Genomic DNA, 135,897 nt, shown 5'->3' with positions numbered 1-135,897 from the left:
GATGTCTGAAATTAAGCAAAATTAAAATCTAAAACAGAGAAATAATGAACAAAAAAATCCAACTCAAAACCAAGCAGTAATTACACTTACCACGGTCTGCTTTGGATATATATATTAATTTAGACATAAAAATAATAGAAATTTTAAGTTTATTTGATAGGGAAATTATTATCTAGATAGTGATGAAGTAAAAAAGTGAGATACAATTATATTAAGACTAAAATATAACATTTCTTTATAATATTGAGTCTAAATTACGCAAATCTTTGAATAGAGTTGTTAAACACATTTTTAAAAACACAACAAAATCAATCTGAAAATGTTTATTCACTGAAAACAAAATATAAAAGCTGAAAGAAGACAACATTGTTGTTACTGCTCTCTGTTTATCATCACTATTAGAACCTTTTAAAGCAAAACCAGAGTTCAGTAACTACGTTTTGGGGGTCAAAGGTCAAATAAATCATCATGATTTTTGTGTCCCACTGTGAAGTTTACTAGCTGCTGGACTAGAGACTGGTTTGAGACACATCAGGGTTAATGGATCCATTTAAACTGGTGAGAAACTAGCACTGTGTAATATCCTTATGTCTTAAAATCAATTAAAAACAGTACAGCATTTAATATCAAAGCCCTTTTTTTTTTGAAGGAAAATGAATAAACCAATTTCTAATGATTCAGATAAATTCTTAATCCGTGTATCATTCGTTCTTTCCATTTTCAGTTGGCAATCAAAAATCAAATAATGAAAAATTGACTGGTTATTTTGTTATTTGTTTTTTATTATAACACAAAAAATGAAAAAAAATGCTTGTTTTTTTCATATTTCAATATTAGGCTCAGATCAAAAATATGAAATGGAAAAACGGGCACCAGGGCTGAATTTGATTTTAATATTTAATTTGTCGGGTTTACGTTTTTTGTGTTATAATAAAAAACAAATAACAAAATAATCAATTTTTCATTATTTGATTTTTGATTGCCAATTAAAAATGGAAAGAACGAATGATACACAGATTATTCTTTGGCAATAACTAGTTCAGGTGTTTTTGATATAGCTGTGTATAGTGTGAGAATCTCCCAAATGCTATTAATTGCACATTTTACTCAATATATAGTATAGTTTGTTTTAAGGTGGTTGTTGAATATAATGTTGGCAGATATTATTATAAATACTGTATATGCTTGAAATCTTTCGATTCATATTTTTTGATTAATGGTACTAAATAACTTTTATCCTCGATCTAGTCTTTATATTTTCTGGAGAGATATTTATATTCTGTGTTTTTCTTCCACTAATTGTCAGTGTTGCACTCTGCTGCAGTCGCATGATGACGGAGCTTCACCGTCTGATCCTGATGAGCAGCAGATGTATTTATTATTCAGTTATTATGCAAAATGTTCTCTAAGAGGGATGCAAGTGCTACTGGACGTCCTCTGTGCCTTTTTTGGGAAGATTGACCATTTTTGTATCTATATTCTAAATCTGTTGACTTATTTTAGTTTTCTAAAACTGTTGATTGATCAATTCTGTAAATCTCATTAAATTCAGTGGTACTGCACTGAAGCTGTAAGGCTCAAATGTGTACCAGTAACCAATCATTACATTATTTTTCAAATGAATTTGTCTTCTGGCTTTTATTTCACTGATTTCTGAGTTTTGTCTGTTTAACCCTCCTTGGCTCCTTTTTGATCCCAAATCATTTTAAACATACGATTAATTTAGGTTAACTGTAATAGAAATTTTAGCATATGTGCCCCTCTGCATACTTTATAGATAATATAAATTTCAACTTTCTTCATACATTTTTACTTGTTTTATAATTTTTTATAGCACCCCATGACATCAGACTGGTTTTAGGACATGTAGAAAAAAATTATTATTATAATTATAATTTTTTTTCTCACCTTTTAAGGTAACTCATGACCAACACATTGATATTTAATTTTCATCTTTTTTTCATTATTATTGGTCAATTTTAGTCAAATATACAAAATTAGGCCTCATTTCAAGAGATAAAAAGGAATAAAACCTGATTTTTTTCCCAATAGTTATAGTGAAATAATCATTTCTTGGTGGGAATGTACAGAGTAGGTTATGTCAACTTTTAGTGAAACTTGTGTTTTGAAAGCATTGTTCATTTTTGGATGTCAGCAAAAAATAAATAAATGTAAATTAGTAAAAAATATTAACAACTCTTTTTTTCTCACCAACACATTGATATATAATTTTCATCTTTTTTTTCATTATTATTGGTCCATTTTAGTCAAATATACAAAATTAGGCATAATTTACATTTATTTATTTTTTTGCTGACATCCAAAAATGAACAATGCTTTCAAAACATAAGTTTCAAGAAATTATTATTTCACTATAACTATTGACAAAAATATTCAGGTTTTATTACTTTTTTTCTCTTGATAATGAGGTCTAATTGACCAATAATAATGAAAAAAAAATATGCAAATTATATATCCATTTTTTTGTCATGAGTTGCCAAAAAAGGTGAAACAAATATTCTTAGTACCAAGTACTTCACGATATTTATAAATCCTATGTACCAAGAGTTTGTCCTACCATTTAAGAGTTTTGACATTTTATAGGTATTTCCTCTTTAAAAAATCCTAATAAAAACAGTAATAAAGTATGTTTTACATTAGAAAATGAACACAAAATGCCAAAGCTAGAAAAATTGTCTCCTCAGGCTGAATGAAAACGGATCATGCTCTTACACATGGGTAAGTATAATATTTATCTCCTTTTTTATAATATAGCATTATTGTAGGATGTTAATGTAGCCAAATCTAATTGAATTAAATCTCAAGTAAAACAAAGTTCAACCTAAGTTTCGCTTTTGAGGCACTGATTGCTGATAAGATTCCAGAGATAAATGGAAGAGCAATCTCATGAAAACTAATCAGACACCACATCCTCTGGTTGAGATTTCTCATCATCAGACTTCTGCAGCCAGTCGTCTCTGCACAAACAACTGCTGTAAAGGCATTATTGTAACAATAACAACAATTATATTCAGTTGTATTCATAAACTAGAACATATCTAAAGAAATATAGTATATAATGTGCTCTTTTAAACACACTCAATTAAACCATGATAGTGAGCCAGCCAATGGGATGAAAAAATATGCATTTGATTTGGGATGAGCTGGACCTTTAATCCAGACAAAGTTTATTGTAACTAGACTTCTGTGCAAAATTACTTAAAATAAGATGATATATTTCTTTCTTGGTCATTCAGGTGTTGCCGCAGCACAAGTACAGAGGAAAAACAGGTTAACTCTGTGGAGTTTTGGGCTATTTTGTCCATTTTTGAATCCTTTCCATCCTGCCTGTATTCACCACTTAAAACATGTTTAAATGCCATGTTGGTTGATTTTTTCACCTATATGACCTGATAATAATTGATTTTTTATTTGGACTTTCTGGATCAACATTAAGAACCAAAAAGAAACAAAGAAAAACCAACATAAATGTGATCTTGTGATTGTGTGTGATCCTGTCATCAACTCTGGTTTTTATTCTAGTGGGACTCCATTTGATTTGGGTCATGTGTGTTTAGCCAAACAATTTTGGTCATTTGTGTATTTTTTAGTCATTTTGTGTCTTTGTAAGTCATTTTGTGTCTTTTTTTGTCTTTTTGTGCCTTTTTTTGGTCATTTTGTGTCTTTTTTTAGTCTTTTTGTGTCTTTTTTTGGGTCATTTTGTCTTTTTTAGTCCTTTAGTCCAACATAAAATGTGATTTTGATTTTTTTTTTTTTTAACTTTCAGAACACTATCATGCTCAATAAATAATTTTAAATGTTGCAAATGTGAACAAATATAACATATAAGAGGGCTACATCCAGTTCTATAATGGCCTTCTTTTTAGTTGCCTTAAAAGTTAGGCTGTACATCCCTCAGGAAACATCACAATGATGTTTTTTGTTCTTGCTAAATTTTAATTTATGAATAAAACTTTTGCCAATGCCATTATCAGATTAATTAAAGAACACATGTGTCTTCTTTTCTTGGGTTGTTAAACAAACTGAACACCAAATCTTAGAAGAAGACTGAAGATGCAGATGAATGAAAACACTATAATATAATGACATGTATTGGTGCACATGGCTCCAGCGCCCCCTGCTGGACAACAAGTCACTATGGGCTCCATTCTTTCTTTATTCTTCTTCTTATTGTTTAATTACTCCTGCATTTTATGTAAATTGGCTTGTTGATGATGTGAATTAATTATATTTCTGAAAAGAAAAGCACTTAACCAGTGGGTTTAAAAAAAAATAAATATAAATAAATAAATAAATAAACAAATCAACAGAAGAATAGTGCACAAGAAACACATTATATTAGTGTTTTATGTAGGAGTATAGTATTATATTAGTGTTTTATGTAGGAGTATAGTATAATATTAGTGTTTTATGTAGGAGTATAGTATTATATTAGTGTTTTATGTAGGAGTATAGTATTATAATAGTGTTTTATGTAGGAGTATAGTATAATATTAGTGTTTTATGTAGGAGTATAGATTTATATTAGTGTTTTATGTAGGAGTATAGTATTATAATAATGTTTTATGTAGGAGTATAGTATAATATTAGTGTTTTATGTGGGAGTATAGTATTATATGAGTGTTTTATGTAGGAGTATAGTATTATAATAGTGTTTTATGTAGGAGTATAGTATTATATGAGTGTTTTATGTAGGAGTATAGTATTATATTAGTGTTTTATGTAGGAGTATAGTATTATATTAGTGTTTTATGTAGGAGTATAGTATTATATTAGTGTTTTATGTAGGAGTATAGCATTATATTATTGTTTTATGTAGGAGTATAGTATTATATTAGTGTTGTATGTAGGAGTATAGTATTATATTAGTCTTTCATGTAAGAGTATAGTACTATATTAGTGTTTTATGTGGGAGTATAGTATTATATTAGTGTTTTATGTAGGAGTATAGTATTATTTTTGTATTTTATGTGGGAGTATAGCATTATATTAGTGTTTTATGTAGGAGTATAGTATTATATTAGTGTTTTATGTAGGAGTATAGCATTATATTAGTGTTTTATGTAGGAGTATAGTATTATTTTTGTATTTTATGTGGGAGTATAGCATTATATTAGTGTTTTATGTAGGAGTATAGTATTATATTAGTGTTTTATGTAGGAGTATAGTATTATATTAGTGTTGTATGTCGGCGTATAGTATTATATTAGTGTTTTATGTAGGAGTATAGTATTATATTAGTGTTTTATGTAAGAGTATAGTACTATATTAGTGTTTTATGTGGGAGTATAGTATTATATTAGTGTTTTATGTAGGAGTATAGTATTATATTAGTGTTGTATGTCGGAGTATAGTATTATATTAGTGTTTTATGTGGGAGTATAGTATTATATTAGTGTTTTATGTAGGAGTATAGTATTATTTTTGTATTTTATGTAGGAGTATAGTATTATAATAGTGTTTTATGTAGGAGTATAGTATTATAATGGTGTTTTATGTAGGAGTATAGTATTATATTAGTGTTTTATGTAGGAGTATAGTATTATATTAGTGTTGTATGTCGGCGTATAGTATTATATTAGTGTTTTATGTAGGAGTATAGCATTATATTAGTGTTTTATGTAAGAGTATAGTACTATATTAGTGTTTTATGTGGGAGTATAGTATTATATTAGTGTTTTATGTAGGAGTATAGTATTATATTAGTGTTGTATGTCGGAGTATAGTATTATATTAGTGTTTTATGTGGGAGTATAGTATTATATTAGTGTTTTATGTAGGAGTATAGTATTATTTTTGTATTTTATGTAGGAGTATAGTATTATAATAGTGTTTTATGTAGGAGTGTAGTATTATAATGGTGTTTTATGTAGGAGTATAGTATTATATTAGTGTTTTATGTAGGAGTATAGTATTATAATAGTGTTGTATGTAGGAGTATAGTGTTATAATAGTGTTGTATGTAGGAGTATAGTATTATAATAGTGTTGTATGTAGGAGTATAGTATTATATTAGTGTTGTATGTAGGAGTATAGTAGTATATTAGTGTTGTATGTAGGAGTATAGTATTATATTAGTGTTTTATGTAGGAGTATAGTATTATATGAGTGTTTTATGTAGGAGTATAGTATTATAATAGTGTTTTATGTAGGAGTATAGTATTATAATGGTGTTTTATGTAGGAGTATAGTATTATATTAGTGTTTTATGTAGGAGTATAGTATTATAATAGTGTTGTATGTAGGAGTATAGTATTATATTAGTGTTGTATGTAGGAGTATAGTAGTATATTAGTGTTGTATGTAGGAGTATAGTATTATATTAGTGTTTTATGTAGGAGTATAGTATTATATTAGTGTTGTATGTAGGAGTATAGTATTATATGAGTGTTTTATGTAGGAGTATAGTATTATTTTAGTATTTATGTAGGGGTATAGTATTATATTAGTGTTTTATGTAGGAGTATAGTATTATTTTTGTATATTATGTAAGAGTATAGCATTATATTAGTGTTTTATGTAGGAGTATAGTATTATATTAGTGTTGTATGTAGGAGTATAGTATTATTTTAGTATTTATGTAGGAGTATAGTATTATATTAGTGTTGTATGTAGGAGTATAGTATTATATTAGTGTTTTATGTAGGAGTATAGTATTATATTAGTGTTGTATGTAGGAGTATAGTATTATTTTAGTATTTATGTAGGAGTATAGTATTATATTAGTGTTGTATGTAGGAGTATAGTATTATATTAGTGTTGTATGTAGGAGTATAGTATTATATTAGTGTTTTATGTAGGAGTATAGTATTATATTAGTGTTTTATGTAGGAGTATAGTATTATATTAGTGTTGTATGTAGGAGTATAGTATTATTTTAGTATTTATGTAGGAGTATAGTATTATATTAGTGTTTTATGTAGGAGTATAGTATTATATTAGTGTTGTATGTAGGAGTATAGTATTATTTTAGTATTTATGTAGGAGTATAGTATTATATTAGTGTTGTATGTAGGAGTATAGTATTATATTAGTGTTTTATGTAGGAGTATAGTATTATATTAGTGTTTTATGTAGGAGTATAGTATTATATTAGTGTTGTATGTAGGAGTATAGTATTATTTTAGTATTTATGTAGGAGTATAGTATTATATTAGTGTTTTATGTAGGAGTATAGTATTATATTAGTGTTGTATGTAGGAGTATAGTATTATATGAGTGTTTTATGTAGGAGTATAGTATTATTTTAGTATTTATGTAGGAGTATAGCATTATATTAGTGTTTTATGTAGGAGTATAGTATTATTTTAGTATTTATGTAGGGGTATAATATTATATTAGTGTTTTATGTAGGAGTATAGTATTATATTAGTGTTGTATGTAGGAGTATAGTATTATTTTAGTATTTATGTAGGAGTATAGTATTATATTAGTGTTGTATGTAGGAGTATAGTATTATATTAGTGTTGTATGTAGGAGTATAGTATTATATGAGTGTTTTATGTAGGAGTATAGTATTATTTTAGTATTTATGTAGGGGTATAGTATTATATTAGTGTTTTATGTAGGAGTATAGTATTATTTTTGTATTTTATGTAAGAGTATAGTATTATATGAGTGTTTTATGTAGGAGTATAGTATTATTTTAGTATTTATGTAGGGGTATAGTATTATATTAGTGTTTTATGTAGGAGTATAGTATTATTTTTGTATTTTATGTAAGAGTATAGCATTATATTAGTGTTTTATGTAGGAGTATAGTATTATTTTAGTATTTATGTAGGAGTATAGTATTATATTAGTGTTGTATGTAGGAGTATAGTATTATATTAGTGTTGTATGTAGGAGTATAGTATTATATTAGTGTTTTATGTAGGAGTATAGTATTATTTTAGTATTTATGTAGGAGTATAGTATTATATTATTGTTTTATGTAGGAGTATAGTATTACAATAGTGTTTTATGTAGGAGTATAGTATTATATTGGTGTTTTATGTAGGAGTATAGTATTATATTAGTGTTTTATGTAGGAGTATAGTATTATATTAGTGTTTTATGTATGAGTATAGTATTATATTAGTGTTTTATGTAGGAATATAGTATTATATTAGTGTTTTATGTAAGAGTATAGTACTATATTAGTGTTTTATGTGGGAGTATAGTATTATATTAGTGTTTTATGTAGGAGTATAGTATTATTTTAGTATTTATGTAGGAGTATAGTATTATATTATTGTTTTATGTAGGAGTATAGTATTATATTAGTGTTTTATGTATGAGTATAGTATTATATTAGTGTTTTATGTAGGAATATAGTATTATATTAGTGTTTTATGTAAGAGTATAGTACTATATTAGTGTTTTATGTAAGAGTATAGTACTATATTAGTGTTTTATGTAGGAGTATAGCATTATATTAGTGTTTTATGTAGGAGTATAGCATTATATTAGTGTTTTATGTAGGAGTATAGTATTATATTAGTGTTTTATGTAGGAGTATAGTATTATATTAGTGTTGTATGTAGGAGTATAGTATTATATTAGTGTTTTATGTAGGAGTATAATATTATTTTAGTATTTATGTAGGAGTATAGTATTATATTAGTATTTTATGTAGGAGTATAGTATTATTTTAGTATTTATGTAGGGGTATAGTATTATATTAGTATTTATGTAGGAGTATAGTATTATTTTAGTATTTATGTAGGAGTAAAGTATTATATTAGTGTTTTATGTAGGGGTATTGTATTATATTAGTGTTTTATGTAGGAGTATAGTATTATTTTAGTATTTATGTAGGAGTATAGTATTATATTAGTATTTTATGTAGGAGTATAGTATTATTTTAGTATTTATGTAGGGGTATAGTATTATATTAGTATTTATGTAGGAGTATAGTATTATTTTAGTATTTATGTAGGAGTATAGTATTATATTAGTATTTTATGTAGGAGTATAGTATTATTTTAGTATTTAGTGTTTTATGTAGGAGTATAGTATTATATTAGTGTTTTATGTAAGAGTATAGTGCTATATTAGTGTTGTATGTGGGAGTATAGTATTATATTAGTGTTTTATGTAGGAGTATAGTATTATTTTTGTATTTTATGTAGGAGTATAGTATTATATTAGTGTTGTATGTAGGAGTATAGTATTATAATAGTGTTTTATGTAGGAGTATTGTATTATATTAGTGTTTTATGTAGGAGTATAGTATTATATTATTGTTTTATGTAGGAGTATAGCATTATTTTAGTATTTATGTAGGAGTATAGTATTATTTTAGTATTTATGTAGGGGTATAGTATTATAATAGTGTTTTATGTAGGAGTATAGTATTATATTAGTGTTTTATGTAGGAGTATCTCCGTGTTCCTTGGTGTGTGTACGTGCTGCTGGAAATTATTTTGTGCACAACGACCAAAAAAAACAAAAAAAAAAAACAGGAAATTGAATAAACCCAGTGACGTCATCGGTGAGCGCCTCTGCTGGCCTTCGAGATGGGCTCGACTCTTTTAGCCTTGATTTGATTTTTCTTCAATTTGTCCCTCCGCATATCAACTTTTTACACAGAAAAGCCAGTCCGAGATGACATTTGGAGGTACGTGCACACACCGAGACAAACCCGAGACATTTTTTAACTCGTCATTCTGCTCATTGCACATGTCACTTAGTGAGAAAATGTGAGTCAAACAGGACTGACTCAGTTAGCTCACAGTTAGCATCGGAGCTAACTAGCCGGAACCTCTGGGATGCTAATTATTCTGATAAATAAACAACCTTTATATGACAATATGTATAATTTGAGCTCACCACATGTGTTTAGTGTTGCTGTATGTTGTGTCAGGCTGTCACTATGATGTGTTTACGGGGAAATGAGGACTCCAAGTCGCTAAATTTAACTTTAGCCACTAAAGCTAACTGACGGTAAACATGGTGAAGTGGAGCAGCAACTGGAGGAAAACTTTAATTTACAGCTACATTCATAAAGTAGAGGTTTTTATATTTAGTGCTGAGTCAGGAAGCAGCTTTACTGTGTTTTCTGGACAACCGTGATAGTAAAACCAGGAACCCATTGGAGTCTATGGGGGGAAAGAAGAGCTGCTTCAAGTTACATTTATGGTAAATAAGTACACCTTAGAACTTAGAACTTAATACAAGATTAATCCTCATGTTTCTGTTTAACTCAGTTTAATCAGGTGGGACTTAATCCCTTTAATTGTGTCCTTTTTTGGTAGTAGTAGTAGTGTACATCATCTGAAAACTGGGAACCTGAATATTAATCTACTTATAACAATTAATCAATCATTTCTCATACATTTCCATGTCTTAATTTATTGAATTTATCAAATAAGTATACCTAATAAGCTGTATAAATGTTCAGAACATCAATTTTTGGGCTGTTACACACATTTGGTGCAGAATTAGGCTCTTTTTTAAAAGTTGAGAATGGATAAAAATGGTCAAAAACCATCCAGAATATTAGATCAATACACCCAAGACCTTTGGAACAATAGAGAACAAAATAAAAACTAAATAAAACTTTAATTTACAGCTACATTTATAAAGTAGAGGTTTTTATATTTAGTGCTGATTCAGGAAGCAGCTTTACTGTGTTTTCTGGATAACCGTGATAGTAAAACCAGGAACCCATTGGAGTCTATGGGGGGAAAGAAGAGCTGCTTCAAGTTACATTTATGATGAATAAGTAAACCTTCTTCTTCAAAACACGTCCAAGAACTTAATACAAGATTAATCCACATGTTTCTGTTTAACTCAGTTTAATCAGGGGGGATTTAACCTCTTTTAATTTTGTCTCTTTTTAGTACAAAGTAGTGTACATCATATGAAAGCTGGGAACCTGAATATTAATGTACTTATAATCATTTATCAATCACTACTCATAAATCTCCATGTCTTAATGTATTAAATTGGTCAAATAAGTATACCTATCTACATTTTTGGCTTTCCATGCTCAACTATGTTATTGCAGCAATTTTTGGGCTGATACCATTGGTTACAGACATTACATAAGGTGTATAATGGTTCAGAACATTAATGTTTGGCTTTCTGAAATCCATTTCCGAGCTCAATTATGTCCCATAAGTTGCTGCAGCAATTTTGGGGCTGATTTAATTTATTACAAACATTTGGTGCAGAATTAGGCTCTTTTTAAAAAAGTTGAGAATGGATAAAAATGGTCAAAAAACATCCAGAATATTAGATCAATACACCAAAGACCTTTGGAACAACATAGAAAAATCAATGCTGTGATTTGGTTTAAAAAACTTAAGACATTTTGGAGATTTCTGGATTTTCAGCAATTTGATGACAAGCACTTCTGTTCTCTAAACTGCTGAGAAACACCCTTATTTTCAATCTAGCTAGGAAAGCTACATATCATATATTGAATGCTCTGATTCTGTAGTGTATGGCTGTAAAGTCACACAAGGCTGTGATTATTCTAGAGGTTACAACAGGTCATTTTATTCTGTGATGTCAGGTTTCAGGTTTAAAATTTAAGGGGGAAAATGGCAAAAAATTAAATGTTTTAACACACTGTAGTATAAAAAATGTTTTTTATTTTTTACGTCAGAATTAATGCATTTACACTAAAATTGACAAGTATTGGTGTCGATGTTGTGATATTATTTTGCTTGCTTGTTGTGGAGCACAATATTTGTAGATTTACATGTTTGTGTGTAATTACTAATATCTCCAGTGCAACATTATAATAGTTTTGGATTTTTCATTAGTTTTAGTTTAAATTTAGTTGTGAGTTTTAATAAGTTTTTAAGAGTGAGTTTGCTAGTTTTAATTCGTTTTTTTGGGGGGGGGGGAAATGCTTAGTTTTAGTTTAGTTTTTATTAGTTGTAGTTTTTTTGTAATGGGGTATTTGTTGGGTGCCAGATTCAAAAAAGTCACAATAAATGTTTCCTTTATTCCCTTTGTCTGATCCATCTCAGCCCCAATAAGTTCATTAATTCATAAAACCAGATAGATGAAATAGATTTCATATCAACCAAAAAGGTTTATGTATGAAAAATGTTGACAAAGACAAAAACTTTTTTAAAAAACTTTTTTTTATTTTTATTTCAGTTAACAAAAATGTTTTTTAAATTCTAGTTTTCGTTATTTCGTTAGTTTTCATTAACTATAATACATTTGCTCCAGTGCACATTTTTTACTGGATGTAAAGATTTCTGATGGACAACTCATATAAAACTTTAACAATATGCGGTTGCGCTTGATTGAAATAATGTTGCTGCAAAGGCAATTCTGCAATATGTGTTGCATTGCATCCCATTTTTCCAAAACACATTACAAATGCGTGTAACTCCAGATGAAAACAAGAATCTAATTTCACAGTTTTCAGCTGTGGTGACATGGTGTGTACCAAAGTGCACACACTTTTTTCACACTCAGCAACGTGACCACGTGAGCCGTCAATCAAATATGACAAAGTTCAGGCATGTTCTGTAGACAGAGACACACAATAACTCAACAGGTCCAGTAACCGGGTAAGAAATTCACTTATCTTCTATCTCTGGAAGAAGTTTGAATTGGGCCTGTCCAGTAGTTTACTTTTCAAATAAACTCTGAAAGAGACCAGTGATAGATCATATAATTATATTGGTTATATCTAAGTTTATATCAAGGTTACTATAGAAAACGAAAAACTAGAATTGAAAAAAACATTTTCGTTAACTGAAATAAAAATAAAAATGAGAGTTTTTAAAAAACGATAACTAACTGAAACTGTATTTTGTGGTCACAAAACTAACTAAAATTATAGTGAAAATGTCTTTTGTTTTCCTCTTTGTCAACTTTTTTCATATGTAAACCTTTTTGGTTGATATGAAATCTATTTCATCTATCTGGTTTTATGACTTAATAAACTTATTGGGGCTGAGATGGATCAGACAAAGGAAATAAAGGAAACATTTATTGTGACCTTATTAAATCTGGCACCCAACAAATACCCCATTACAAAAAATCTAAAAGTAATAAAAACTAAACTAAAACTAAGCATTTTCCAAAAAGTAAAAACTAATTAAAACTAGCAAACTCACTCTAAAAACTCATTAAAACTAACTGAATTTGAAAACAAAAATTGACAACGAAATTAAAACTAGAACTAATGAAAAACTTGCACCGGAGATATTAGTAATTACACACAAACATGTAAATCTACAGATACTGAGCTCCACAACAAGCAAAATAATGTCCCAACACCGACACCGATACTTGTCAATTTTAGTGTAAATGTATTAATTCTGGCGTAAAAAATAAACATTTTTTATACTACTGTGTGTTAAAACATTTAATTTTTTGCCATTTTCCCCCTTAAATTTTAAACTTGAAACCTGACATCACAGAATAAAATGACCTGTTGTAACCTCTAGGATAATCACAGCCTCATGAAACGTTACAACCATAAACTAGAGAATCAGAGCATTCAATATATGATATGTAGCTTTTCTACGTATATTGATTGTTTATATGTATGTTAAATCATTGTAACGCATAAACAATAGCTACTCAATAAAATTGAGGCAACAGATTGCACGCATTATTTATTAAATCTAACTACGTTACAAGTTGAGTCAATAACAATTGTGTTGGATTCATTCAAAATGCTCTTGATTTAGAATTACATACATATAAAGATTATATTTAATGTGATCAAAATAAGTAGATTCTATCTCAAACATTTTTATATTATAGTTACTTAAACAACTGCCTCAAAATCAAGGATGCATTTATATTTAATACATTTTATCAATTATATTAAGTAAAATGAAATGACTACAGAATAATTTATTACAGTGCATGTAATGAGGCAGTATGCAGCCTATTTGAATGGTGCTTATGGATCCATTATTTTCTGTTGTTTGGTTGTTTGTTGCAGGTGAATTGGCAGACGAGGTCAGCCAGGTGAATTCAGAACTGGTTCCTGTGCGAGCTGACCGGCTCGCAGCTTTCAGCTCCTGTGCAGTACAGTAAAGCTACACACTCGCTCAGAGGATTGCAATGAAACCGGCTCAGGAGCGCAACCAGGAGTGCCTGCCTCCGAAGAAGAGGGACCTCCTAGTCAGTAACAGCAGCGGAGCTGGAGGGACCGGAGGAGTCGTGGCTGCAGGAGGAGGAGGAGGAGGAGGAGGTGGAGGAGGAGGTGGAGGAGGCAGTGGGGCTGGCAGTAGTGCTGCTGGTGCTGGTGGTGGTGGTGGTGTTGGAGAAGATGAAGTGGTTTCCATCCAGAACTCTGCAGCCAACAGTGAAGCTCCGGGAGGAGCCCCATCTGGAGAGTGGCTGCGCTCTCAGCCAGGCCTTCATTACGGAGTCGAGAATTCTGACGGCATCCCGGCGGTGCCAGTCGACCAGTACAGTATGCTCTACAAAGTGGCTCTTCCATCTGTTACGTACTCTCCCACCAGTCTCCACCCGGTGTTGAGCCACATCTCTCCAGCCTACACGGTCCACTCTCCTCTCCTGCAGCACCCGGGGCTCCAGTACCCTCCCCTGGGGTACGCCCAGATCCCTCATTCCTCCCTTCAGTTTGTCAGTTCTCCGTATGCAGCGGTACCGTACGCTCTGCCCCCTGGCTTCGTCCCGGGATCATTAATCTCTCCCTCAGGCACCATCCCCCAGTCCCACGCTGTGTCCCACCTCGTCCCCTACCCGTCAGTCATCCAGGAAGGTGTGGTGTCCCCGCCCCCCCAGGCCCAGGTAGCTGCTCACACCTTTGCCAAAGTTGCCGTTTCCAGCGGCGTCCCGCTGATGCTGCCGTCAGAGCAGGCCGCCCCGCAGCACCTGGGTGCCGTAGGAGTCCTGCAGCCTGCGGCGGAGCTCAGCTCTCGAGGTCTGCCGGTCTTCTATCACCCTCAGGGGGCCAGGGCCGCCACCAGAGACCCCCACGGGGCCCCGCAGGAGAACGAACCGGAGATGAACGGAGGCGATAAAGAGCAGGGAGCGGCTCGGGACGTCGTACTCGACTCGGCCTACACCGCCAGAAATGCACGTCTGCTGCAGGTAGCGTCCAACTGTGCAGCGCAGGAGTTCATCCAGGAGAGAGGCCTGCTGAACCGCCGGCTGGAGGGGCGGAGCTCCCCGGGCCAGCGCAGCACGCCAGACAGCGACCTGGAGGTGAGACACCTGAAGAGCTGGAAGACCTTCAGCTCTTCAGAGAGCATCTTCTCTCCTCGCACCACACCATAATTCTACTCCTTAACCCATTGAGGCCTGAAACGCCTTTTAAAACCTCTGGGCGATTTTAAAATAAGCCCCTAAAACCTGAAGTTTTTCTGGAAATTCAACAGAAGTGTCAACGCTTCTACTAAATAATAGATTTTTCAGCCTCTGTAGCAGATAGAAATTAAATTCAAAAAGTATTTGAGAGCCTATACAAATACTACAAAATGACGTATCCGCTGTCCAGGCTTCAATGGGTTAAAGAATTGTCACTAGCACTTATTGATGCACTAACAGCCCTTATTGCACTAAACCTTGATTGATTGTTTTTATTCTTCCTGGAAGTCGCTTTGGATAAAAGCGTCTGCTAAATGACTAAATGTAAATGTAAATGTAAGACACACTCATGGCCTCCTAATGTAAGTAAGTAAGTTATTTTATTTATAAAGTGCTTTTCACACGAAAAGAAAACCACAAAGTGCTTTACAAGGGTATGAAACAACATACAGGCAAACACAGAAAAACACATAAACCAAAAAAACATAGTTAAAGCCTGGATGTTTTCTCTGTTTAACAAACACCTGCACTTTAATAACAACCTGCATTCTGTATTAATACTGTGAATTGTGTCCTGCTCAGGAGCATGGGAATGCCTTTATGTTATATTATTTTTTTATTAGCCTATTATTTGCATCTGTATATAGACAGTCCTGGTGATAAATTCAATATTTTATATCTCAGAACATGATTGTGTCCGCTGAACACAGGCCACTTAAACTTTAATAATATCCATAATAAATCTGAATGGGGCAAGTAACAGACCATTAAAGGAAAAAAAGCTTCTAGAACAACTTTTTTTTTTACATTATTAAATGTAGAAAGATGTTTGTGGTCTTTTTGTTGTTCATACCAACAATAAAAACAGATTTATTTAACTCCATGGCAAATCAGAAGATAAATAAAATATAAAACTTTTGAGTATGAGTTTTTGAGTTTTAAAAAAAAATCTACAACAAATAATATCCGTAGAATCAAATAAAATAAAATCGAATTTTCACACTGTATCAAATCGAATCGGTTTGTAATAAAAGTATATATTGTTTTTTTAATCGTAACGTAACCCGTGTATCTGGATGCGAATCGAATCGTTTATCACAGAGAGACGTGCGACCCTATATGGAAATGCAAAACTCTTTTTCACGATAAGGGACAGAATCAGATTAACCTGATGAACATTTCAAAATACACATGAGTAGGATTTTATCATCTTATCTATACGACTTGTAACCACTCAGTGTGTGTAAGAGTCGATGGTGCGTGTTAATTTTAGACTCCTTTCCTTCCGTCACTGTGAGTCTGAAGGTAATGGGCCAATCACTCACAACCACAAAAGCCACTTTGTGCCAAAGAGTGATGTTATTTCTGGTTGCATGGCGAAGCTCGGTGAAGTACCTCTTTTGTGATGGTGTGCAGAGGAAAGATGAGTAAGATAGTTTCTGATCCTGGTTTGTGTAATCGCTTTAACAGAAACATACTTATTTGAATCAACCAAATAGTTACAAATGCAAACAATTAAATACAAAAGCAATTCCCAGTAGCTGCAGAATCTCTTGTGATCTTTTTTTTTAAGATAAGGACACTCAGAATGACCACAATTGATTTTAACTGCAAAAAAGCATGCTATAAATGTCTTCTTTGTGGGTTACAAATAGCCACATAATTGGGAAGTTACAAAAAACTTTCTGTAGTCTTTTCTAAAAACACAGTCTTCCTCTCTGTTGGACAAGCTGATGAAGAGTGATGTGAAGTCACGCATCATTAGAAATTGTGCTTTGGAGTGAGTTAGAGGCCTGAAGGATGAGATGGTTAAAATGTATTTGTTTACTGAGCCACGCAGATATTTTATACTTGCACTGCAAAAAAGGTGTTTAGTCTAAAAACAAGATAAAACAGTAAATCTGAGGGAAATGATCTTGCTGTATGGACAGATAAGAATGTTGAATGCTTAAAATCAAGTCTTAAAACAGGATAAATGATCTAACACTTGTAAATCTAAAGTTTTTTTTTATCTTGGTAAGAAACAGATAATCATCAGGTCACTCTGCTCGGGCCAGTTCATCGCTGCTTGCAGCTTTAATTTATCTTGTTTTAGGAGTTAATTTCTTATTTTAAGCGTACAACATGCTTATTTCTAGATTTAATAATCTTAATTTCCGAAATCTTGTCAAGGTAAATTATCTGTCCATGCAGCAAGATCATTTCCCTCAGATTTACTGTTTTATCTTGTTTTTAGACACACCTTTTTTGCAGTGTGCATGCTGTTATTTAGTGGGAAACATTTGGATATCTTTTAGCCATTTTTGATTTGTATGTGTTTCCTTTAATCGACTTCCAGGTGCAGCAGGTGGTTGGTCGTCTGACTTCCTCCAGCCAGGGTGGAGTGAGGAAAGAGGTCTCCTTCGCCCCGTTGAACCTCTCTCAGGGTGCCCAGAAAGTCAGAGATGTCCACGCGGAGAGCTCGGGCCGGACCGCCTACACGGCCCAGACCGCCAGTTACAACGACCCCAGAGTGACCGCTCTGCAGCAGCAAACAGGGCAGCCAGGCCACGCTGTCATGCTCGCTAACGGGCAGCCGGTCCTTATTCCCCTGGAGTATCACCTGCAGCACCATCAGCCCCAACAGCAGCAGCAGCAGCAGCAGCAGCACTACCCAGGACAGGCGAACGACGCCTCCGCCAGCCACGCCTCCACCACCACCGCCTCCCCCAACACAAGCTTTAAAGCCTCTGATTCTTCAGCCAGAGTGTGCCTCCCTGAGCGGGCGGAGCCCACCACGCTGCAGCAGCCCACTGTCCAGCAGCCTCCAGGAGACGTGGCTCAGGCCTTAGCGTCCAGCCTCGCCGCCTCCTCGGCGCCCTCCAACCCGTCTCACTTCATGAAGGGAGCCATCATCCAGCTGGCTACCGGGGAGCTGAAGCGCGTGGAGGACCTGCAGACTCAGGACTTTGTGCGGAGCGCCGAGGTGAGCGGAGGACTGAAGATCGACTCCAGCATGGTGGTGGACATCCGGGCCAGCCAGCAGAGACCCGGCCTGGTGTCTCTGAACTTCACCGTGGGGGAGCAGCAGAGCAAAGTGACCATCGACGTCCCCCCGGAGCACCCCTTCTTCGTGTTCGGGCAGGGCTGGTCGTCCTGCAGCCCTGAACGCACCGGCCAGCTGTACGGCCTGGCGTGCCACCACCTGCAGGTGGGAGACGTGTGTGTGTCCATCACGCTGCAGCAGCAGCTTCAGCCTCAGCAGCAGAAACAACCACAGCACCATCATTCACAGCAGCAGCAGCAGCAGCAGAACCAGTCCAGGACTTTGAGCAAAACCAACGCCACATCAGGACCCGGTCACCAGCTGATGGGGCCCCCGGCCCCCCAGCAGGCACGGCCGCTGTCTCATTTACGGCTAGAGCGCATCCACAGAGAAAGACACAGGGACGGGGACAAGGACGTGCTGGAGAAGGAGGACGGCGCACACTTTGGGGTCGTCGGACACGCGGAGTCGCCCGTCAGACAAAGTCGGACGTCAGCGGAGCATCCGAGGAGCCAGAGCAGTTATCACTTGCACACAGAGGGCTCTGGGTTTGCAGGGGCGGGGATGGGAGCCATGCAGGCCGCCCTCGGGGCCTCGCAGCGGCGCTGGTCCTCGCCTGGCCTCCAAAGATACAGTATGAAGGGAGACGAGGGGCCACGCCCTCAAATAAGCACCTCCGGCCACACGAGGCCCTCTTTCATCCCCCAGGAGGTCAAACTGTCCATCGAGGGGCGCTCTAATGCAGGGAAGTAGCATCACATTTGGTAGCAACTGTAGAAGAGACTGCCACGAGTAAGAATGAGTCTGACAAGGAGAGAAAGAGGAAAAAAAGAGTGTGAATGTAGCCTCAGAATGTTTGAGATTTTGCACACCTAAAATATAGAAACGTACAAGATCTTTGTCTATCTGGTGAGAAGTTCTGGTTTGGTTTGGTCGTCACTCAGCCAAAGGAAACGAGCCTGTGGTTCCCCAGCCAGCTGAGGTCTGACAGGGACTTTACAAGCTGAGTAGAAAGTATGTAGCGGATGAAATGCCTACCATAGTCCTTGCACACTGCATTTCTCTTCCTCCCTCCCTCCTTTGTCGCCACTTCCTCATATAAACCCCACGCTTGGAGGGTGCCGTCGCATTCACAATACTCTTGCTTCCTTTTTGACCAAAAGCGTCTCTGGAAGGCCGAGGACTACCGAGAATGTGTTTGTAGCACAGTGACGCTACCGACTCTGCAGGTTCCGATGTGTTTAAAAGATCCCGGCCAGTGATCTTTTATCTCCTCCATTCCTAAGATCCTGTCTCCTTCAAAAAGCATTTAACCCAAAAAATAGAGCGGCGTTTGCTGACATCAGCGGCTCTGCGGTGATGTCGGCCCTGTTGACGCTCGCTGTCAGTGTTTGTTACATTCTGCTTCTCCGGCAGGAGTCTGAAAAAAAAAAAAAAAAAGCTCTGCTGTCAGCACAGACGCTCTCTTTCTCTCCCTTTCTCCTGCTCCTCCAGGAGGTTACCGCTCCGCTCTGCAAAGAACGGCTTCCTCTCTCAGGCCGAGTGTGGCTCGTCCCACTTGTCTTACAATCGATTCTAGTGATAAATCAATCAGTGTGTCTGTTCAGCAATCAGTTTCCACTAAAAAAGAAAAATAATGCTCCTGCCCTCTAGTTCACACTGAGGGCCCTAACGTGTGTGAGTGTGATCGGAATAATGCTTTCTTCTCTACGATAACTAGAGATATCTTGCATTCCAGTATCATCAGTGAGAATATTTAATCTTTCCTCATTAAAGAATCACCCCCTCCTCCTCCTCCTCCTCTTCACTTTACCTCACAGCTTTCCAGACCACACTGGAGACCTTTAATGCAATTTTAAATGGTGTAATTAACAGAGGAGGCCTGCAGCCTCACTGTCTGCAGGCCACTTTAGCCTAAAGCTCCAGAAAAGTGGAAGGGCGGCGGAGGAAAATAAATCCTGCGTGCGTGCGAGCGAGTCGGTGACGAGGTTTTTCTCTCTCTGTCCGAGTTCCTCTTTGCTCAGTTACCAAATTAAAGCAATAGTTGTTTTTACAGCATGCAGCTGTTTTCTATCTCTGACCCTCTATTATAACCCCCCGACTTCAAAAGCTGATGCACTATTTTCATTTTTATCGATTCTTCAGTATTTCTTACGCAAGCAATGCATGACAAAATTTCTCAAGAAATCATTGTAGATGAAAAACCGCTTTCTGTTTTGATTTATTCTCCATCTCACTGATGATATTTTCTTTGTGCATCTCCAAGAAAAGGCTTGACTCTAATTAAGTTGTGATCATTATCAAGTTATCTTCTGTTTCTGTTTCTGTCTTTTTTGTTTTTACGGTCCTTCGCTTTTGTACAAGGATAAAGTTTATCCAGTGGATCTTATGATTGTCTTGTGTTGCACATAGAAAATGTCCCTCAATTGATTTCACACTGACCTTGTTAATAGGAATCACAGTACAGTAGAGGTTTTTTTTTTTTTTAAATGAAGGGAATACGTTTGAAGTATTGTTGTTGGTGTTTTGTGGCGAGAGAGAGAGAGAAAAAAACTGACTTTTATTTTGAACTCTGTTTACAAATTAGCCAAGATGAATGCTGCAGTTTTACTCCTGACAGATTTTCATCCTTGAAAAAAAAAATATATATCCAAAAGGGTGAAATAAATGAGAATAAGTGCAATTAGACCACACATAAAATCACCCAGAGGTTTATAATCAGACAGCATTCCTTTTTAAGAAGACATTCCCATTAAAAACAGTGTAAATCACGCAGTTACTAGTTTTCTTTTTTCTGACATAGATCTTTGGACTTTACCTCTGGCAAAACATTTGATCACTTTTGAATATTTCATGCATTTTCCTGTAATATTTCCTGTCACTGGAGGTGCTCAGACAGGAGGATCAGTTTATTTAGGTGGTTTTTGTGTTGGTGACACTGTTGTTTGTTACTATCTGTCCTCTTCAACTCTCTTCACTCCTCATATTGTCTGAGTTTAGATCCTGACCTTCTGTCAGCTGGTGGAGGAGCCACCAGAGACCCAAAGACCTGAACTCTCCTGATCCTCTGCTCCTCTGGTCATTATGAGCAGCTTTAAAGGTCAGCTTCATGCTTTTTATTATTGCCTGCTGTCTGTTACTGGCCCCATAAAGATTATTTCAATCTTAGATATTTAAAACTTGTATTTATTTACAACTACAAGGAACTTTACACTGCAAAAAAGGTGTCTAAAAACGGATAAAAACAGTAAATCTGAGGGAAATGATCTTGCTGCATGGACAGATAATTTCACTCGACAAGATTTCTTAAATTAAGATTATTAAATCTAGAAATAAGCATGTTGAACACTTAAAATAAGATAAATTAAAGCTGCAAGCAGCACTGCAAATTATTTGTTTCTTACCAAGATAAAAAACACTTTAGATTCAGAAGTGTTAGATAATTTATCTTGTTTTAAGATTTAATTTCTTATTTTAAGTGTTCAACATGATTATTTCTAGATTTAATCATCTTAATTTAATAAATCTTGTCAAGGTAAATTATCTGTCCATGCAGCAAGATCATTTCCCTCAGATTTAGTGTTTTATTTGGTTTTTAGACACACCTTTTTTGCAGTGTGGCCCCATAAAGATTATTTCCTGACGCTGTTTAAATCTAATATATTTTGTTCTCCATCCCATCACTTAAAGCAACTACAAGGAACTTTACTTTTGTGTTGATTTTGGAAGTTCATGTGGACAAAAGCCTGATTTCTCTAGTGCAACCATTTGTTTCTGACAACAGACAGGTGCAACTTATTCAGCTTTTTAGCAGAATGCACAGTGATCAGTAGGGCTGGGCGATACGGACCAAAAGTCATATCCCGATATATTTAAACTGAATATTGATTCATGATATATATCCTGATATTTTTGTCACAAAGTGAGAGCAATGTTCAGTCAACGGCATGTTGCAACATTTTTTTTGTTTTCGCATCAAAGAGATAAAAACATTAGTCATTGAACATTGATATGTCACGTTTCATTTAGTGGATTTGCAACAAAAAAAAACCCTATCTATTTTCTTAACCATTGACAATCAAATAGATTTTCCAGAAAATGTATTCCACCACAATATACAATAATACGACACTCCTATTTTATATTATTATATATATTTAGGGCTGGGCGATATGGACCAAAAGTCATATTCTGAAATGTTTAAGCTGAATATTGATATATGATTTATATCCTGATATTTTTATCTCAAAGTGAGAGCAAATGTTCAGTCAAAGTCAAATCTGACATTTCACAAGTAGTTTTATTGAAACCGTTTATTTAAGTGAACATAAATACTGTATAACAACAGGAGAACCTTTTTTAAAATCAAAGCCCCATAAAGTGCACATTTAAATAAAAAATATCTTAAATTTGACACTGTTAGCGAGAAGAATAATTCCGCTTAACTGGAAACAAAAAAAATCCTCCAGGCTATCAAGCTTTAATGAATGATATAATGAAACATTTGCAGTTAGAAAAAATAACCAAAAAGTTAGCTAAGTAGTTAGCTTAGCAAGCTACTTAGCTAAAAACTTAGCCAAGAAGTTAGCTAAGTAGTTAGCTTAGCAAGCTACTAAAAAAAAAATGGATATGGGTCATTTTTGACCCATGATGTGCATTAGAAGAGTAGTGACACAAAAAAGGATTTTATTCAAAATTGAATAAAGGAAAACATAAGATACTGATGTATGATGATCAAAAACAAACTAATTGAGGAAAACCTGGAATACTGAATGATGAAAATAATTTATTGCAAAGATATAGAACATAAACTCATATATATTGGGTCACTTTAGACCATGTTGTCCATAAAAGGGTTAAACACAACACAAAAATGCAGAAAAAGTCATTATATTGAGCCCAGACAAAACTATAACGTCCATTTTTATATATTGAACGATAAGTCGATATAGTAATTATGGTGACAGGCCTTTTTTGTGTAAAAGATTGATGACAAACTGAGCAGCTGAAAGGTTTCTCTCCTGTGTGGATTCTCATGTGTGACTTTAAAGTTCCACTCATTTAGAAGAATATCAGGGAGTTGCTTTTATGGTTTTTACGGTTTTCCCAGTTTCATCGTATGTTTCCTAGAAAGAGCGAGGTAATTCTGGTGTTAATTATGGAAAAAACAGGTTTTTCCCTGACAGGTATTCTATTTAACTCAAGCAAATAATTACTTAATATTGAAAACTTAAACCAGTTGGCAAAAAGTCCTTGTAGTTGCTTTACATTTGGGTTTATTGACAGAAGAACAACTGTTAACTCTTTAAATGATGGAGTTTAAGAATCGTGAAGCTGAAGTTGACAAAGACGAAAACGAAGGACATTTCCACTATAATCTTAGTTAATTTTAGTTAGTTTCCTAACCACAAAAAGTTAAAAGTTTTTATTTTTATTTCAGTTAATGAAAATGTTTTTTCAATTCTAGTTTTCGTTATTTCGTTAGTTTTCGTTAATTATAATAACTTTGCTTCCAGCGACGAGAAAAATTCCCCAGAGAGCTTAAAAGCAAACAAAGATAACAGACAAAATCCTGGAATTTATTAAAAAATGTGGGATTTTGCCGCTTAATGATCACAATAACCACAATGATAATCATATCACAGTCATGTAGTTGTAGTTGCTTTACATTTGGGTTTATTGGCAGAAGAACACAGACTGTTAACTCTTTAAATTATTGAGTTTAATAATCATGAAGCTGTCCTTTAAACTGCTCTGCAGTTGGAGATTCAGACAATAAATGTCCTGCAGTTCAGAACTCATCCTACAGAAACTCACCACTTTGAGTCTTTCCTCATGCTGTAAGCAATATACATAATACCTGGAAACATTTCATGGAGTCTTGGCATTTTCTATGCAGTAAACTCAGTATTGTACCCTTCATTGTCTTAAGCACAGCTCTGTGAAGCAGTAGGGCAGGTCGGGCTGATGCACTCATTTACACTGATGTCTGCTTATGGATTATAGGATGTTTTGCTTTATATATATAAGATCTTTTTATAGGAATACAAACCAGTATTTTTTTTATTTTGCTCCCCTTCCTCTTAGCACACGGCTGGCTCACAGACAGTAAACTTTACGGTAACACTTTATATTAACTTGCACACATTCAACATTAATTAGTTGCTTATTAGCATGCAAATAAGTAACATATTGGCTCTTAATTAGTCATTATTAAGTAGTTATTAATGTCTTATTCTGCATGGCCTTATTATACAACCAGTAAGACATTAACTAAGAGTTTTCCCTCAATAACCTCAGAATTATTGATTATTAACACTTTTGTGCTTTCTTATGTAGGAACAGACCTTATTCATTAAGTGTTATTAAGGGAGCATAATTAAAAAAATATAATTATTGTGTTGCTACCACTTTATAAAGTCCATACAAAGTAAAGCAACAACTTCCTTACTTACTACTAATAATCAATAATTCTGAGGTTATTGAGGGAAAACTCTTAGTTAACGTCTTACTGGTTGTATAATAAGGCCATGCAGAATAAGGCATTAATAACTACTGAATAATAACTAATTTAGAGCCAATATGTTGCTTATTTGCATGCTAATAAGCAACTAATTCATGTTGAATATGTGTACGTTAATATAAAGTGTAAAGTATAAAGTGTCAAATTTTCTCGTGTTTCTCCAGCATTATTTTGGCTCTGATGCCGAGACACTGCGACTTTGTATTTTAGGTCAAAAAGCATTTGATGGTATTTAAAAAGGTGCAAACAGGGCCACCTGTGACTTTACCTCCTGTTGGTTCTCACAGCAAAAAAACCCCTCTACACTGTAACAAAGGTGTCTAAAAACCAGATAAAACAGTAAATCTGAGGGAAATGATCTTGCTGCATGGACAGATAATTTACCTTGACAAGATTTCTTAAATTAAGATTATTAAATCTAGAAATAAGCATGTTGAACACTTAAAATAAGAAATTAACTCTTAAAACAAGATAAATTAAAGCTGCACTGCAAATTATTAGTTTCTTATCAAGATAAAAAAAACTTTAGATTTAGAAGTGTTAGATAATTTATCTTGTTTTAATAGTTAATTTCTTATTGTTTCGTTTTTTATGTTAAATCTCAACCTGTGAAGTAACTAAAGCTAAATGTAGTGGAGTAAAAAGTACAATATTCACCTCTAAATGTCGTGATAGATAGAAACTTTATTAATCCTTCTGGAAATTGCAATTCCAGCAGAAGCATAACACCAATACAATAAAATAGAATAGAATAGGATAAAGTTAAAAACTAGTCAGAATGTGCAAAATTAGAGAGTTCAAGTGACAATAAAAAATATAATATAAAAAATAGTGAAGTAGAAGTATGAAGTTACATAAAATGGAAATACTCAAGTAAAGTACAAGTACCTCAAAATTGTACTAACACTGCAAATTATTTGTTTCTTACCAAGATAAAAAAAACTGAGATTTAGAAGTGTTAGATAATTTATCTGAATTATTCAGAAATAAGCAAATCTAATAATAAATAAGCAAATACATTTAGAAATAAGCATGTTGAACAATTAAAATAAGAAATTAACTCTTAAAACAAGATAAATTAGCAGAGTGCACTGCAAATTATTTGTTTCTTACCAAAATAAAAGAACTTAGAATTAGCAGTGTTAGATAATTTATCTTGTTTTAAGAGTTAATTTCTTATTTTAAGTGTTCAACATGCTTATTTCTAGATTTAATAATCTTAATTTAATAAATCTTGTCAAGGTAAATTATCAGTCCATGCAGCGAAATCATTTCCCTCAGATTTACTGTTTTATCTGGTTTTTAGACCTTTTCTACAGTGTTCTGCCATGAACCCTTTTTATTTTATTTAATATTTTGAGCAGCGTGTGCCATGTTACGCAGGAAAAAACTCTCTTCTACCAAGATGAATCTTCTCCACATCACTGATAGTCTGTTGCTGTAAGTAATTGCACTAAACGCCCTCCTTTTACAGTGTTTTGAACTTTTGAAAAAGAAAAAAAAATGTTGGTAAATTGAAGAGTTTCCAAATGTAAAGCACACAGAAATCATGGCAGGTTGTGCATTTCTGTAGATAGATGTTTTTGTTTTTATTTCTTTTCTTTACTTTTAGTTTTTTTTGTATAGATAGCTTTGATGATGCTTGTCGATAATGCCTTAAATTCTGCTTTGTACAATGTGTGAAAGTGAAATAATGGAATAATGCTTCTGGTAGACTTGGTGTCCCCCTTTACAAGAGCAACAATCACACTTTGGCTCTCTTGTTGAGCAGAAACTCTGATTTCTGACGGTGAATTCTTGTTTTGGGCCTCGAGACGGTTCAACCAGGAATTTGCATTTTTTTTTGTTTTTGTGTTTCGCTGTTTCGTTTTGGGTTTTTCTTTGAATTTTTCTATGCCGTTACATTTTTTTTAACACACTCTTTACGCTCATACTTACCTTTCTAATTCCTGTTTTGTTTGTTTTTTCAATGTGTGGAAGTGAAGTTAAACTAGAGTTGTTCTGATACCAGTTTGGGAAATTGCTCCGATACTTCCGGAAAATACTGGCGAGTTCTGGAGTCCAGACACCGATCTGATACCGCGTCATTTATTAAATTAGTAAAACTAATTTTTTAAAACAAAAAGGGAAAAAGAAAGCAAACTCTCCAAGCTGCCTTACAGCCAAGTTTATAATAGTTTTGGGTTTTTCATTAGTTTTAGTTTTAATTTCGTTGTGATTTTTTGTTTTCAAATTCAGTTAGTTTTAATTAGTTTTTAGAGTGAGTTTGCTCGTTTTAATTAGTTTTTATTTTTTGGAAAATGCTTAGTTTTAGTTTAGTTTTTATTAGTTTTAGTTTTTTTGTAATGGGGTATTTGTTGGGTGCCAGATTCAATAAGGTCACAATAAATGTTTCCTTTATTTCCTTTGTCTGATCCATCTCAGCCCCAATAAGTTTATTAAGTCATAAAACCAGATAGATGAAATAGATTTCATATCAACCAAAAAGGTTTACGGATGAAAAAAGTTGACAAAGACGAAAACGAAGGACATTTTCACTATAATTTTAGTTAGTTTTAGTTAGTTTTGTAACCACAAAATACAGTTTCAGTTAGTTATCGTTTTTTAAAAAAAACTCTTGTTTTTATTTTTATTTCAGTTAACGAAAATGTTTTTTCAATTCTAGTTTTCATTATTTTGTTAGTTTTTGTTAATTATAATAACTTTGCTTCCAGCGACGAGAAAAATTCCCCAGAGAGCTTAAAAGCAAACAAGATAACAGACAAAATCCTGGAATTTATTCAAAAATGTGGGATTTTGCCGCTTAATGACCACAATAACCACAATGATAATCATATCACAGTCATGCAGGTGTAGTATGATATTATTTATAACATACTGGTATCGGATCGGTACTCGGGAGGGAAAAAATGGTATCAGAACATCTCTAATTTAATGGAAGCTCTTTGCACTTTTTACAAGACGACACAAAAAAAGGTGTGTCTAAAAACCAGATAAAACAGCAAATCTGAGGGAAATGATCTTGCTGCATGGACAGATAATTTACCTTGACAAGATTTCTTAAATTAAGATTATTAAATCTAGAAATAAGCATGTTGAACACTTAAAATAAGAAATTAACTGTTAAAACAAGATAAATTATCTAACACTTCTAAATTATTTGTTTCTTACCAAGATAAAAAAAACTTTAGATTTAGAAGTGTTAGTTAATTTCTTATTTTAAGCGTTCAACATGCTTGTTTCTTTAATCTTAATTTAAGAAATAATTTTTTTTATCTTGGTAAGAACCAAATAATTTGCAGTGTAATCCTGTAATTAAACTTTTTCTTTAATAGTTGGCTTTAATAAACTCTGTTCAGGTTATTTCAGAGCTTTTCAAATGTTAAATAAGTTCATATTTGTGGCTACAGAAGCTGACATTTTTCTTAATTTCATTTGAATCTAAAGTCTGTTTGTGTCAAGCACCTGAACTTATTTTACATCATATTTTTATCCCACACTGCAAATTATTTGGTTCTTACCAAGATAAAATAACTTTAGATTTAGAAGTGTTAGTTAATTTATCTTGTTTTAAGAGTTAATTTCTTATTTTAAGCGTTCAACATGCTTATTTCTAGATTAATAATCTTAATTAAAAAAAAATCTTGTCAAGGTAAATTATCTGTCCATGCAGCAAGATCATTTCCCTCAGATTTACTGTTTTTATCTGGTTTTTAGACCTTTTTTTTGCAACAGAGCGCTTTCCGTTAGCTCCACAGTCACACATCTGTTGTTGTTTTTGTTGTTGTTGTTGCACAAGACGAGTAGTTTCTTTCTCCCTAGAATTAATGGATGGTGTTTGGTGTCTCTTGGTGTGAATGACTGGAGACAGACAGACAGGAAGAGACAGACAGGCTGCATTAATCAGATAGCTTTCCATTGGTGGTAATGTGATGGTTTCTTCTGTTTCGTGATGTTTTGCAGTGGGGATTTTTAACTCCCCGTGTGAACTACTTCCTGTTTAAATCCCGTGTTGAACTGCAAAAAGGTGAATTTCTTCTGGACGATGTTTGTGTTGCTGATGATGATGTCCACTTTAAAAATCAGGAGAAACAAGAAAACGGTTAAAAGTTTTAAAGAACTCTTGTGTATCCTCAGATTTGACATTGTACTTTTTTTGGCACTGCTTTTTATGTGACGTGCAACTTTATTGGAAAAAACGAAACAAAAAACAGCATCTTTTTCTCTTCTTTTTTTTAATTTTAAATGCCTAAATCTGCAAAATATATGCAATGATGTAAATGTAACATTCAATCCTCAAGTATAATCCAGGTTGTATGAACTTTGTATAGTGAGTTTTAATATCGTATGGCCGTACCAATATGTATTGATCTTTATCAGAAGCCTTAGAGTTGTCGACCGAAAGTGCTCCCTTAGATACCCTACACCTACCTGACTTTAACAAAGCATTAATATCTCTATTTTGTTGCATTTTTATTTGTACCGTTTTTGAATAAAATAGATTTGTACTGTATATTTGTACCTCTCTGTGAACTACTTAGGGCGGTTTTTGTTTTTTTGTTTTGCTGTTTTAATTCTATGTACTTTAAGGACACAAAGATATTGTATTTTTATTGTTCCAGCTAACTTGGAGACATTGCATTTATCATGTTTGTTAAGTAAACACAATATAATATATATATACAAATATAAATATAAACTATTATCCAATTTGTCTGCTGTGTTTCTGTGCTTTGGTCGCATTTATTATTGTTATTTTTCTCTTTTAGAGCATTTAGAGAGAATTAGTGGTGGAGGAAGTATTGAGATCTTTTACTCAAGTGAATGAATAAATGCTTTATTTCGGTAAAAAAATAAATGAATAAATAAAATCATGTTTTTACAAAAGAATCCATCAGACAGCAATAGAAAAAGAAACAGGCTGAAGCCCCACTAAAGGTTTATTTTTGCTGATCTTGTACCATTTTACATTAACTGCAGTACCTCACAGTAATGGTACAATTTGAATTAAAACTGCTGCATTCATAATTTTTTTCTCAAGTAGAAGTTTTCAAATTGAATCAGTTATTTGCAGCAGAATGAGCCGATAATGTGAATATTACAACCACGATTCGATTATGTTTAAAAAGTAAATAAAACTGAAGGTGACATATTAAATTGAAAACTGTACAAAGACAATATGTCAGCTATTAAAACCCACCTGGTTAGACAAAAAAATATTTGTAATTGACTTTTTTTAAAGTTAAAATTTTTTTAAATATTGTAGAAACAGGCCACTGTGACCCCAGTTTGGAAAAGTTGTTACAGATAATGAATGAATTGTAGAAACTATAAGAAGATTTAAATGAAGCATGCATTTTGGCTTGTTTGTTTTACACAGTCTCATCTTTGAAATCAGGATTGTATGTAAAACTAATGCAGTAACTTTTTAAAGCTCTAAAGAAATGCAAACTAATAAATTCAGATAAGACGGTTTTCAAAGTGAATTATTTTAATGCCATGAATTTAGTGGTGTTAAAATTTTCAATACCTAATTTCACAACTGGGTTTTCAGTTATATGTTTTTGTTTTTTGCTATTACTTGCTTCTTTGAAAACAGTATTTCTGTTTTAATTTTAAACTTAGCGGTGTACAATGAAATACCCAGCACAAGTGCCATATTTTTCTTAAATATTTGATTGTTGTTTGTTAATTACTTATAACAAAGTATTGAGTCATATAGATGACATACTTTTCAGAGGCCAACATTTACATATTAAAGATACTTTTTAAAATTGGTCTTTTGTAATTCATTAAATGTAAGCCATAATTATTATAATTAGAAGAAATTAAACAAATTAGGACATGAAATGTTTCATTCTGTGTGTAATGGATCTATATAATGTGTTATTTCACCTTTTTGAATTGAATTACTGACATAAATAAACTTTTCTATCATATTCTAATGTATTGAGATGCACACTAACTTACTTATTTACTTACTAACTTATTTATTTACCAACTTTTTACTTACTAACTTATTTACTCACTAACTTATTTAATTACTAATTTATTTACCAACTTTTTACTTACTAACTTATTTACTTACTTACTAATTTACTGAATTACTGACATAAATAAACTTTTCTATGACATTCTATGATATTTATGGAGATGCAGCTGTAGTTATATTCCAGTGTTTAGAATAATAAATAATAAAAACAGAAAAGAGGACGCGCTGCTTATAGTAAAGTCAATGTTTATTTGCACATTCTTGCCCAGGTTTCCTCGTGTCTGTACATCTGTTAATAACAGAACGATGGATATCACAGCAAGCATCATGTTCTCATTCATTTGGCCTGTTCAGAGACATTTGTTTTGTAAACATGGACATCGAGAGAAAATCCTGATAGAATTAATAATAATATAGAAAGGCCAACGTTTTTATTTTAACAACATTTTTCTTTTTGATTAAACTGTAAAAAACAGGCAGGCATAAACTAACAGTAGAACACAAGCTCATATTGAACCATTCTAGGACGAGTGCAGTTTTCACGACATGCAGTGCTTTAACCTAATCAGCCGAGAGCTTCAGCTCAGAGAACTTCCTTTGCAATAGTGTGTCAGACCACAGACGCCACAGACAGTTTGTTCTGTTTCTGTCTCGGTCCGCTGCAGGACAAAGAGAAAGAGGATCACAGCAATATCAAAGAGCAACCTCTGAGAATACCCAGTATTCATAGTCGAGTAGAGAGAAGGCTGCAGGAAGGTCTTAAAAAAAACAGATAAAAACAGTAAATCTGAGGGAAATGATCTTGCTGCATGGACAGATAATTTACCTTGACAAGATTTCTAAAATAAAGATAGTTAAATATAGAAATAAGCATGTTGAACACTTAGAATAAGACATTAACTCTTAAAACAAGATGAATTATGTAACACTTCTAAATCTAAAGTTTTTTTTTATCTTGGTAAGAAACTAATAATCATCAGGTCACTCTGCTCGGGCCAGTTCATCACTGCTTGCAGCTTTAATTTATGAGATAAAAATTGAAATTATGAGATTAAAAAGTCAGTTTTGAGATTAAAAAAAGTTGATACAATGACATAAAGAATTTAAATTATGAGAAAGTCGAAATTATGAGATTGAAAAGTCAGTTTTAAGAAAAAAAGTCATAATTATGAGATAAAAAGTTTAAATTATGAGATAAAAATCGAAATTATGCAATTAAAGTCAGTTTTGAGATAAAAAAGTAATAATTATGAGAGAAAAAATTTAAATTATGAGAAAATCGAAAATTATGAGATTAAAAAGTCAGTTTTGAGATTTAAAAAAATTGACACGAGATGAAAAAAGTTGAGATAAAACGTTTAAATTATGAGATAAAACGTTTAAATTATGAGATAAAAATCAAAATTATGATTAAAAAGTCAGTTTTGAGATATATTTAAAAAAAATAATGGAATAAAAGTCATAATTATGACATTAAAAGTTGAAATCATAAAATAAGAAACTCTTAAAAAAAGATAAATGATCTAACACTGGTTCATCACTGCTTGCAGCTTTAATTTATCTGGTTTTAAGAGTTAATTTTTCTTATTTTAAGTGTTCAACATGCTTATTTCTAAATTTAATAATCATAATTTAATAAATCTTGTCAAGGTAAATTATCTGTCCATGCAGCAAGATCATTTCCCTCAGATTTACTGTTTTATCTGGTTTTTAAACACCTTTTCTGCAGAGAAGAGAGATAAATGACACCTGAAGCGTCGACCTGGTTCAGTGTGTCATGACTAGATGGCAGTGAGACCCTGTTTTGCTTTCATGTGCTGAACGAGGAAGAGAAAACACGTCAAGTGTCTCCAGAAAAGTCATACGGCCCCGAAACTGTTGCTGCTATCACATCATATGATAGATTCATCTATTCTGCCCTACAGAGTCTAACTGCAGTCACTACATTTTTGGTCAAAATTGAGTTTTAGACTTCAATTTTGCTTTATTTCAGAGAAATAATGATATAAAAATGGCAAATCCAACTCAAAACCAAGCAGAAATTGCTGTTACCGTGGTCTGCTTTTGGATATTTATAATAATTTAAACAAAAAATAATAGAAATTATAAGTTTGTTCGATAGGGAAATTATTATCTAGATAGTGATGAAGTAAAAAAGTGGGATACAATTTATTAAGACTAAAATATAACATTTCTTTATAATATTAAGTCTAAATTATGCAAAATTTTGAATAGAGTTGTTAAACACTTTTAGATACACTTTGAAAATGTTTATTCACTGAAAACAAAATATAAAAGCCGAAAGAAGACAACAACATTGTAGTTACTGCTCTGTTTTTGCATTAATATTAGAACCTTTTACACCAATGCAGTAACTACATTTTTGGGGTCAAAGGTCAAATAAATGATCATGATTTTTGAGCATAAAAATGACATCATCAATATATGTAGAAATAAGTGTCATATCACTGCAAAAAAAAGCCAACTTGTATTTTTTTTGGCCTAAAATAGTAATTTTAAATTGGTGAATCTTGGAAATATAAATTAGTGATCTTTAAGTTGGGGTTTAAAACAAGGGACAATAGTTCTGATAACTCTTATTTCTTTGTTGGGAAATGCGGGAAAGCCAACTTTCCGAGTTGCACTTGAAAGTCTCATTGTGGCTGTCATGTGCTGCCCCCAGCTGGAGTCCACACATAAAAAAAAAAGTCATAATTATGAGATAAAAAATTTAAATTATGAGTCGAAATTATTTGATTAGAAAGTCAGTTTTGAGATTAAAAAAAAGTTGATACAATGAGATAAAAAAAGTCATAATTATGAGGTTAAAAAGTCAGCTTTGAGATATATTTCTTTGTTGAAATAATGAGATAAAAAAGTCATAATTATGCCATTAAAAGTTGGTGAGTTGTTGTTACTTCTATCTTTAAGTTGGGGTTCAAAACAAGGAACAACAGTTCTGCTAACTCTTATTTCTTTGTTGTGAAATGCAGGAAATCCAACTTTCCGAGTTGCACTTGAAAGTCTCATTGTGTGTTAAACAACCCTTATCACCTTACGGTTGAGTTGACAAAAATCAGAATTCAGAGTTGAGCTAACTCAAAATCAAAACTTAAAATATTTAGTTTAGCACCTGCACATTATGTCTTCATGACCTGAAGACATAAAAATGAAGCAACATTGAGTCTTCCCTCTAAAGTTCTGGCTTGAAACTACATGCCAGATTTTTTTTTGATGATATTCGGTCAAGTAAAACCAGAGATAATGTCAAATATATTTATTATAAAATATTGAACTAGATATTATCCTCATTTTGCCTGTTATATGTTACATATGGAACCTCTATTCATATTTGCAATATTTAAAATTCTGTGTTTTGAAACACTATTTTCAAGATCAGATTTGATGTTTTCCTTCGTTTCTTTTGGGTTCAACATTTTGATCAAGTAAGTCAAAGTTAAACATTAATTATCAGGACATATAGGTGAGGTAACGCTGAAAAAACTGATACCAACATGGCATGGTGAAGATTTTTACCAGATATAATAGCCGAATTTCATATTTCAGAGGGTTAATTATCCAACTTAAAATTTTATCCAAGTTTGTTGCCTTGAAATTTTGAGTTCGCCCAAATTCAGATTCACATATGGATCCAGGGGAGGGGGTAATATTTTGAGAAAAAAGTTTACGAGATTAATGCGGCAAATCTATGAGAAAAAAATGTGCAGATTTATGAGATTTAAAGTGGTGAATCTGCGAGAAAAAAGTTTATTTTTTCCCACTTTTTTCTCATAAATCTGCAACTTTTTTCGTGCAGATTTACCACTTTATTCTAGTAAATTGCAACTTTTTTCACACAGATTTGCCACTTTAATCTAGTAAATTTGCCACTTTTATCTAGTAAATCTGCAACTTTTTTTGAGCAGATTTGCCACTTTAATCTATTAAAAATCTGCAACTTTTTCCTTGCAGATTTGCCACTTTAATCTAGTAAATCTGCAACTTTTTTCTCGAATATTACCCCCCTCCCCTGGGTTTGTATTTTTATTTTTATTCATACTTAATATGCCCTAAAATGCCGTCATAGTCAAGTTCTCCTCGTACAAGTCATTGAAGAATAACACGACTGTTTCTTGCTGATTTTTTTTCTAAATTTTTCATTTTTACATTGGAGGTCAAGGCCAATAAAATTAATATTATTATATTATTATTATACAACACTACGACCTCACAGAAAGACATGGGGACCTCATTTAGATATCCACTGAAGTTACCAAACATAGTCCTTCACCCGATAAAGGGTTAAAAAAACATGTTAAAAAACTTGAATTAAAGCAGTTTTTCTCACTTTAACCCTTTGTTTATTACTGCAGTCAGACTCTGTGGGACAGTATAAATGGTTGTTATGGACCAGGGTGTTTGTCTCCTAGAGGCTCGGAGGCCTCTCGCTGAGTTAAATTGCCTGAGAAGCTAAACTCTTTACATTGAAGTCCGTTTTTAAATTAAAGTCGCATTCTGCATAGTTTCAGTGAAAAGTGAATTAGTTTCCATTGGAATAAATAACACATCTGTTGCATAGAGGTTTGATGCACTCCTAGAAAAGCCTCAGAGGATGAAACAAAAAAATATCCCTATTTTTTTTTTTAATTCTTCCCTTTTTTTTGTCTTAAAATGTGCCGTAACAAACAGCCAGGTAGCTTGACTCTGGTCTAGGAGTGACTCAAACAGAACCAGTACTTGTCCTCGTCTCTGAGATATCGTTGAGGAATATTTCAGAAAACTGCTTATTGACACTGTAAATGTTTGCATCTGGAGAAGTGAAGAAAAAAAACTGGAGGTAACCTTACAGGCAGGAAATTAAAACATGGGATATCCAGACATGGCCTCGAATTTTAAACATTAAAACTATTTTATACCACTGGTGGTAACAAAATAACCCCAAAAAAACAAAAACATTTTCACAAGAAAAAATATATTCACATCATATTGCATAAATATGTGCTGGAATGAGGTTAATGAATATAGATTAATAGAAATCTCTCTCCCAGTATGAGATCAGCCCCAGTGCTCAGTAACGGATGGGGATTTCAAAATAAAACAGGAGTACTGCAAAAAAAAAGGTGTTTAGTCTAAAAACCAGATCAAACAGTAAATCTGAGGGAAATGATCTTGCTGCATGGACAGATAATTTACCTTGACAAGATTTATTAAATTAAGATTATTAAATCTAGAAATAAGCATGTTGAACACTTAAAATAAGAAAACAAGATAAATTATCTAACACTTCTAAATCTAAATTGTTTTGTTTATCTTGGTAAGAAACAAATAATTTGCAGTGTAAGTACAATTTTGAGGTACTTGTACTTTACTTGAGTATTTCCATTTTATATAACTTTATACTTCTACTTCACTATTTTTTTATATTGTATTTTTATTGTCTCTTGAACTCTCTAATTTTGCACATTCTGACACATATTGTATTTTTTACTCCACTACATTTATCTGACATCTTTAGTTACTTTTCAGGTCGAGATTTAACATAAAAAACTAAACAAATTTAAAGTAATTAGACTTTTTTGAAAATTAAATCTAATAACAGTATATTAAGTAATTAAATGAGGCCTGTCTTTTCAAAATTAAAACACTGCTTGCATAAAAGCATCAATACAAATAATGTAATAATACATTAAATTATCTAACACTTCTAAATCTTGCAGCTTTAATTTATCTTGTTTTAAGAGTTAATTTCTTATCTTAAGCGTTAAAAATGCTTATTTTTTTGATTTAACAATCTTAATTTAAGAAATCTTGTCAAGGTAAATTATCTGTCCATGCAGCAAGATCATTTCCCTCAGATTTACTGTTTTTATTTTGTTTTTAGACACACCTTTTTTTTTATTTGCAGTGAGTTTATAATAAGTCGTATGAATCAATGAATATCTTTCATTAATTCTGCAGACAGAGGATATAAATTAACCAGTTTAAGTGGTACAGGTCACATAGAATCGAAGGTACTGCATCTTTACAAAGCATGTGAATGCTACACAAAATTGCATGCAGAGGATGCATCATCTGTGTAAGATCCTCTAAATAAAAACAACAACAACAACAACAACGACAACACGTGTTCATGTTGCAGTCGACTCATCGAGATTAGAAACTTAACGTGGGCAGAATTCAAGTAAAGTATCGATCAGGAACTGGTTCGTTGTGACCACTCAGTGGAACATTTAGCACAATATTCCTTAATGTGATGAGCCCAAAATATATAAGAGGTAACTAATGTATCGTACAGTACAAGAACAGCAGCACAGACTGAAAGATTTATGAGCCAAAAAAATAAAATAAAAAAAGGGAATAGCTTTGTAACAGAAAGTGGTACAACTTTATATTAACGTACACATATTCAACATGAATTAGTTGCTTATTAGCATGCAAATAAGTAACATATTGTCTCTTAATTAGTCATTATTAAGTAGTTATTAATGCCTTATTCTGCATGGCCAGATTCAGTTAGCTTAGAGATAATGAAAACACAAAACTCAGTGTCTCAGAAAATTAGAATATTACATAAGATCAATTTTTAAAAAAGGATATTTTAAACACAAATGTCAGGCTTCTGACAGAAGGAGTTTGAGGGGTTTTTTTCTCGTAAATTTGTATTTTTCTCATGAATTTTTAGATTTTTTTTTATCATAAATTTGCATTTTTTGTCTTAAATTTCTGAGTTTTTTCTCTTTAATTTGTGATTTCTTTTCACACATAATTTGTAATTTATTTCTCATAAATTTGTCATTTTTTCCCTATACATTTGTCTTTTTCTCATAAATTTTAGAATTTTTTTTCATAATTTTGTATTTTTTTTCTCTTTAATCTGTCTTTTTTTTCTTGTAAATTTGAATTTTTTGATTGTAAATTTTAGATTTTTTTCTTGTAAGTTTGTTAGTTTTTTCTAGTAATTTTGTGTTTAAAATATCCTTTTTAAAAAAATTGATCTTATGTAATATTCTAATTTTCATTAATTAGTTGCTTATTAACATGCAAATAAGTAACATATTGTCTCTTAATGAGTCATTATTAAGTAGTTATTAATGCCTTATTCTGCATGGCCTTATTATACAACCAGTAAGACATTAACTAAGAGTTTTCCCTCAATAACCTCAGAATTATTGATTATTAGTAGTAAGTAAGGAAGTTGTTGTACATGAGTTATGATCTTAATATGCATTGCTTCGTATGGACCAAAGTTATAATAGTTTTGGATTTTTCATTAGTTTTAGTTTTAATTTCGTTGTAAATTTTTGTTTTCAAATTCAGTTAGTTTTAATGAGTTTTTAGAGTGAGTTTGCTAGTTTTAATTTGTTTTTATTTCCATGCAGGCCATGCAGAATAAGGCATTAATAACTACTTAATAATGACTCATTAAGAGCCAATATGTTACTAATTTGCATGCTAATAAACAACTATTTAATGTTGAATATGTGTACCTTAATATAAAGTTTTACCCAGAAAGTTAAAAAAAATAAAAATAAAATAAATGACATTGGCAAAATATTGGGAGTGTAACGGTGTAAGGAAAGAAAACAGGTTCAAATATTGGCAAAGAGAATGTAAAGAGGCAAAAAAGCATTAAGTTGAACAATTTAGGAGGCGGGAGGAATGTTGCTCAACACCGGGCAACTTCAATAGGACAGAAAACTGTTGATGTGTTAAAGCAACTACAAGCAACTTTTAACTGGCTATGAAACAATCTCAGTAATACTGATGCCTCTAAATGACCTACAGAAGTGAGAATATTTGGTTATTTCTATATAATTATTAGAGCCAGGCAGATATTATCAGTGTACATTTGCATCTCAATAAATTAGAATATCATAGAAAAGTTTATTTATGCAATAGATTTATTTAATTTCTTCTAGTTATAATGATTATGGCTGACATATAATGAAGACCTAAAATTCAGTGTCTCAATTTTTTTTTGGGAATATTACAAAAGACCAATTTTAAAAAGTATGTTTAATATGTAAATGTTGGCCTCTGAAAAGTATGTCCATCTATATGACTCAATACTTGGTTAGAAATAGACTTTTCATTATATTCTAATGTATTGAGATGCTCCTGTATATTTAGAATATATAAAACAATCTGAGTGGGTCCATTCTGCATAACGAGTACTTTTGATACTTTAGGTACATTTTGATGCTGATACTTTTGTACTTCAGTAAGTTTTGAATGCAGGACTTTTACTTGTAGTGGAGTAATTCTGCCGTGTGGTATTAGTACTTTTACTGCAGTAAAGGATCTGAATACTTCTTCCACCCCTGAAATACATTAACATGGTGTGTGCACTGCAAAAAAGGTGTGTCTAAAAACAAGATCTAATCTAGAAATAAGCATGTTGAACGCTTAAAATAAGAAATTAACTCTTAAAACAAAATACATTTATATTCTATATCTTTGCAATAAATTATTTTCATCATTCAGTATTCCAGGTTTTCCTCAATCAGTTTGTTTTTGTCACATACATCCTAATTTTATGTTTTCCTTTATTCATTTTTTTAAAAAATCCCTTTTTGTGTCACTACGCTTCTAAAGCACAACATGGGTCAAAAATGACCCGTATCCATTTTTTTTAGCTAAGTAGCTTGCTAAGCTAACTACTTAGCTAACTTCTTGGCTAAGTAGCTTGGTAAGCTCACTACTTAGCTAACTTCTTGGCTAAATAGTTAGGTAAGTAGCTTGCTAAGCTAATTACTTAGCTAACTTCTTGGCTAAATAGTTAGGTAAGTAGCTTGCTAAGCTAATTACTTAGCTAACTTCTTGGCTAAGTATGTTGTGCATAAAAGGGTTAAGAGTTAATTTCTTATTTTAAGTGTTCAACATGCTTATTTCTAGATTTAATAATCTTAATTTAAGAAATCTTGTCAAGGTAAATTATCTGTCCATGCAACAAGATCATTTCCCTCAGATTTACTGTTTTTATCTTGTTTTTAGACCTTTTTTGCAGTGTGTGTGAATGTGTGTGTCCTATTAAAGTGCCCGAGTGATAAATGCAAACACAGTTTGTGTGAAACAGCCCGTCAGCGTCCTGTGCAGAGCGTACAGTAACATGAAGAGCTTTGGAAGCGTGGGTCGGAGCGCAGTAAGCCACGAGACAGAGGGGCGCGGCCACGGCGCCAGCTGAGGTAGTAGAGTTTGAAGATGAGCGTCCCAGGGACCCGCGGAGGCAGCTTGAAGACAGAGGTGTAGCTACCAGGTCAACCGAGTCACTGGGCTGGCGGAGTGGACCAGAAGGGGGCGGGGCTTAGCTACAAAGTCCCCACTCCTGTCACTGAAGGTCCATGTGCAAAAAGAGTTTTCTTTTCCTCAAAGGAAGTCCAGGAACATCTCAAAACATCAGAATATCGTGGAAAAGATCAATATTTTTTGTCAGTTATTCCAGAAAATGAAACTTGTATATTATATAGATTCATTACACATAGAGTGAAATATTTCTGCCTGTTTTTCTTGTAATTTTGATGATTCTGGCTTAGAGAGAATGAAAAAAACACAAAACTCAGTGTCTCAGAAAATTAGAATATTACATAAGATCAATTAAAAAAAAAGGATATTTTAAACACAAATGTCAGGATTCTGACAGAAGAAGCTTGAGGGTTTTTTCCTCTCGTAAATGTGTATTTTTCTCATTAATTTTTAGATTTTTTTTATCATAAATTTGTATTTTTTGTCTTAAATTTCTGAGTTTTTCTCTTAAATTTGTGATTTCTTTTCTCACATAATTTGTAATTTATTTCTCATAAATTTGTAATTTTTTACCTATAAATTTGTCTTTTTCTCATAAATTTTAGATTTTTTTTCATAATTTTGTATTTTTTTCTCTTAAATTTGTCTTTTTTTTCCTTGTAAATTAGATTTTTTTTATTGTAAATTTTAGATTTTTTTCTTTGTTAGTTTTTTCTAGTAATTTTGTGTTTAAAATATCCTTTTTAAAAAACTGATCTTATGTAATATTCTAATTTTCTGAGACACTGAGTTTTGTGTTTTCATTATCTCTAAGCCAGAATCATCAAAATGACAAGAAAAACAGGCTTGAAATATTCCACTCTATGTGTAATTAATCTATATGAGATATGAGTTTCACTTTCTGAAATTACTGACAAAAACTCTTTCATGATATTCTAATATTTTAAAGATGTCCCTGTGTAACTGCTCCTACTAGAATGAACTGTGTTAATCTGCTCGCCACCGACAGAAACGTCTCTTTACAACATGCTTTTACGTCGTCATCCGTACGATATGAAACATTCTCTGGAACCCCGTCGAGGGTTTCTAGACTGTAATAAATTAGAAATTGAAGTAGTTCTTGCTGTATTTAACAAAGCAGTTTGTCTGTGAAGCTGTTGGACACAGAACAAGCTGGAGGTGAACCAGCTGGGACCAGTTCTCAGAGGTTAATGGTGCCCCTCTAGTAATGGTGCCCCTCTAGTAATGGTGCCCCTCTAGTAATGGTGCCCCTCTAGTAATGGTGCCCCTCTAGCGGTCCCGGGGCCCCTCAGGGCAGCTTCATGAAGAGCCCGTTGTCGATAGAAGGGACCGGCATGGGGCAGGGGAACTGGAAGAGGCTCATGTCGGCGGTGAGGGCGGCCATGGCGGCCGGGTCGTGCTCGATCTGAGTCCTCAGAGCCGGGTCGATCTTCTCCAGCCGCCGTTTGATCCTCTTGGCCTCGCGCTCCCGGATCAGCCGGGCCTGCCGCTTCTCCGGCGTCTCGTTGGCCCTCTTCATCCTCATGGCCTCGCGGTCCCTCTGCAGCCGCCGGGCCCTCTGCTCCTCCGACTCCTGCATCCTCTGCATGCGTTTGGCCTCGCGGTCCCTCAGCCTCCTCAGCTCGCGCTCGTCCTCCGTCTCGCACGCCCGCTTGTTCTTCTTGGCCGTGCGCTCGCGCTCCAGCCGCTGCATGCGCGCCTCCAGGGGCTCGTTCTTCCGTCGGAGGGCCCATTTCCTCATGGGGGACTGGGCCTCCACCAGCTGCTGGTACGCCACGCAGCTGTTGCACACCAGCAGCACGCCGGCGGGGTAGACGGGCATGGGGCTCAGGATGTCGGGGATGGGGGGGAAGCCCGAGGGGGACGAGTGCAGAGAGTCGGGGATGGAGGCCAGTGAGGGGCCCTCGGAGAGGAGGCTGTCGGGCAGCGAGGGGAAGGAGGCGCCCTGGTCGGAGCCCCCGCAGGGCCCCGTGCTGTGACACGGCCGGGGGTCCTGGCACTGGCTGGGGAGGTGGGCCGGCCCCTGGCAGGTACGGTGGGCGTGGCATAAGGAGGGGTTAGGGTCCGGGGCCTGGCAGGGGGGAGGCCCCTGGCAGGAGCTGGGGCTGGGGCCCGGCCCGTGGCCCGGGCTGGTCATGGGGCTGCTGGACAGGGACATGGAGCAGGAGTCCCGTCCAGAGTGGACGTCCAGCCTGGAGGTGTCCAGGACGTCTTTCAGCTTCTCCCTGAGAGGAGACACACAGAAATCACTGCTCAGAGTCATAAATAAATAATAATAATATAATACATCCTCTTATTAATATCTTATGATACCTATAATAATAATAATAATAATAATAATAATACATCAGAAGACAGAAATAAATCACTGTTCAGAGTCATACACAACTCTTATTAATATCTGGAGGTTACCTATAATAATAATAATAATAATAATAGTAATAAAAATAATAATAGTAATAACAATAATAATAATAATAATAATAGTAATAATAATAATTAATCAGAAGACAGAAATAAATCACTGTTCAGAGTCATACATAACTCTTATTAATATATTATGCTACCTATAATAATAATAATAATAATAATAATAATAATACTAGTAATAATAATAATAATAATAATACATCAGAAGAATTTGAAAAGATTTGGAAAAGACTCCTCGAAAACTATTTACAAGACTACAACTAGGTGAGAGAGTGGAGGAGGAGGAGGAGGAGGAGTAGAGAGAGAGGAGAGAGGATGAGGAGGAAAGAGGAGGAGGAGAGAGGTTTGGAAAAGATTCCTGTAAAACTATGGTTAAGGTAGTAATCTGCTCTGTTTCCTATCAGTCTGTTCCTAGTCTTGGTTTCCACAGGAAAAAGGAACATCACAATAATGCCTCAATAAAAATATAGTGATGTCATATATTTACGGCCACGCAGGATTTTGGGGGCGCTGTTTCCTCATAAAGAGAACAGTAAGGAGGCCCAGTTAAAATGTATCAATAAATGTAGGCCTATACATAAATAGCTAAGTAATAAATAATTGATAATTAATGTATAATTAACTAAATGAAAGTTGATAGAGCTGATAAATATAATTATTCAATTAAACACATTATAATTAAATAGGACATAAATGTTTATCATGAATTAATTTCTAAATGTTCCTTTCCTTTATTCTTCTTTATATCTATTTTTACTGTAAAATAGTCAACTTTTCATGTGATAAAAACAGAAACCCTTTTTCAGCTTTGTGAGGGGCATTTTGTGCCGTCTTCTTCTCTTCTTTTTGTTGTTGTTTTTTTCAACACAAACCACTGAACACACACTAGAGCAGCTGGAGCAAAAAGCTGCTTCTCCTCCATTTAGTCCGTTTTTACTAAGAGCATGATGGAAAAAAATGCTAAAAGAATCTAGTTGTAGTCTTGTAAATAGTTTCCTGCTAGATTGACAGTCTGTCTAAAACCTCAGTGTGAGACTAGAAACTCTAAACTCTTGTCTTTAGATGTGACACGATAGTTTTCTAGAGTCTTTTTCAAATCTTTTCAAACTCTTCTGATGTATAGGAAGCATTAGATGCCACTATGGAACACGTGAACTGAGTTATTACCTCCTCATGGTGTTTAATTTCTTCACCTAACTAACTATAATGGCTCATAATTATCTCCTCTCTGCTTTTACATGATGCCTTCTCACTCCGTTTCTCTCTCTACGATGAGTCCTGACCTTGCCAGTGCTGTTTAAATCTGAATCGTAATGGTAGTTGCTTAGCAACATGCACATTTATTTCCATTAAATCTGTCATTGCAATACTAATTTTATTCATCCCTCATGTTCTGCACCCGGCCTTATCTCTCGCTGCTCCATTGTGTTGCACCGTGCTGTAATAAAGACACATTTTCATATTCAAAACGAACAGTAATACCTTTTCACTGACTGGTCTAGTTTGCTGGATGCACAAAGAGAAAACCAGTCAACCTGATTATGGTTTTGGAAGCAGTGTGACCTGCATTTTGTTTATTTAATTCACTATTTTAAATTGTTCCTCCTGCTGTCTTTGTCGTGTGCTGATCTGTTGTCGGTTACTGAAGCCTCAGAACTCGTTTTTAATGTTTAAAGATCAAAAATAAAACAGCAAAACAGTAGAAGGTAAACACTGTGTTTCTATTATTTATGATGATTTATTATTTATTTGTCCTATCTAGTTGAAAACTGTGGAAGCAGCAAAGCAACTTCCCTTTTTTTTTTACACATGTAAACTGTTTAATAATTGATTATTGTTATCATTTGAAGTACAGCAGATAAACTTTGGGTCTATACTAAACATGGAGAGGCAGCGTTCAGTTTTTATGCTCCACAGATCTGGAACAAACTCCCAGAAAATAGATAGATAAATAGATTTGCTGCAACTTTCAACTCTGTTAAATCAAGACTGAAGTCTTTTCTGTTTGTCTTTCAATTTTATTTTATTTCATATTTGAATATACTTTTTTTATATTTTTTACATTGCTGATCTTCTGACTCCTCTCGTTTAGCGGTTTGAGTAGAGAATTTGATATTTAAAAAAATATATTTGATCAGCTAGCTTTCAATTTTAAAATTTTATATTTGAATGTACTTCTATGTATTTTTTCCTAAATATTTTATCTGCTTGTTTTTAGTCTTACATTTTTATATTTGAACGTCATTTTATATATGTCTCTTTTAATGTTTTGTGTATAGCACTTTGATTTTCCCTGTTGTTGAAAGGTGCTATACAAATAAACCTGCCTTGCCTATAATAATGCATCTATACATACATATATCCTAATAATTAGTATATATGTTTGGGTAAGATTGTTTACATCCGACCACATTAGGCCTATATTTCTGTATTTTTTCCTATATCATATATGTCGTATACCACTTATACTATTCTGTGTATATCTCTGCTTATATTTAAATATATTTCTTCATTGACGTTCGTACTACGACAACATGCAACAACTTATTTAACACGCTAAAATATATTTTCTCCAATGTGCAATATCTCTAAAATGCAATGTACTTTCAGGAAAACAAACACAAAAAATATATATTAATAATAAATGCCAAATAGCACAAATGTACGTATATGTCTTATTTTAAATATATATATATATATATATATATATATATATATAAAAATATAAATATCTATATATATATATATTTAAAAAAAAATATATATATATATACGTATATATATAAAAAAAAATATATATATATAATAAAAATAAGAACATGGGGTGTTTTCATTTTGGAAAGGGGAAAGAAATGTTTTATATATATCTCTATATATATATCTATATATATATGTATATATATATATATATATATATGTATATATATATATATATATATATATATATATATATATGTATATATATATATATATATATATATATATATATATATATATATATATATATATATATATATATATATATATATAATTTTTTTTTTTCTTTCCCCTTTCCAAAATGAAAACACCCCATGTTCTTATTTTTGTTCATATTATACTGTAAAAAATAGAGAATTGAAAAAATAATAATAAACTGAATACTTATTAGACCATACAAACCAATTAATCACCACGGCAACACTGTTGGGTCCAAACTAATAATAATAATATAATATATATAATATAATATATATATACAATAAACCTGCCTTGCCTTGCCTTGCCTATAATAATGCATCTGCATCTAAATTATGTGTATACTAATTCCTTTTCCTAAAAGATGAAAGCAGCGTGCATTACCGAGAGAAGAGACAGAGCAGAGAGAGAAGAGAAGAATCCAACCTGTTAAAGTTGTTGGTGTCTGTGAAGCGTGCTCCACAGACAGCGCAGTTGGAGAGGCGGTCCTCAGAGTGGATGAGAAGATGCCGTCCCAGCGAGCCAGGCGAACTCAGGGCTCGCCCACACACTGGGCACACATAGCTCTTGCTATTGCTCATCATAGTCGTGTGCTGGGAAAAAAAACAAGATAAGAAGAAGAAGCTGGGTAAAAAAAAGGCTCATCTTAAACACACCACCAACATTACAGAAAGATATTTGAATGAAATCATGATTTACAACATGTTTAAAAACTGGAGATCATCAATTATTCATAATAATCAAATATTGCAAAGGATGTTTTTGGTTTTAGTATCAAATCTATTTTAATGACAGCTAAGAATAGTAATTATGATTGATAGTGTGGGCAGCAATGTGCTGATATGAGCATGTAGAGTCAGTTTTTTAAATCAGAAATTTCTCCTTTGTATTGAGTAGGGCTGATATATTTAGGCTGAATATATACGATAAATATCCTGATATTTTTATCTCAAAGTGAGAGCAAATGTTCAGTCAAAGCCAAATATGACATGTCACAAGTAGTTTTAATTGAAACCGTTTATTTAAGTGAACATAAATACTGTATAACAACAGGAGAACCTTTTATTTTATTTATTTATTTTTTTTAAATCAAAGCTCCTAAAAGTGAATAAAGTTGATAAAACTAATGTGGTCGGATGGAAACAGATGTAAACAATCATATCCAAACATATATCCTAATGATTAGTATATATGTTTGCGTATGATCCACATTAGGACTATTTTTCTGTATTTTTTCCTATATCATATATGTCATGTACCACTTATACTATTCTATGTATATCTCATGCATATATTTAAATATATTTGTTCATTGATGTTCGTACTACTGCTCCAACATGCAACAACTTATTTAACCTATTTAACATGCTAAAATACTGTATATTTTCTCCAATGTGCAATATCTGTAAAATGCAATGTACTTTCAGGAAAACAAACACAAAAAATGTATATTAATAAATGTCAAATAGCAGAAATGTATGTATAGAATGTGTATAGAATGTCTGTATACGTCTTATTTTTTATATTTTTACTCTGTCTTTTTGTCTAAATTGAATACTAATTAGACAATACAAACCAATTTTTAAATGTTAAAAAACTGAAATAACTTAATTAAGTTGACCAAGTTTTGAAAATAAAGTCTACAGATAAAAATGACATGACAGCACATTTCACACATTAGAAATAATTCGAGCAACATTCAACACTCAAAGATTGCCAAGAACTGTCCTTATGCAGTTAATTAATTAATAACAGCAACACCAATTAATTCCCACGGCAACACTGTTGGTTTCCAAGCCGGTTTAGGAGGCAGCCAGACGCTTGTAATTATTGCTCAACATTACAGAGACAGAATGCAAACTCACCTTTCAGCAACTTTGAGTGCAAGAACCACAAACTGCCTGACATTTGCAAAAAAAACATGTACAGAGTTGTTAATTTAGAATCTGCAAATGCTGAAGTAAGGGCATTGCCAACTGTAGACACACTCAGAATGAGAGAGAAAAGTGTGGATTACTCTAAAGTGGAAGATAAAGATGAACCTGCAACTGCAGCGTTTTTGACAGTAAACATTTACCATCAGCGAATATAATATATAACTAAAACATTTCTAAAGAAATTTTGAGTGTGCTTGACTCTGACCCATGACGCTCACCCATATATTATTAGATTACAATTTAACCTGTGTTCAAATTGGAAATGAGGAGGAAGTCATGTAAGATAATAAACGTGTGTTGGTGTGTGTCTGCCTGTCTGAAAGAAGTGAAGAAACTCGTCAGTTAGTGTCTAAAACTCATCAGTTGGTGTCTAAAACTCGTCAGTTAGTGTCTAAAACTCGTCAGTTAGTGTCTAAAACTCGTCAGTTAGTGTCTAAAACTCATCAGTTAGTGTCTAAAACTGATCAGTTAGTGTCTAAAACTCATCAGTTAGTGTCTAAAACTCGTCAGTTAGTGTCTAAAACTCGTCAGTTAGTGTCTAAAACTAGTCAGTTAGTGTCTAAAACTCGTCAGTTAGTGTCTAAAACTCGTCAGTTAGTGTCTAAAACTCGTCAGTCAGTTAGTGTCTAAAACTCATCAGTTAGTGTCTAAAACTAGTCAGTTCGTGTCTAAAACTCATCAGTTAGTGTTTAAAACTCGTCAGTGTCTAAAACTCGTCAGTGTCTAAAACTCGTCAGTTTGTGTCTAAAACTTGTCAGTTGGTGTCTAAAACTCGTCAGTTAGTGTCTAAAACTCGTCAGTTAGTGTCTAAAACTCGTCAGTTTGTGTCTGAAAACTCGTCAGTTAGTGTCTAAAACTCGTCAGTTAGTGTCTAAAACTCGTCAGTTAGTGTCTAAAACTAGTCAGTTAGTGTCTAAAACTCGTCAGTTAGTGTCTAAAACTCGTCAGTTTGTGTCTAAAACTCGTCAGTCAGTGTCTAAAACTCGTCAGTTTGTGTCTAAAACTCGTCAGTTTGTCTAAAACTCGTCAGTTAGTGTCTAAAACTCGTCAGTTAGTGTCTAAAACTCATCAGTTGGTGTCTAAAACTCGTCAGTTAGTGTCTAAAACTCGTCAGTTAGTGTCTAAAACTCGTCAGTCAGTTAGTGTCTAAAACTCATCAGTTAGTGTCTAAAACTAGTCAGTTCGTGTCTAAAACTCATCAGTTAGTGTTTAAAACTCGTCAGTGTCTAAAACTCGTCAGTGTCTAAAACTCGTCAGTTTGTGTCTAAAACTTGTCAGTTGGTGTCTAAAACTCGTCAGTTAGTGTCTAAAACTCGTCAGTTAGTGTCTAAAACTCGTCAGTTTGTGTCTGAAAACTTGTCAGTTAGTGTCTAAAACTCGTCAGTTAGTGTCTAAAACTCGTCAGTTAGTGTCTAAAACTAGTCAGTTAGTGTCTAAAACTCGTCAGTTAGTGTCTAAAACTCGTCAGTTTGTGTCTAAAACTCGTCAGTTTGTGTCTAAAACTCGTCAGTCAGTGTCTAAAACTCGTCAGTTTGTGTCTAAAACTCGTCAGTTTGTCTAAAACTCGTCAGTTAGTGTCTAAAACTCGTCAGTTAGTGTCTAAAACTCGTCAGTTAGTGTCTAAAACTCATCAGTTGGTGTCTAAAACTCGTCAGTTAGTGTCTAAAACTCGTCAGTTAGTGTCTAAAACTCGTCAGTTAGTGTCTAAAACTCATCAGTTAGTGTCTAAAACTCATCAGTTAGTGTCTAAAACTCGTCAGTTAGTGTCTAAAACTCATCAGTTGGTGTCTAAAACTCGTCAGTTAGTGTCTAAAACTCGTCAGTTAGTGTCTAAAACTCGTCAGTTAGTGTCTAAAACTCGTCAGTTAGTGTCTAAAACTCATCAGTTGGTGTCTAAAACTCGTCAGTTAGTGTCTAAAACTCGTCAGTTGGTGTCTAAAACTCATCAGTTATTATTTTCCTACGTTTCTATGTATAAATTATTTCTGTATAGAGGTATCTGCGGCCTCGAGCGCAGTTTCCAAATGTATTTTTTGACACATTTTCTCTCCCTCTGCACTCTAGCGATGACGTCATCCACTCTAGCCTCTCCATAGGGTAACATTGGGGGGATTTTTTGGCGTGTTTTTGCCGAATAATTTAAAAACCGTTCGTAGTCGAAACTCTTAGAAAAGTCATAGCACACTTGTCATGGCCGAGCCGGTTAATTTGATACATTTTTAGTGTATGTTTGACCAAAACTCTGGAAGGAGTAGTCGATTAAGGGGGGATTAAGTAGTAGTAAGTAAGGATTAAGCCCGGTGAATAGTATATAGTGTGATCTTACAAGCACTCTCCATAATCTTCTAGTTATCTGGTGCTGTCATGTAACTGGTCTGCAGTCACATGACAGTAGGCACTAGATCATACAAGTCAACACCTTTCCCTTTAACTCTGAAGCTCTAACGCTGAAAGCTACTTAGGGACTTTAAAGGTGACGACCTGCCTCGAGCTTATTAGAAACGAACTGCTTTAAAGGATCCGCGGCCGGTTTCGTTTTCAGGGTTCTGTGAGGGATTAGGACTAGCAAGACCATGTTCTCACCTGGTAGACATGGGAGATGAGCTTCTCAGGGCTGCTGAAATCCAGCGTGCAGAGAGGACAAACAAAGTTGTTGCCGTGGTCGGCTCCTTCCTCGCTCTCCTGAGGAAAACAAAACACCATTAAAACACACGCCAGGAGAACACACACACACACACACACACACACACACACACACCTATACTGCCCCACAGAGTCTAACTGCAGTAACTAGCAAAGGGTGAAACTGAGAAAAACTGCTTTAAAGTTTTTTTAAAGTTTTTTTCCTAGCCAGCCAAATGTGTTATAGGTAGGTCAGTGATATGACACTTATTTCTACATGTATTGATGATGTCATTTTTATGTTAAAAAATCATGACGATTTATTTGACCTTTGAACCCAAAAATTGAGTTACTGTACTCTGGTAATGCAATAAAACAGAGTGCAGTATATTCTTATTCTTTCAGCTTTTATATTTTGTTTTCAGTGAATAAACATTTTCAAATGTTTGTTATAAATGTATTTAAAAGTGTTCAACAACTCTATTCAAAGATTTGTGTATTTTAGACTTAATTTTATAAAGTAATCTATCTAATCTATCTACCTTTTTTTACTTAATCACTATCTAGATAATAATTTCCCTATCAATTAAACTTATAATTTCTAATATTTATTTTTTTATTTTTTTTAATGTTAAATCTCCTGAAAAGTAACTAAAGCTGGCAGTTAAATGTAGTAGGGTAAAAAAAATATTTTATTATTTTTCTCAAAATGTAGTGAAGTAGAAGTATAAAATTACATGAAATAGAAAGTACACTTGAGTAAATGTACTTAGTTACATCCCACTACTGCACATTTTATTTAAAAAATCATTAGTTTTCAATAGTTTGAGATTTAAAAAAAAAATGTCATGGAAAGCACACAGCTAGACACTGTATTTATTATTATTATTATTATTATTATTTGTTGATCACTATATATTCCAAATATATTATTGGTTTATAATTATTGATGCATTTTTTGTAAGCAGCACTTTAATTTAGTAAAGGTAGGGCTCTTTTTTTTCTTGCTGGCAGCTAAATGTAGTGGGGTAAAAAATTATTGTATTATTTTTCTCAAAATGTAGTGAAGTAGAAGTATAAAATTACATAAAGTAGAAAGTACACTTGAGTAATTGTACTTAGTTACATCCCACTACTGCACATTTTATTTAAAAAATCATTAGTTTTCAATAGTTTGAGATTCAAATTTTTTTTTTCATGGAAAGCACAAAGCTAGACACTGTATTTATTATTATTATTATTATTATTATTATTTGTTGAGCACTATATATTCCAAATATATTATTGGATTATTATTATTGATGCATTTTTGTAAGCAGCACTTTAATTTAGTAAAGGTAGGTCTCTTTTTTTTTTTTTTGCCGGCAGCTAAATGTAGTAGGGTAAAAAATATTTGTATTATTTTTCTCAAAATGTAGTGAAGTAGAAGTATAAAATTACATAAAACAGAAAGTACACTTGAGTAAATGTACTTAGTTACATCCCACTACTGCACATTTTATTTAAAAAAATAATTAGTTTTCAATAGTTGTAGAGATTTTTATAAAAGATTTTAATGGAAAGCGCAAAGCTAGAAACTGTATTTATTATTATTATTATTATTATTATTATTATTAGTTGAGCACTATATATTCCAAATATATTATTGGATTATTATTATTAATGCATTTTTGTAAGCAGCACTTTAATTTAGTAGAGGAAGGGCTCTTTTTTTTTTTTTTTGCTGGCAGCTAAATGTAGTAGGGTAAAAATTGTGATATTTTTCTCAAAATGTAGTGAAGTAGAAGTATAAAATTACATAAAATAGAAAGTACACTTAGTTACATCCCACTACTGCACATTTTATAAAAAAAATCATTAGTTTTCAACAGTTGTAGAGATTTTTTTTAAAGATTTCATGGAAAGCACAAAGCTAGACACTGTATATATTATTATTATAATTATAATTATTATAATAATAATAATAATTATTATTATTATTATTATTATTTGTTGAGCACTATATATTCCAAATATATTATCGGATTATTATTATTGATGCATTTTTGTAAGCAGCACTTTAATTTAGTAAAGATAGGGCTTTTTTTTAAATTTTATTTATTTTTTCATGGAAAGCACAAAGCTAGACACTGTATTTATTATATTATTATTTTTGCAGGTCCTTTGAGGTGTCGCTGCTCACTTCACGTTTCCAGCTGAAGCGTTTCTGGTTTCTGGTGATGTGTCGAGAGTGTGAATGAGTAAAATTCTCAGCCGAGCAGAGTGACTCAGTTAGTGACACGACGCTGTGTGCTGACACAGATGTGACTCACACACCAGCTGAAACACAGAACGGTTTCTAACAGAAGGTCCTGGCAGAAACATATTGGCTGGTAGCAGCGCTGCTCTCTTCCACCGTTAGACTGGAGAGATTTTATTTAACTGTGTAGGAGGACGTTTAGATTATTCCACATCCTCAGAGAGGTTTGCTGCTAAACAAAATGCCTCTTACTTACTAATTATATTCATTTGACATACAATTCAAGGAAGTAAACTCTTTAAAATGGCTGTTTAACAAGTTTTACAAATAATTTTCTTTCTTTTTTTCTTGTTCTCCCTTCACTTTATTAACAACCTTTTAATAACTTCTGATAAAAGTTTGACAGGAAGGAGTACACTGCAAAAAAGGTGTGACTCAAAACCAGATAAAACAGTAAATCTGAGGGAAATGATCTTGCTGCATGGACAGATAATTTACCTTGACAAGATTTATTAAATTAAGATTATTAAATCTAGAAATAAACATGTTGAACACTTAAAATAAGAAATTCGGGCCAGTTCATCACTGCTTGCAGCATTAATTTATCTTGTTTTAAGAGTTTATTTCTTATTTTACATTTTTACATATTTTTTTGGTCAATTTGTGTCTATTTCGATAATTTTGTGTTCTTTTTTGGACATTTTTTCATCTATTTTTGGTAATTTTGCGTCTTTTTTGGTCATTTTTACATCTATTTTTGGTCAATTTGTGTCTATTTTGATAATTTTGTGTTCTTTTTTGGTCATTTTTACATCTATTTTTTGTCATTTTGCATCTTTTTTAGTCATTTTATATCTATTTTTGGTCATTTTGTGTTCTTTTTTGGTCATTTTTACATCTATGTTTTCTTAAAACAAGATAAATTATCTAACACTTCTAAATCTAAAGGTCTTTTTTATCTTGGTAAGAAACAAATAATCATCAGGTCACTCTGCTCGGGCCAGTTCATCACTGCTGGCAGCTTTACTTTATCTGGTTTTAAGAGTTAATTTCTTATTTTAAGTGTTCAACATGCTTATTTCTAGATTTAATAATCTTAATTTAAGAAATCTTGTCAAGGTAAATTATCTGTCCATGCAGCAAGATCATTTCCCTCAGATTTACTGTTTTATCTGGTTTTTAGACTAATCTTTTTTGCAGTGTAGGACAGCGTGAAGGGGGATAACATGCAACAAAAGTCTCCTAACTGTAATTAAACTGAGGTTTTTGAAACTACTCCTCAAAAATGTAACTACATGTCATAAAGAGAAACCATGTGGAGGCCACAGAAACTGTGATTGGTCAGTTTCTACTTTAGTTTTCTCCTTAAAGTCTCTGACGCCAGTGGAAAAAACTATTATCTCGATATCGTTTTTATATTATTTTTGTTACTGCCACTATAACTTATCACATATATTTTTTTCTGTTATCAGTTTATTACTTCCTTATAACTATAAAATTTTAGGTGGAGGCTTTAAATAAGCCTATCTGGGTTTTCTGTCTCTCTCTGCACTTTACACTAGATGTTATCTTTGTCATTTTATGGTATTATAACTTTGCAAATAAACCTAAACCCAAAAAAATAGGTATGCTACTTGAGACCAATTTAGTGGAATATTTTAACTATAATGTTTCCCATTATTAATGTCAGCATGAAGGCATTGAAATACATAGGTGTTGTATTATTTTGTATATAGTGTTGAAATACATTCATACTGATTAATTTCAGTAGTTAAACTCCAACAACGTGTAAAAACTGAGGAAGTCGGTTCTTGGGTGAACGTCAGATATCCAATCTCAACCTAACTTCACAGCGGTGCAGCAGCTGGTTTGACCACCTTTTTTTTTCGTGCTGCTCTTTTTTGTCTGATAGAGTTACAGGGAACAGAGAAAGTGCATGTGAAAAGTGTCAGTTAGAGCCTGTTAGCAGCCCTGCACAACATATTATATTATCTGTACAAAGTTACATTCAGAGAATTACGTGCACAGCTCAAACTTTACGTGCACTGATGTGCATATGCATGAGCTATTTGGAGCTCTGATATCTGAGAACCGCGGAACATTTAGTAGAAACTGAGTCTCACAGCTTTAACAGATAATCTGATGATAAAGGAAACACTGTGAACATGTCTGATGTGACAGATATCAGAACTTCCTTTTCCCTTTTAACCAACAGCTGCTAGTTTCTAACAGTCCTGCACAGAAACTAAAGATTCAACCTGTTCCTACCCAGGTTATTATTATAATTAACGAAAACTAAAGAAATAACGAAAACTAGAAATGTTTTTAACTGGAAAAAACCCCCCCCAAAAAAACGATAACTAACTGAAACTGTATTTTGTGGTTACAAAACTAACTAAAACTAACTAAAATTATAGTGAAAATGTCCTTCGTTTTCGTCTTTGTCAACTTTTTTCATACGTAAACCTTTTTGGTTGATATGAAATCTATTTCATCTATCTGGTTTTATGACTTATTAAACTTATTGGGGCTGAGATGGATCAGACAAAGGAAAAAAAGGAATACCCCATTACAAAAAAAATACTAAAACTAATAAAAACTAAGCATTTTCCCAAAAAATAAAAACTAATTAAAACTACCAAACTCACTCTAAAAACTAATTAAAACGAACTGAATTTGAAAACAAAATATCACACGAAAGCTCTAAAGTTTTGGCTTTTCCAGAAGTTTCCATGTCCAATTTAATGCATCAACCCTTTTTTAGCAAAGGTTAAAAAAAATAAACACCTCAGTGTATTAACATGATTTTACTTTTTTTGCAGATTTTTCTATTTTAGCTTTTATGCATTTGTAATGCAATCTTTTGTGTTTACTGTTTTTTGTTGTTGTTTTTTGTAATTTCTTTGTGTTTGTGTTTTTTAGGTGGGTTTTATGTTTTTTTTTTTGTATTTTTATTATGTTTTTGGTGTGTTTTGAATGTGTTTTTGTGTGTTTTTCGTGTTCAAATTGTTGATCCAGTAAGTCAAAATGAAAAAATAATCAGGTCATATAGGTTAAGTTGTACTGAAAACAATGATACCAACACGTCATGGTAAAGATTTTTAAATGGTTTATATACATTCAGAATGAAAAGGAGTCAAAAACTGACAAAATAGCCCCAAACTCCAAATAGTGAAGTAATATGAATGCTTAGACTTCTAAGGTTTAATGCAGTGTGGGTGAATAAAAACCTCCAGCTAATAACTTTATCATTCCACAGCCCACATGTGATGAACCACATCTCACAAAACGAAACTGTGCACCTCCACAGTGACGCAGGTCAGATCTTTATTAATTATTGATCTCTGCGGAGCCTCGTATGTTCTCACCACCAACCTCTCAACTCTCAACTCTACTTTATTTGTAAAGCTTTAAAACAACCACGGACGCAACAAAGTGCTGCACATAAACACACAGAACAAGAGACAATAAAATAAATAAAACAGGAAAAAAACACTAAAATAAATAGAATCATTGCTTTTCAAAAAAACAATTTAAAAAACAATAAATAAAAGCAAACCATTAACCCTTTATAGGCCACTCCTGTAAATTAAAAATGTCAACCCTGAAGTGTTATTGGAGGATAGTACAAGACTTTTTGCAAAATGTTTCATTTTTATATTGCAAATCTAGGTCAATTGAGTCATTATTATTATTATTATTATTATTATATATAATATTAGATATAAATAACAACCCTGAACCCTCATATGCACTGATTTTCATCTGGACTTTATCACTGAGCAATATTTCTTCTTTTTTAATTATACTATAACTGGCAATGTGAAATAATTTGTGCAATAAATTGTCCTTCAACGTGCAACATATTTATGAACACTAAATAGCATCATATCTGCTTCTGGCAAATTGAATTGAAGACTGTGCACCTTACCTCCCTTTCTTGCCTATGTTTTACATTATATCTTTTTTTTTTTTTTTTTTTTTTACATTTACTTGCCTAAGTATGTGTATGTTTATGTTTATATTGTATATTTTTATGTATTTTATTTATTGTCTCACTGCTTTTTGGAGTCAGCTCTCAAATATCATTGTACATGTGTATAATGACAATAAAGGCATTCTATTCTTTTTTATTCTATTCTATTCTATATTTATTATAGTCTCTTCCCCACAGCAACCCTAAATAGACAATATCACATAATTTGCATCCATCACCACTTTATATTTTACCTTTAAACTATTTATTATCTTTTTAGACTACATATTACATATGCATAATGTCTGAATGTCTTTTTTAAAGCACCTTATATATGAGAAGCACACATACACTACTGGTCAAAAGTTTTAGAACACACCAACTTTTCCAGAATTTAATAGAAAATGATGCAGTTTAATGTCTCAGTTTACTCTGAAATTAATGCACATTTGCAACATTTAAAATTCTTTATTGAGCATGATAGTGTTTTGAAAGTAAAAAAAAAGATTCAAAATCACATTTTATGTTGGTGTAAAGGACTAAAAAAAGACACAAAATGACCAAAAAAAGACACAAAATGACAAAGAAGACACCAAAAGACGCAAAATGACAAAAAAAAAGACACAAAATGACTTACAAAGACATGAAAAGAATTCAAAAATGGACAAAATAGCCCAAGACTCCATAGAGTTAAGTTGTTAACCCATTTCTTGTTCCCTGAAAAAGGCCTACTTGTATAATTCTGAAATGTACATTATTTTCCAGTTTTGGTTAAGCTTACCTTTTTTTATTTACCTCTGGCAGTTCACCACTTACCTTTGGACCCTTTCAAGCTGTTCATTTGACTTGAACTGCTTGAATTTCAATAAAAAACTGGAAAAATTGGGGTGTTCTAAAACTTTTGACCAGTAGTGTATATTTAGTTGTATACTTTTTTAATACAATGACAATAAAGGAAAGCTAGAATCTTGTGTAATTTACTGAAGCTCAAGTTACTAAATATGGTTCTTTGCCTGATAAAGGGTTAAACAGTAAAAACCAGAGCAGAGTCTCCTGCGTGGTTAAAAGGAATAGAAACAGGTTTAAGACGAGTCCTCTCTCACCTCTTTGACTCCCGCTCCTTGTAGGCGGCACGGCGTTCTCTTGGTGGTCATGTGGTCGTCGGCGGACGTGTTGGAGGACGAGTCTTCGCCGTGGTTGTCGAGGTCGCTATCGCTGTCTTCTATGGAGGAGAACATAGCCCTATCAATACAGACAGACAACAGAACACAGAGCAGGGCTTACTCTCTCTAACAGCCCCTCAGCCCAGGACGTCCCCACAGTCCACAGTCTGTCCCCGTCTGTCCTGTCTGTACTGCAAAAATAAGGGGTCTAAAACCAGATAAAAACACTAAATCTGAGGGAAATGATCACTGCAAAAATAAGAAATTAACTCTTAAAACAAAATAAATTATCTAACACTTCTAATTCCAAGTTGTTGTTTTTATCTTGGTAAGAAACAACTATTTTTTAAGTGTTCAACATGCTTATTTCTAGATTTAATATCTAAATTGAAGAAATCTTAGAAATTTTAGTGGTAATTTTTACATCTTTTTTTGGTCATTTTGTGGCTTTTTAATGGTCATTATGTCTTTTTTTTGGTCATTTTGTGTCTTTTTTTGTCTTTTTTGAGTCTTTTTTGATAATTTTGTGTCTTTTTTGGTCAATTTGTGTATTGTGTGTAAAATAAGAAATGAACCCTTAAAACAAGATAAATTATCTAACACTTCTTATCTTGGTGAGAAACAAATAATTTGCAGTTCATCGCTGGTTGCAGCTTTAATTTATCTTTTTTTAAGAGTTAATTTCTTATTTTAAGCCTTCAACATGCTTATTCCTAGATTTAATAATCTTAGTTTAAAGAAATCTTGTCAAGGTAAATTATCTGTCCATGCAGCAAGATCATTTCCCTCAGATTTACTGTTTTATCTTGTCTTTAGACCCCTCTTTGTTCCAGTCTGTCCCGTCCGTCCCGTCCTGCTATCCTGTACCTGAGATGCTGTCCTGCTCGTGAACTTCCTGGGAGTTGTTGCTGCAGCATTCACTGTCTTCGGTGAATTCGTCCCTGCCATCCATGTTAATAGTGTGCTGAAGTCCTGAAGTGTGGAATGGCCCTGGAGATAAAAGACAGGAGCAGTCGGTCAGATAAATGTTTACAGGGAGAATGACCAAATATCATTTACATCATAGATTTTTTTTTTGTATGACAGTTTACTGCAGTTTCCTGCATACCAAACCATGATCCACACAGGGAGAAGGTGAGGCTGTGTACAGTAAGGCTGGCTGTAATGGTTTGTGTATTTGTGTGTAATTGTCAGGGAGTGTGAGTCACGGTTCGGTGTCAGCTGCAAGCATAACACATAGTATGTAGATAGAATGATGCATGTGGTGTTAAAGCAAAGTTTGGTTGATTCTGGCTCAGAGCTCGTGTGCACGTTTCACTCTGTATCTCAACTAGGGCTGCATGATTAATAGAATTTTAATCGTGATCACGATTTTGCCCACCATGATTAAATTAACCTGATTGTCTGTGATATTTCCATTTTAAAATGCGTCTCTCCTGCATATCTAATCAAACACTTTCTACACCAGTAGTCCACCAACCACCAGGGGGCGGGGCCGTTCTTCTCCCCTGAAAAAAGCCTGGTTGCTGATTGGATAGAACGCTAAGCAGGATGTGACGTAGTACTCGACGCCACAACAACAACACGCGCCATTTGTAAAAGCCGGTGAAGCAGTGTTGCCAACTTAGCGACTTTGTTGCTATATTTAGCGACTTTTCAGACCTCCTTAGTGACTATTTTTCAAAAAAAGCGACTGACGACAAATCCAGAGACTTTTTCTGGTGTTATTGGAGACTTTTGGAGACTCGTTCTTACTCTTCTTAACGAGCTGCGGGGGGCCGGAGGCTCGTTAAGAAGAGTAGAAACGAGTCTAAGCGGCACAGTCCTCCTGCAGAAGTCTCTCCCAGCTGCAGAGCCAGAGGGGATGTTAACCCCTTAGCGTCCAGTCTGCAAATTGCTAACAGGCTAACAGTTAGCTCTGTAGCAGTACAGTGTGTATGTGCTAACAGGCTAACAGCTAGCTCTGTAGCAGTACAGTGTGTATGTGCTAACAGGCTAACAGTTAGCTCTGTAGCAGTACAGTGTGTATGTGCTAACAGGCTAACAGCTAGCTCTGTAGCAGTACAGTGTGTATGTGCTAACAGGCTAACAGTTAGCTCTGTAGCAGTACAGTGTGTATGTGCTAACAGGCTAACAGCTAGCTCTGTAGCAGTACAGTGTGTATGTGCTAACAGGCTAACAGTTAGCTCTGTAGCAGTACAGTGTGTATGTGCTAACAGGCTAACAGCTAGCTCTGTAGCAGTACAGTGTGTATGTGCTAACAGGCTAACAGTTAGCTCTGTAGCAGTACAGTGTGTATGTGCTAACAGGCTAACAGTTAGCTCTGTAGCAGTACAGTGTGTATGTGCTAACAGGCTAACAGTTAGCTCTGTAGCAGTACAGTGTGTATGTGCTAACAGGCTAACAGTTAGCTCTGTAGCAGTACAGTGTGTATGTGCTAACAGGCTAACAGTTAGCTCTGTAGCAGTACAGTGTGTATGTGCTAATAGGCTAACAGTTAGCTCTGTAGCAGTACAGTGTGTATGTGCTAACAGGCTAACAGTTAGCTCTGTAGCAGTACAGTGTGTATGTGCTAATAGGCTAACAGTTAGCTCTGTAGCAGTACAGTGTGTATGTGCTAACAGGCTAACAGTTAGCTCTGTAGCAGTACAGTGTGTATGTGCTGCTGCTGCAGGAGGTGTTCACTTAGCGATCTCTGTTTGTTTACAACAAGCACCAGACACTAAAAACTGTTGCTATTGTTTGTTTAAAAGTAGTGCAATAAAAATACAGATGTTTTCCCTAACATGATGAATAACTGTGATTACAATATTGATCAAAATAATCATGATTATCATTTTGGCCATAATCGTGCAGCCCTTATCTCAACCACTAACGAGTAAGGTTGGAAAAGGCCCAAAAGCAAAGTTCCCAGGCTCCAGTCACGCCCAGAAACTTTTATCCATATGACATCTGCTACATACGCTGTGGAGAGTCAGTCACACTGAGACGAACACAAATGAGATGAAAGAGCCTCCTGAAAGTTCAGTCAGCCACAGAGAGAGAAAGAGTGGTGAAGAAGAAGAGGAAGGAGAGTCTGAAACACATCAAACATGCTGATGATCATTCTACGGGATCACCCAGATGAGAAATGTTTTGGTGCTTTAACCCTCTGAAGTCATTCAGGAGATTTTGGTTCAAATTAGTCAACTTCCTCTGCATTAATTTCTGTCTCTGTTCAGCATCTGTCAGTCTGTCCTTACATCACATGCATGGCTCCTTTTTCTCCACACAAACTTGGCTATCAGTCAGATTTTTCATTTTATTTTAATCAACAAAGTATAAAGCTGCCAGGAACCCAAAATACAAACAAAAGACACAGGTGTCTATGGAAATGTACCATTTTTTTGTTTGTTTCTTAGGTCATTTTTTGTCTCTTTTGCAATTTTGTGTCTTTTTTTGTGTCATTTTGTGTCTTTTTGTAAGTAATTTAGTTTTTTCGGTCATTTTGTGTCTTTCTTTTGTAATTTTGTGTCTTTTTTGGTCATTCATACATCACATGCATGGCTCCTTTTTCTCCACAAACTTGGCTATCAGTCAGATTTTACATTTTATTTTAATTAACAAAGTATAAAGCTGCCAGGAACCCAAAATACAAACAAAAGACACAGGTTTCTATGGAAATGTACCTTTTTTAAAACATTTTTTTTACCATTAATACACACAAAAACAGCAGAAAAATAATAAAACTACAAAACAGTCTATTTGCATGTAAATTAAAAACAGTAATAGTTTTCATTGTAGAAAGAAAAATTCTCATTTTAAAAATGGTCCAGAAACATAAATGTGACACTGTGAAAGCTCCTATGGTTGAACTTTAACTGGCTTTCTCAGCTTGTCTACATATCGTATATAAATAAAGTTATTACTGTAAATAAAACGTGTTTTTTCAATAAATACATGGACTCCAGAGGGTTAAATGTTTTAATAAAACCAAGATAGGGCTGGGCGATATGGACCTAAAGTCATATCCCGATAAATCCCTATAGACAGACAGGACCTCCTGTTGAAGAATTGATTTAACACAAAAAACGTGATATTAATATGTTAATTCTTAGTGTTTAGACAGTGTTTTTAATCCAGGAGTCCCCTCTCTGGCCGTATATATACCGTCTCTAACTCACGACTGTCTGATCTCTCCAGCAGCAGAAACAGCTTCTCTGTCACACTACACCACAAGAAGATATGAATTTTTCAACACTGGTGCATTCGCCTATAGCTCACAGTAAAACTGTGTCCAGGCATCTGATCTCACAACATTTATGCTGTTTTATAAAGAACAGAATGGTAGATGGTATGATTATAACATCTTATTTGTACATACTGTTTATATTTGTGTATGTTGACTGTTTCTATTCTGCTAATGTTCTATTTATGATGCTGTTTTTGACTTAATCTCTCTTTATAATGTTACTTTCTTTGTTCTTATGCACCAATACAACACAGCAAATACCTTGTATGTGAAAACCTACATGGAGATAAAACAGATTCTTAAACACACACACGGATATGGAAAAAAAATATTAGTCTTAATCTTGTTTTCTTCAGTTTCTTGTTCATTTTAATGGCTAAAAATTTGTTTGGGCAATGGTATAATAATATTTGTCATGACTGTATTTTTTTGTCATTTTGTGTATTTTTTAGTCATTTTTTCATCTATTTTTGGTAATTTTGTTTTCTTTTTGGGCATTTTGTGTTCTTTTTGGTCATTTTTTAAAATCTATTTTTTGGTCATTTTGTGTTTTTTTGTCATTTTTACATTATTTTTCATCAATTTGTGTCTATTTCGATAATTTTGTGTCTTTTTTGGTCATTTTTACATCTATTTTTTTGTCATTTTGCGTCTTTTTAGTCATTTTCACATGTATTTTTTGTCATTTGCATCTTTTTTAGTCATTTTTACATCTATTTTTAGTCATTTTGCGTCTTTTTAAGTCATTTTCATTTATTTTTTGTCAGTTGCGTCTTTTTTTATTAATTTTTACATCTATTTTGGTCAATTTGTGTCTATTTAGATAATTTTGTGTCTTTTTTACATCTACAGTCATGGAAACATTCTTTATAATAACCAAAATCATTGTCAATAAAACCATGTTAAATGTCTAGATATCAGCTCTTAAATCAAACTCTTATCAACTATTTTTGTTGTTATCATTATATTTGTCCAAACAAATGAACCTTTAGTCGTCCCAGCCATTAAAATTACCAATATATATCCATGATTATAACACAAAATTGCAACACAAATGAAATCTATGATCCAGCACAGACAACACAGTCCAGAAGAAACAACAATAACAAAAAACCTGTCCCAGATAGATTGTTTATATAATAATTATTTACATAATTGTTCATTTTTCTCAGGACTTCAGGCTCGTCTCCAGACGTCGACCAGCTTTCACTGGAGCCGTCCGACACTGAAACATAATGAATGTTCAGCCAGCCAGGCAGCCATGCTGACATATACGTGCACACACACATTAACTTCATTTGCATCCCAACCCCCACTTTTTCACACACACACACACACACACACACACACACACACACACACACACACACACACACACACTGGCAGATACATGCTAGCTGTGCTGCAGTCCCACGGGGCACGCAGCCTGCACTCTTTTCCTCTAGCTAACTGCCTCGCTGCTATACTCTCTCTGTTTCTTTCTCTCTCTCTGTTTCTTTCTCTCTCTCTCTCTCTGTTTCTTTCTCTCTCTCTCTCTCTTTCAGTACCACCCACACAGCCAACAGCCTGGCTCGCCCTCTGTCCTCGCTGCCTGTATGAGCTCTGACTACTTCCATATCTATACCATCAGTTCTGAGGGGGAGGATGGAGCTGCATAACATGACAGCCCATATGTGGCCCATTTAACTCCTTGCAATGCCACACTGCAAAAAAGGTGTGTCTAAAAATAAGATAAAACAGTAAATCTGAGGGAAATTATCTTGCTGCATGGACAGATAATTTAGCTTGGCAAGATTTCTTAAATTAAGGTTGTTAAATCTAGAAATAAGCTTGCTTGACCCAAAAAGACACAAAATGATCAAAAAAGACTCAAAATGACCAAAAATATATGTAAAAATGACCACTAAACAGACACAAATTGACAAAAAAATACACAAAAAAGAAACAAAAAGACCAAAAAAGACACAAAATGACACCAAATGACCAAAAAAGACATATAATGACCATTAAAGTGACCAAAAAATACACAAAATGACAAAAAGACACAAAAAGACAAAAAAAGGCACAAAATGACCAAAAAAGACATATAATGACCATTAAAAAGACACAAAATGACCAAAAATAGATGTAAAAATTACCACTAAAAAGACAGAGTATGCAACACTTCTAGATCTAAAGTTTTTTTTTATCTTGGTAAGAAACAAATAATCATCAGGTCACTCTGCTCGGGCCAGTTCATCACTGCTGGCAGCTTTAATTTATCTTGTTTTAAAAGTTAATTTCATCATTGTGTCTATTTTTGTTCATTTTATGTATTTTTAATGGTCATTTCACGTCTTTTTTGTTCATTTTGTGTCTTTTTTTGTCAATTTGTGTCTTTTTAGTGGTCATTTTTACATATATTTTTGGTAAATTTGTCTTTTTTTTAATCATTTTGTGTCTTTTTTGGTCAATTAGTGTATTGTGTGTAAAATAAGAAATGAACCCTTAAAACAAGATAAATGATCTAACACTTCTTATCTTGGTGAGAAACAAATAATTTGCAGTTCATCGCTGCTGGCAGCTTTAATTTATCTTATTTTAAGTGTTCAACATGCTTATTTTATAGATTTAATAATCTTAATTTAAAGAAATCTTGTCAAGGTAAATTATCTGTCCATGCAGCAAGATCATTTCCCTCAGATTTACTGTTTTATCTGGTTTTTAACAAACATTTTTTACAGTGCACTCTTCTGTTTTGCAGCTCTGTTGGATGCAGAATCCCGACTATCACACTCTGACCCTGCAAAAAACTGCATTTAACCGCCAACGCTGCTTTCAGAAGCTGAGACAGTTTTGTTAAAAAGCTCCTCTGGCATTCACACACAAGAAAAAAATCCCACAACTAAAATTAATGATGAGCTTAAAATCCAATTTTCTTCCCTTGTGTGCTCTTTCTCCATTAACACAGATCAGAGACGCAGAGAGATCCTGACTCCAGTTACCTGAGACTGACAGAAGTAATTACAGCTCTCATCACAGTCCTGAGCTATTACACACACACACACACACACACACACACACTCACACTCACACTCACACACACACACACACACACACACACACACACACACACACACACACACTCTCTCTCTTAGACTGTCTGAGGAAAACAGAGGTATAATTTCACTTTTGGGTCATTTTCACATCTATTTTTTGTCATTTGCGTCTTTTTAGTCATTTTTTTCATCTATTTTTTTGTCATTTTGCATCTTTTTTAGTCATTTTCATTTATTTTTTTGTCATTTTGCGTCTTTTTTTAAATTAATTTTTACATCTATTTTGGTCAATTTGTGTCTATTTAGATAACTTTGTGTCTTTTGGTCATTTTTACACATACAGTCCTGGAAACATTCTTTATAATTTCTCTATAATAATCTCTCTTAGACTGTCTGAGGAAAACAGAGGTATAATTTCAAGGAGGTTTCTACTATTTTGAAGTTAGTATCGTTGAGAAATGCATTGAGGAAACCTTTAACCCTCTGGAGTCCACCTATTTATTAAAAATACATGTTTTTATTTACAGTAATAACTTTATTTATATATGATATGTAGACAAGCTGAGAAAGCCAGTTAAAGTTCAATCACAGGAGCTTTCACAGTGTGACATTTATGTTTCTAGACCATTTTTACAATGTGAATTTTCTTTCTGCAATGAAAACTATTACTGTTTTTAATTTAGATGCAAATAGACTGTTCTTTTTTCTGCTGTTTTTTGTGTATAAATGGTTAAAAAAATGGTACATTTCCATAGAAACCTGTGTCTTCTGTTTGTATTTTGGGGTCCTGGCAGCTTTATACTTTGTTAATTAAAATAAAATGAAAAATTTGACTGATAGCCAAGTTTGTGTGGAGAAAAAGGAGCCATGCATGTGATGTAAGGACAGACTGAAAGAGATGAAAAAAGTTAAATTCACCCTGAGGTGAGAGGGAAATATTCGATACTCGATACCACAAGGATAAAAACAAAGACCCCAAAATTTAACAGAAATATTTTTAACAACAAGAAAAATCACCATGGTCTCACGGGAATCCGTGAAATAGCCACGGATTCGCTTAACTCAAAATCCGTGGAATAGCCACGGAATCACTCAAATTTCCGTGAAACTGACACGGATTTGGATACAATGCAAGTTAATGACAGTCATATCCCGTGGCTATTCCAACATACAAAGTGATTATGTACATTCACTGAGTGAATATTTAGAAAATAAAACATATATTTCTCGCTAGAAATGTGATCAAAATCCATTTTTATGCAGAAACTAAGTCAAAATATTGATTTTTCACTAAAAATGAGAGAACTGTCCGCCATGTTTTTTGTTCTGACCGCCGGGACCTTAAAAGTCACGTGACTTGGAACAAACCAATAGGAACAAATATCCATGGAATAGCCACGGGATATGACTGTCATTAACTTGCATTGTAGCGAAATCCGTGTCAGTTTCACGGAAATTTGAGTGATTCCGTGACTATTCCACGGATTCCTGTAAGACCAAAAAAAAGACACAAAATGACTAAAAAAAGACACAAAATGACTAAAAGAAGACACAAATGACCCAAAAAAGAAACAAAATGTCCACAAAAAAAAGACACAAAATTACAAAAAAAAGATACAAAATGACCAAAAATTAAGCAAAAAAAATAAGCAAAAAATGACTCAAATTGACCACAAAATTACAAAAGATTACCACAAATTGACCTAAAAAGACAACAAAATGACAAAAAAAATGCCAGGACCTTAAAAGTCACGTGACTTGGAACAAACCAATAGGAACAAATATCCATGGAATAGCCACGGGATATGACTGTCATTAACTTGCATTGTAGCGAAACCCGTGTCAGTTTCACGGAAATTTGAGTGATTCCGTGGCTATTCCACGGATTCCTGTGAGACCAGGTTCTAAAAAACAGTTGTGCAAAAAGAAACTGCAACTATGATAACAAGCTTCAGATACTCGATACTTTTGAAACAGAGTATCGTATCCAGATACAACGTTTCAGTATCGATACTTTTTTGAGTATGGATACTTTTGACAACCCTAACGGTGACAACTCTAGTTTCCTCGCTGCATTTCTCAACACTAATGTGTTTCACGGATTCCTGTAAGACCAAAAAAAAGACACAAAATGACTAAAAAAAGACACAAAATGACTAAAAGAAGACACAAATGACCCCAAAAAAAAGGCACAAAATTACAAAAAAAAGATAGAAAATGACCAAAAATTAAGCAAAAAATTAAGCAAAAAAGGACTCAAATTGACCACAAAATGACAAAAGATTACCACAAATTGACCTAAAAAGACAACAAAATGAAAAAAAAAAAGACCAAAAAAAGACACAAAATGACTAAAAAAACGCCGGGACCTTAAAAGTCACGTGACTTGGAACAAACCAATAGGAACAAATATCCATGGAATAGCCACGGGATATGACTGTCATTAACTTGCATTGTAGCAAAATCCGTGTCAGTTTCATGGAAATTTGAGTGATTCCGTGGCTATTCCACGGATTTTGAGTTAAGCGAATCCGTGGCTATTTCACGGATTCCTGTAAGACCAAAAAAAAGACACAAAATGACTAAAAGAAGACACAAATGACCTAAAAAAGAAACAAAATGACCAAAAAAGGACACAAAATTACTTAAAAATTAAGCAAAAAAGGACTCAAATAGACCACAAAATGACAAAAGATTACCACAAATTGACCTAAAAAGACAACAAAATGACAAAAAAAGACCAAAAAAAGACACAAAATGACTAAAAAAACGCCGGGACCTTAAAAGTCACGTGACTTGGAACAAACCAATAGGAACAAATATCCATGGAATAGCCACGGGATATGACTGTAAAAAAAGATAAACAATAACTACTTAATAAATTGATGCAACAGATTGCACGCAATATTATTAATTAAATCTAACTATGTTACAAGTTGAGTTAATAATTTAACAGGAAGTGCCTGTCAATTAAAAACGGACTAATTCTATTGTGTTGGATTCATTCAAAATTTTCTTGATTTAGAATTACAGACACATAAAGATTATAATCAATGTGATCAGAATAAGTAGATTCTCAAACATTTTTATATTAAACTTACTTAAAAAACGGCCTCAAAATCAAGGACGCATTTATATTTAATACATTTTATCAAATATATTAAGTAAAATTAAAATGACTACAGAATAATTTATTACAGTGTATGACTGTCATTAACTTGCATTGTAGCGAAATCCGTGTCAGTTTCACGGAGATTTGAGTGATTCCGTGACTATTCCACGGATTTTGAGTTAAGCAAATCCGTGGCTATTCCACAGATTCCTGTGAGACCAGGTTCTAAAAAACAGCTGTGCATAAAGAAACTGCAACTATGATAACAAGCTTCAGATACTCGATACTTTTGAAAATGAGTATCGTATCCGGATACAACGTTTTAGTATCGATACTTTTTTGAGTATTGATACTTTTGACAACCCTAACGGTGACAACTCTAGTTTCCTGGCTGCATTTCTCAACACTAATGTGTTTCACGGATTCCTGTAAGACCAAAAAAAAGACACAAAATGACTAAAAAAAGACACAAAATGACTAAAAGAAGACACAAATGACCCAAAAAAGAAACAAAATGACCAAAAAAAAGGACACAAAATTACAAAAAAAAAGGACACAAAATTACAAAAAAAAGATACAAAATGACCAAAAATTAAGCAAAAAATTAAGCAAAAAATGACTCAAATTGACCACAAAATGACAAAAGATTACCACAAATTGACCTAAAAAGACAACAAAATGACAAAAAAAACGCCAGGACCTTAAAAGTCACGTGACTTGGAACAAACCAATAGGAACAAATATCCATGGAATAGCCACGGGATATGACTGTCATTAACTTGCATTGTAGCGAAATCCGTGTCAGTTTCATGGAAATTTGAGTGATTCCGTGGCTATTCCACGGATTCCTGTGAGACCATGTTCAGAAAAACAGTTGTGCAAAAAGAAACTGCAACTATGAAAACAAGCTTCAGATACTCGATACTTTTGAAAATGAGTATCGTATCCGGATACAACGTTTCAGTATCGATACTTTTTTGAGTATTGATACTTTTGACAACCCTAATAATGACAACTCTAGTTTCTTCGCTGCATTTCTCAGCAGTATTAATGCAGTTTGGGCTCTTCTCCCTCTGAATCAGAGCGTTATTAGCGGCTCGGAGTATTGAACTATGAACTACTACAACAAGCTGCTTCACGGCACACAGCCAATGATTGATGTGTGAGAGATGCCCATCCCCCCGCTGCTGTCTGTACATCTGTCTCTCCTCCCTCCTCCTCCTCCTCCTCCTCCTCCTCCTCCTCCTCCTCCTCCTCCCTCAGTCTCTGCCACTGTGATGTTATCTCTCAGTCTGTGTGTCTGTAGGCAGGAGGTGACGCAGTGTCTGACTGAATCCAGACAAAGAGACAAACTCATCAGCCAACAGACACACAGAAGAGGGAGAGAGGAGGTGGGGGGAGCAGGGGGGGAGGAGGAGGTGGGGGGGAGGAGGTGGGGCGCGCAAAACAAAACAGACAAAAGACAGAATGCCAAAACTCTCCTCAAACACCGAGACACGGGGGTCCTGCTGGATCCAAAGCCTCCTCCTCCTCCTCCTCCTCCTCCTCCTCCTCCTTCTCCCTTTCAGCAGCCGTCCCATCCAAAAAACACACAACACAACACACACACAACACAACACAACACACACACCGTCTGAGTCTGCAGGAAGTGTTGGGGCCCCTGTCTCACACACACACACACACACACACGGACACACACACAGGAGCAGGAGCAGGAGCAGGAGCAGGAGCAGGAGCAGGAGCAGGAGCAGGAGCAGGAGCAGAGAAGGAGGTCCAGACTGATCAATCCTCACTCTGATTAGCTGATGACCTGATATTACAACAAGTGTGTTTGGAGACTTTTTCCGGTTAATTTGTCTCCTGAAATCAACCTAAATGCTGCAGATTGTTCATGACAACACAACAGGAATATTTGCATAATAGTGTTGTTAATAATAATAATAGTGTTTATCCTCTTTTGATACTGGTGTTCAAGCAGAAATACTCAAGAAAGATACTCAAGAAACATTTTGCAGCACATTTGCACTTCAAAAAAGGTGTTAAGAACATGATGAAAACAGTAAATCTGAGGGAAATTAGAGGTGTGTTGTGATTTTAAGCATTTTGCAATATGGTGAATATTGTGATACAATATATTGGGATTTAACTGTTTAACTACGGAAGCGCATTGCATCCACTGGATAAAAAAGAATAGACACCTTATCTGATAATTACAAGATCTTTTCTCTTTTCTCGATCTTTTCTCGTAAGATCTCGTATCTAACGAGGATCTCACAATTACGAGAAAATGTGTCTATTTTTTTTTTTATCCAGTGAATGCAATGCGCTTCCGTAGTTTAACTGTATTTTATGTCCACAAAATTAAATTCAATCAATTGTTTTGTCCAATAAGAGGAAATTATCTGTCTGTTCATCTCATTTCAGTCTTTTTATTTCTCCACAATGACTGATATCAAACATGTATGAACGACAACATCTGCAGCATTTTATCAAACTTTCACAAACTTTAAGCTTCACTGCTCTGAATAATTTTTGAACAAAACATTGTTTTTAACACCTTTTTTGTCATGTTCATGTACTTAAACATACTGAATTCTATTTACTGTCAACCTGAAGGATAAACTCATTTTCTCCACAACTTCAGATTCTAATTAACTTTTATATAACGTTGTTTTTCTTGGTCTTATTGTACAAGTGCAACACAAACAGCCAGACAGGCAGCAGCACTGTTGTATTATTGTCTGGAATTCCCTCTGTGTGTGTGTGTGTGTGTTTTGTGTGTGTGTCAGCCCTCCTGCCTGTCAGACTGTCTCCCTGCCTGTCTGCTCTGTCTATCTGTCTGTCTGTCTGTCTGTCTGTCTGTCTGCTCTGAGCCTCTCAGGGGGACAGACAGCTCTGTGCAGTTCATACCTCACGAGAAAAGAGAAGACAGGTAAAACAATCAAGACAGAGCAGAGAGTCGACTGAACAAAACACACAAAACACACAAAACACACAAAACACACAGTCTGAACTCACACTCCAGTGACACGACGGGAGGCACGAGAGGCTTGTCAAGTCTAAAAAATTTTAGTGGTCATTTTTATATCTATTTTTGGTCAGTTTGTGTCTTTTTTGGTCATTTCACGTCTTTTTTGTTCATTTTGTGTGTTTTTAATGGTCATTATCTGTCTTTTTTGGTCAATTTGAGTCTTTATTTGTCAATTTGTGTCTTTTTTTGTCAATTTGTGTCTCTTTTCGTCAATTTGTGTCTATTTAGTGGTCATTTTTACATATATTTTTGGTAAATTTGTGTCTTTTTTGTTCATTTTGTGTCTTTTTAAATGGTCATTATCTGTCTTTTTTGGTCAATTTGAGTCTTTATTTGTCAATTTGTGTCTTTTTTCGTCAATTTGTGTCTATTTAGTGGTCATTTTTACATATATTTTTGGTAAATTTGTGTCTTTTTTGATCAGTTTGTGTCTTTTTTGGCCATTTCACATCTTTTTTGTTCATTTTATGTCTTTTTAATGGTCATTATCTGTCCTTTTTGGTCAACTTGTGTCTTTTTTGGTCAATTTGAGTCTTTATTTGTCAATTTGTGTATTTTTTTTGTCAATTTGTGTCTATTTAGTGGTAATTTTTACATATATTTTTGGTAAATTTGTGTCTTTTTTGATCAGCTTGTGTCTTATTTTGTAATTTCACATCTTTTTTATTCATTTTGTGTCTTTTTTTGGTCAATTTGAGTCTTTATTTGTCAATTTGTGTCTCTTTAAGTGGTCATTTTTATATATATTTTTGGTAAATTTGTATCTTTTTTGACATTTTCACTATAATTTTTGTTAGTTTTGTAACCACAAAACCACATACAGTTTCAGTTAGTTATTGTTCTTTTAAAAAAACTCTTGCTTTTATTTTTATTTCAGTTAACGAAAAGGTTTTTTCCATTCTAGTTTTTGTTATTTCGTTAGTTTTTGATCTGCTCCTCTGAGGGTTTTTTTTCATCTCCACTCTGGACTGGTAGAAGTGTTTCAGAGCAGCAAATGAGCTCATTAGCTCACAGGGATTATTACAAGATGCATTTCAACAGCAGTTTAAAGTGACTATGTTTAGAAAGGAGGGCTGCTGCATACATAACTGCAGCAGATTACGCTGGGAAATCCCTTTCTGTGAAGTGAAGCGTGCTGAAGAGGTCAGCATGCTGCAGGTCTGGAGGAAGGAGGCACCGAGCCAACAGGGAGGAAACAAACGCTTTAGTTTATTAAAACTAAGCTCCAGAGTGATCTAAACTTTAGACTTCCTCTTCAATACAGGTCTGTCAGTAGTCACATGTGAAAAATTAGCTACTTTCATTGCATGCATAGGTATAGGTGTCTGCATAGAAACATATTTCAGTTAGAGTTGTTCTGATTCTGATTCCAGTATCGGAAATTGCTCCGATTTATTAAATTTATTTATCCATCCATTTATTAAATTAGTAATCTATTTACTGGTTCGTTCCAACCTGCAGCCTGCAAACACATGTCGCTTTCAAAATAAGAGCACATGGATGTGTTAACAGAATCCACCACAGAATTTACAAGAAGACTGTCAAAATAATACGCCTTAAATAAAACATAGAAGAACCCTTATTCTCCTTTATAATAATTCTCTAAAATATGTAATGATTAAGATGGAATAGTGGCATTAGAATGTGGCAAATTTAGGCTTTTAGGGCAAAAATGTAGATTTATTTATCTAAGTTGCTGTTGCACTACTGTTTTGTATACTGTTTTATTCAAAAAATTAAAAATAAACGGCTTGAATCTGCTGTATTTGTTCATGATAATCATATCACAGTCATGCAGGTGTAGTATGATATTTTTTTAATAACCTCTGTCGCTTCAGCAGAATTTGTCTGCTCTTTCTTTCGGCTTAGATGCAAGTAAAAAAAAAGATTAGCTTCATTTTGTGCATGTTTGCGCTGCCTAGGAAGTAATTGTTACAATTATGATTTATTAAAACTAAGTTTGAAATGCATCTTATCTTATCTGATCATGCAATATTTACTTTAGCTTTTGTTTTATGTAGAAATTGCATTGAATTTAAGAGCTTCTACCTCAACAAGGAGATTCTGATTCTGAATAATGCTAATTTTCTACATTGTAGGTCAATATTTCATTAGAATATGAAATAGAAATTGGATGCTACAGTTCATATTAGTGTCATTGATGTTATGCAGGACAAACAAGGATGCTTGACTCACAAAACAGTCAATGTGTGTGTGTAAAATGTGTATGAACAGGCTTATTGTAACAAGACATACTGTAGATATTTCTTTCCATAAAAAGAGACAACAGAATTATTGATTTGGACGACAACTGTCATCTAAAGTACAGAGTAATTGTTCATATTTTGAATAGCTGAGGCTTCACTTTCTGCTGATTATGAGCTCTGTGGGGCTGCAGATAATAATTATTATCATTATCGGCTGATCTGATGATTATTTTCCAGAAGACAGAAGTGAGAAATTGCCATTTTAACTTCACAGAAGTCAAACTTATGGATGAAAAGTCAACTGACGATGATTTATGACAAAGAAAAGTGTCAATTTCACATATTAGAAAAGCTAAAAAGAGAGTGTTTGGTCATTTTGATTGAAAAAATGACTAAAACAATCAGTCATATAGCTGCCTACTTCTCTTCTGTCAACTCATAAATCCATCCAGTCACTGATTGTTCCACTCAGCTGCTCTGTGAGGTTTCTTGTAGTTGAGATGTCAGAACAAACTGAGCCGACACCAAACCACAGAGTGTAAAAGACACTCTGCTCCCGTCTGATCACCATCTAACAACATGTGAGCTGTGACTAGAGTTCTTCTGATTCTGGTACCAGGACGGGAAATAGCTCCGATACTGTTGATAATACTGCATCAGTATGAAAGTTTAATGTGAGGTCCCTTTAATTACTTTTTTTTGGTAATTTTGTGTCTTTTTAAAATAATTTTGTGTCTTTTTAAATAATTTTGTGTATTTTTTTAAAATAATTTTTTACCTTTTTTGGTCATTTTGTTTCTTCTTTAAATAATTTAGTTTTTTTCTGTCATTTTGTGTCTTTTTTTGGACATTTTGTGTCCTTTTTAAAATAATTGTGTCTTTTTTGGTAATTCTGTGTATTTTTTGGTCATTTTGTGTCTTTTTTTAGTAATTTTGTGTCTTTTTAAAATACATTTTTACCTTTGTTGGTCACTTTGTTTCTTCTTAAAAGTAATTTAGTTTTTTTTCTGTCATTTTGTGTCTTTTTTGGACATTTTGTGTGCTTTTTTAAAATAATTTTGTGTCTTTTTTGGTAATTCTGTGTATTTTTTGGTCAATTTGTGTCTTTTTTTAGTAATTTTGTGTCTTTTTAAAATCATTTTTTACCTTTTTTGGTCATTTCGTTTCTTCTTTAAGTAATTTAGTTATTAGTTAGTCATTTTGTGTCTTTTTTTGGACATTTTGTGTCCTTTTTTAAAATAATTGTGTGTCTTTTTTTGTAATTTTGTTTCTTTTTTTGGTCATTTTGTGTCTTTTTTAAGTAATTTAGTTTTTTTCTGTCATTTTGTGTCTTTTTTAAGTAATTTAGTTTTTTTCTGTCATTTTGTGTCTTTTTTTTTAGTAATTTTGTGTCTTTTTTTGGTCATTTTGATACTGCCTCCAGCTTCCCCCAGGTAATTTGAGTTTGAGACCCCTGGTTTAGAGGGACGAGGAGGAATTGATGACGTAACACAGACACAACAGACACACACGTATGTCACACGTGTGCAAAGATAAAATCTCTAGTGGAGGCACGAGTGTTGCTAGTTTCAACACAAGCAGTTTAATGAAACACCTGAAGACGCGTCACCATAAAGACCACGACACATTTCCTAAAACAAAAAGGGAAAAAGAAGGACGAGACGCAGCAGCAAACTCTGGAAGGGACGAGAAAAATTCCCCAGAGAGCGTAAAAGATACCAAGATAACAGAGAAAATCCTGGAGTTTATTATCCTCCAACAATGTGGGATTCTGCAGCTTAATGACCACAATAAGCACAATGATAATCATATCACAGTCATGCAGGTGTAGTTTGATATTATTGTTATAACATACTGGTATCAGAATCTGTATCGGAACATCTCTAGTTGTGATGAGACTCTCTGGCTTCTTCCCAACACCTGAGATGAATTTCTGCTAAATTAATCTGCAGAAATGATGCCGCAAACCAAAACCCAGCAGCCAGAAACAAGGTTAGCCACGAGCTAACTGCTCTACAGCCGACCACAGGACGATACTCAGGGCTTCTGTGAATGCGTCTACTAAGAAAACACACAAATAGTGAAAAGTGACTCGACCCACAAGATACCACTGACAGTTTGCACTCATTATCAATTTCAAAGGAAATATGAGAAGACGTTGCAGCCTGTGTGCTTTATGTTCAGATCAAAGTGATAAAACTAAAACATTATCTACATACTGATCTCAGTGACAGATACTTTTAAGCAACTATTTACCAGAAGATGAGCTCATTTACACAGTTTTATTCAGGCAAAACATGTTGCAGCTCACTTAGTTTAGTTTCATATATATATATATATATATATATATATATATATATATGTAACTTTATCAATATGCTCAATGTTCCCCGGACAAATACTGTTTTTCTGCTGCATCGACCTGGAACATCTGACAACATTCACTCAAACACAACACAATTATAACTATGATAACAATAACTAAACTATGATAACCAATAACTGAACTATGATAACCGATAACAATAACTCTGCCTTTCACTGTTTTTAATGTTTTTTGTCTGTTGTTTGTTCTTCATTGTGTTTTCTCTGTAAATGAGGAGTTGGTTGCCCTCAATGATTCCTCCAGAAATAAATAAAGGATAAATAAATAAAATAAACAAATATTGCAGCTACTAAAGAGGGCCAATGTACGGAAGAGGATTAGGGCCACACATGAAAAAAATATTTGAGTTTTGACTTTATTCTCAGAATTTTGACTTTAAAGTCAGAATTCTGACTTAATTCTCATAATTCTGACCTTAAAGTTTTGGTTTCATGTGTGGCCCTAATCCTCTTCTGTACCAATGTGGAATAAAGAAAAGGGAGAAATAAAGCCACTAGAGCCAATAAAGTCTTGAGCTGTTTTCTCACACCAGCCACACAATGAAAGTGAGATATCCATCAGCACTGACAAGAAACATCAACTGGTCTTATGAAAAACAACCTACAATATCTAAACGTCAGCTCCTAACATCACATATTCAGACTATAAAATATATGCTGAGGCCATCCTGTCTTTGCTTTATTACATCTATATGTAATAATCTATATGAATCTATGAGAAGCTCCAGCAGACATGAAGGAAAAAGCAGCTGAGACGCTTTAATGCAGCAGAAACAATAATAATAATAGTAATAATAATAATTCAACACATTCATGTCAAACAGCCAAAGTAGACACGGATCAGCTGATTAAATAACGCGAGAAATATCATCTGCCTTTTTTTTTTTAATTCTAGAAGGCTTTTTTTTAATTTCTGCTGCTGTTTTTGACTCAAAATAGCAAAATATAGCATAATAATTATATACCAACAACTCAAAGAGGTTTTGATAGTCGTCCCTTGATCTAGTCATTAAATCAACTGTTATTGTTGAAAAGTTATGAGCAGATCCTTAAAAAAAAGTCTAGTGGAATTTTATACAAAACAACAAAAAAACCTCATCAAAGATGCTTAAGATACTATGGTGCGTTCAGGTCATGTGGGAGAAAAAAAGACCTACAATATTCAGCTATAACATCACATATTGAGACTATACAGTGTTTGCGGCTATGTGCTGAGGCCATCCTGTCTTTGCTTTATTACATCTATATGAATCTATGAGAAGCTCCAGCGGACATGAAGGAAAAAGCAGCTGAGACGCTTTAATGCAGCAGAAACAATAATAATAATAATAATAATAATAATAATTCAACACGTTCATGTCAAACAGCCAAAGTAGACACGGATCAGCTGATTAAATATCATGAGACAATACCTGGAATACCTACAGTTAACTTTGAAGGGGTTGGTCTGTTTTCTTCTTGACATATTATTTCCCACTCCTGGAATAAAAACCTGGAATCTCCTCGGAGCTCCGCACCGTTTAGTCCAGGTGTTTTACCGCACTGAGGGGACAGATGGTGACCGAAACAATAATAATAATAATAAAAATAATAATTAAAAAAAACGGGATCCAATCCGTGTGATCGATCAGCGCAGTCCAGGGTTAAAAAATAAAAAAAACCCGACACATAAAGGAGTCACATTCTTGCAGCCTTTAGAATAAAAATCTCTCCGAGTCTCCAGTCTAGTCCGAGTCCGACCACAGAGACTCCGAGCGGCCCCGAGCGGCTCCGATCCTGGTCCCGGTCTGGTCCCGGTCCTCCGGCAGCCTGGTCTCACTGCAGCGCTCCGCAGCTCAGCTGATCTCTAACGTGAAGCAGCGGAGCTCCACCGAACAGGATTGTGGGAGATTCAGGGACGCTGGGGAGTTCACGCTAAAGATATTGTGGTGCATTCAGGTGGCGTGGGAGAACAAACGTGGAGAGAGAGAAGCCTCTAAATTCCCACGCATACAGAGCCTCAATATTTGTAGATAAGAGAAATATAAATAGTAGAGGTATCCAGTCATAATTTATACAGATCCTTGAAAAAAGTGTCGTGGAATTATATATGTATATTTAAAAAAAAAAAAAAACCTAGTCAAAGATGCTAAAGATACTATGGTGCGTTCAGGTCGTGTGGGAGAACAAAAAGTGGAGAAAAGCCTCAAAATTCCCACGCATACAGAACCTCAATATTTGTAGAGATAAGACAAATATAAAAGTATTAGAAGTGTAAACTCATAATATATACGGATTCTTAAAAAAATGGGTAGTGGAATTATATATGTAGCCTATAAATATATATATTTTTTAAAAACCTAGTCAAAGACGCTAAAGATACTATGGTGCGTTCAGGTCGTGTGGGACAACAAAAAGTGGAGAAAAGCCTCAAAATTCCCACGCATACAGAGCCTCAATATTTGTAGAGATAAGAGAAATCTAAAAAGTAGTAGAGGTGTAAACTCATAATATATACGGATTCTTAAATAAATGGGTAGTGGAATTATATATGTGTAAATATATATATTTTTAAAAACCTAGTCAAAGATGCTAAAGATACTGTGGTGCGTTCAGGCGGCGTGGGACAACAAAAAGTGGAGAAAAGCCTCGAAATTCCCACACATACAGAGCCTCAATATTTGTAGAGATAATAGAAATATAAAAGTAGAAGAGGTGTAAACTCATAATATATACGGATTCTTAAATAAATGGGTAGTGGAATTATATATGTGTAAATATATATATTTTTAAAAACCTAGTCAAAGATGCTAAAGAGACTATGGTGCGTTCAGGTCATGTAGGAGAAAAAAAGGGGAGAGAGAATCCTTTAAATTCCCACGCATACAGAGCCTCAATATTTGTAAAGATAAGAGAAATATAAAAGTAGTAGAGGTGTAAACTCATAACATATACAGATCCTTAAAAAAGGGTAGTGGAATTATATTTGTATTTTAATATATTTAAAAACAAAACAAAAAAAGCTAGTCAAAGATGCTAAAGATACTATGGTGCATTCAGGTCGTGTGGGAGAAAAAAAAAGTGGAGAGAAGCCTCTAAATTCCCACGCATAGGCTACAGAACCTCAATATTTGTAGAGTTAAGAGAAATATAAAAGTAGTAGAGGTATAAAGTCACAATTTATACCGATCCTTAAAAAATGGTAGTGAAATTATATATGTATAAATATATATATTTTTAAAAACCTAGTCAAAGATGCTCAAGATACTATGGTGCGTTCAGGTGGTGTGGGAGAAAAAAGTGGCGAGAGAAGCCTCAAAATTCCCAGACATACAGGACCTCAATATTTGTAGAGGTGAGATATTGTTTTTACTGTTTCAACGTTTTTTATTAACGGCCTTTTATTTATTTATTCCTGCAGTACCAAAATATAGCATAATAATAATTTTAAAAAAGCAATATTCATTCCAATGCAGATTCTATGGTGCGTTCAGGTTGTGTGGGAGAAAAAAGTGGAGAGAGAATTCTCAAAATTCCCACTCATACAGAACCTCAATATTTGTAGAGATAAGAGAAATATAAATATTATAATCTCAGTATTACGTTGCTGCATTAACATCATATTTTTACATATTGTTTTTACTGTTTGAACAACTTTTTTTTTTAATTCTAGAAGGGTTTTTTTTCTATTTCTGCTGCTGTTTTTGACCCACAGTACCAAATTATAGCATAATAATATAGCAATATTCATTTCAGCACATAACTCAAAGACGTTTTGGTAGTCCTTAAAAAAGTATAGAGGAATTATATTTTAAAAAAATGGTCAAAGATGCTAAAGATACTATGGTGCGTTCAGGTAATGTGGGAGAAAAAAAAGAATGTAGGGAAACCTTAAAAATCCCCACACATACAAAACCTCATATTTGTAAATATTGTTACTACTGTTTGAACAACTAATACTATACTAATATTAATCACATTTTGTTTCTACTGTTTCAACCTTATTTATCATATACAGTCTATGGTTTCAACGACTTTTTTTTAAATTCTAGAAGGCCTTTTATTTATTTCTGCACTACCTAAATATAGCATAATAATAAAAAAAAGTGTAGGGAAACCTTAAAAATTCCCACACATACAAAATTATGTTATTAAATCAACTGTTATTGTTGAAAAGTTATGAGCAGATCCTTAAAAAAAAAAGTAGTGGACTTTTATTTAAAAAACCTCATCAAAGATGCTGAAGATGCTGAAGATACTATGGTGCGTTCAGGTCATGTGGGAGAAAAAAAGACAGTGTAAAGCAACCTATAGCAACAAAAAAACAACAACTAAATAAACCAAAATCACCAGCATGGCTATATATCACTGAGGATAATTGATAAAATAGGTTTTGGTCTATAAAACAACGTTCCAGATTTGACACAGGAAGGTTTTCTGGTAACTTTGTGTTATTTGTCCTCAGACAGAATGAATGCTGAGTGTTGTTTGTTCAGACGATAAGCCTCTGGGCCGCACTAATAAAAAAAATGCCTTAATGGGTGTGAGCTTAAATAAACACAAGTGTTGATTCATTCACTAACAGTCGAGAGTGAAACAGACAATAGAGCTGCTTATGATTCAAAAAATGTCTTCAGGCTCGACAAATATAGGATTTACCAGAAGGAAAGGCCACATTATCACAGCACAACATTATGCAACATGTTAAGATCATTTTCATCAGTCCAAACTGTTTCTTGGACATAACCAGATATATGACATTATATGATAAACGACAGCAACATCAAACTGACTCCCTGAGTCTCTCCTCCACCAGGTGGAGAGAAACTTCGAGCTGATATTGATGACCAACTCACCTTTTACAGTCATGTCACTTTTGCGGCTGGGCGATATGGCCCTAAAAGAATATCATGATATTGCAGGCTATTTTTGCGATAACAATATTCTTGACAATATTAGGAAATACTTAAAAGATAAAAAAATATGATTTTTTTTAGTCTGTATAAATAATTAAAAAATTAAAATGTAGTTTGAAGTGCAAATCTCAACAGTTGCCAAATACAAAAAAAATACTCTTGACTCTTGAGTATGAGCAAATAATAAAAATAACCATTTAGGGGTTCCGGGGGCATATTTTAATGACATTTTGTAAAGGAGAATAAAGGTTCTTGTATGTTTTATTTAAGGCATCTTATTTTGACAGTCTTCTTGTAAATTCTGTGTTGGATTCTGTTAACACACTGTGCTCTTATTTTGAAAGCTGCATGTGTTTAGCTACAAGGAGTAAGTAGCTTTTTGTGATTAAAACAACTTTAACCACTACATCAAGAAGTAGGAACGTTGCCAATATCATGATATGCATTTTTTTTATGTTCCCAGTTGGAGGAACCACCAGTCCCTACCAGAGCAGAGGATCCCTCTCTACCTTTAAAACCCTCCTGAAGACCTTCAGAGACAGGGTTGGTACACTTTTCAGTGGTCAAATTCTAGGGTTGTCAAAAGTATCGATACTCAAAAAAGTAGTACATTTTAACACGTCCTTCAATCCTTATTGTTGAGCTGTATAATTCTGTAAACAGGTTTAAAAAAAATCACTTGTTGCTGGAGAAGCTGGAGATTTTAAAAAAAAAGTATCATCAATTTATATCAAAATAGAACAGGGCAGATCTCAAAAGACAAAAAAATGGAATTTGATTGATAAAAATTGCCAAATTAGACCAATTAACTTGATAAATTCAAGTTAATTTTAGTGTTTTATATCAGATATCAGGTAACATATCAGATAACATAAAATGACAAAGATAACAAATAATGTGAAGTGCAGGGAGAGGCAGAAAACCCATATGGGCTTATTTAAAGCCTCCACCTAAAATTTAATAATTTCATAGTTATAAGTTAGTTATAAGAAAATAATGATAATAGAAAAATCATATGTAAATATCAGGACAATATAGTAGGGTTAATGAGTTTTTTGATGAATAATCAGCAGAAAACAGCTAGAAAACTCTGGTAAATGTAAAAAAAATTATATATACACCAATTAACTGGTATAATGGAGCATTTGAAACTGGGAAAAGACAACACTTATTAAGCCATATTTCAATATGTGAAATCTAAGAGCTGTCTAGTATTTTATGAGCACTAAGTGTTAGTGTGTGATGAAGTCATTTCCTCTGATTGCAGATTTCTTGTTTACTCAAACAGTTTTACGATCAATTTAACACAATAAAGCTGTAATGTGATAAGAGGCTCAACCAAAGTCTTCACGTTACTGAAATTCATCCTCGTAACATAAAAATAACCTTATGACAGCATCATGTTTTTTAAACCAGTGCGTTTGATTACGCCACTTTAATTTTTGATGCCATTACTTTTCATTTATTACAGCTAACTGGTTTGTTATTGATATCTATGAAAACCATCCTGACTTTAGACCAAACCAGAGTCAGAGCTTCATTATTGAGTCTGTGAATTACATAAATTAGGCATTAATGGAAAGCTGAGACTCTTGAGGATGCATTAAGTCAAATTTTATTCATGTGCGATGATGTTATTCATCAGTAGTCGCCTTTTTATTGCAGTGAAGATGAGTGATGTATCTTATTTTTACATTTATCAGACTGTTTTTAGCCGTTCTACCATTTCCCCTTTACCCACTCAGCCATTATATTCACATTATTGATGATTATTCATCAAAAACCTCATTAATGATAGTTAACCCTACTGTATTGTCCTGATATTTACACATTTTTCCTATTATCAGTACTTTCTTATGACTAACTTATAACTATGAAATTATGAAATTTTAGGTGGAGGCTTTAAATACGCCCATATGGGTTTTCTGCCTCTCCCTGCACGTCACATTATTTGTTATCTTTGTCATTTTATTTTATTATATCTGTGCAAATAAATAAATCTAAACTGATATCTTCTCCACATCACATAAAAACACTAAAATTAACTTGAATTTATCAAGTTACTTAGTCTAATTTGGCAATTTTTATCAATCAAATTACATTTTTTTATCTTTTGAGATCTGCCCTGTTCTATTTTGATACAAACATATACATTTTTTTAATAGTTCTCCAGCTTTTCCAGTAACAAGTGATTTTTTTTTTAACTAACTATGAAATTATGAAATTAATAGGATAAAAAATAACTAAATGTTGTGGAGGTTGAACTAACTGTTGTGCAAATGTAAATAGTGATGTGAGAAATGCACCAAAGTGACTAAAGAAACACTTTAATCCAGCCCAACCTCCTGCTCCATGATATTACACCTCCACCAGGAGGCGCACTAATATTACACCTCCACCAGGAGGCGCACTAATATTACACCTCCACCAGGAGGCGCACTGATATTACACCTCCACCAGGAGGCGCACTGATATTACACCTCCACCAGGAGGCGCACTAATATTACACCTCCACCAGGAGGCGCACTAATATTACACCTCCACCAGGAGGCGCACTAATATTCCACCTCCACCAGGAGGCGCACTAACCCACTGAACTAATGTCATAACATTCATGTCGTCGTCATCACTGACTGCCACGAGTAAACGGACCGCAGCACCACATTGACAGGTCCAAAAAAAAACGTATCCTTCCGCGGGGTTAACAGAAAATATGCCATCTCAACAAAAATAATCTCACCGTGTGGTGAAATTAACAGCGATTACACAGCACGAGACACGTTTTAAATACTCACATGACACACGTGGGTTTTATGAGAGCAAAGAGAAAACGTTAGCTAGCTGCTAAAGATAACAAGCTGTTAGCTGATGGACACTAGCTAGACAGCAGCGAGCAGAAAGAGGATAAACAGGATGATTAAACAACAACAACAACCAGTCAGAGATCAGCAGGAAGACAGAATAATAAAGAGTTACCCATGGTGGACAGGGGACTCTGGCATATCAGGAGGAGTCTCTGCAGACTGGAGGAGTCCTCTCGGGTACTGGACGCAGATAAACTTCAGCTCCTCACCGCCGCGCTGCTTTCACCAGCAGCCTCTGGGATCTCTGACTGGGAGGTCTGAACCTGCAGCCCGCAGAGACTGCAGACTCAGACCCGCAGCTCTGGACCCGCAGTTCTAGACCCCTTGTATTTTGCAGCATCGTCCCCCCTATTTCAGTGGTTCTCAACCTTTTTTTAATGATGTTCCCCCTGTGAAATATTTTTTTTAAGCCAAGTACCCCCTAACCAGGGCAAAGCATGTTTGGTTGAAAAAAAAAAAATAGACTTAAAAACAGAGCGATGTGCCATCAGTGTCTGATTTATTAGGGACCGAGCACTGAAGGTGCGAGGACCCGGTTGTAATTGGTCCGTTTATTATTATTATTATTATTATTATTATTATTATTATTATTATTTAATTTTTTATTTAATTTAATTTGTATTTTATTTATTTATTTTTATTATTTATTTATTTTTTTAATTTATATTTAATTTAATTTAATTTTTATTTTTTTAATTATTTTTTAAATTATGTATTTATTTATTTTATTTATTTTTTATTTAATTTTATTTTTATTATTATTATTTTTTTATTATTATTAATTCTTTAGGGGGAATAAATTGCTTACTTTATTTGAGGCCTTTATCATATTCCAAAAACTCACCACATTTGGAGTATACGTCAATCTCCCGTGAAATTTACGTATTCTGGTATTCACGGGATTGGACGTTGCAAAATGACTCACTAGCGCCCCCTAGAAAATTTCAAAAGAGCCTCACAATATAGGATTTTTTTCACGTAGACACACGAAGTTTGGTACATATGTGTATCGAGGGAAGACGCACCAAAAGCTCTAAAGAACCCATACCCGAAAATGAACACGAAGTCAGCCATCTTGGATTGAATATTGCACTTTTCATTAAAATTTGGAACTGATAAACACATACAAAATTCAAACATTTGAAAAAAAAAACTATTTCAAACATTTTAAATGTTAATAATCCATGACTAAATTTATTGCAAATATTTCTCATTACTAAAATATAGTGATTCAAACTAATGTAGTAAAAAGAGTGACCATATAACCATTTAAAACTATAAAATGAACCATTTAAAACACTGCTCATTTGTATTTTTGTCTATCATTATTAGGTTTTGGCCTTGATTATGTCTAGAGTTGTCACGATACAAAAATTTTCAACTCGATACCGATACTCAGGAAAATATTCGATATTCGATACTCGATACCGTTTTCGATACCACAAGGATAAAAACAAAGACCCCAAAATTTAACAGAAATATTTTTATGAACAAGAAAAATGCAACATGTAAAAATTACCAGAACCACAGGTTAAATATTTATAATAAAAAACAGTTGTGCAAAAAGAAACTGCAACTATGATAACAAGCTTCAGGTCTGAGGTAATGCAAAAATAAATAAATACAATAAACAAAAACAATTCTAACAATATTTTGAGATTGTATGCTGTACAAGGGGGGTATCGACACTTTTGAAAATGAGTATCGTATCCAGATACAACGTTTAGTATCGATACTTTTTTGAGTATCGATACTTTTGACAATCCTAATTATATCTGTAAAACGGTTGAAAAATATTAACTTTGATTAATTAAGCACTCACTTCTTCAGGGATTTTGAGATTCTCCGCTGTCATAGGGACAGATATAAAAAATCATTCCTGCCACATGCCATCACAATGTACAATAACAAATAATAGCCTGGTTCATTACATACTGTCTATGCACTTTATGTGTTTTTATGCACACTGTTCATTGCACCTTATATGTTTCATAGCACCAACATTTTTATACTGTATATTCATATTTATTCTGCACTGGAATTCTATTCTCCTCCTTCTTTAGACACTTTATATTTTATTGTATTTTTATATTTTATTGCTTGAAGTATGCCTAGGTTGTTCTTTTTACTTAATTGTGTTGTTATTGTCTCTGTGTGTAATGCTGCTGCTACACTGTAATTTCCCAGCTTGGGATAAATAAAGTCTATCTATCTATCTATCTATCTATCTATCTATCTATCTATCTATCTATCTATCTATCTATCTATCTATCTATCTATCTATCTATCTATCTATCTATCTATGCTGATTTAGCTGCAGTTCCACAGTCGTCCACTAGAATAGTGGGGGCGCTGTGGCGAAACACAACGGGTCTAGAGCTGCGGGTCTGACTCTGCAGTCTGCGGCTCCGCAGAGTCAGACTACTGGTATGTCAGTCGGTGTATCCCTCCGCCTGCGGTAGATGTGCTGAGGCTGGAGTAGCCACCATTTTACATGTCTAGTGTGTTCCTCCCTCCATTGCTAATAGAGACGATTCCAGTCATTTTCTGGCATCATTACGGCTAGTAAGTATCTTCTAACAATAATATATCGGGGGGAATGTGTGTAACTATATTTACGTTGTTGCGTTGTTTGTATCTACGTTGACAACTCTCTCTGCGGAGGAATCCTCAGAGCGCCGGGGTTGTGCCTGTCAGCAGCTAACTTAGCCTAGCATAGTTAGCCTAGCATAGTTAGCATAGTCTTATATAGCCGTGCTAGCTGCCAGCTGGGCTAGGGATGTGGAGCCTAATTTATGCCACTTAAGTCATAATAATTGTGACAACCCGCAGTGCCAACTTTATATCCTTTAAAGCCAGATAACAGGCCAGTTTGTTGCCGTTTAGTTGAGATAGTATCGGGCCAGGTGAGAGAGAAATGAGTGCTTCAGGTAGCTTTAGCTTAGCTGACGCCACAGAGGACAAGCTAGCATTAGCATTCATAATCCAAATCAGGGGTGTCAAAGTGATCCAGGAAAAGGGCCAAGTGGCTGCAGGTTTTTTTGTTTTTTCTTTTTCTCAAGCAAGCAGGAGATCAACATCTAACATCTAATCACCTGAGCTGTCTTCTGGTGCTTTATTAGTGGTATCAGGTGTGTTTTTGCTTGGTTTTAGGAGGAAAACCTGCAGCCACTTGGCCCCCTTTTTTTTTTCCTGGATCACTTAGATAGATAGATAGATAGACTTTATTTATCCCAAGCTGGGAAATTACAGTGTAGCAGCAGCATTACACACAGAGACAATAACACAATTAAGTAAAAAGAACAACCTAGGCATACTTCAAGCAATAAAATATAGAAAACAATAAAATATAAAGTGTCTAAAGAAGGAGTAGAATAGAATTCCAGTGCAGAATAAATATGAATATACAGTATAAAAATGTTGGTGCTATGAAACAAATAAGGTGCAATGAACAGTGTGTCCAAATCAGGGGTGTCAGAGTGATCCAGGAAAAAGAGGGCCAAGTGGCTGCAGGGTTTTTGTTTTTTCTTTTTCTCAAGCAAGCAGGAGATCTACATCTAATCACCTGAGCTGTCTTCTGGTGCTTTATTAGTCGTATCAGGTGTGTTTTTGCTTGGTTTGGGATGAAAACCTGCAGCCACTTGGCCCCTTTTTTTTTCCTGGATCACTTTTTTTTCACCCCTGATCCAAATGCTTGAAGAAAAGGCCTAAAACTGCATCATGTCCTGATCAATCTGCGATCAGAGCCCAGCCTGCTATAGTTAGTCTACTTCTCCACTAATACAGTTTAATCTAATGTTACCGTCATTTAACTGAAATAATGTCAGCCAAGGTGAAGCTACAGCTGTTAGTGTCACTGGGAAATACTAGTTAGCTTGTTGTTAGCTGACTTTTTCCTAGGTGTAATGGTAATATTTGATGTTTGCCACAAAGCTTTTATAATAATATCAGGCTTTCTAAACGTTTGACAAAGTGTAAACATTTCACAAATAAGCCACAATTCATTTAAATATCCAGGAAGCTAACGAGAAGGCAGCTAGCTTTAGCTTAGTTAAGGACGTGGAGACTCCTTTTTCTTTTTCTTTTTTGTTGCTCTAGTTTAACAAGTTTGTTACTTGGTGTTGACAGCGTCTGTAAATAAGAAAGTAACGTTAAGATGCACGTCTTTTTAAAGTCTTTATGTCATCTGGAGAAGAGCAGTTTAATAACATAGAATGTGTGTGTTAATGTTAAGGAAGTCAGCTGTAAGTAGGAAGTGATTCAATGACAGTTTGAGTGATTCCTCCACATTTTTGTCACATATCTGAAGAGCCATTACTAAATATTAACTAGCGTCTAGTTAATGATAATTTGACTGGGTGCAGTTGTCTTTTTATCAACTTATGGCAAATAAAGCAACAGAATTCAAGGTTGTCCTTTTGATGTTTTAATAATGTATTGTGATAAATGATGACTGCATAAGGTTAGGCTTCAAACAAGACACATATGAGATTAATTAAAACAGCTCAAGTCAAGTCATATTATTTGTACAGTGCATTTCATACATGTAGCAATTCAATGTGCTTCACACAAAAACAATGATAAACTAAAAGCATGAAAAAAAATATGGAACCATACACAATTTTAGCAATAATAAAAGTAAAAAGTAAAATATATATACACAATTTTAGCAATAATAAAAAGTAAAATATATATACACAATTTTAGCAATAATTAAAGTAAAGTTATATATATATATGTATATAACTTTTTTTTACTGACTTCTTTTTCATTGTTTTTGTGTGAAGCACATTGAATTGTTACGTGTACTTGACTTAAGCTGTTTTAATTAATCTCATATCTGTCTTGTTTGAGGCCTAACCTTATGCAGTCATCTTTTATCACAATAAATTATTAAAACATCAAAAGGACAACCTTGAATTATGTTGCTTTATTCACCATAAGTTAATAAAAAGACAACAGCAAAGAGGCAGTTTAAAAGTAAATGACAGAATAAAAAAAGACATAACGCATACAAACATAAAAAACAATGTGCATTAACTGCAGAAAACATCCAAAAAGAGTTTGGTCTTAACTTTTGTTTTGAAAATGGCGATAGTTGGGGCGTTTTTGATGGGCGCCATAGGGGCTAAAAGCTGCTTCACGGTCGGTTTCACTAGTAGTTTACTTGTTTATGTTGTGATCTAAGGGATCTGGTTTGGGAATACTGTTTCAACATGTCATGTAAGTAGTTTGGCCCCGCCCCCTTTAAAAACTAAAAACAAGCAGAAGTGCTTTAAAATCAATTCTGTAGCTAATAGTGAGCCGGTGAAGGGACTTTAAGATCGGGGTGATGTGATCTCTGCTCTTTGTGTTAGTGAGGACCCTGGCTGCATTGTTCTCTATCATCTGAAGTGGTTTCAAACTTCTTTTTTTAGCGAGCTCAGCCTTCACTTCTGCCAACAGTGAATTTGTGAAAAGCTTTGGTGTCATAATACTTCATTGAGCAGGTGCATTAAGTAGAGCAGGGGTTATTAATCAGACAATATAGAAACACTTTCATACTGTTTACAAATTGGTTTCCCATTCATTGCATTGAATCCTTGTTTTGTCTTGAGGTTCTTTTAAAAAACTGAAGTATCTCCGCATCAAAAGAGTTCCTTGCATTATTTGATTTGTTTGTTTTCTTTTTGAATTTGCATTTCAGGACGGTCAGTTGGCTCGACTAACCATAGACTATCTGTCTAGATAACACATCCAGACAGACACACTAGGCCATTGTTTATCTCAAAGATTTTGTATTTATTGTTTACTCCTTCATAGTCCCACAGAGTCCGTCAGTGGTAGGGAAAGTACTGTTCTGCAGTAACTAGCAAAAGGTAAAACTGAGAAAAACTGCTTTTTTAAAAAACATTTTTTAACTAACCAGCCAAATTGGTTATATGTAGATAAATAATATGACTCTTATTTCTACATGTATTGATGATGTTATTATTATGCTCAAAAATCATGATGATTTATTTGACCTTTGACCCCAAAAATGTAGTTACTGCACTATGGATTTGCTGTAAAAGGATCTAATAGTGATGATAAACAGAGTTCAGTAACTATAACATTGTCGTCTTCTTTCAGTTTTTATATTTTGTTTTCAGTGAACAAACATTTTCAAATTGATTTAGTTATTAGTGTATTTAAAAGTGTTTAATAACTATATTCAAAGATTTGTGTATTTTTGACTTAATATTGTAAAGAAATGTTATATTTTAGTCTTAAGATAATTTTATCTCACTTTTTTACTTAATCACTATCTAGATTATAATTTCCCTTTCAAATAAACTCATAATTTCTATTATTTATATGTTTAAATTAGTATATATATCCAAAGCAGACCGTGGTAAGTGCAATTACTGCTTGGTTTTGAGTTGGATTTTGTGGTTTTTATATAATTATTTATCTGAAATAAAGCAAAATTGAAATCTAAAACTATGTCACAAGATAAAACAGACATAAAGGGGTTCATGTTTAGTTATAACTCAAGTTTGACCAAAAAAAATAGTTACTGCAGTTAGGCTTTGTAGGGCAGTGTAGGAGGGAGCATTAGCAGTTATTTCAGCAAACACTGTTGCTGAATAATGTTTGTTTGTCTGTGAGATTTGCCTGCTGGCTAGTTTGTAAGCTAAGAACCAAATAAATAACTATTTGTTTTGGTTAATTGAGCCTACACCTTAGAAGCAACTACTACTTTGGAGTAGATAAATAATGACGAAGGGACTAAGGACATGAATGAACCTTTTATGCACACAGCTAGTTGTTCATTTGATGCTGTTTTTACTTGTTGATTTGAGATCTGCTGAGTAACGGCAGAGCCTTCTACCACTTCAGCTATTAATTCACATGACTGACAAATAGTTAGCATTAAGCTTAGTAATGGCTCTGGGCTGTCTCTGCTGCCCCCCAATATTTTTCACATAGATTTACGGTTTCTTTGACAGATTAAAGATGTATTTGTGGCAGTGGACCTCGGTCGGAGGGGAAGGTGGGGCGGCTGCAAACAGTTTTGTATTCACAAACGTTTGCCTATAAATGCATCAGTCCAGAAGACTTTTTGATTAATCCTTCTGTACTGAAAAGAAGGAATGATGAATAAAAATAGTTTATTTGGGTGGGATACATAAATCTATAACACTGGTCATAATAACTTTTGCATCCTCTACAAAGGTACAGGTAGATATATCACATTGACAATCCAATAGATTTTCCAGAAAATGTATTCCACCACAATATACAATAACACGACACATTTATTTTATATTATTATAAATATTTAGGGCTGGGCGATATGGACCAAAAGTCATATCCCGATATATTTAGGCTGAATATCGATATGCGATATATATCCTGAAATTTTTATCGCAAATGTTCAGTCAAAGTCAAATATGACATGTCATGACAGTTTTATTGAAACTGTTTATTTAAGTGAACATAAATACTGTATAACAGGAGAACATATTTTTAAAGTCAAAGCTCCATGAAGTGACATTTAAAAAAAACCTATGTTGACCAAAGTGGTGTACAGTTACAAAAAAAACAATAAAACAATAAAAATGATACACAAATATAGTAATAAATTTAAAAAAAACTATGAAAACAATAAAATAATACTGAAATAGTAATAAAGAACTAAATTAAAAATGAGTTAGAGATAAAAAAGGAACAAAAGAGTAAAAAGTAATATAAAGTAAATATATTTATATGAGAAAGGAATAACTTTCTCATAAATATCTTAAATAAAAATAGCCTTTGAAATAAAATAGACCAATCTTTTTTTCAAATAAACAAATTTATATGAGAAAAGAATAACAAACATTACAAAAGAACTAAATATGACAAACCCTAGTAAGGGCAGCATTAATATAGAAAGAAAGAAAAACAATTTGAACTGTATCGATATATGTGATATGGTCTAATTCCATATCCCATTTTAAAATATATTGATATATCTTTTATATCGATATATTGCCCAGCCCTAGGTACAGGATCCAACTTTGACTGTGCATGTAGGAAGCAGGGTGTGAATATAAACTGACACAATAACAATTTGTTTTGTATTGTGCATAGGGTTGTCACAATACAAAAATTTTCAGCTCGATACCGATACTCAGGAAAATATTCAATACTCGATACCATTTTCGATACCACAAGGATAAAAACAAAGACCCCAAAATTTAACAGAAATATTTTTATTAACAAGAAAAATGCAACATGTAAAAAATTAACAGAATGAAAATATGAAATCATGTTAAGTTGAACTCAAGTATGTTAATACATCTGGATTGAACATCATAGTAAAATGTATGCTTATTATAATCATGTTAGGATGAATGACTTCATGTTATTCTCTGTATAAATGCTGTAATGATGTAATTGTCTAATTGTTTGATTTAATGTGGACCCCAGGAAGAATAGTCTTCGTCTCTATGAAGACTAATGGGGATCCAAAGGATACAATAAACAATAAACAGAGCCACAGGTTAAATATTTATAATAAAAAACAGTTGTGCAAAAATAAACTGCAACTATGATAACAAGCTTCAGGTCTGAGGTAGTGCAAAAAATAAATAAATACAATAAATAATGACAATTAGAACAATATTAACAATCGATACTTTTTAAAATGAGCGTCGTATCCGGATACAACGTTTTAGTATCGATACTTTTGACAACCCTAATTGTGCATGCATGTGGGTTTATTAATTATTTACGACTCCACACAGCTGATTACTTAGAGTTGGTGACATCAGGAGGAATAGAGTGGTCTGCTTTGATTCTATTTCATTTCTAACATCCGGGTGAATAGCACAGAGGCACAGAGTGAGAATAAAGAGGCAAAGTGCAGGTTACAGCAGCTCGGCAAATTGAGTAGGGAAAAAGCTTCTCCCCTGTGGAGGCTCTGTATATTCATCCTGCTTCTCTCTGATGATCTTTGTCGGTTTTAGCTGTGCGGCTCTTTTCCCCAACAAAGAAGTGAGCAGTGGATATTGAATCTGTGCTTTCACTTTATAACAAAGACCTCACAATGTTCGATAATCTAATGTAAAACTGTAAGTCTCTCTTAATGCTTTTAGTATGATGTTTCAGACTTCAGGTTGACTGCTCCCTGTGGAACAAAGGAGGTGTGGCGTGCTTTCTGCTTGTTGCTGGTTGTCAAGCTCTAAAAGCTAATCTGGGCCGGCGCTCCAGCTCTCCGGAGAGCAAAAGCTTGTTATGTACACTTCACAGTACGTCTCTTATAGGACGGATGTGTTAATGATATCGTACAGTCGAGTAGAGTAAATTACTCATAGTATTAGTCGGGATGTTAATGATTTAAAGGCATTAAGGTTTAGGTGTTACCACTCTGAAATAGGGCTGGGCGATATATCGACATAAAAAAATATAGATATATTTTTAAATGTGATATGGAATTGGACCATATTGCATATATATCAATATAGTTCAATTTTTTTCCTTTCTTTATATTTACAGTCATGGAAAGAATGATTAGACCACCCTTTTTCTTTAAATTCTTCTTAATTTTAATGGCTGGAACAACTAAAGGTTCATTTGTTTGGACGAATATAATGACAACAACAAAAATATATAAGAGTTCAATTTAAGAGCCGATATCTAGACATTTAACATGGTTTTCTTGATGATAACCAAACTCATTATCAAGAAAACCATGTTAAATGTCTAGATATCAGCTCTTAAATTAAACTCTTATCAGCTATTTTTGTTGTTATTGTTATATTTGGCCAAACAAATGAACCTTTAGTTGTACCAGACATTAAAATTAACAAGAAACTGAAGAAAAAAATTATCTAATATTTTTTTCCATGACTGTAAATGCTGCCCTTTGTACGGTTTGTCATATTTAGTTCTTTTGTAATGCTCGTTATTCTTTTCTCATACAAATATATTAATGTCAGAAAAAGATTGGCCTATTTATTTCAAAGGATATTTTTATTTAAATGTGCACTTAATGGAGCTTTGATTTTATATTAAAAAAAAGGTTCTCCTGGTGTTATACAGTATTTATGTTCACTTAAATAAACGGTTTCAATAAAACTACTTGTGACATATTGTCATATTTGGCTTTGACTGAACATTTGCTCCCACTTTTTTGGGATATATATCGATATTCAGCCTAAACATATCGGGATTTGATTTGTGGTCCATATCGCCCAGCCCTACTCTGAGATACCTTACTAAAATGAGATGCCTACAAAATATTGTTGTGTCATGGTGTTGCTTTTTATTTTTCCCTTCCTAACTTTTTGGAGCAGGGTGTGGAGCTGCACCTCTAGTCATTGTCACACCTGGGCCAGATATCCCAGATACACTGAGTTTTTTATTATCTCTGACAAAATCGGTCCTGGCTCGAGTGACTCGTCTGTGTGAGAAGCACTTCAATCTTTAATATAACGGTTCTCTTTCTGTCTCGGTAGAAACGTTGAGTAAAGCTGACCTCGGCGAGTGAACCCGAGGCTTTTGCTGCCCAACTGTTGAATAAGCTCAGGGCTCCCCATCTTGTGGTCTCTCTAATCCACCTACACTCTCAGAAAATACAGTATAGAATTGTACCTTTAAGGGTACAATGGCTTGTCACTGGGGCAGTACCCTCAGATGGTACTTTTTTGTACCCTTATTTTGAAGTACAAAAATGGACCTTTAAAAAGGGTACACAATTAGCCTTTTTAGGGTACAGTATTATACCAGTATTTAATCTGATATATTTTTGTGTATCTACATTATACAAAAGACAAATAAGTTTTCACTTTATCTGAATGTTTTTTTTTAATTTTCATTTAATTTTCATTTAACTAAACAATGTAAAATTGTTTAAAGTTAAAAAGTATAACTAACCTACTGCTGAAATGTAATTTGTAGAGCCTAACACAGATTGTCTATAGTACCCCAGCATGTAGAAGGAAGGGTACATATTTGTACCTTTTACCACCCATATTTACCTTTTTGGCCCTCAAAAAGGTACATATAGGTCCCTTAAGGTCCAATAATTGGCCCTAGGGGGTACATTAGTGTAGCTTGTACCTCGGGGGACAAAAAAGGACTCGTATTGTACCCCTTTTTCTGAGAGTGTACACTGGACTCAATCCCTCCTTTGACTTTTGTCTTTCAATTTAAATACCATTTTCCACTTCTCAGAAACAGTAAAAGTCAATGCAATTAGGGATAATATGAAATATTGTCGTGTCTTGATTGTGGAAGAATGTGCCGTTGTACTGCAACAGCAAGAATGAGGAAGTGTAATTTAATCAGCTCTCAGCAGAGGTGGGATTTACCTTCTTTAATGTGAACACATTTGATTATAAGCACCGCAGGAGAGTCCTGATTTATGGAGGCCAACACTAGGTCCTTTCAGCTCAGGTAATTTAAATGGTGTTAAGACGGACAGTAGATCTCTGGCTTTATTAAAGTGTGGCCTTGCCTGACCAGCCTCCCCATTCCTGTGTGATCACAGTGAATTCCTAGATTCTCTACACCTTACGCAACAAAGGATGCCCTCATTCCCTCTATGTTCGGATCGCTGTTCCTCTCAGTCGACTGGCACAGTTTCAAAAAACTCATTTAGTCTCAGCAGTAGTTTATAATAAGAAAAGGTGGAGAGATTTTCCTCTTTTCCCATTCATATAAAAATACTGCAAACCCCACAGTATTCAGGTTTTAAAAAAGAGTCAGGGGCAACCAAGTGTTATTAAGACACATTTAAAGTTGATGTCAGGTTAATTTAAAGCTAATTCCTCACAGTCACCTTAATCTATAAACACTCAGGCAATTTTCAGATCTGGTGTCATGTGGGAACCAAGGTTATTATAGTTAACGAAAACTAACAAAATGACGAAAACTAGAATTGAAGAAACATTTTCGTTAACTAAAACTAAAACTAAACGAGAGTTTTTTGAAAAACGATAACTAGCTGAAACTGTATTTTGTGGTTACAAAACTAACTAAAACTAACTAAAATGATAGTGAAAATGTCCTTCGTTTTCGTCTTTGTCTACTTTTTTCAGACGTAAACATTTTTATTGGGGCTGAGATGGATCAGACAAAGGAAATAAAGGAAACATTTATTGTGACTTTTTTTTTAATCTAGTACCCAACAAATACCCCATTACAAAACTAATAAAAACTAAACTAAAACTAAGAATTTCCCAAAAAATAAAAACTAATTAAAACTAGCAAACACGCTCTTAAAAACTAATTAAAACTAACTGAATTGGAAAACAAAAATTGACAACAAAATTAAAACTAAAACTAATGAAAATCCCAAACTATTATAACCTTGGTCAGGGGCAACCATGTATTTCTAAGACACATTTAAAGTTGATGTCAGGTTAATTTAAAGCTAATTCCTCACAGTCACCTTAATCTATAAACACTCAGGCAATTTTCAGAGCTGGTGTCACGTGGGAACAGGAGCTGCAGTTTATTTTCCATGTACGGCTCTCTGGCAATTAACCAGCTCAGGACCTAGTGAGATTTCCATAAGTCTTGTGGCTAGACTCTCTGAGTGACTGTGAGAACAATAGCAGCAGCATTTCTGGATAAGACGAATGCTTCCAACATGGTTTTGAGTATAAAAAAGCCAGAACGAGAAGCGTTCTTTGGTGTGCCGTTGGAAAATCTTTGGGGAAAAATCAGCAGGTTAATAGAAAACCTCTAATCTCCTGTTTGAAAGTGTTCTTCTGATGCAAATGCTGAACATGACAGCAATCCAGCTGTGATGCATTGCATATTATTAGTTACACCACTTCATTAAAAATTCAGTCAATGTCGTGTTTTTCTTTTGCAGTAAAGTGCTTGCACAGCACTAAGGAGCATTTAGTTTTTTATGACAACATATTACTCCTCTGGCCCATGTTGTATAGACTAGAAGGTGCTTTTTATTGTCCATTTAAACTAGTATCTATTTGCTTGACATTGGTTTTTCATCATGGGAAAAAACTGGAGGAGATTTGTCCTTTTGTTTGTATTAATTTGCTTGTCACTGTTTGAGCTGACAGTCATAGTAGACAGGATCGAATTTGGGAAAATGCTTTCAGAAAATTAGGCTTTTTGGGGTAAAAGTGTTTTTTTTTTGGTTGTTCTTATAGTATTTTTTTGTGCTGAATCCATTTCTGCTGGATGTCAAGCTGTAAAAGTTACGGTTTAGTCATAATGATTGATTAATGGCCCAGTATTAGAAATGGCTATAATTTTCCAATTTGTGAATATATTATAAATGGTTGTTTGGTATCATTGTAAAGGGAGCAATGAAGCCCAGCGTTGTATCTTTCTGACAAACACAGAGGTCACATGACCTCTTTAAACCAGAAATTACACACATTTTCCCACAATTTTGGCCTAAACTATATAGTTGATGTGATCCCTGTAGGATCAAGGGACATCAGGGAGCCAAAAACCAACAACTGCAATACTAAATAGACTCTGTTAATTCAGGAAAAGTATAATATAGCCATATTATTTCTTTGTGAGAGGTTATTGTGAGCCTTAAATTAGAAGTCAGTGGCTCAGGCCAGTTCACCTCCATTCATTCTTTGGAGCAGTTTGTCAGAAAGATCCAACTTTGGGCTTCAATGAAAGCCATGGATCCTCCTTTACAATGATACCGTAACTTTTACAGCTTGTCATCCGGCAGAAATAGATTCAGCACAAAAAAATACTATAAGAACAACCAAGAAAACACTTTTACCCCAAAACGCATACAAGGTTCCAGACGTCTGAAGTTACATCTCTGTCTATTATCCATTTAAACTAGTGTCTTTTTGCTTGACATTGGTTTTTCATCATGAGCAAAAACTGGAGGATATTTGTCCTCAAACTTTGTATCAATTTGCTTGTCACTGTTTGAGCTGACAGTTGAGAGCAAAGAGGATGTGGGTGCATTTGTTATGATTACATTACGTATGTTTAAAAACTATTTGATAAATGTGCTACCAATATTCTTCCCATATCTTGCACTTTTTCTGCAATGTAATTGTATAATGGTGTTAAAAAGCATAACGTATTTGATTATGTGACATATTTTTGGATCTGAACCGCTCTACCTTGGATAATAAGGGTATAAAGTACTTTTCAATGCAGTCTCACATTTATAGGAATTACATTGTTCATGAGCAAAGCCGTAGATCAGAGTAATCCCATTCTCCAGTTTATCACATAAGACTTTTTTGAAGCATAATTTAGGGTTTTTAAGGTCTCTGCTCTGTCCACATGCCTTTTATGTTTCTGCCTACCACTTTAGCACTAGTTACATGGAGAAAATGGATTTGCTCGACAAGTAATTACCATCGTTTCTGTCACTGTAGCAGCTTAATTATGTGCTACATGCAGCAGATAAAAGGCTCCATGAGATGGCAGACAAAATGTACCTCTTTCAAAATAAAAGGGCCACCATTACTAACTTTTTAGTTTCATTGTAGACTTAAAATTGAGATGTTGAGAACCTGCATGTCAACGTTTACTTTGACAGGTAACAAATGGCAGCAAAGAGGACCTAAATCACAGGTTGGCAACCTTTTATTTATAGAAGAGCCATTGTCTACGAAAAAAAGAGAACTCAAGTTGGAATGGAGCCACAAACCTTATTTTGAACCTCACAATGAAATAAAACGGCCTGTTAAGTCTAAATTAGCCTAGCAACATTACTAATGGGTCATTATTAGCAATTATTAATATGATTTTGTCAGAATTCAGCAAGGAGCCAAGTGCCTATGAGAGGCTGGACAAGCCAAGAAATATCTATATTATATATAATAAAATGGGACATTTGGAATCAAAAGAAGAAATGTGAAAAAAAAAACCCAACGGAGCTTGCACCTTAAACAGCTGACAATGGAGAACTGTGTCCTAAATATTTGCAACAATAACCCCAGTTTTTATCCTATCAATTTTTATTGTTTACTGTCAAAAGCTAGCCCAGAGAGAGAAACTCAAAACTAGACTTGAAGTTGGCAAAGTTTCGAGTTTTAAAACTTTCATAAGCTATGACGCACTTTTTAATTGACTAAAATGTTTTAAAATTATAAATATAATGCCGTAAATAAGCTACATGTTTTTTCAATTGAAGAATACAAATTGCTCTGGGCTTATACTATTGAAAAATGAAACATTAAAATGTAAAGAAATAACATCATTTCATATAATTTTCCACACGGAGCCACTGCAAATGGCCTAAAGAACCACGTGGGGAATCAGCAATGTTCCTTGTTTAGTTCTGGAAATTAAGAGCTCTAGTTTTTTTTATCATATAACCACTCATTTGTAAAGTTCTGCTTGATTGTTCAGTATGTGTCATATCTGTATCAAGCCTGTTTTTCAGGCTATTTAATAATTGCTGATACACGCCCTCCCTACTATAGAAATAACACCTCGCCCTGCTCAATTCAAAAGCTTGTTTTTTATTAACCCTTTGATGCATAACATGATCTAAAGTGACCCGACTAAGTTTTTATCTTCTATATCTTTGCAATAAATTAATTTAATCATTTAGTATTGCATGTTTTCCTCAAATAACTTGTTTTTGATCGTCATACATCCTAATTTTTTATTTTAATTTCTTTTAATTTTTGAATAAAAACCCTTTTTTATCACTACGCTTCTAATGCACAAGGTCATTTTTGACCCATGTTGTGCATTAGAAGGTGTTTATATGTTGTCACCAATTTAAAACCTGACAAAGAAGACACAAATATTAACTATCCTATTTTGTTAAATTAGTGTTTTTTCCAATGGAAATTATTATTTGGTGGCTCTAATAAGTCTCAAATGTTAAAATATGTGATTTTCCAATGTAATCTGCTGGTTCTAACAACTCTTTTAAAGTTAAACCTTCAAAATAAGACAAACATAGTTACACAGATACTCAAATTGTTAATTCAGTGAATCACTTTTTGTATCACTACGCTTCTAATGCACAAGGTCATTTTTGACCCATGTGTGTAAACTTGATTTAATAATACAAAAACTATTTTTCCTCATAAAATATGAAAGGAAAATTGGATATAATGATGGGTGTAATAAAAAAAAAAAGATATTCAAACACACAGCAGCATGAAATAACATGGGAAATTAATGTGTGTCATTTTTGATCCATGTTGTGCATTACAAGGTGTTTACATGTTGTGCATCAAAGGGTTAATAAATATTAAAATGAGTTACTAAAATATAGAAACATGAGTGGACAGGTTTGATTCATGCTCTACCTACGTTGCCTGTTTTGAAATAATAAGCATAGTGACTGTTGGATCTATCTTTTTTGTAAATGGTCATTTCTTTGGGTGTTGGTGGTACATGTAAACACAAGAGAATAATTCTCACAACTAAGCATGTACTTATAAATATTTAAACCTCTTCCTGCTCTCAGAAGCTTCTCCGCCAGGGAATGTAATTTCACCTGCCGCTCCGCTTCCCTGCTGCACTTTTTATACTATTTAAAAAATCCAACTCTAAAAGGAACAGTCATTTATTTTCCTCCTCATGCCAAATATTCATCATTTCATTTGCCAACTGGTGTTTTAGGAGTTGGTTTGTCGGCCAAAAAACACTTGTGTTTTAGTTCATATTTTACATTGGGACACTTAACATGCAATCAGTAGCCCAGTTATTATGAGAAATCAGGTTAAGGCTGGAATCCAGAGAATGTATTACATGCAGTGCCACGACTTGGAAAACGCCTTAAGTGCAGCTGCTCTGCAATCAGATTTATTTTATTTCATAATTCATTCTTATTAACGTCATCCACCCTGTTATTGTCTTGGATATTTGTATAATTTCCAATTTTATTTCGATACTACAGCTGGGGCTGACTGTGACTCAGACCCCTTTTTCTTTTTTCTGTTTTTTTTCTCTTCTCTTTCTTTTATTGCTGCCTTTCTTACTTTTTTTTATTTATTATTTATTTGTTATTCATTTATTTATTTTTGGAGTGAGGTCAGTCCTGACGTACTTTAATTCATTTTGGTTTGGATGGTGGTTTATTTTCCTATCTGTTGCGATATCTTTGTGAATATAGAGAGCACTTATATGTTCAATAAAATCTATTTATCTATTATATATATATATATATATATATATATATATATATATATATACCCACTACTGTATTCTTGGATCAAAGCTGACATATTCAGTCATGGAAAAAATTATTAGACCACCCTTGTTCTCTTCAATTTATTGTTTATTTTTAATGCCTGGTACAAGTAAAGGTACATTTGTTTGGACAAATATAATGATTAAAAAATATCTCATAAGAATTTAATTTAAGAGCTGATGTCTAACCATATTCTGTGGTTTTCTTGATAATGATTTTGGTTATTTTTTAGAAAACCATGGAAAATGTCTTTATATTTGTTTATTTCTTTATATTACCAGGCATTAAAGTGAACAATAAATTGAAGAAAAAGGGTGGTCTAATAATTTTTCCATGACATGTATTTTAGGAGTACAGTGATATAAAATGCTGCGGTGCAATTAATTTAATTTTTTCTTCAAGTTCTCTTCATTAGAAGTTTAGCATGTTTGTTTTTGTTGTTCTCGTCTGGTTTAGTGCCGACTCCGAGTCACTGAGTGTGTTTCTTTTCTTGATGTTTTCCAGAGAATGCCAGCTCCGATCAGACTGCGGGAGCTGATCCGGACCATCCGGACAGCACGGACCCAGGCAGAGGAGCGTGAGATGATCCAGAAAGAGTGTGCTGCTATCCGCTCGTCCTTCAGAGAGGAAGACAATACGTACCGTTGCAGAAATGTGGCAAAGCTACTTTATATGCACATGCTGGGCTACCCGGCACACTTTGGGCAGGTACGTTCAATGGTAGAAACACAACTGGGGGGTTCTCATGAACCTGGTGCAGCTCATAGCAAAAATCCAAGAGCATTGAATACATATTTTTTTGACCCTTTATAACATAAACAATCTAAAGTCACTGTTTAACCCATAAGAACCCAGAGCCAGTTATCCTTAAAGGATGTGTTCTATAAGTGGACCACATAGAACACATTTTTGATGTTTAAAAAAAAAAAAAAAATACTACCCCTAAATGTCAAAAATCTGTGATGTGACATATATGTTACAATGGGCGTTTATGGTATTTATGTTTATGATATTTTATAGTTAAAATAGAAAAAAACTAGACACATTTTCTGCTTACAGAGACACAATTTTGCCTTTTTATTTTGCATCTCCATGACATTTATCAAAATTGTGACTTTAATTTGTTCAGGAAATATGGTCAGAACAAGTTAAATGCAACACAGGACACCCTATTAATGGATTAGAATTATTAAATTGGTTTAAACTTAGCCTAGTAACAAAAAATAAGCTTTTTAAAATTAGCTACTTTTACACATTTCTGTTTCCAGTGACACAGTATGTGTCGCTTAGGGATTTAATGAGTTAAGGTATCAGCATAAAGCTGAATATGGGAGATTATAGAAGATTTAAAGTGTTTGTTACATGGGTGTCACCATGGGTTCTTATGGGTTAATATGAATTTATAATCTATTTTTTAAAAATTTAAGGTATTCTCTGACATTTTTAGAGAAACTGTGAGCAAAATTCATCACTGTAACACATTTTTTAAATTTGTTTTTCAAACTTTGTTTATTCAGTTTTTTCACAATAAAACACAGACATACAGGAACACTCAGAACAGAATCCCCACCCCAAAAAGAAAAAGTAAATAAATATATAGATAGATAAATAATAATAATAATAATAATGATCAATAGATGACTAAATCTAAGATAATATAAGTTAAGTATGTTGTAAAAGAGGACATATATAAACATAAAAAGGAGAGAATTTTACATGAAAAAAAAACAAAACAAGCAAAGAACATTAGGGAAGTACAATACATACTGAATAGCATTTCACTGCAACACATTCTTAAATAAAAAATATTTTTTTCTTTGACAAGCACTTAAATATGCTCAAGGGTAGCTGGTATCACCAAAATGTATTTTATTAAAGTGTGTATATTTTAATAAAACGATTCTGTCTTTACCGTAACATTTAACCATTTTTTTCTCATCAATTTTCATTCAGATTTTGTTCTTTATACATTGTTAAAAACCATTATGTTTGATTATATTCTGTTAAATTATACATTTGTAAACAAATGTATACTTATTTTTATAAAGTTTATTAAATATTTATTGTATATAAGTTTGAGGAAACCATGACATTTTTATCTGGACGCATTACGGTAATGAATTTGTGAATCAAAAATATGTTTAAAAATGTAGAAAATATTAATTTAGCACAAAACAATGAATTGTGCCTCATTATGGCTATATTGTTAATTCATATAAAAGTGAAATATACTTAGTTTAATAAAGCATGTCCTTATAATCTTCACATACATAACTTACACTGGCTTCATGAGAATCATCCGACTGGGGACGGGCAAAATGAATAGCAGAAGCTTTCTGTTTTTCCTCCGACATTATTGTGACAAAGCTTCAACCTTTGGGCCGTTTTGTGACTTGATGGCTTGTTTTCCAGCTGGAGTGCCTGAAGCTGATTGCGTCCCAGAAGTTCACCGACAAACGGATAGGTTATTTGGGAGCTATGCTGCTGCTGGACGAGAGGCAGGACGTCCACCTACTAATGACAAATTGCATTAAGAAGTAAGTAGAGGCAAGATCCTCCAGTGAATCAAGTTATAATAGTTTTTGATTCTTTTTTTAGTCTTAGTTTTAATTTTGTTGTGATTTTTTGTTAGTTTTAATCATTTTTTAGAGTGAGTTTGCTAGTTTTTAGTTTAGTTTTTATTAGTTTTAGTTTTTTTGTTATAGGCTATATGGATTTTTGTTTTCAAATTCAGTTAGTTTTAGTTTTTTAGGGTGAGTTTGCTATTTTTAGTTTAGTTTTTATTAGTTTTAGTTTTTTTGTTATAGGCTATATGGATTTTTGTTTTCAAATTCAGTTAGTTTTAGTTCGTTTTTAGAGTCAGTTTGCTAGTTTTAGTTTAGTTTTTATTAGTTTTAGTTTTTTTGTTATAGGCTATATGAATTTTTGTTTTCAAATTCAGTTAGTTTTAGTTCGTTTTTAGGATGAGTTTGCTATTTTTTGTTTAGTTTTTATTAGTTTTAGTTTTTTTGTTATAGGCTATATGGATTTTTGTTTTCAAATTCAGTTAGTTTCAGTTAGTTTTTAGAGTGAGTTTGCTAGTTTTAGTTTAGTTTTTATTAGTTTTAGTTTTTTTGTAATGGGCTGTGTGTGTTGGGTGCGGAATTCAAAGAGGTCATAATACATTTTGCCTTTATTTCCTTTGGTTTATCCATCTCAGCCCCAATAAGTTTATTAACTCTTACAGTTCCAGGTGTTTTGAATTTTGGTCCGAGTGTAGACATCCCAGTCTCAGTAAATATATTTACTAATGTGTTCCTGCATGTTCACTAACAGAATCCTCTTTCTAATAGAAACACTGGATTATGTATGAGAAAAGTTGACAAAGACAAAAACGAAAGAAATTTCACTTTAATTAATTAGTTTTTGTTAGTTTTGTAACCACACAATTCAGTTTCAGTTAGTTATCGTTTTTCCAAAAACTTTTTTTTTTTTTTTTTAATTTCAGTTAACAAAAAATATTTTTTCCAATTCTAGTTTTCATTGACTATAATAACCTTGCCCCGGACTCTTTTTTTAAACCTGAATACTGTGGGGTTTGCAGTATTTTTATATGAATGGGAAAAGAGGAAAATCTCTCCACCTCTTCTTTTTATTTTTATTTCAGTTAACAAAAATGTTTTTCAATTCTAGTTTTTGTTTTTTTATTAGTTTTCATTAACTATAATAACCTTGCAGTGAATGCATTTTACTTTAAATATGTTACTATTTTTGTAATGCACAGTATTTTTTTTTTTTTAATCTAAATGTTAATATAAATTCATGACCTGTGCTTTCAAGTTTGAAGTGAAATATAATTTGGAAAAACCCACCTGCTGCTGGAACTACCATCCAATATTTGTGTGTTTCCGCGGCTCATTAAACTCTTTTTTTTCTCCCAACACAGTGACTTGAATCACAGCACACAATACGTCCAGGGCCTGGCCTTGTGCACTCTGGGCTGCATGGGCTCCTCAGAAATGTGTCGCGACTTGGCTGGCGAGGTAGAGAAGCTGCTCAAAACATCCAACTCCTACTTGAGGAAAAAGGTAAGCCTCATTGTTGTCATGTTTATTAACTTGTAGGTAGAGATGTGCCATATCGTATCGTTCACAATAATATCGGTATGTTTTTTTTATGGTTAAAAAAAAAAATGCATATCATGATATTGGCAATGTTCTTACTTCTTGATGTGGTGGTTAAAGTTGTTTTAATCACAAAAAGCTACTTACTCCCTGTAGCTTTCAAAATAAGAGAATGTGTTAAGAGAATCCACCACAGAATTTACAAGAAGACTGTCAAAATAAGATGCCTTAAATAAAACATACAAGAACCTTTATTCTCCTTTACAAAATTTAATTAAAATATGCCCCCGAAACCCTTAAATCAGGGGTGTCAAACTCTGGCCTGCGGGCCAAATTTGGCCCACAATGTAATTTTATTTGGCCCGCGAAGCAATACCAAATTATTATGATAACTGCAAATCCCACAATGCCCTGCTGTTGTTTTGGTGCGTCAATCAGGACAGGACCCAGAAACGCTCCTCTGTGACAGTCGTCATAGCAACCTCAAGCTAGAGCTGTCTCCCAGCTACCCCTTCCCAAAAATGGAGAAAAGAAAGGCAGAATTTATTAACCTGTTGAAAAGTTTATTTTGATATTTAAATCAGAAGGATGCAAATAGAAAAGAGGCATACGATTTTTATTTAATACATTAATGACATTGATGTGTTTTTTATTTGAAATTTGATTTTGCATGTCTGCACTATTTAGTTATATATCGTATGTTTATAAGCGTTGCTGGTTCCATATTTAATGTTAAAGCAAAACATGTTTGGTATATATTAAAAGGTTTATTTGTTCAATGTTGGCCCGCGATTTTGTTCAAGTTTTAGATTTTGGCCCATTGTGTATTTGAGTTTGACACCCCTGCCTTAAATGGTTATTTTTATTATTTGCTCATACTCAAGAGTCAAGAGTAAATTGTTTTGTATTTGGCAGCTGTTGAGATTTGCACTTCAAACTAAATTTTAGATTTTTATTTATTTATACAGACTAAAAAAGAAATCATATTTTCTATAATTTTTTAAGTATTTCCTAATATCGCAAAGAATATCGTTATCGCAAAAATAGCCTGCAACATTGTGATATTCTTTTAGGGCCATATCGCCCAGCCCTACTTGTAGGGTTTAAATCTGGGTTTAATGTGTGTTAAGCTGTTCCACTCAGAAGTGAAATAGTGTGTGAAAGGTTTGTCTGTTTCCTCACTGGGTGTCTATGTTTGAATATGTGTTGACAGGCAGCGTTGTGTGCGGTTCATGTCATCAGGAAGGTCCCAGAACTTATGGAAATGTTCCTTCCAGCCACAAAAAACCTGCTGAGCGAGAAAAACCATGGTAAGTGTAAACGGTTTGTCAGTCTCTGGCTGCTGGGGGAGAGTTCCTGTCTGTCCTGTACAAATGCAGACTTTGCCCTATTTCCTGCCACTCAGAGCAGCTGGGCAGCTCGTGTCCTTTCTGTGGCGTCCTTTGCAGAGGAGAGTGGAATTAATGAGTCTGTCATAAACTCTGGGGCTTGTGCGTACCCCACTTAGGGGAGATGCAGGATGTCACAGGAAGAGATTTTTTTGTGATGTCGCTGAAATAACTTGATCTTCTTTGACATTGTGTTGCAATGCAGAGCTGATGGCTTCAGAGAAAACAACTTGGAAATGCATGTTTATTTGTTTGTTGGCTATTTTCTAGAACAGTATTGTCCGTCCTGCAGTGCACACCATTCGATAATGTGTACAGTATATGGAAAATATGACATCGCCATAAGATATGCAAATATGCACCAAGTATGCATAATTATGTCAATAACTCGCGCGTACCATTAAGGCCTTGCTGCAGCGGACCCGGGTTCGAATCAGGCCTGAGGTCACTTTGCCTCATGTCTTCTGTTTGTTTTTATTTAGTTCTCCATTAGCTTTTGCAAAGCAGCAGCTATTCTTCCTGGGGTCTATCATCATATTTCAGCGTGATAAATACAATGTAGAAATACACAGAATGATAACAGATGACATGCATATACAACATAAAACAAAAAGAACACACAGACAATACGTAATTACATTTCACATATAACATGGTTGACATCACAAAACAAATACAAAACAAAACAAAAAGACAGCTGCATAAATTAAAGTTGATATTTAGAAAATGACTTAAGTTGTTGTTTTTAAAGCTATATAGATTTAATTGAGTAATATGATAAGGGAGTGAGTTACACTGTTGCACAATGTCAAAGTACAGTTATATATACATATATTATATATTATATATAGATATAATATATAATATATGTATATATAACTGTACTTTGAATCATAGTCTTGGATCTTGGTAAAATGAAACAACCTCCAGCTGCCTTGTTGAATAATTATGTGCCTCTGAACTGAAAGACAAATTTCTATCAATAATACGAGGTGGTTTTGTTATTATGACATTCTTAATAAACACCATCAGTAATGACAAAAATCTAGTTTTTACATCTAACCAACCTAATGATTTGTGCATTTTAATAACATTAGTTCTCCATCCACAAGAAAGAAAGAGCTACTCTTGTTACTCCAGTTTCTATCTGTCACTATCTAATAAAGCAGTAAAATGCCCAAAAAAGAAAAATAAATTGTAAGTAAACTTTATTTATATAGCACCTTTCACAGACAGAAGTCACAAAGTGCTTCACATAGAAATCATACACATAACATAAAAATGTACATACAAGTTTTAAAAGACCAAAACAACAGCAATTTAAACAACCATAACAGTCCCAAAACAATTAATCAAAAGCCTGAACAAATAAAAATGTCTTCAGTTGGCTTCTAAAAGTGACAACAGATTTGTGAAATTGTGAAGTCAAAAAGCCAGTTTTAAACATTATGGTAGAATATGACATATTTATGACTGTATTTTGTGGTTTCTGGACTCACCACTGCTGCTTTCCGCCGCTGTCAGTCAGATGATTAGTTGTCAACCTTGTAACATTCAGATTAGGTCACTAGGAAATGATAAACCTCACAGATTTATGATGCTGTCACCTGATGTTTCCTGCGGTTAATCATATGTATGCTAATACATCTTTTTTTTTTTTTTTTTTTACTTCTGACTTTGGCTTCTGTGCGATTGGTCAGCCTGGTTTTTGATGCAAATAATTACAAGGGCAAAGCTGTATTTTGGTGAATGCTTTGTAATGTGTGTAAATCACCTTTTGATCGCCCCGTGGCTGATTACCTCACACATGCAGTGAATAGATGTTGTGAAAGCTTAATGCTTCGATATTTTTGTCTTGGGGTGCCGTGAATAGCACTGTGCGGAAATAACACAGCATGTTCATTCATTTCAGTGAGATAAATGCATCGACGCAGCAGGGCTGCCAAGGTGTACTGCTCCAGCAAATTGTTCTGCAGGGTTGACTGGCAAAAAGTTGAACCTGGCCCAATTTTATTTCAACACAACCTCATCTGGCAATGAACTGCTTTGGCCAATCTAATGCAGACAAGAACACACTCATATGCTCAGTGTGTCTGCCATGATAAGCCTCCAGACTCATGGATTTGGACAGATTCATGTTGAGAATTTGTTCCAAAATGGTCCAATCCATTGGAATCATGTACTTCAGCGATGGGCAACTTAAATGCTGCAGGGGGCCACAATTTTTCATGTTCACTAGCATAGGGCCACATATAGGAGCGTGCACTTAACCAGATATGATGAAACTGCAATTTTAAATATGTTTACAGTGCAGTAACTTAACATAATTCATGCTCAAATGCATGTAGAACAGTATAAATAGGAATACAAAAGGTTTGAAGCTAATAAAAAATAACCACTTACTGTGATTTTTTTTTTTTTTATCAGTGCAAGAACAGCAGAACAACATTAATTGCAAGAAGTGATTTTGTGCATTTTTACACTGCACTTTTAAGATTTCATGCTCAAATGCATGTAGTTGTACTGAGGGCCACTTCAAGTGAGGGTGAGGGCCGTATGTGGCCCCCGGGCCTCATTTTGCCAATCCCTGATGTACTTTTAAGTAGGGCCGGGCGATATGGACGTTCTTTAAACTGCTAGGAAACCCCCTTATTGTCAATATACATAAGACAGTTATACATGTGGGGACTAACATCATCACACATTAATAAATGTGCTCACTGAATCCTCAAGAGTCTCAGCTTCCCAGTGATACCCAATTTATAGAATTCACTGGCTGTTTAGTGACCCCAGTATGCAGGAATATTAATTTACAATAGCAAAAATAATGCATGAGAACAACTATGGTTTAAAAATAAGGATTATTCTGATTTATTCAATGGTGCAAATTAGGGCTGGGCGATATGGACCAAAAGTCATATCCCGATATATTTAGGCTGAATATCGATATACGATATATATCCTGATATTTGTATCAGAAAGTGAGCGCAAATGTTCAGTCAAAGTCAAATATGACATGTCACAAGTAGTTTTATTGAAACTGTTTATTTAAGTGGACATAAATACTGTATGACAACAGGAGAACCTTTTTTTTTTTTTTTTTTTTTCAAATCAAAGCTCCATAAAGTGACATTTAAATTTAAAAAAATCTTAAATAAAAGCCGCAAATTGACTGGAGCAAGGATCACAGTGCAAATTTGAACTAGAGCTGCAACAATTATTTGATTAATCGAACAATAATCGATTATTAAATTAATCGTCAACTATTTTGATAATCTAATAATTGGTTTGAGCAGTTTTTAAAGGCAATAAGTCCAAATTCTCTGATTTCAGCTTCTTCAATGTGTTATACACATTGAAATGTTATACACATGTAATTTTTATACATTTTATTGACCAAACAACGAATACAGTAATTGTTTAAATAATCGACAAATTAATCGTTAGTCGCAGCCCTAATTTGAACTATTTCGATATAAATGCAATATGGTCTAATTCCATATCACATTTAAAAATGTATCGATATATCTTTCATATCGATGTGTCGCCCAGCCCTACTTTCAAGCTGATCAGTTCTTTTTATCATTGTCGGCATGTTTTTCTGACTGTTGTTCTTGCAAAACAATGGCGTCAAAGTCTCTCGTCTAAGCTGCTGTAACTTTTAACAAAAGGCAGTCATGATGGAGAGGAAAATGATGATTTTAGGTATTGAAACACCAGCCACATACTGACACATTTTTCTACTCAGCATGGGCTTAAAATTCAGCAAAGCCTTGTATTTGACACTAAGCATAAATGCTTCTGCTATCCAACCGGGCAGCTCGTCCATTACTGAGCATAAATGACTCATGTTATAATAACATTAGTGCCACACAGGCAGATTTCTCCTTTGACTAAGAAAACCTAAATGGAAATGTCTGCTGTTTAAATATTCTCTCATTTTATACATTTTAAACGATGAATGAATGCTTGAATGCTTTATTTTGGTTAAAAATAAATAAATAAAATCATGTTTTTACAAAAGAATCCATCAGACAGCAACCTAAAAAGGACTAAGCTGAAGCCCCACTAAAGGCTTAATTTTGCCGTTTATCCTGTACCATTTTACATTAACCGAATAATTTACATAGTTACAAAACACATGATAGCTTAAACTGAAAAATCACATCTTTATTTCATAATTTAGTCCATAATTCCATAATTTTACACCCAGAACTGTACTTGAGAATTTTTCTGACTTTGTGAGTTTCAAACATTAAGTTATAAATCCCCTGCCTTAATTTAAACATTTTTTTTAATACAAACAGGAATTGACATGTTTACCACTCGAAACATAATTTCTAATGTTTTTGAATACACAATGCCCAAAAATGTTAATGTGTGTGATCTTATAAAAAGCTGATTTTTAGAATCACGGTATCCAACTTAATTTATTATCCTAATAGCTCTTTTCTGCAGTTTTATTATTGGATCTAGGTTTGTTTTTATATGCATTTCCCCAAATTTCAACACAGTATGTCACATAAGGCAACACAAGTGAAAAATACAGCAAATGAAGGCAGTAAAATGATGATGACATTGCTCACCTGAGTGGCGTAGATGCCTTTTTCTGTGTTTCTACACTGCGTTGAGACTCAGAGGGAATAAATACACCTGCATTGATGCTGAAAACCTGTAATGGAATTGCGGGAAATGGCCCATTAAGCAGAATCTATATTGATAATGGCCTTGGTATCGATAAAATCTTCTCAATTTCCTTTGCTACTCAAGCCAGCACCCCTGGATCCTATTTTATTGTATCTAAGTCAGTGGCACCCCCTTGTTTTTAGGTCTGAATGGTCGGTATAAAAATAAGGCTGTTTCCTCTACAGCCCAATACCTGGAATGAGGCGGGTCTCCCTCGCCGAAACACCCCTAATCTGAATATGAGCCGTCCTAGCGGTCTTTTGACTGGACTTCTTTTGTCCTTGTTGAAGAGCAGGGTCTTTATTATCCCCTCAAAAAAGCCTGGTTGCTGATTGGATAGAACGCTAAGCAGGATGTGACTCAACAACAACACGCACCATTTGTAAAAGCCAGTGAAGCAGTGTTGCCAACTTAGCGACTTTGTTGCTATATTTAGCGACTTTTCAGACCCCCTTAGCGACGCTTTTTCAAAAAAGCAACTGGAGACAAAGGCAGCGACTTTTTCTGGTGTTGTTGGAGACTTTTGGAGACTTGTTCTTACTCTTCTTAACGAGCTGCGGGGGCCGGAGGCTCGTTAAGAAGAGTAAGAATGAGTCGAAGTGGCACAGTCCTCCTGCAGCAGTCTCTCCCAGCTGCAGCTGAGCCAGAGGGGATGTTAACCCCTTAGCGTCCAGTCTGCAAATTGCTAACAGGCTAACAGTTAGCTCTGTAGCAGTACAGTGTGTATGTGCTAACAGGCTAACAGTTAGCTCTGTAGCAGTACAGTGTGTATGTGCTAACAGGCTAACAGTTAGCTCTGTAGCAGTACAGTGTGTATGTGCTAACAGGCTAACAGTTAGCTCTGTAGCAGTACAGTGTGTATGTGCTGCTGCTGCAGGAGGTGTTCACTTAGCGATCTCTGTTTGTTTACAACAAGCACCAGACACTCTGTGCACAGTTAGTGATGCCGGTTAATTCACGATCACTATGTTTATGATCAGCGGAGACACTGTGCATAATTAGCCATGCTGCTTTGTTTATGATCAGCTGCTGATGTTGTGCACAGTTAGCGACGGCCGCCACAGTCGCGTCTCCCATGTTTAATCCGTCATGACGATGGAAAAACACACATCACCTCCAGAGTCTTTAAATCCCTCTGGAGCCTTTTTATAATGGAGACAGCAGAGTGAGCGGACATTAGAGAGGGCGTGGCCTGAGACTTTCCCCGTGGACACTCTTCCCCTTAAAGGAAACACGACTAATGGGTGACGTGGAGAAAAAAAAAAAGAGAAACTCTTAGATTTAGATTTAGATTTGACTTTATTCTTCCTGTAAGTCGCTTTGGATAAAAGCGTCTGCTAAATGACTAAATGTAAATGTTTATTAATCCCACATCCGGGAAATTTCTTTGTTACAGCCGACCGCAACATTTTCACACAAAATTATTTCCCTTTAAGATAAAGATAAAAAATAAACAACAATCTAAGAAAAAGACATTTAACAATATACAATATACTATGTACAACTTAGTGCAAATTAAGTAAAGAATGTGCAGAGTGAAAATTATATGCAAAAATGTGCAGAAGAGAAAGAAAGAAAACTCCAACACGTTCAGGTTGTGCTGGTGTTGTACTCTTGTTAAAACATAATTTTTCCTTTGTCTTTTTCCCACCAGGTGTTCTCCATACATCAGTTGTCCTCCTCACTGAGATGTGTGAAAGAAGTCCTGACATGCTGGCCCACTTCAGAAAGGTACAGACACATTCTTTCACCCAGAGGACTGTAAATTAGTTACTTATGCATTTGTCTTAAGCTCACTTCACATTTCATTCTCCTTTTTGCGTACACATTTCCTTTTGGTATCGCTAAGCTTAGACAAACATGTTGAACCTTTAGAGGCTTGGATAGCGCTACAGGTTTTTGCTCTACATTCAAAGTATGTGTCAGTCTTTTATCTCCTACCTACCACTGTCTTTTCCTCTTGTATTTCAACTGCTGCTGTACCTCTCCTTCTCTAGGTGTAAAACTGTGCCAGAAGCACCACCCCTCCTCATGCTCATGATCTTAACATTATTTTTAAAGCTCTCTGAAAGTGAATGATTTCCAGTTTCCCCTCCCTAACATCTACCTCATATTTTTTCTGTCATTTGTCTTTGTTACAATTCCTGCATTGTGTTAGAATGAGAAGGTAAGAGTACATTCTGATCTCATAGCTGGTGCATGCTGTAATTAGTAATCACTCCTCACACTCACCTCAGACGTAACCAAATTTGTGTTGAGTAATTTCATGTTATTTTTAATTTATGATTTTAATTTCCTTAACTTGTACAGTGATCATTACAATGTCAGTGTTATTATGAATATTATGAAAAACAATCGTTTGGTCCATTTTGTCAGATACATTTATCACTATTGTTTTGAGTGTCATTTTGCCTAATGTGCAGCTCATTTTGATCACCGTTTAATTTAGAAGCAGTTGGGTGGGTGTGTTTCCACATGAAGGCCACAGGTGTTGTCACCAGTAGCAGATGGTTCCACTGTACCTGTGTCACTGTTAGAGGGTAGATTACTGTAATGTTACTGTCTTAGGTCCTCACTCTGGCATTTTGGGTTGCTTGTTTGTTATTTTAGCCTCAGCAGAGGAGAGGATTTTTATTTAGTTTTATTCCTGTGCACCCTGTGAAGTCAGTCTGATGAGCAAAAAGACAGAAGGCAGGCCAAAACAAAAAGTGAAAGTAACAACTCTAAACCGTTTTTAGACATGCTGAGTGTGAAAGCAAGTCAGCATTGCACTGCAAAAAGGTGTTTAGTCTAAAAACCAGATCAAACAGTAAATCTGAGGGAAATGATCTTGCGGCATGGACAGATAATTTACCTTGACAAGATTCCTTAAAATAAGAAATTAACTCTTAAAACACTTCTAAATCTAAAGGTGTTTTTTTTTATCTTGGTAAGAAACAAATAATTTGCAGTGTGGGATAAAAATATGATGTAAAATAAGTTCAGGTGCTTGACACAAACAGACTTTAAATTCAAATCCAATTAAGAAAAATGTCAGCTTCTGTAGCCACAAATATGAACTTATTTAAACATTTGAAAAGCTCTGAAATAACCTGAACAGAGTTTATTAAAGCCAACTATTAAAGAAAAAGTTTAATTACACTGCAAATTATTTGGTTCTTACCAAGATAAAAAATGATTTCTTAAATTAAGATTATTAAATCTAGAAATAAGCATGTTGAACGCTTAAAATAAGAAATTAACTCTTAAATAAACACTTCTAAATCTAAAGTTGTTTTTTTAAATCTTTGCTAAGAAACAAATAATCATCAGGTCACTCTGCTCGGGCCAGTTCATCGCTGCTGGCAGCTTTAATTTATCTTGTTTTAAGAGTTAATTTCTTATTTTAGGCGTACAACATGCTTATTTCTAGATTTAATAATCTTAATTACGAAATCTTTTCAAGGTAAATTATCTGTCCATGCAGCAAGATCATTTCCCTCAGATTTACTGTTTTTATCTGGTTTTTAGACACACCTTTTTGCAGTGTGCATATACAAATTTCAAAGAACTGGGCTTGCAATTTCCCTGCAGCTCTTTGTGTAGTTTCGGGTAAATATGTCCCACACTTCTCTCTGTTCTGGGTGCAAAGAGATGAAGATAGCCGTGTTTCCATTCATCTGGTTTTATAAACATTTTGAAGTATCAGAAAAACAAAAACAAAAGCTGAATGGAAATGGGAAAATTCAATTAAACCTCAGTTGCGCAAAAAAACATTGTAATTCTCTCTTGAGGTGGTTTTTAGCCTTGAGAAGTAGTTAATGTGTTAAATGAGAACTATTTTACTGAATGTAACAAACATTTTACTCGCATGTAGGGCTGCAACTAACGATTATTTTCATTATCGATTATTATTGATATCTGTTGATTATTTAAACGATTAAGAGATTAGTTGTTAGGACAATAAAATGTATAAAAATATCAATCAGTGTTTCCAAACCACAAGATGACGTCCTCAAATCTTGTTTTGTCCACAAACCAAAGATATATTCAGTTTATTGTCATAAAGGAACAAAGAAACCAGAAATATTCACATTGAAGAAGCTGAAATCAGAGAATTTGTACTTATTGTCTTTAGAAAAGACTGCTCAAACCAATTATTAGATTATCAAAATAGTTGACGATTAATTTAATAATCGATTATTGTTCGGTTAATTGAATAATTGTTGCAGCTCTAGTCACATGACTAATCAGCTTCTTTTGTGTCTGCATCTTCTGGGACAATATATATATATATATATATATATATATATATATATATATATCTTTGTTTCTGGACAGCATGAAATATGGCCAGTACTGACTGACATTACAGAAGAATTAAAAGTTGTAATTTTTCCACCTAAAATGAGAGAGATGACCTGTTTGGTTACCAGTTTTCTTCTTCTACTGGCAGATTACAGCTGTACATCATATATATATCTTCTGATGAAACAATGCCCAGTTTATTTTCTCCAAACCAGCTGATGAAATGCTCCCTAATATGCATTTAGTGTTTGCGACATTGCTTCACAGTTGGATGGAAACACGGCTACTAATAACTAATCTTCTAACTGAATGCTGAATATGGCAAACTGTTTCCCAAAGTGTTGGAGTGTCTCTTTTAAGGTTGCATAACCTGATTTTAAATGCATTAGGAGATTGAAATTACATAAATTAGAGAGTTAAATCTTGTTATGAGATGCTTCTTATCTTAACATAATTCCATTTTTTGTTTGCAATGAATTAACCTCCAGTTTTAAATATACATCTCTCTTTATTTAGCAGCTTTAAAGAAGTTACACAAGTGGGAATGCATTTTTTTTTCTCTCAAAGCCAAATGTTCTAATATTTTTGGTCAATCACGGTTTTGATTTGACAAATTTGGCTTTTTAATTTCCTAACTTTCAACCATATTACTACCTCAATATGCAAAAATCCCAACCCCCCCTTTGCTCTGATATGAGTTTAGCTGGCTGCAACGAATGAATAAAAGTTAATTAACTTATAAATGTAAACATGTAGAGAATGTGAGAGATCTACACAAAATACTGTGACGCCTCTCCTCTGTTCTTTTGTTGCTCTGTTTGTAGTTGGTTCCACAGTTGGTGAGAATCCTGAAGAACCTCATCATGTCTGGATACTCTCCCGAGCATGATGTGTCAGGCATAAGTGACCCTTTCCTGCAGGTAAACCTCCTTCTTTCTACATGCACGACTCTCAGTGCAGGTTGTGGTTTGGCTTCTGATCATTGTTGTGTGCAGCTCTTGTAATGTGGGCACAGCATCAGCTGTGAAGTGGAATATGTGAGTGTTGTGCAGTTAAATCACGTTGATCAAAAGTCTCATTTGATTGGATGAACTTCTGTAAATGCTGCTGACTGCAGGATGAGTCATCAAATGTTTGAAGCTGTTGATGAAAAAAATACCATTTATTTGGCATATAACAAGACAAATGAACACAGGGACATGTGGATTATAACTGGGAGAGTGTAATTCTGACAGTTAACACGACTAAGAATACAAACTATTCTGTCCTACAATGTCTAACTGCAGTAACTAGCAAAAGGTAAAACTGAGAAACTGTTTTAAAGGTTTTTAACGTTTTTTAACTGGCCAGCCAAATTGGTTATAGGTAGATAAGTGATATGACACTTATTTCTACATGTAATGATGTCATTTTTATGCTAAAAAATCATGATGATTTTTTTTTTTTAGTTACTGCACTGCTGTAAAAAGTTCTAATAGTTCAATTCAAACAACTTTATTTATCCCAAATAGGGCAATTCAGTTTGCAGTCTCCAGTCAGACAGCGCACAAGACAAAGCAAAAACAAAACAACAAACAAAACAAACAAACAAACAAACAAAATAATAGTCGTGGAGTAACCACAATGTTGTTGTCTTCTTTAAGCTTTTATATTTTATTTTCAGTGAATAAACATTTTCAAATGGATTTTGTCATCAGTGTATTTAAAAATGTTTAACAACTCTATTCAAAGATTTGTGTATTTTAGATTTAATATCATAAAGTAATGTTATATTTTAGTCTTAATATAATTTTATCTCACTTTTTTACTCCAGCACTATCTAGATAATAATTTCCCTTTCAAATAAACTTATAATTTTTTATTGTTTTCATGTTTAAATTAGTGTATATATATCCAAAGAAGTGTAATTGCTGTGGTCTGCTTTGGTTTTGAGTTGGATTTTGTGATTTTTTATAATTATTTCTCTGAAATAAAGCAAAACTGAAATCTAAAACTTGGTCACAAGATAAAACGGACATGAAGGGGTTCATTTTTAGTTATAACTAAATTTTGACCACAAATGTAGCTACTGCAGTTAGACATTGTAGGACAGAATTGGTGTCTTGAATGGCACACCTAGAGCTGATATTCCAACACACCTGTCCAGTGAACTGACAGGACTCTCGTTCTTTCTTTAGGTGCGGATATTGAGACTACTGCGAATTTTAGGCAAGAGCGACGACGACTCCAGTGAAGCAATGAATGACATTCTTGCACAGGTAAGCACTCACACAGGATAAATTAATTAAAAGGTGCAATAAAACAGACATGTGCAATACAATTGATATGTGCAAAACACTCAATTTACCTCATGTATAAATTATAGCATTTTAAGTAGCCGTTTATTTATTTTTATACTTATTTATTACATCACATGTCCTTGTTCTTGTTTTTGTCCTTGTTTAGCTCGGTATTTTTTAAATGTTTACTCATGTTGTTTTGTGGTATGATTCATAACTATGCACCTTATGCAGTGGTACTTTCAATTTCGTTGTATAGTGAACAATATAATGACAATAAAGACCAAAAAAAAAAAAAACATTAAATGTAATCACTGCTTTTGGCTCAAATCTTCTCTGAGTGAGTTTACTTTTTGACACGTGCATCGTATTTGTTCACACAGGTTGCAACGAACACAGAGACGAGTAAAAATGTAGGCAATGCAATTCTCTACGAGACTGTGCTGACTATAATGGACATCAAGTCTGAAAGTGGACTGAGGGTGAGTTACTGTGATGCAAATAAAAACTAAATTAATATTTTCTGCTTTTTTTTGGTGCCTAAATGCCTTTTCTCTTGCAGGTCTTGGCCATTAACATCCTCGGTCGCTTCCTTCTTAACAATGACAAAAATATAAGGTAATTAACTTGTTTACAGTACTGACCTTTTACACATTAAATGTTTTTATTTCTTCCTGATTAAATGTTTTAATTAAACTCACTTCTCCAGATACGTGGCATTGACATCTCTACTAAAGACGGTACAGACGGACCACAATGCAGTGCAGCGGCATCGGAGCACCATCGTGGATTGTTTAAAAGACCTGGATGTGTCCATCAAGAGGTGAGTCACTGTGCCATATCATATCGTTCTCGATTATACCGCTATATTTTTTTATGGGTAAAAAAAACAATGTTTATCATGATATTTGCAACATTCCTATGGCGTCATATTTGAGTCATAGCGGGTGTCAGCAGAGGCACAATGCAAAATAACTTTATATTATGAATAGTGTAGATATACTTTCTGTAGAGGTCCAAACACTGTTGCATTATGTCGTTCGTTAGCCACGAGCTAACATTAGCTAACAATTAAAGTTGTATTAATCACAAAAAGCTACTATTACTTCCTGTCGCTGAACACATCCTGCAGCTTTCAAAATAAGGGCACAGTGTGTTAAATCCACCACAAAATTTACAAGAAGACTGTCAAAATAAGATGCCTTAAAAAAACATACACAAACCTTTGATAAGATCAGTGTATATGATGGAATAGTGGCATCAGAATGTGTGAGAGGCACCAAATTTGGGCTTTTATGAAAAAAAAAATTCTCCAGTGGGACATGCCCCCGGACCCCCTAACCAGCTGTTTTTCAACACTGTCTGGCTGCTCCATGTACGACTGGAAACATGTTGACTGTGGAAAATGTTATGTGAGGTGTTTGCTCACATTTAGCTCCCAAAGTGGACGAGATTAATGCATTGTACTTAAAGATGTACAAAATTTTCAGTTTTATATAAATTTTCCCACTAGATGGTTATTTTTTTATTATTTTCTAAGAGTCAAGAGTCTTATTTTGTATTTTGCAACAGTTGATTTATGATTGATTTATATTTTGTGGACCATTTATTTATTTATTTATTTATTTATTTATACAGACTGAAAAAAATCATATTTTCTATATATTTTTTCAGTATTTTGTAATATCGTCAAGAATATCGTTATCACAAAAATACGCTGAAATAATCGTGATGATCTTTTAGGGCCATATCGCCCAGCCCTACTGTGCACACTTCACATTAACTAAAATGTGACATTTCTTACTACTTACCCTGGTTGTTTCTACTTTTTCTTTGTGTTCAGACGTGCGATGGAGCTGAGCTTCGCCCTGGTGAACGGCAACAACATCAGAGGCATGATGAAGGAGCTGCTCTACTTCCTGGACTCCTGCGACCCGGAATTTAAAGCAGACTGTGCATCAGGAGTCTTTCTAGCTGCAGAAAAGTATGTCACCGACACACAGAGTTCACTACTCATTACACCTGTTGATCAGCTGTGTTGGGATGATTTGAAGCTTTCACTTCCTGCGTGACCTTACATACAGAAATTGTATGTCGCTTATATACAAGATTCAATTAAAAAATTTCAACTACATGTTGACTAGACGCCTTAAATTTTGCCAACTTCTTCTAGTTTTGAGTTGCTGCATTCTGACAAAATCATATTAAGAAATGCTCATTATGACCTATTAGTAATGTGGGTAAGTTAGTTTAGACTAAGTAGGCTGTTTAATCTTCAATGTAAGGCTGAAAATAATTTCTTTTTTTTGGACAATAATGGCTCTTTTGCTAGTAAAGGTTGCCGACCCCTGTGTTAGACGTTGCTGTCTCTGCATGAATTAGATATAATGTGCAGCATGTGAACTTGTAACCTTTTTGTAGTCTGCGAGGACAGAGTAATGGGCATGTAACGCCTGCAAATGTAATAATGCCCACAAACGTAATAAACCACAAACGTAATAAAAATCTGCAGCTTTTAAATACAATAATCACCCAAATTTATATTGTGTGATAGCAGAGCGGAGAGCCAGCAGCTGGATTTTGCACCCACAGTCAGTATTAGTAGTGTGTGTACAGGCAAACAAACAACAACAACCACAACAACCATTATTTTTCGTGTTATTACATTTGTGGGAACTCATTACAATATTGAAAGTTGAAGATTTTCACTCCCCCACAAACGTAATAAGTCCCTGCCAAGGTTATTATAGTAAACAAAAACTAACGAAAACTAGAATTTAATTTTTTTTTTCGTTAACTGGAATAAAAAATAAAAAGGAGTTTTTAAAAAAAACCGATAACTAACTGAAACTGTATTTTGTGGTTACAAAACTAACTAAAATTATAGTGAAAATGTCCTTCGTTTTCATCTTTGTCAACTTTTTTCATCCGTAAACCTTTTTGGTTGATATGAAATCTATTTCATCTATCTGGTTTTATGACTTAATAAACTTATTGGGGCTGAGATGGATCAGACAAAGGAAATAAAGGAAACATTTATTGTGACATTTTTAATCTGGCACCCAACAAATACCCCATTACAAAACAACTACAACTAATAAAAACCAAACAAAAACTAAGCATTTTCCTAAAATTAAAAACTAATTAAAACTAGCAAATCTAATCTAAAAACTAATTAGAAACTAACTGAATTTGAAAACAAAAAATCACAACAAAATTAAAACTAAAACTAATGAAAACTATTATAACCTTGGTCCCTGCAAACGTAACGGTTATTATATTTCTGGGAAATCGCGTGTTATGTTTGTAGTAGGCAGCGAATATTATGTTTGTGGAATTATTGCATTAAAAGCTGCAGATTTTTATTACATTTGTGGTTTATTACATTCCGTGGGTGTTACAGGGCAATTAAATTAAATCTGTGAAATGAAAAGTAATTTTGACTTGCATAAGGTAAGGATCTCTTAGAGTTTATGAGTTTGCATGCCTGTACATATAGACAAAATACTAGTAATATCTGTTGAGAGGGAATAAAATCCACCTGTTGTGTTAGCTGTCCACTGTAGAACCACAAACATTACATTACATGTCATTTAGCAGACGCTTTTGTCCAAAGCAACTTACAATAAGTGCATTCAACCTGATGGTACTAGACATAGACCATAGGAATCAAGTAAGTACATAACTTTAAGAGCTAACTGTCATCGCTAAAGGAGTGCTATATGTTAAAGAAGAAAAGAAGAGAAAAGAATAAGATTTTTTTTATTTTCTTTCAAACGTTTCACTTGATGCATGTCTGTTGTTAATGTTATTCTCTAACATCAACATGCTGTATGATGATAAAATGAGTGATCCATCGTCTGACAGACTCTGATGACACCATTAACTTTCTGACAGCATTTGTGTTTTTAACAACTTTGCATGTTCACGATTCTTCTTCAGTCGTTTTCTGGAACTAATGAATGTTTTGTTTGTGTTCCAGGTACGCCCCGTCGAAAAGATGGCACATAGACACCATCATGAGAGTCCTGACAACAGTACGTATATTACAGAAACACTTCAGGGCCTCTAATGTCTCTGATTGTTAGTTGGAATTGATTTTCACTGCGCATAATCATAAAAGTATTACCATTAGTACCTCTGATGATCAAATCAAATCTGGTAATAAACCACCTCAGCTAATGCTTTTAGTTTTACAGGAAAATTACACATAAATATTTGTTGACTCATTTGCATGACTCCTAGACGTCTCTGCTCTCGGTTTCAGGCGGGGAGCTACGTGAGAGACGACTCCGTCCCCAACCTCATCCAGCTCATCACCAACAGTGTGGAGATGCACGCCTACACAGTACAGAGACTCTACAAAGCTCTGCTGGACGACATCTCACAGGTGAGAGCAGCTCTGGGTGGATTAGCTCATCATTAGTCACCAAAACACATTTTAAAGGACGATATATTTTCCCAGAAACTATCACGATAAACGATAGTATTGTGGAGCTCTGTTAACAGAAATGAACAGAGATAAATGTCATATTATATATTATAAATAATATATATAAACAGCTGTTTCTGAGATTTTTTTGGCCATTCCTAATGCCTGTCAAACATTTGCAGAATTACTGAAATAGCACAAAAAGTCTGTATTATAATCAAGGTTATAATAGTTTTGGATTTTTCATTAGTTATAGTTTCAATTTCGTTGTGATTTTTGTTTTCAAATTTAGTTAGTTTTAATGAGTTTTTAGAGTGAGTTTGCTAGTTTTAATTAGTTTTTATTTTTTGAAAATGCTTAGTTTTAGTTTAGTTTTTATTAGTTTTAGTGTTAGTTTTGGGTTTTTTGTAATGGGGTATTTGTTGGGTGCCAGATTTTAAAAAGTCACAATAAATGTTTCCTTTATTTCCTTTGTCTGATCCATCTCAGCCCCAATAAGTTTATCTAGAAATAAGCATGTTGAGCTTAAAATAAGAAATTAACTCTTAAAACAAGATAAATTATCTAACACTTCTAAATCTAAAGGTTTTTTTTTATCTTGGTAAGAAACAAATAATTTGCCATCGCTGCTTGCCGCTTTAATTTATCTGGTTTTCAGAGTTAATTTCTTATTTTAAGTGTTCAACATGCTTATTTCTAGATTTAATAATCTTAATTTAAGAAATCTTGTCAAGGTAAATTATCTGTCCATGCAGCAAGATCATTTCCCTCAGATTTACTGTTTGATCTGGTTTTTAGACACACATTTTTTTTTTTGCTGTGTATGACAGGCCTAGTCATGATTAGATTTCAGACATCTCCGTCCATGAAGCATACAGTCATACAAGTGCATCAGAGTTGAACTTGTGCTTGTCTTTGTTCTGCAGCAACCGTTAGTGCAGGTGGCGTCCTGGTGCATAGGAGAGTACGGGGACCTGCTGGTGTCTGGACAGTGTGAGGAGGAGGAGCCTATTCAGGTACACATGACAGAATCCTGATTCCCAAAAACCACACAAACCTGAGAGAAACACCACATCACCAGATGTTTTTTTCCTCTTCCTTGTGATTGAAGGTGACTGAGGATGAAGTTCTGGACGTGCTGGAAGGCCTCCTGGTGTCCAACCTGTCCACTCCCGTAACCCGGGGTTACTCCCTCACCGCCATCATGAAGCTGTCCACTCGCTTCAGCAGCGTGAAGTGAGTAATGGCCTCGTTCGCCTCCTCACTGTGAAGCTTTGCAGACATTTCAGCAGTAAGGTGGTAGAGTTCACAGCCGTTCCCAGAGCTACTTTCCCCCTTTTCTAACCTTTTCTAACATTATTTGTGTTCCAGCCGAATCAAGAAGGTGGTTTCTATATATGGCAGCAGCATCGACGTGGAGCTGCAGCAGAGAGCCGTGGAGTACAACGCACTCTTCAAGAAATACGACCACATGAGGTGAAACTGCATTACTATTAATCACTATCACATTATCATAACCGCTAGGGCTGGGCGATATATCGATATCAAAGATATATTGATATATTTTTTAAATGTGATATGGAATTAGACCATATTGCATATATCGATATAGTTCAATTTATAGTTCAAGCACATTGTGTTTGTTTATACTTGGGACTTAGATGCAGATCAGATCACATTTTATGACAAATTAATGCAGAAAACTAGATAATTTCAAAGGGTTCACACACTTTTTGTTGCAACTGTATAGCAGCCAGAAAAACAAAAATGGGTCAGTGTAGGGCTGGGCGATATATGGATTTAAAAAACTATATTGATATATTTTTTAATGTGATATGGAATTAGACCATATCGCATTTTATCGATATAGTTTTAAAAAAATGTATCTTTCTTTCTATGTAAATGCTGCCCTTACTAGGGTTTGTCATATTTAGTTATTTTGTCATATTCATTATTCTTTTCTCATATGAATTTATTTATTTCAGAAAAAGATTGGTCTATTGTATTTCATAGGCTATTTTTATTTAAGATATTTTTTTATTTAAATGTGCACTTTATGGATCTTTGATTTATAAAAAAAAAAAAAAAAAAAAGAAGGTTCTCCTGTTTTACAGTATTTATGTTCACTTAAATAACCGGTTTTAATAAAACTACTTGTGACATGTCATATTTGACTTTGACTGAACATTTGCTCTCACTTTGAGATAAAAAATATCAGGATATAAATCGTATATCGATATTCAGCCTAAATATATCAGGATATGACTTTTGGTCCATATCGCCCAGCCCTAATAACCGCATTGTACCAGTTATTGGATAAATCTCCTTCAGCGGTTGAGTTTGGTGCATCTTTAGTTTATTCTGTGCTTGTTCCCTGACTTCAGACCGGCTCTACTAGAGCGGATGCCCATCATGGAGAAAACTGCTTCTAACGGCCCCACAGAGATCGTTCAGACAAACGGGGAGACGGAGCCGTCTGTGGAGCCCAAACATCCTCCACCCGTCACCCAGCCCACCAACCAGGTGAGGGGTTTCATCATCAACAAATTCAGGATCATATGGTTCTTGATTTGGGTCACTACTATACTAAACCTTTTTGGTTGATATGAAATCTATTTCATCTATCTGGTTTTATGACTTGATAAACTTATTGGGGCTGAGATGGATCCGACAAAGGAAATAAAGGAAACATTTATTGTGACTTTTATGAATCTGGCACCCAACAAATACCCCATTACAAAAAACTAAAACTAATAAAAACTAAACTAAAATGAAGCATTTTCTAAAAAATTAAAACTAATCAAAAATAGCAAATTCACTCTAAAAACTAATTAAAACTAACTGAATTTGAAAAAAAAAAATCACAACGAAATTAAAACTAAAACTAATGAAAAATCACAAACTATTATAACCTTTCGTAATTAGACATTTGGTTTTAAATTATACCTCATAACAATATATTAGGCAGTTAAAATGAGCCCTATCTTTTAATAAATTTAAAAACACTGCTTACATAAAAGCATCAACACAAATAATCTAATTATCTATTTAGAATATATAAAACAACCTTTTAGTACTTTTACTGAAGTAAGAGATCTAAATACTTCTTCCACCACTGATTTTGAGATGCAGCTCAGCACTGTATGTCAAGTTATTCTGGTCAAATATCTCTAATGACTTAAATGACTTAATCAATTAATTAAACCGATTAAGCTGATAAGGGTTCAGAACATTATTGTCTGGCTTTCTGAACTCCATTTCCTGCTCAACTGTATCCCATAAGATGTTGCAGCAATTTTGGGGTTGTTACCATTTTTTTAAACACATTTGGTGCTGAATTAGTTTATTTTTTTTATTTGAAAATGGATCAAATTGGTCAAAAGCCCTCCAGAATATTCCATAAATACACCAAGACCTTTGGAACAACATAGACAAACCCATACGATGATTACTTGTAGTGGAGTAATTTCACAGTGTGGTATTAGTACTTTTACTGCAGTAAAGGATCTGAATACTTTTTCCACCAGGTAGATGAAATAGATTTCATATCAACCAAAAAGGTTGAAAAAAGTTGAGAAAGACGAAAACAAACGACATTTTCACTATAATTTTAGTTAGTTTTGTAACCACAAAATACAGTTTCAGTTAGTTTTTTTTAATTTTTTTATTAAACTCTCGTTTTTTTAATTTTATTTCAGTTAACAAACATTTTTTTTCAATTCTAGTTTTCGTTACTTTGTTAGTTTTTGTTAACTATAATAACCTTGTGCAGGACTTTTACTTGTAATGGAGTAATTTCACAGTGTGGTATTAGTACTTTTACTGTAGTAAAGGATCTGAATACTTCTTCCGCCTCTGCCCATATAAGGTAAACGGTTGTGATTGGCTGACTAGAAATCTGTCTGAATGGGAAAACGACCAACCAAATCATCTGCCAGAGCAAAAAAAACATAAATGATCTGTTTTCCAGGCCATTAAAAATGAATAATTACTTGTTTCTGATTGTCATGCAACATGTTGTTAACATAGAAATGGTGGTATTTATCATGTTGACATGTTGTCTCTGTTCACCAGGCGAATGATTTATTAGACCTGCTGGGTGGAAACGATGTGGTGCCAGTAATCCAGACCACGATGCCCACCAAGCCTGCCTCAGCTGGAGGAGAGCTGCTGGACCTGCTGGGGGACCTCTCGCTAAGTGGTAGGAAGTTTCTCTTTATGGCTCTTTATTCTCCTTTTAGAGTGAAGCAAGGTGTCAGCAGGAAGCTTCTGCTGATACACTGCAAAAAAGTGTTTAAAAATAAGATAAAAACAGGGTTCGTACGGTCACGAAAAACCTTGAAAAGTTATGGAAATTGAAAATGCAATTTCTAGGTCCTTGAAAAGTTATTGAAAAATAAAATCCTCTGTAAGGTTTTGGAAAAATCGTTGAAATATTGCTGGATAATATTTAGAATGTGTAAAATAGGCCTATTAAAAATAATATAATAATCCCTATACTGTAGTTTTAGGAGTACGTTTGTTACCTTTAATTCTCTGTGTCAGCCAAAATGGCGGAGCAGAGCCGTAAGCTGCTCAGAGCTATGCTACGGAGGCTAATTGGATTTCTTGGTTTCCCTCATTAAACTCATCAAATACACAATCCCATAACACCAAAACGCTCTGGTGGACAAGTTGTGACCTGCACATTCATCACGCTATGAGATAATAACAGAACGTTACCAGACGGAGTTGTTTTAGAGGTAAATTCATGTAAAACCGCTGATGCGTGTTGCCTTCAGGGACAGTTCGGTATTTCCACAAGCTGTCTCTGCATTTGAATGTTATTTTTATTTGTAAAGTAGATCGCACTGCCAAAGAAAAGAGAGCACGTTCGATCGTAGCTTAATCGCCTAGCAACAGATTCGACCGTGATCCATGATCACATACGCGACGGATTCAACTGTGGCAGCAGCTGATCATAAACAAAGCAGCATGGCTAATTATAATAATAAACATAGTGATGGTGAATTAACCGGCATCACTAACTGTGCACAGATTGTCCGGTGCTTGTTGTAAACAAACAGAGATCGCTAAGTTAACACCTCCTGCAGCAGCAGCACATACACACTGTACTGCTACAGAGCTAACTGTTAGCCTGTTAGCACATACACACTGTACTGCTACAGAGCTAACTGCTAGCCTGTTAGCACATACACACTGTACTGCTACAGAGCTAACTGTTAGCCTGTTAGCACATACACACTGTACTGCTACAGAGCTAACTGTTAGCCTGTTAGCACATACACACTGTACTGCTACAGAGCTAACTGTTAGCCTGTTAGCTATTAACGGCCCGTGGCTCGTTAACAAACACAAGGAAACTGAGAGAAGCTGTGAAGGTCCTCTCAGCAGTCAGAACCAAATAATCATCAGGTCACTCTGCTCGGGCCAGTTCATCGCTGCTGGCAGCTTTAATTTATCTGGTTTTAAGAGTTAATTTCTTATTTTAAGTGTTCAACATGCTTATTTCTAGATTTAATAATCTTAATTTCATAAATCTTGTCAAGTGAAATTATCTGTCCATGCAGCAAGATCATTTCCCTCAGATTTACTGTTTTTATCTTGTTTTTAGACACACCTTTGTTACAGTGTACTGTCTTGTTGTTGGTGTTTAGAAGGTAAATAGAAACCCTTGTGTCTTGTCCTCCAGGAGGCCCAGCTCCTGCTCCTCCTGCTCCCTCTGTGCCCTCCTCCCAACCCTCCTTCCTCCTGGATGGTCTCTCCTCACAGCCCCTCTTTAATGACATTGCAGCTGCAGGTGAGAGTCTGTTGCTCCTCCTCGACTTTCCTCTCCTAAATATACAGCTTGTGATCCTTGTGTTTTTCTGGTAACATTTTACAATAACCAACTAAATTATGTTTATAGATGGTTTATAAACCAATCATTAACCATTTACCAATTTCTTAAAGGTATATGAATCATTTTGTCTTTTTTAGTCATTTTTACATCTGTTTTTTGGTCAATTTGTGTCTTTTTTGATCATTTTTACATCTATTTTTGGTCTATTTGTGTCTTTTTTAGTCATTTTTACATCTGTTTTTGGTCATTTTGTGTCTTTTTTGGTAATTTTTACATCTTTAAATGTTTTCAACCAATTTCTTAAAGGTATATGAATCATTTTGTGTCTTTTTTTTTAGTCATTTTTATATCTATTTTGGTCAATTTGTGTCAGTTTTGATCATTTTTACATCTTTAAATTAAATTTTCAACCAATTTCTTAAAAGTATATGAATCATTTTGTGTCTTTTTTTTCATTTGTACATGTTTTTGGTCAATTTGTGTCTTTTTAAATAATTTTTACATCTATTTTTGGTCATTTTGTGTCTTTTTTATCATTTTTACATCTATTTTTGGTCATTTTGTGTCTTTTTTTGATCAGTTTTACATCTTTTAAATGTTTTCAACCAATTGCTTAAAGGTATATGAATCATTTCAAAATCATTAACATACTTAATATGGTGTTAAAAATGTTATAATGAGTGCAACTAAAACTATCAATAATCAATTAATTCTAATTTATTGGTTTGTTAATGGTAAAGTAACTATAAACTTACATTAATATACCATCTATTAGCCATTTATAAAATGTTTAATTAATTAAACATTAATAAATGGCATATTTACATTCTAAATGGCTTTTATACAGTTTATAAATGATGATTAAACATTAATAAACTATCTGTTTACCATTTATAAATGATGGTTATTGTAAAGTGTTACCGTGTTTCTGTTTTTGGATTACTGTGACACATCCAGTGAAATGTTTTAATGTCTCTAAATCTCTCAATGGTCTGCTCCTCTGAAATCTGTGCAGCTATTCCTCCCATGACGGCGTACAACAAGAATGGTCTGAAAATAGACTTCACATTTGAGAGAGCTAATCCCAACCCAAACATCGCCGTCATCACCATCCATGCTTCCAACTCGACAGAGGCAGATATGACAGACTTTGTTTTTCAGGCTGCAGTACCAAAGGTAAGCAGGCTCCATCTGACAGGGATGCTGAGTGGGAGGGATTTAAAATGTTCCAGTGCAAAACGCTTTCTGTCTCATGTTTGTTAACTGTGTTATTTTCATATATATATATATATATTATATACTCTTTAACCCATTAATACCTAAGTATACCTAGAAAAACACCCTCTAAAACAGACCTGGGCCCATGTGAGCTTACCTGGAAATTAGAAATCAATACAACCGCAGTGAGATTAACATATGTGCTTTTATTTTGAAGGCGATTTGGAGGAGATTTATATACACTACTGGTCAAAAGTTTTAGAACAAACCAACTTTTTTCCAGAATTTAATTGAAAATGATGCAGTTTAATGTCTCAGTGTACTCTGAAATTAATGCACATTTGCAACATTTAAAATTCTTTATTGAGCATGATAGTGTGTTGAAAGTAAAAAAAAAAGATTCAAAATCACATTTTATGTTGAACTAAAGGACTAAAAAAAGACACAAAATTACCAAAAAAAGACACAAAATGACTAAAAAAAGACACAAAATGACTAAAAAAAGACACAAAATGACTTACAAAGACATGAAAAGAATTCAAAAATGGACAAAATAGCCCAAGACTCCATAGAGTTAAGTTGTTAACCCATTTCTTGTTCCCTGAAAAAGGCCTACTTGTATAATTCTGAAATGTACATTATATTTCAGTTTTGGTTAAGCTTACCTTTTTTTATTTACCTCTGGCAGTTCACCACTTACCTTTGTACCCTTTCAAGCTGTTCACTTGACTTGAACTGCTTGAATTTCAATAAAAAACTGGAAAAATTGGGGTGTTCTAAAACTTTTGACCGGTAGTGTATATATACACACAACAACAGGTTTTTTTTTTTTTACAGTGTGAAGGAAGTTTGAAGGAATTGCAAAAAAAACTATACTTCCCAAGCAGCCATTCCAGCTGTTTGTTATTTTGATGATAAAATAATATAATACATAATGATTATCTCATTGCAATGTTTTGTTAACAGCCTGAAAGTCTGTTTTATTTGTTTTTGTTGTAGTTTATTTATCTAGGATCTTTTAATATTTATTTTCCACATTTCAATTCCAATGTTTAATTTTCTTGAGATTAAAAAAAAATTTTTTTGTGGAAAAGGATGGACATACTATGCTCTAATATCGTTATAAAACTAAAACAAGATCGATACAACGATACTATCGTTTATCAGGAAAGTTTCTGGGAAAATATATCGTCCTAAAAAATGTGTTCAGAGAAATAATGATATAAAAACCACAAAATCCAACTCCAAACCAAGCAGTAATTGCACTTAACACGGTCTGAGATAAAAAGTGAGATAAAATGTTAAGACTAAAACACAACATTACACTTTTAAACATACTTATAAACAAAATATAAAAGCTGAAAGAAGACAACAACATTATAGTTCCTGCTCTCTGTTTATCATCACTATTAGAACCTTTTACAGCAAAACCAGAGTGCAGAAACTACATTTTTGGGGTCAAAGATCACAAAAATCATGATTTTTTTAGCATAAAAATAACATCATCAATACATGTAGAAATAAGAGTCATATCATTTATCTACCTATAACACATTTGGCTGGACAGTTAAAACACATTAAAAAACTTTAAAGCAGTTTTTTCAGCTTTGAAAATCTTAGTCAGCATTCAGAAAGCTGTTACCAGCCTCTAGTTTTTATTCACCTGGCAGCTAAAAGATTCTGTGTGCCTCACTGCATTTTAAGTCCCTCCATTGCCAATGGCGCCATCCTGAGTCTGTGTTTGGCCAGACAAAAAAAGATAAACTGTAGAAGTTTGAATGATGTTTATTCTGATTGAATCATTTAAACTGAAGTTCCATCAGTAGCGGTCAGTGTCTGATAAATGTGAGACTTCTAGTTTAACCCTGTGGAGTCTCCAAAAGCTCCAAATCCAGACTTCTTCATCACATCCAGACTAGAAAACAAAGCAGCGTGGAGCCCTACTGTAAATTTACCTCTAAAGTTCTGGCTGTAAACTCCATGAGGCCAGTTTCAGTTTGATGATGATATACCAAGTAAAACTGGAGACAAGCTCAAATAGATTTAGTATCAAATGATAGAACTGGATGGAACCCTCTTATATGGTAGATTTGACACCTTTGTTCACATTTGCAACATTTAAAATTCTTTATTGAGCATGGTAGTGTTTTGAAAGTTAAAAAAAATAAATTCAAAATCACATTTTATGTTGGACTAAAGGACTAAAAAAAGAAACAAAAGGACTAAAAAAGACACAAAATGACCAAAAAAAAACACAAAATGACCAAAAAAAGACACAAAATGACCAAAAAAAGACACAAAATGACTAAAAAAAGAAACAAAATGACGAAAAAAGACACAAAAAGACAAAATAAGACACAAAATGACTAAAAAAGAAACAAAATGACCAAAAAAGACACAAAAAGAAACAAAATGACAAAAAAAGACACAAAATGACAAAAAAAAGACACAAAATGACTAAAAAAAGACACAAAATGACTAAAAAAGAAACAAAATGACGAAAAAAGACACAAAATGACACAAAATGACTAAAAAAGACACAAAATGGCCAAATAAAGACACAAAATGACCAAAAAAGACACAAAATGACTAAAAAAAGACACAAAATGACTAAAAAAAGACACAAAATGACTAAAAAAGAAACAAAATGCCGAAAAAAGACACAAAATGACAAAAAAAGACACAAAATGACCAAAAAAGACACAAAATGACCAAAAAAAGAAAAAAAAACAAAATGACCAAAATTGTTATGCTAAACACACAAGAACCAAATCAAATAGAGTCCCACTAGAATAAAAACCAGAGTTGATGACAGGATCACACACAATCACAAGATCACATTTATGTTGGTTTTTCTTTGTTTCTTTTTGGTTCTAAATGTTTTAATCCAGTAAGTCAGAATAAAAAATCAATTATTATTATCAGGTCATATAGGTGAAAAAATATACCAACATGGCATTTAAACATGTTTTAAGTGGTGAATACAGGCAGGATGGAAAGGATTCAAACATGTTAAGCAGTTAATGCTGCTGTAATGACCCCGTTTCTGCATGAATATCATGATATTTTCCTCTGACTTGGCGTCTCTTCTGTGTTTCAGACATTCCAGCTGCAGCTCCTCTCCCCTAGCAGTAACGTTGTCCCAGCACTCAACCAGGGAACGGTCACGCAGGTCATCAGAGTCCTCAATCCACAGAAGGTCAGTTTAAAGATATGTCTTTTATTCATGTTTTAGTTTACAGGTATATCTCAAATAATCAGAATATTGTGAAAAAGTTTTTGTCAGTCATTCCAGAAAGTGAAACTCATACATTATATAGATTCATTACACATAGAGTGAAATATTTCAAGCCTGTTTTTCTTGTAATTTTGATGATTCTGGCTTAGAAATAATGAAAACACAAAACTCAGTGTGTCAGTATAAAAGTAGAATATTGCTGGTCACAACGAAATTAAAGCTAATCAAAATCATTGATTTATTCTATATTCCAATATTTGCATGCCATTTAAATTATTTATTCTTGTTTTTGATATTTTCATACCTTCTATACCTTTATTGTCCTTAAGTTGTTTTTGTATTGTTCTTAATTGTTTTATGCACCAACAGGAGTTGCACTCTAACTCTGTTGTATTATAAACAATGAGAATAAAGGCTATTCTATTCTATTCTATTCTATTATCTGTAAGAAGAATTATCAAGATTACAAGAAAAACAGGCTTGAAATATTTCACTCTGTGTAATGAATCTATATAATGTATGAGACAAGCTTATAATAGTTTTGGTTTAATTTAATTTTAATTTTTGATTTTAATTAGTTTTTAGAGTGAGTTTGCTAGTTTTAATTAGTTTTTCTTTTTTTTGAAAATGCTTAGTTTTAGTTTAGTTTTTATTAGTTTTAGTTGTTTTGTAATGGGGTATTTGTTGGGTCCAGATTCAATAAGGTCACAATAAATGTTTCCTTTATTTCCTTTGTCTGATCCATCTCAGCCCCAATAAGTTTATTAAGTCATAAAACCAGATAGATGAAATAGATTTCATATCAACCAAAAAGGTTTACGTATGAAAAAAAGTTGACAAAAACGAAAACGAAGGACATTTTCACTATAATTTTAGTTCGTTTTAGTTCGTTTAGTAACCACAAAATACAGTTTCAGTTAGAAAAGAAAAACTAGTTTTCATTTTTATTTCAGTTAACGAAAATTATTTTCAATTCTAGTTTTCGTTAACTATAATAACCTTGGTATGAGTTTCACTTTCTGAAATAAATGACAAAAAATATTGAACTTTTCCACGATATTCTAATGTTTTTCAGATGTACCTGTGTACAGTACAGGCCAAAAGTTTGGACACACACCTTCTCATTCAATGCGTTTTTCTTTATTTTCATGACTATTTACATTGTAGATTCTCACTGAATGCATCAAAACTATGAATAAACACATATGGAATTATGTATTTAACAAAAAAAGTGTTAAATAACTGAAAACATGTCTTGTATTTTAGATTCCTCAAAGTAACCACCCTTTGCTTACTAGAATATAAGACATGTTTTCAGTTATTTCACACTTTTTTGTTAAGTACATAATTCCACATGTGTTCATTAATAGTTTTGATGAATTTACAATGTAAATAGTCATGAAAATAAAGGAAACGCATTGAATGAGAAGGTGTGTCCAAACTTTTTTGGCCTATACTGTGTATATTTAAAACCTCTGCAGTGTCACACAATTTTTTTTTTCCACAAGAATTTCTTTATAAACATGATCATCCTCACAAACTTTCAGCAACAGCTACGAATGCGGATCAAGCTGACGTACACCCTCAAAGGCTCGCCTGTCCAAGACCTGGCTGAGGTTAATAACTTCCCCCCTCAGTCCTGGCAGTGATGAGCTGCTGCTGTTCTCTTAAACGCCCCCCCGCCCCGCCCCGCCCCGCCCCGCCCCCCACCAAGGGAACTATGAAAACGATTTTCCTTTCACCTCCCTCCTTTCTTCCAACGGATCCCCCTGTGACGTCACTGCGGTCGCTGCCCTCGAGTTGCATGGGAAGCAGCAGAGCATCTAACACCACAGGAGAACATACAGATGTTACCAAGACCCTACTGACTTACTGACATCACCAGAATAATTGGGAAAAAAACATATCAATCAATGAACTTTCTCTTTTCTTTTCTTAATTGGTTTCCATGTCTTTTGTGTAGTCGTACTATTTAACACATGCACCGTTCATTACCACCCACAAAAGCACATTTTCACCTCATTAAACTGGCACACGAGAGTAGAAAGTGTACGGGCGGAAATATGTGCCACCAGAAACTTAATTTGAACTGCTTAACTTGAATAATTGCATTTAAAAAAATGAATTTGAATCACATGATTTGAATCTGTGTTGTTCAATTTGAATCACTGCATTGAAAAACTGAACCTGAATTGTAATTTGAATTTGAATTTATTAGTTATGAAATGAACATTCAGTTCCCACAATTCAAATTCAGTTTGCAAAATTCAATTTTCTGCAACGAACAACTAGGCAGAAGCAATCGAGCACAGAAAATGGAGGTGCCGATTGGCCGAAGAGGCGCTCTGAGTATCTTTTACAACTTTTACTGCTATATTTGAGTTACTTCACTCACATGATAACATTTATTCCTACCAGTTGAAGCTCAAAATCAGAAAATTTACTGCATTTCGTAAAGCGATTAAATTAATATTGAGGCAGAGCAATCGAGCCGAAGAGGCGCTCTGTGTATCTGTGCTCGATTGCTCTTTCCTCAACTACCCGGATGTTCGTTGCAGGAAAATTTAAATTGAATTTTGCAAACTGAATTTAAATTGTGAGAACTGAATGTTCAGTTCCAAACTAATAAATTAAATTTCAAGATTATAATTCAGATTCAGTTTTTCAATGCAATGATTCAAATTGAACGATACAAATTCAAATTACGTGATTAAAATTCAGTTTTTTTCAAGTTAAGCAATTCAAATTCAAATATAAATAATTCAAACTCAGTTTCTGGTGGCACATATTTCAGCCCATAAACGTGTCGTCCACTCTGAGCACTGCAGTAAAAACAGAGTTTGATTTTAATTTATAATTAAACTAAAAATGCCGTTCAAACACTTTGCTCCATTGATTATTTTTGATGATTTCTAATCGGCTTTGCATTCAGATTTTTTATACGAACCTTCAGTCCTATGAAACGGCTTTGAAAAGGTCTATTCAGTGCAGTTATAACCCCTTTTTTTTTTTTTTTACTCTGCATCATTTGTGAAACAACTTGTCAGACAGTTGTTTTCATGCTGAATTACATTAATTTGCTTAAAGCATGTTTGAGCATTAATAGGATCACAATCACACCCCAGCTAAAGCTCCGAGGGGGAATTCTGCTTCATTTTCACAATAAGAGCATGAACACATCCAAGCTGCTCATTCATCTGTGGCTACTTTCAGAGAATGTGCTCAGATTTTTCCCCCTAAAAATCATCTCATTTGTAGCTTTTAGTTTCCGATCTGTATAATAAATTCAACGGTTAATTGCTTTGCATAAATAGTTGGATGAGGTTCATACATTAATTAGGATGGATAATAATAATAATATTAATCCAAGCCTGAAACTTTTATCTGGAGATAAACATTTGTGTTGGAGATCTGCGTTTAAACTTTCTGCATCTGTGTCTTCACAGTCGAGCTTTAGCAACTTAGAGACATTTCAGATTTGTTTATCCTGGTTGAGCTTAAGTCACCATGCACATACATGTAAATGAAGCTTGTTATGAATGTAGTTACATGCACTGAATGCTTCCCCCCTCCCCCCCCACCCCTCAACTCTTCTTTCTCATAGCGCTCTTCTTCTCTGACGGGGGGGACGCTCATCTTATTGGCACTATTTTTTGTGAAAGTATGTTTTATTTCTGCAGTAATTTGACTTAATTATTTATGCCTGATATCAAAGTGATGTGCCTTTCTGACTTGGCTCGATAAAAGCCCCCTGAACTATTCTCTGAGTTCTGTATGAGCTTCGTTTGTACGTCTGCTTGTGTGCTGATCGTGTTTTCAATCTGAGGGAAAAATGGTCTCGAAGGATTTTGAAATTGGTATATCACTTCATTTAATAATACGTTTAACATGTTCACTTCTATATGAGTTAATAAGCAGTCACCCAGTAACACCGGCCTCCCTGAGACGTCTTTATTCTGACAAAAAGTTAAATTATAGCCACATGGTCATGATGGTTTATTTCCCTAAACTGTGTGGTAGAATTTCCATTAAAATGCCTGTTGGATGTTATTAATAGAAGTCCTGAAACAAAGCAAATCTCAAAGATTATGGCAGCTAATCACTGAAAAAAAGGTGACTAAAAACCAGATAAAA

General features: G+C 34.0%; 3 protein-coding genes across 7 annotated transcripts; 2 read left to right on the top strand and 1 right to left on the bottom strand.

Moving 5' to 3' along the window:
- Positions 1–9,505: 9,505 nt before the first annotated feature.
- atxn1l (ataxin 1-like) lies at positions 9,506–20,995 on the top strand. Its single transcript, XM_059359044.1, has 3 exons — positions 9,506–9,622; positions 13,934–15,168; positions 17,609–20,995. The coding sequence occupies exons 2-3, from the start codon at positions 14,056–14,058 to the stop codon at positions 19,046–19,048; spliced, it is 2,553 nt and encodes an 850-aa protein (XP_059215027.1). The 5' UTR covers positions 9,506–9,622; positions 13,934–14,055; the 3' UTR covers positions 19,049–20,995.
- A 19,934-nt stretch (positions 20,996–40,929) lies between these two features.
- On the bottom strand, positions 40,930–83,539 carry znf821 (zinc finger protein 821). Of its 5 annotated transcripts, none has more exons than XM_059359178.1 (6): positions 83,272–83,539; positions 58,264–58,386; positions 57,337–57,475; positions 49,980–50,078; positions 45,886–46,052; positions 40,930–42,299 (listed from the first exon to the last, which is right to left on the bottom strand). In XM_059359178.1, exons 2-6 carry the CDS (start codon positions 58,311–58,313, stop codon positions 41,363–41,365), a joined length of 1,392 nt encoding a protein of 463 aa, XP_059215161.1. In that variant the 5' UTR covers positions 58,314–58,386; positions 83,272–83,539; the 3' UTR covers positions 40,930–41,362. The 5 variants fall into 5 exon arrangements, with proteins under 5 accessions (XP_059215161.1, XP_059215154.1, XP_059215169.1 ...); XM_059359171.1 differs by having other exon boundaries at positions 57,337–57,455; XM_059359186.1 differs by lacking the exon at positions 83,272–83,539 and adding an exon at positions 76,826–77,342.
- Positions 83,540–85,593: 2,054 nt separating this feature from the next.
- Positions 85,594–134,770, top strand: ap1g1 (adaptor related protein complex 1 subunit gamma 1). The gene is made up of 23 exons (XM_059359078.1): positions 85,594–85,724; positions 100,795–100,998; positions 102,703–102,827; positions 104,216–104,357; positions 105,607–105,703; positions 112,122–112,198; positions 115,579–115,674; positions 116,932–117,012; positions 117,417–117,515; positions 117,596–117,651; positions 117,743–117,856; positions 118,877–119,017; positions 121,016–121,070; positions 121,301–121,423; positions 122,392–122,481; positions 122,577–122,701; positions 122,837–122,941; positions 123,850–123,988; positions 125,540–125,666; positions 127,158–127,265; positions 128,323–128,483; positions 131,626–131,724; positions 133,311–134,770. Exons 2-23 carry the CDS (start codon positions 100,798–100,800, stop codon positions 133,410–133,412), a joined length of 2,463 nt encoding a protein of 820 aa, XP_059215061.1. The 5' UTR covers positions 85,594–85,724; positions 100,795–100,797; the 3' UTR covers positions 133,413–134,770.
- The last annotated feature ends 1,127 nt before the right edge of the window (positions 134,771–135,897 follow it).

The sequence above is a fragment of the Centropristis striata genome, chromosome 2 (assembly GCF_030273125.1).
Source record: "Centropristis striata isolate RG_2023a ecotype Rhode Island chromosome 2, C.striata_1.0, whole genome shotgun sequence".
NCBI lineage: Eukaryota > Metazoa > Chordata > Actinopteri > Perciformes > Serranidae > Centropristis > Centropristis striata.
This window is presented reverse-complemented; position numbering and strand designations above follow the sequence as displayed.

What these genes read in the sequence shown, in the direction of transcription:
- atxn1l (XM_059359044.1), top strand. Translation starts at nt 14,056, where the DNA reads ATGAAACCGGCTCAGGAGCGCAACCAGGAGTGCCTGCCTCCGAAGAAG. An exon ending in CGCCAGACAGCGACCTGGAG is followed by an intron (nt 15,169 to 17,608) that starts GTGAGACACCTG and finishes ATCGACTTCCAG; the next exon opens with GTGCAGCAGGTGGTTGGTCG.
- znf821 (XM_059359154.1), bottom strand. Translation starts at nt 76,865, where the DNA reads ATGTCAAGAAGAAAACAGACCAACCCCTTCAAAGTTAACT. An exon ending in CAACCCCTTCAAAGTTAACT is followed by an intron (nt 58,387 to 76,825) that starts GTAGGTATTCCA and finishes TTTTATCTCCAG; the next exon opens with GGCCATTCCACACTTCAGGA. An exon ending in TCATCTCCCATGTCTACCAG is followed by an intron (nt 46,053 to 49,979) that starts GTGAGAACATGG and finishes TTTTTTTCCCAG; the next exon opens with CACACGACTATGATGAGCAA.
- ap1g1 (XM_059359078.1), top strand. Translation starts at nt 100,798, where the DNA reads ATGCCAGCTCCGATCAGACTGCGGGAGCTGATCCGGACCATCCGGACA. An exon ending in TGCTGGCCCACTTCAGAAAG is followed by an intron (nt 112,199 to 115,578) that starts GTACAGACACAT and finishes CTCTGTTTGTAG; the next exon opens with TTGGTTCCACAGTTGGTGAG. An exon ending in TGAATGACATTCTTGCACAG is followed by an intron (nt 117,013 to 117,416) that starts GTAAGCACTCAC and finishes TTGTTCACACAG; the next exon opens with GTTGCAACGAACACAGAGAC.